We start from the raw sequence: 123,354 nt of genomic DNA on the forward strand, positions 1-123,354 counted from the left end.
CCAACAAATAGAGAGAGAGGCCTATACTGAAACAGATAAAAACAATAGACCACAGCTACAGACGAACCACCTCTCATACAAAAAATAAAAATAAACCATATAGTGATGCTAACATACAAGCTAACCAACCACCTTGTTAGTGTGCTGTTCCTCTATACAAAGATATGGTTTAGAGAGAGAAGAAAAGAGATGAAAAGGAAAAGGAAAAAAGATAAAAGGGTCCAATACAGTAGGAATAGAATTAAGTCATTAAACTAATAGAATCAATGAAGCACACTCTGAGACATTTCGTTTAAGTCCAGTGTTCTTTCAGGTCTGATTTCTAGTTTTCTTTTCAAGCAGGTAAATTAGTTTGCAGTTAGGGTCAGTTGCCCCTGGTCTGCTGTGAAGGACAGTTCAGATTACCCTCCGTTCAGCACTCTGGTCTATGTCTTTATCAAGCTTGTTTCTCCCGTTTCAGTGTTGTTACCTTGAATCGCCAGCTGGTGGTGTTATCTCAGCTGCCTGCCCCAGAGGGGGTGGGGCCGGACAGTCACAAGATGGCTGCCTGCCTCAGGGCAGGCAACAGGAGCCTTACGGCGGGCGGGCAGGACAGTCTCTGTTGCAGGAGACTGCGATCCCGGCAGATCTTCCCTGAAGGGGTTTGATGTTTTTATGTGGATCGTCTCAGGCCCCAGTGCTGTGATGTGCTACGGCTGTTACGGAGGCCGCGGCAGCGGCGGCACCGTTTGCGCCGCAATGACTGTCCAGTCCGTTGCAATGTCCCAGCGGTGGCAACGGCCGAGCTCCATATGAAGAGCAGGCTGCGATGTTGGGGTCCACAGCCACCCAGGGCGAGAGTCAGAGACCCACTGCAGATCTCATTTGCAGAGGGCTTCAGAGACCGGGTTGCCCGGTTGCCATCTTGCCGCTTCTCTCCCATCTTGCCGCTTCTCTCAAGACGTTTTTAGAAAATAATTCCTTAACAGATATATAGCTACAGTGATATAAAGTGTGGTTTTATCATAGTAATAGACAAATATACCAATGGAGCAGAATGAAGAAGCCAGATATAGCTCAAAGGATATGTTGGAACTTTGTATATGATAAATGTGGCATCTCATGTTAGCAGAGTAAAGATGAATTAGAGTTGACCCTTGAGAAAAGGGTTTGAGTTGCGTGGGTCCACTTATGGTTTTCAACCAAATGGAAATTGAAAATACAGTATTCTCATGAAGCAAAACCTATGTGTACAAAATGCCAACTTTTTACATAGGTAAGTTCTGTAGGGTTGACTGCGGAACTTGAGTATGCACAAATTTTGGTATATGCACTGGGAGGGGATCCTGAAGTCAAACCCCTGAGTATCCAGGGACAACTACATTTTTTAAAAATTTTCTTTATTTAGCTTAATTTTTTTTTTTTTTGAGTTGGAGTCTCACTCTATCACCCAGATTGGTGTGCAGTGGCCGCTCCTGGCCACCGCAGCCTCTACCTGCTGGGCTTTGGCAATCCTTCCGCCTCACCCTTCCAAGTAGCTGGAACTACAGGCGCACACTACCACTCCCACTAATTTTTTGATTTATTGTAGAGATGAGGTCTCGCCAATTTGCCCAGGCGGGTCTCGAACCCACGGGCTCAGGCAATCCACTCACCTCAGCCTCCCAAAGCACGGGATTACAGGCTGAGCCACCAAGCCCATCTTCTTTATTTTTTAATAAATATTTTAAAGATGTGGGGTACAATTCAGGGTTAGGTATACAAATGTTCATTATGCAGGTACCCTTGTTGATGAGGTCTGCCCCCTTCTCCCAGCAAATTCCCACTACTGTCATTCCCATCCCACCTCCCACCCCACCCCCGTGGCAATTTCCTGTTGTTGCCAATCCTTTTCTTAAAGTATTATGATAATTGTTCAGTGTCCACTTATGAGTGAGAACATATGATCCTCAGTTCTTTGTTTCTGTGATAGATCACTATTATAGCCTCTAAGTTCATCCAAGTTTCTGCAGAGTTCATAATTTTTTCTTGTTCTATGGCTGTGTGACATTTCTTAATGTATATGTGCCACATTTTTTTTTATCTAGTCCTCTTTTGATGGGCAGCATGGTTGGTTCCATGTTTTTGCTGTTGTGAAAAATGCTGCAATAAACGTGCGTGTGCCAATATCTTTTTTCATAAAGCAATTTGAGTTCCTCTGGGTATATTCCCCAGAGAGATTGTGTGGTCATATGGAAGGTTGATTTTTAGATCTTTAAGGAATTCCCAAACTGTTTTCCACAGAGCTTGTACTAGTTTGCACCCCCACCAACAGTGTTGAAGTGTTCCCATTTAGTTACATCCTCTCCAGCATCTGTTGTTTGTTGAGTTATTGATGATGTCCATCCTGACTGGAGTTAGGTGATATCTCAGTGTGGTTTTAATTTGCATTTCTTTGATGACTAGCGAGGCTGAGCATTTTTTTATATATCTGTTGGCTGCTTGTATGTCTTCTTTTGAGAAGTATCTGTTCATATCTTTTGCCCACTTTGTAATGGGGCTGTTTGTTTTTTTCTTTTCGGCACGTTTGAGTTCCTTGTAGATCCGAGAAGTTAGGCCTTTGTCAGATATACATTTGGCAAATATTTTTTCCCAGTTTGTGGACTGTCTGCCTGCTCTCTTGATAGTTTCTTTTTTTTAGTTTTTTTTGGTTTTTTTGAGTTGGAGTCTCACTCTGTCGCCCAGACTGGAGTGCAGCGGCCACTTCCGGCCACCGCAGCCACGACCCACTGGGCTCCGGCAATCCTTCCGCCTCAGCCTTCCAAGTAGCTGGAACTACAGGTGCGTGCTACCACAACCAGCTAATTCTTTGATTTATTGTAGAGATGAGGTCTCGCCAAGTTGCTCAGGCGGGTCTCGAACCCACAGGCTCAGGAAATCCAGTCACCTCAGCCACCCAAAGCGCTGGGATTACAGGCTGAGCCACCAAGCCCAGCTTCTCTTGATGGTTTCTTTGGCTTTGCACAAGCTTGTCAATTTGATGAGGTCCCACTTGTCTATCTTATCTCTTATGACATGGGCACTTGGGGTTTTGATCAGGAATTGGCAACCAATTCCAATTTCTGTAAGGGTATCTTCTGCATTTTCTAAGGTTCATAATATAGTTTGAGGTTTTACGTTTAGGTCTTTGGTCCATTTAGAGTTGATTTTTGTGTATGATGATAGGTAGGGGTCTTGTTTTAATCTTCTGCATGTGGTCAGCCAGTTTTCCCAGCACCGTTTACTGAATAGGTTCCCCTCTCCCCAGTGATTGGTTGTGGAGGCTTTGTCGAAGATGAGTTGGTTGAGAAATTGATGTTTTGCTTCTGGAATTTCTGTCCTATTCTGTTGGTCTGTATGCCTGTTCTTGTACCAAATCCAGGCTGTTTTGATTATTGTCATTTTATAATAACGTTTAATTAAAATCTGGGAGTATGATTCCTCTTGCTTTGTTTTTTGTTTTTGTTTGTTTGTTTGTTTGTTGCTGAGGATTGTTTTGGCTATTCGTGGTCATTTATGTTTCCATATGAATTCTGTATTGCTTCCAGGTCTGAGAAGAATGCTGCTGGTAATTTAATGGGTATTGCTTTAAATCTGTAGATTGCCTTGGGTAGAATGAACATCTTAATGTTGATTCTTCCAATCCATGAGTATGGAATATTTTCCCATTTGTTTGTGTCATCTTTGATTTCTTTGAGGAGTGTTTTGTAGTTTTCATGGTAAAGGTCTTTCACATCCCTAGTTAGGAAAATGCCAAGGTATTTCATTTTTTTTGTGACTATTGTGAATGGGATTGTGCTTTTTATTTGGATTTCTGTTTTTTTATTGTTGATGTATAAAAATGTGACTGTCTTTTGCACATTTATCTTATACCTTGATCTTTGCTAAAGTCCTTTATCAGTGCAAGTAGGTTTTTGACTGATTCTCCTGGGTTTTAGAGGTATAGAATCATGTCATCTGCAAAGTGGGATAACTTTTGACGTCCTCTTTTCCTGTTAGGATACCCCTGATCTCCTTCTCTTGTTGGATTGCTCTAGGTAGTACTTCCAAAAGTATGTTAAACAGGAGGGGTGAGAGTGGGCATCCTTTTCTTGTTCTGGTTTTCAGGAGAAATGGTCCCAGTTTCTGTGTGTCTAGCAGTATGCTGGCTGTGGGTTTCTCATAGATGGCTCTTACTGTTTTGAGATACGTTCTATCTATGCCTAGATGTTCAAGGGTTTTTATCAAGAAAGGGATGCTGGATTTTATCAAAAACTTTTTCTGCATCTAATGATATAATCATGTGGTTTTTGTCTTTACATCTATTGATGTATTTAATTACGTCTATGGTCTTGTGGATGTTGAACTAGCACTGCATCGCAGGGATGAAGCGTACTTGGTCTGGTGGATGATTTTTGAGATGTGTTGTGGGATCCAGTTTTCTAGAATCTTGTTGAGAATTTTAACATATATGTTCATCAAGAATATTGGCCTGTAGTTCTCTTTCTTTGTTGTATCTTTATCTGGCTTGGGTATCAATGTGATGTTAGCTTCATAAAATGATTTGGGGAGAGTTCTATCTTTCTCAGTTGCCTGGAATACTTTCAGTAGTATTGGTATCGGTTCCTCCTTGTATGTTTTATAGAATTCTGCTGGAAAACCATTTGGTCCAGGACTTTTTTTGTAGGTAGTCTTCTTATTACATAGTCAATTTCCTTGATTGTTATTGGTCTATTTAGGGTCTCAATTTCTTCTTATTTCAACCTGGGAAGGTTATGTGATATCAGAAAGTCCTCCATTTCCTTTAGGTTTTCAAGTTTGTTTCCATACAAGTGTATATAATAGTCTCTGATAATCTTTTGTATGTATTCTCTGATTATCTTTTATATTTCTGATAATCTTTTGTATAGTAGTCTCTGATAATCTTTTGTATTTCTTGTATTACTTGATCTTTTGCATTTCTGATTGTGTGTTTATTTGGGATTTTTCTCTGTTTTTCTTGGACAGTCTGGCTAGGGGTCTATCAGTCTTGTTTATCCTTTCAAAGAACCAGCTTTTTGTTTCATTGATTTTTTTTTTTTTTTAATATTTTTGTCTTCTATGTTTGGGCTTTTATTTTGGTGAACTGGAGTCTTCTGCTGAAGTTAGGGTTTTTGTGGTCTTGCTTTTCCAGCTTCCTTAGATGATTTGTTAGGCTGTTAACTTGTGATCTTTCCATTTTCTTCATGTGTATTCATAGAGATATGAGTTCCCCTCTTAGTACTGTTTTCATAACATCCCAGAGGATTTGGTAAGATGTTTCTTCGTTTTCATTTGTTTCCGGGTATCTTTTAATGACAACTATATTTTTAGAATCTGGTGTTTTATGTGAGAAAATAAGTTTATAAGGCTGCCTCTATTTTGTTTAATAGGAATTTACAGTTTTTATTATATACATTTTTTACCTTACATGCTGACTTTAAAGACTAACCAAAAAAATTTTGACCCACTGTATTTTCCTTAGCTGATACCCTAGACACAAGTAAATAACAAAAAGGAAATCTGTTTGTAAAAACCAAAAACCTGTCTAACGTTAGCCCGTGGGGGAAATAGAGTAAATGGGAGTAATGATTAAGAGTCTATGTTAAGTAGTATAGCACTTATCAAGATAGGTCCTTTTCTCTTCTTAATTACTTGTAAATTTTATAGAGGTGTTCTTAATCTGGTGAATTCAGAAAATACAGAGCCTGCACTTTATTCAGAAAATAATAACTACATTTTGAACCTAGTCTTAGAACAGTGTTTGAGATTTTCCACCTTCCTCATTAGTAGCTGTGTTATGCACCTGAAATATCATTCTCTATGTATTGTGCTCTCTGCTTTCCTCCCCAGGAGCGGCCTGCTTCAGACTCCTGGCAGAAACTTGAAAAGTCTCGTGAATATAAGAACAGTAACCAGCTTCGGGAATACCAACTTGAAGGGATGAACTGGCTTCTTTTTAACTGGTATAACAGGTGAGGAACCAGAACTAGTCTAAGTGTTTGAACCTGGAGGTGTATTGTTGCCTTAGCCTAGAAAACTTAGAGTAGGAGAAGCAGAGGGGTGAGAGGGAGCAGTGTAACCATTGATTTAGGGTGGTAATTGTTGAATATTAGTCATTCAATCCTTACTTTATATTTATGTCAAGTATCTCTTTAACCAAAAGGAATGATCTAGAGATGATCTTAACATCATTTACTTTGTGCTACTGCCACTGTTCCCTTTGTTTTTCTTTTTGCTAGTCTACCCAAAAGGTTAGCCTTAACCTAAATGGAAAAAAGAAAAATTTTTTTTTACTTTAAAACTTTTTTCTAACTCTTTAACCAAAAAAGGGAGGAGGGAGGAGGGAACTCTAAAGGGAATAGGTCTAGATTCTAGCCCTCATTCTCTACTTGCTTGTAAACCATGGGTGTACTGGATTTACATTCTAACACTAAGTTTGAACTCTCTGTGATCTGATTCCTCTCAAAGTCTAATTGTAACTGGTGAAATTTGTGAAACATAGTTTAAGATTTTCTGGAATCACCAAATAGTGATTTTTAAGACAGTATATTGTAACACAAAACACACCAAGATGGGACCTTCGAGAACTGTGTTCTAGTGTAATTTCTGCCACTTATTCACTGTGTGACCCAAAGCACAGCTCACCAACATGTCCAGGTCTTGGATTACCCTATCAGGACAGTGATAGGAATAAAACCAGATGGTGGCCACACCTCTTTCAGAGCCACAGCTCTGGTGTGCAGTCTGTGATTCAGGATCGACAGAAGAGATCATTCTTTTTACTCTTAGGAAGAATTTATCATATGAGTTAAAAGTTTGTCCTTTGATAATAAACAAATTACAGACAATGAGAATCACATAGCTTGCTATATTTTTATTTTTACCCTGACTTCCAGAAAGGTTGTCATTTGCAGAAACTGGCATAGGTTTGGGGCATAGTTTTTCTTCTTGTCTTAATATTATTTTAATTTTTATTTATTATACTTTGTATTTCAATAGACTTACTTCATACATAGTCATGCACTACATAATGATGTTTAAGCATAGCCCGCATATGCAATGGTGTTCCCATAAGGTTATAATGAAACTAAAAAAAACTCTTGTCTTTTAGTGATGTTGGAGCTGTTAAGTTTTATGTAACACATTACTCATGTATTTTTAGTGGTGTTGATGTAAACAAACCTACTGGCCCACCAATCATATAAAAAGTCTAACACATACAATTATATATAGTACATAATACTTGCTAATGATGATGAGTTTTTTACTAGTTTATGCACTTACTCTACTTTTTAATCATTATTTTAGTGTATTTCTTCTACTTATTAATAAAAAGTTAACTGTAAAATAGTCTCAGGCAGGTCCTTCGGGAATTACTCCAGTACTTATAATCATAGGAGATGATGGCTTCATGCATATTGTTACCCCTGAAGACATTCCAGTGGGACAAGATGTAGAGGTGGAAGACAGTAATATTGATGATCCTGACCCTGCATAGGGTCACAAGCCTAGGCTAATGTGTATGTTTGTGTGTTAGCTTTTATCAAAAAAAAGTCTAGAAAATAGAAAATAAAAAATTTGAAAATAGAAAAAAACGTATAGAACAAGGATACAAAGAAAAACATGGAGCCAACTGTGCTGCCCATCAAAACTGGACTTTATAAAAAATATGGTACGTATATACAATGGAATATTATACAGCCATAAAAAAGGACAAACATATGGACTTTACGGCCATTTAAATAGATTTAGTGTCTATAATACTCAGTGATTTATCACAGAAACAAAGAACAGAGTACCACATGTTCTCACTCATAAGCTGTCCCTGATCATTTACCATAATCATATAACCATATAAGAAAGGGATTGGCAGTAGTGGGACACTGCCAGGGTGGGGGAGGGGGTAGACACAACATCAGTAAGGATACCTGGTCTCAAACCAGGCAAAGTAGGGACCAAAGAGAGGCCTAAACTTTACCTGTACAATGTCCTCTTGTATACCTAATTCTGAATTGTACCACACATCTTCAAAATAAAATATTTTTTATAAAAACCTTTGGTACAGCTGTACAGTGTGTTTTAAACTGTATCATTACAAAGAATCAGAAGTTTTTAAAAATTTTAAATTTATGAAGTAGAAAAGTTACAGTAAGCTAAGATTAATTTATTATTGAAAAAAGAAAAATATTTTAATTTGTATAGCTTTAGAGGGTACAGATAGTTTTTGCTTACATAGATGCGTTGTATAGTGGCGACAAAGTCTAGGCTTTAAGGGTACCTGATAGGTAATTTTTCATCCCTTCACACCTTCCTATTCTCCCTCTTCTGAGTCTCCAATGCCCATTATACCATTCTATATGCTTTTGCAGATCCTTAGTTTAGCTCCCACTTACAAGTGAGAACAGTGTTTGGTTTTCTGTTCTTGTGTTAGTTGACCTAGAATGATGTTCTCCAGTTCATCCAAGTTTCTGCATTCTTTAAGAAAAATATTTTTTGCCAGGCTCAGTGGCTTAGCCTGTAATCCCACGCTTTAGGTGGCTGAGGTGAGTGGATTGCCTGAGCCCGCGGGTTCGAGACCCGCCTGGGCAACTTGGCGAGACCTCATCTCTACAATAAATCAAAAAATCAGCTGGGCATGGTAGCGATGCCTATAATTCCGGCTACTCGGAAGACTGAGGCGGATGGATCTCCAGAGCCCAGTGGGTCAAGGCTGCAGTTACCAGGAGCGGCCACTGCACTCCAGTCTGGGCAACAGAGTGAGACTCCAACTCAAAAAATATATATATATATTTTTTTTTTTTTTTTTTAATAAATTTAGTGTAGTCTAAGTGTACAGTGTATGTAAGATCTACAGTGGTATACAGTAATGGCATAGACTTTTGCATTCACTCACCACTCACCCATTGCCTCATCCCAAACAACTTTCAGTCATGGAAGCTCCATTCATGGTAAGTGTCGTATACAGATGTACTTTAAAAAAATCTTTTATATCCAATTACTGTGCCTTTTCTATGCTTAGACACAAATTCTTGCCATTGTGTTATAGTTACCAGCAGTATTTCAGTTTAGAAACATGCTGTACAGGTTTGTAGTCTAGAAGCAATAGGCTATAACATATGGCCTAGGTGTGTCGTAGATTATACCATCTAAGTTTGGGTAAGTACACTCTAGAATGTTCACACAACAGCAAAATTGCCTAATGACACAATTCTCAGAATATGTCCCCATCCTTAAAACCATGCTTGACTAAATTTTCTCCCAAGTTAGCATAGTTCCATTTTGGAAGTAGAGAGGGTTTGAATAATAATAATAATGATAACTAGCATCAGTTTAATCTGTAAAATGATGAAAAAACCTTCACTGATGATCTACAGGTTAATGTGTATGTTTGAATCTTTTTAAGTTATAACCAACCTCTACAACTTTCCTGTATTGTTAATGAGTTACCTGTTTCTCACTCTCTACAGAAAAAACTGTATTTTGGCTGATGAGATGGGCCTAGGGAAAACCATCCAGTCCATCACATTTCTTTCGGAAATATTCCTCAGGGGAATCCACGGCCCTTTTCTTATTATCGCCCCTCTCTCCACCATCACTAACTGGGAGCGGGAGTTCCGAACATGGACGGAGATGAATGCCATTGTGTACCACGGCAGCCAGATCAGCAGGCAGATGATCCAGCAGTATGAAATGGTATACAGAGATGCACAGGTGAGCCTCACATGAATCACAAAGACCCAGAGATCGCTTGAGCTCAGAACCACCTTTCTGTCACTTATCTTCAGGAGTTTCAGTGCCCTGCATCTTAGGTTACTGTTGACTGACTTTGTAGTATCATGTTTTTGTTATGGCTGACTTCTTGATCCTCCCTGGTAGTTTTAATTTATGATACAATTCAGGATTGTAGGGCATACTTTCCAAACCCTGAGACCTTTCTTTTTAGGACACTGAAAACTTGGCTGGTTGGTTGACTTCTGAAGTTACTTTTATATGTAGAAGATTTTATCCAAATTGTTTTGTGCTTAGTGAAGAAAGTGAGCAGAGTAACTAGTGTACAACGAATGAATTCCCAGCCAGGAAGTTTGGAGAGAAGGTTAACAGATTTGACAGGGAAAGATAAAGAGAAGATAGGTTTCAAATAGTTAAAAACACAACAGAACTTTTTCTAAAAGTTTTTTTTAAGTGTAATCACTTTCCTGAATATGGTTGTGCTTGCCCTGGGCATTGGTTTTTTTATAATTAAGCAAGTGCACTACTGTCCAGGGGTTTCATAGACAGCAGAGACACTTGGAAGAAATTTAAGATGTGCTCTAACAAAATGCAACTCTGCTTTTAGAAGATGGTAACACCAAGACAAACTAAAAAACAAAGCTATATCCTGCCTGGTAGCACTTGTCCCAGGTCAATCAGGGTCATTATGTTGCATCTCTACTAGAACCCAAGTTACAAGGTGAAATTAATTAAATCTGAAAAGTAGCAGAGGATTTCTTTGGACATTCAAGCTATGCATGGTTTAGACTGACTCCTGGCTGAGACTGCCTGGCTGCCTTCCTTATCGTGGTAGTTAGTAAATAAAATAAAAAACTCACTTGATGTGCTTTCCGTATTGCTCATCCTTCTCATCTTTGTGAGAGCAAATGCTGTCTTGCCTCTGTTTCATTAATTCATTGATATTGTAACGTCTTTGTCTTGTCTAAATAGCTGGTTCATTCTTATATTCTCTCTTTTCTCACATGAGGAAAAGCAGTGTTGTCTTCTCATCTAGGCCCTAACATTTGTAGCGCTGCCTCTTCTAATCCAGCAGATAACCCCTTAGAAGAATTATCTATAACAATGGCATAAAGCTTTGCATTTGGTTGTATCATCCTCAGGGAAACCCCCTTTCAGGAGTTTTCAAGTTCCATGTTGTCATCACAACATTTGAGATGATCCTGGCAGACTGCCCAGAGCTTAAGAAGATTCACTGGAGCTGTGTGATAATTGATGAAGCCCACAGATTGAAGAATAGGAACTGCAAACTTCTGGAGGGGCTAAAGCTCATGGCCCTGGTGAGAGTTAGCAGCTCTTTACATAACCATAGATTCCTTCTCTTTAGCTTGAGGGAAGCATTCTTTAGCCATTTGGCATGTAGCTTGTGTTTAGTCCTTTTACTTTAGATTTTCTTTTTGCCCTCTACAGCTATGATAGTATAGAAATCACATTTTTGTTTTGTTTTGTTTTGTTACATACTGGGTCAACAATTTGGCCTTTGCCACAGATTGATTTCCAGAGGGACTTAGAGGATTCTTAAATACATGAAATATGTGACTTGGAAACGTAGGATGCTTTGGCTTATTTCTGAGTCCTTGAATGAACTGGTACCAAAGATGATAGCCTTTTAACATTACTGCCATGGCACAGTGCCCAGTATGTAGTAGGTAGGCACTCAATAATATTTAGTGAATGAATGGTTACTTTAATTAGCATGAAATTGCTGCTAGACTCAATGATGTGAAAGGAAAGTTGATCCATTTATTGACTGTACCCCTATGAAATGTTGGCTTACCGTCTTTTCATTAAAGCAGAACAGAATTGCCCCAAATTGAGCACAAAATGCCCTGGCTTAATTTTCCCCATTAAAATATACTGCTTTGGTGGCTCAAACACTGCTCATCATGTGCTTTTAATTTGTGCAGGAACATAAAGTACTTCTCACTGGAACACCCTTACAGAACTCTGTGGAGGAGCTCTTCAGTTTGCTAAATTTTTTGGAGCCGTCACAGTTTCCTTCAGAGACTGCTTTCTTGGAGGAGTTTGGAGATCTGAAAACAGAGGAACAGGTAATTAGGGACCTGAAGGACTGAGGGAAACAATGTGATGGTTTCCTTCATCATGGAAAGAGCAGGTCACTATGGGGACAGGATTTAGCAAGTCGTCATATCCCTGGTAAAAGGAGCATTGCATCCTTTATCTTACATATTTGTTTATATTGGAGAGAGCTGATTATTAGCAGTTCTTATTGCTGCAAAGGATAGATGAGTCAATACCCAAAGCATCTTATACTGGTGTTTCATACCTCTTGCTTCACTGATTACTGGTATGTTTAGTGATTTGGCTCATAGCTCCTGGCCTCAGGAGCATGGTGCTTTCTTCTGCCTCCTTCATTCTTCATCCCTTCTCCTACATAATCTGCAGCTTGTTCCCAGGCCCATCTTCTTGAGTACAACACAATCCACAGGTAGTGAGGAAAAGAAGACAGTCACATATTTAGAGTAGTTGACAAGTCCATTTTTTCCACATCAACTGAATTTCCTTTTTTGAAGGTCCAGTCGCGAGTTTATCTTGCTAGACTCAGCTAATTCTAAACAGCTGATATTAAGAAATATCTATCAACTACTAGTAGAAATCTCTACAAAGGATTATAGAAATAAGTAAGATAAGTTTAAATGCCCTAAGAGAAACAAATAATAGAGTTAGGGACTTTAAAAGGACAGGTCACATCTGTTTGAGAATCAGGGAAAGACTTAGGGAGAGAGTACAATTTGAAAATGCATTTTGAGGAATGGGCATGTTTTCACAGGTATAGAGAGAAGAGGTGGTAACCACTTTGCATGGGGGGTGTGGAATAGCATAGTCAGAGCCATGGAATTTATTTAGCAGTGGAGAATCACCTGGTTGACGTGAAAACAGAGCAAATGAATTGAGAAGTAAGAGGCCAGAAGGGCTTGTGGTTGTATTGCGGGAAGATCTTGGAAAGTAGGTTGTAGAATTCAGTGGGTAATAGAGAAGCCATGCAAGGCTTTACTGCAAGAATGACATAATTAGTTCTGCTGAATTAATCTAGCAGTGGTGTGGAAGTAGGTTAGGGCAGAGAAGAAGGGGACTTAAAAGGTTGGAAATTTCACTAACAGATGTCAGGAGTACAGTCTGTGGTTCCAAACTCTTTCTTTTCACTTTTGATGCAAGTCAGACCTTGAGAGCAGTAAATAATCAAACTTAATTCCCCTTCTTTACATTTCCAATATCTATTGATCTTTTAAAAGCCAGCTGCAACCTTCTCTCCATTTTTGGACCATTAGAAATGCATCCTCTTCTCCCATTGCACTTAATTTGTGGTATGCATTTTTTCTTCTTCCTAGACAATGATCTCCTTGAGGACAAGGCCCACATCTTCTCCAAAGTTGTTTGTTGTATTGACCAGCACAGTGTCTGGCATATAGTATACTCTAAATGATTCAAGGTATGAACCAAGTGAAGGGCAAACGCTGAACCCAGCATGTGACAAATTGACATTTGTCCCTATTTTTAACAATTAGCTAGCTATGTCTTTTCTCTTTGGGTTCTTATATAATAATTCCTTAGCCATTTGTGGGATTAGATTCCTAATTACCCTTGGTTGGTTAAATGAAGGTCACTTAAAAGGGTTAGGTTAAAGATTGGGGCCAGGTAGAGAAAACAGTAAAAATGACATCAAATGTCTGTTTTTTATTTTAAAATTTTAAAAAATTTATTTGACAAAGATTATATGTATTTATTATGTACAACATGATATTTTGACATATGTGTATATTGTGAAATGGCTAAATTCAGCTAATTAGTATATGCATTACCTCACATACTTTTTGTGGTGGGGACACTCAAAATCCACTCTCTTCGAGATCTTCAGTACAATACATTGTTACTAACTAGTAATCATGATGTGTTGTAGATCTCTTGAATTTATTCCTCCTATCTAACTAAAATTTTGCATCTTTTGGCCATTATCTTCCAAATTCTCACTTCACCCCAACCCCCAATCTCTGGTAACTGCCATTCTAATCTCTGCTTCTATGAAATATCTATATTTTAAAACACAGACTATAAAAGTTCTTGAAAGCATCTGTTTCCAAAATAAAGCATGTTTAATTTATCATTGTCTAAAATCTGCTTTTGTAAGTAACTCTTCTCAATCACTCTGTGTAAAGCACTTTATAGTTCTTCAGGAAGCATAGCTGCAGCACACAACTTGTTTTTGCAGACTCTGACCCTTTTAAAATTTTTGAACAACCCTCTCTGAATTGAAACTTGATTTATTTTACGCTTTTATTTTACCTTATTTTACTTTTCCATCAGAGTTAATCTTACTAGTATCATATTTTAGCTCCATGTTAACTCAGGTGCTTACTTTGAATCCCTTACTCTGTCATTGTCTTACCGGAAGAGGGAACAGGTCACCTTTTGGTCCAGTCAAGAATGTAGAGATCTGCTATCTAGGCCTGGACTGTTAGAGGAAAAATAGACAAATCGTAGCAAAGAACACCACAAGGCTTAAAGTACCCCTGATGTGACAGATTCCATGATGGAATAGGAAATGTCACCTTTACCATTTATTATTCGCATACTGCTACCCTCAAACATCTGTGCTACTGTTGTTATTTCAAAGATACAGGATTTTGTTTCCAGATTGTCTCTACTTGTTACTCTATTCTCTCAGCATCCAAGTCTTCCCTTTGTAGTATATCACTTTACCTCCTAACATGACTTAAAATATTCTTCACATAATTACTGTACGTGTGTGTGTGTGTGTGTGTGTGTGTGTGTGTGTGTGTGTTAGAGCAAGAGAGAGGTTTATTTTCTCCATCCTAAGAATAGGTACTGTCTTTTATATCTTTCTCCCTTTTTATCTTGTGAGATTGTCACATAGATTCTCGGTAATTGCTTGCAAATTAAAACCAAATCCCTTTGTTCCTTTCAGTACTATTGTAAACTCCCCATTTTCAGGGACTAATTGTGATATTTCTTTTAGTCCACTACCACAGTACTATGCTTAGATGTTCAAGAGCTTATAGTGAAGATTGGAATACCCCAATAATGATTAAATTAAGATTAGAGCAGGTAAATGGGTTTCATTTCTCTGGACAGGTAAAGAAACTGCAATCTATTCTAAAACCAATGATGCTGAGGCGGCTGAAAGATGACGTGGAAAAGAACCTTGCTCCCAAACAAGAAACAATCATTGAGGTAGAACTGACCAATATCCAGAAAAAGTACTATCGTGCCATCCTAGAGAAGAACTTTTCTTTTCTGACCAAGGGGGCAAATCAGCACAACATGCCGAATCTCATCAATACCATGATGGAACTGAGAAAGTGCTGCAACCATCCCTATCTGATCAATGGTGAGTCAGGGCATTGAGGAGTCACTCAGGAGTGGTATGGGTTTCTGGCAGGAGGAAGCAATAACAAATTCATGTACTGAATTCCCTTTATATGCCAGAATGTGTATTCTCACCTTTTTATGGAGGTAAAACTGAAGTTCAGAGAGAGTGATGGATTTGCATAAGCATTATAGTTATAAGTGCCCAGAGCCAAGTTTTGAACTTATTTCTATTGACACACTGCCTCACAGTACATAGTCTGCCTAGCAGAAGATAGATATCACTCATCAGTTTGCTCCCCTTTATTTGCTCGAAATCTACCCATACTTTCCATTTGGGGACAGGGAAATGTGTTACTTAGTAGTTGAATAAATGAAACTGCTGCAATGAGATTAAGACTCTGCCAACAAATTAGCAGTAAACCAACTAGTTAAAGAAGATGTCAGGAGGTGTTTTTTCTTTTACAGTAACACTTTCTGAGAAATTTTAAAAATGGAAATGTGATTTGGATTCTCTTACAGCTGTGTCAAGAGATACGAAGGTCCTTTTTTCTCAACGTTCTGGCAAGGTTTATTTACTTGGGTGAGTCAGCTTAGGACTTGATATCTCAGATCCTCTCTACTTGTTGAGACTTCGCAGGAAAGTGGAGTACCCCCTTTCTATACAAGATGGCCCTGCTGCCACTGCAGAACCCTCTGCTGAGGGCACAGACCAGGATATATATCTAACTTCTCCTCACTGGACTGCTGGTCTATACCTAATACCAAAGAATTCACTTCATTTTCCCCAGGATCTATAAAACTGAACAGCTTTTATCCTTATATTTTGTTCAAGGAATAGTTTTGTTCCTTTTTTTTCAGGGGCGGAAGAGAAAATTCTGGAAGATTTCCGAAAAACTCACAGCCCTGATGCCCCTGACTTTCAGCTTCAGGCCATGATTCAGGCAGCAGGGAAGTTGGTTCTGATTGATAAACTACTCCCAAAGCTGATTGCAGGTGGCCATAAGGTACTCATCTTCTCCCAGATGGTGCGCTGCCTTGATATTCTGGAAGATTATCTCATCCAGAGAAGGTGAGACTTGTGTCAGAGCTCTGCATCCAACACTGGGGCAATTCCTTTTCGTTGTTATCTTTTTGATCCATTCAAAATTTATGTGTTAATAACAACAGTACATTCACAATGGTAGATTAGCTAAAACTCAAGAGTTAAATTTTATGACCAAATATACCTAAATTTAACTGTCTAGAGTGAATTTCATAGCCTACAATATGGAGTCCTTCTTTGCTTAAAGAAAATCTTACCTTTTTTTAAATATTCACTTTAGTTGGAAGAAGCAGAATTCAAATAACATTAGAAAGGGTTAAGAAAATATATTTACATTTTTGTTGCTTAATGATGAGAGAGTAGTGTATCCTGGAAATCAACACTATATCAAGTTTCTAAAAAAGCATAACTTGGAAACTCACAGAGAAAGAATTTGGGGCTATTTTATACCTTAGCAGCCTTCTACGGTTTTATTACATACTAGCTGTGGTATCCTAATTTATTTTCTTGTTCATACTCTTACAATTCTTTGAACATAAACTCCATTTCTCATGCAGGTGAAACGTCAGCAGTGTTATATGTGTTATTTGTATTCCGTGTGGGAACTACATTTGTTATATCATACACTGTACCTTAGATTTTTGGTCATTCTTATACACCAATGTTCTGAAGATGACAAATGAGTTTTTAAAAAATTACTCTTAATGTTAAAAGGCTGTTCAAAACCATGGAAAACTAGTAGCCCAATCATGGCTAAATTTAAAGGAAATCTTTGTTTTCATAATAAATCTCAGGTTTCTTAACAGACTCTTATTCTTTGAAATTCCGTTTGCCCTTATAAATTATTTGTACTTTATAGAAAGAGTATTAAAGGGAATGACTAATTTAACTATGGGTATGCTGACATTTAATGTTATATAAATCTTTGAAGTCTAATTAAGCAAAGAATTTCTCAGAGCTCTGTATTATAGAATTTATATGTAAAGAATTCTTGAGACTTGTATTATATAAATAAATCAAAGCTGGTAAAACAATTTTATAGTTTATAAATTAACTATACATTAGGAACCCATTGCCAGAGCACTAGCTTCTTATCTTATTCTTCAAAATATGTTGTACAACTATTAGTTTTCAGATTTTTTTAAAGAACCCCCCAAAATGAGTTACAGTATATTTAAACAAATTTCCAGTAAATACAGAAGTCTTTATGTAGCTCCCTTTCCTGCTATTTTTTTTAACTCATTGCTCATTTTGTGTTTAAATTACTTAAGTATTCTAGTTTCTCTTGAAAATATGGAAACTTACAACACCAGCATCTGCACAACTTGCCATTTATGATTGTGGGTTTACCTTTTCAGTCTGTTTTCTTTCTACATACTTAATGTTTAGTTTTATTGTTTATTTGTTTGAATTGTGATGATCTACTTTTTAACTTCCATTTTAAATTTAATATGTTATGAAATTTTTTTCTTATTTTTATAACAATTTTGATGGTCTGCATGATATTTTGTCTTAAAAGTTTCCGGTTTTTCAGCATTTTAAGGGACTCTGAATGAATATCCCTTTAAAGTCATTATTTTTAGAATGTTTTTAGTTATTTCCTTAGGATAAATGTTTTTTGAAAACATTTGATACATATAGTATTTCCAAAACACCCTCTCTAGTTGAGTTTTTTATTTATATGCTTTTCAATATTATATAAGTATGTCTTTCCCCATATTCTAATCAATATTGTTTTTACCTCTTAATATTTACTAATTCAGTAAGCCAGAATTATGGTCTCTTATCTTTATTTGTATTTACTAATGAGGATGATTTTTTTTTCATATTTATTAGCTATTTATATTTATTTCGTGGATTGGTTATTTATACTCTTCCTCCATTTTCTGTTGCTTTTTAACTTCTTATTAATTTATAAGAATTATTGTTTACATGAGAGTATTTTGCAAATATTTTTCCTAATGTTGTTTTTGCCTTTTATTTTTGTTTATGGGTGTCAGTTTTCATTTATTTTTAAATGTTCTAAATTTTGTAACAGTCAAATCTTTATCTTCAGCCAACTTTAAACTTGAATACTTATGCTTATACTTAAGCTTCGGTTAATATGCTTTAAAAAGCTTCTCCCACATCTCAACCATGAGATCACATAAATATTCTGAAGAATTTTTTTTCATTCTTTTTTTTTTTTTTTTTTTTAAGAGACAAAGTCTCACTCTGTCGCCCATTCTGGAATTGCAATGGTATGATCAGCTCACCACAACCTTGAATTCCTGGGCTCAAAGAATCCTCTCACCTTAGCCTCCTTAGTAGGTAGGATTACATGTGGACACCCCTATGCCTGGCTAATTTTTTTAAGTTTGTTTAGAGACAGGGTCTTGCTATATTGCTCAGGTTGATCTCAGACTCCTGGCCTCAAGGAATCCTTCCACCTCAGCTTCCTGAGTAGCTGGGATTATAGGCTCAAGTTGCCATGTCTAGCTCTTCTTGTCATTCTTTTATAGTTTCTTTACCCCAGCCGTATCCAACAGGTTTCCTCTGTCATTAATATTATCATTACTGTCATTATTACCATTATCGCTATTTTTCTCTTTTTAGTTTAACTTTTATTTTCATCAAAGTTATACATGCATATAATTTTTTATTTATTTATTTTCTTAAAATTTCAGTAGCTTTGAAGGATATAAATAGTTTTTGGTTTGTCACGTGCCCCTCATCTTCCCTCTTGCCTTCCTTCCCCTAGCAGTGCCCAGCAAATGCTTGTTGATCCCTCCCTTGTGCTAATGTTACTATTGTACAGGCCCTACTTATGAGCAAGAACAAGCAGTATTAAGTTCTTTGTTTCTGTGATAGATCACTTAATATGATGGTCTCTAGCTTCATTCAATCTGCTGTGAAGTCCATGATTTTGTTCTTCTTTATGGAGTATACCTAATACTCCATCATGTATATATACCATGTTTTCTTTATCCTGTCTACTTTTGATGGGCAGTAGGGTTGGTTCCATGTTTTTGCTATTGAGAGTAGTGTGACAATAAACATGCATATGCTTGTGTCTTTTTTGTAGAACAAATTAAGTTATTTCAGGTATATTCCCAGGAGAGAGATTGCTGGATCATATGAAAGGTCAATTTTTAGTTCTTTTAGGAATCATCACATTGCTTTTCATAGAGATTGAAGTAGCTTGCACTCCCACCAACTATGTAGAAGGGTTCCTTTTCTCTGCACTCACACCAGCATCTGTTGTTTTTTGACTTATTAATGATATCCATCCTTACTGGAGTTAGATGGTATCTCATTGTAGTTTTGATTTGCATTTCTCTGATGATTAGTAAGGCTGACCATTGTTTTCATTTGTCTGTAGGCTGCGTGTATGTCTTCTTTTGAGAAATGTGTGTTCATGCCCTTTTTGATGGGGTAGTTTGTTTTTTTCCTTTCACTTCTTTTGAGTTCCTTGTAGATCCTGGATGTTAGACCTTTGTCAGATGCAGATAATTCACAATTTTTTTTTCCCATTTGGTGGGTTGTGTTTTTACTCTCTTGGTGGTTTCTTTCACTGTGCAAAGCTTTTCAGTTTGATGAGGTCCCGCTTGTCTATCTTAGTTCTTATGGCATTTAGTTTTGGGGACTTGGTCATGAATGTGTTGCCTATTCCCATGTGTTTCCTATGTTTTCTTCTAGAGTTCTTATAGTTTGAGGTTTTATGTTTAGGCCTTTGATCCATTTTATGATATATGATTTTTGTATGTGGTGATAGGTGAGGAGTCCAGTTTCTTTCTCTCTCTCTCTCTTTTTTTTTTTTTTTTTTTTTTTGGTCTAGTTTCATTCTTTGTGTATGGTCAGCCAGTTTTCTCAGCATTATTTGCTAAATATGGTCTCCTTTCGCCACTGATTGTTATTGCTAGTATTGTTGAAGATGAGTAGGTTGAGAGACTGTGTTTTTGCTTCCAGAATCTCGATCCTGTTCCATTAGTCTGTGTACCTATTCTACCAATACCAGGCTGGTTTGGTTACCGTAGCCTTGCAAAAAAGTTTGTCTGAAAGTGTGATACCTCTCACTTTGTTCCTTTTGCTGAGGATTGTTTTGGCTATTTGTGCTCTTTTTTTGTTTCCATATGAATTTCTGTATTGCCATTTCAAGGTCTGAGTAGAATGATGTTGGTAATTTAATGGGTTTTGCATTGAATCTGTAGATTGCCTTGGGTAGGATGGACATCTTGACAGTATTGATTCTTCTAATCAAGAGTATGGAATGTTTTTCCATTTATTTGTGTGACCCTTGACTTCTCTGAGCAGTGTTTTGTAGTTCTCATTGTAAAGGTCTTTCACTTCTTTTGTCAGGTGATTGCCAAGATATTTCTTTTTCTTTCTTTCTTTTTTTATTTTGTGTGTGTGTGTGTGTGTGTGTGGAGAGAGAGATTTTTATTTGGTTCTCTGCCTGTTTATTACTGGTGTATAGAAATATAACTGTCTTTTGATGTTGATTTTATACCCCAAAACTTTACCAAAGTCATTTATCAGATCAAGGAGGTTTTTGACAGACTCCCTTGGGTTTTTAAAGTATAAGATCACATTGTCCACAAAGAGGGATAACTTAACTTCCTTTTTTCCTATTTGGGTACCCCTGATTTCCTTCTCTTGTCTGATTGTTCTAACAAGGATTTCCAATACTGTGTTGATCAGGAGGGGTGAGAGTAGGCAGCCTTGTCTTGTTCCCATTTTCATGGAGAATGCTTCCAACTTCTGTCCATTGAGTAAAATATTGGCTGTGGGTTCATCATAGATGGCTCTTACTCTTTTGAGGAATGTTCCTTCTATGCCTAAGGTGTTCAGGGGTTTTTATCAAGAAGGGATGCTGGGATTTTGTTGAAAGCTTTTTGTGCATCTAATGATATTATCATGTGGTCCTTGTTTTTGTATCTATCAATGTATTAAATTACGCTTATAGTCTTGCCAGTGTTAAACCAATCTGCATCCTGGAAATGAAACCTACTTGGTCATGGTTGATGATTCTTGAGGTGGGTTGTTGGGTCTGATTTGCTAGAATCTTATTGAGAATTTTTGCATCTATGTTCATCAAGGAGATTGGCCTGTAATTCTCTTTTCCTTGTTGGGTCTTTGCAAGGTTTGGATATTAGTGTGATGTTAGCTTCATAAAATGATTTGGGGTAAGTTCCCTTTTTCTCGATTGCCTGGAATACTTTTGATAAGATTGGTATCAGCTCCTCATGTTTTGTAGAAACGTATAAACATATAAAGCCATCTGACCCACGACTTCTTTTTGTACGTAGATTTCTTTAATGGAGTCGATTTCCTGGATTGTTACTGGTCTGTTTAGGGTTTCAATTTCTTCTTGTTTCAACTTTTTGGGATGCCAGGTGGTCCTCCATTTTCTTTATTTCCATGCAAATGTGTGTATTAATCTCTCATAACCTGTTCATTTTTTTCAAGATCAGTTGTGACTTCATCTTTTGTGTTTCTACTTGTGTTTATTTGGTCTTTCTCTCTCTTTTTGTTAGTCAGTCTGGCTAGGAGTCTGTCGATATTATTTATTCTTTCAAGGAGCCAACTTTTGTCTTGTTGATTTATTTCTATATTTTTGTCTTCTATATCCTGAAGTTGCAACTTTATTTTGGTGGTCTGGATTCTTCTGCTAAAGTTGGGATTTTGGTGGTCTTGCCTTTGTAGCTCCCTTGGGTGTGATGTTAGGCTGGTTTTAACTTTTGATGATTTGAAGACTGCTTTGTCTGATATCAGAATAGCTACATATGCCCTCTTGTGTTTTCTGTTCACTTGAAAGACAGTTTTTCAGCCTCCAACTTTGAGCCTGTGGATGTCCTTTGCAGTGAGATGAGTTTCCTGGAGGCAGCAGATTGTTGGATCATGCTTCTTCATCTAGTCAAAAATAGCAGCTTTTTATCAGAGTTGTAGCTGACCTACACCTCTGCCACTGTAACTGTGGCCCCATCTGGCCAAAACCACAAGTTTCTATTCCTCTCCACGTTGTACCTGATTTTGTTAAATTTCCAGTACCCTTACATAGGTTTTTCTGTTAATTTGTTTTGTTTTTTATAGTTTATCCAGACTTCATGGCTATTATTTGCTGAGGGCTGGTGTGTTAGCACCTTGCCCTTCCATAACAGAAGCAGATATCCTGTGTTTCAAATCAAAGACTTTCCTTGTTGTCTGATGTCTTAGGCCATCAGATGAGCTAGCACTATGCAGACAATTACAAGTTCTGAGTATATAAGTGAGGCTTGTTGACTGTGAGTTTCACTTTCCATGTCCAGCACTGTGCTTCTGGCTGCACCCTTTCATTGGGGACCCTCCAGTGCAGTCAGAATTTGGGGGACTTTTTTCTCTTCCTGTCTTCTGCCTGGAGAGTGAAAACTTGATTTTACTCAGAACTGATTGTTGGGGAGGGGTGAGAAAGAGTAGGGGTCTCAAAAAGAGTGCGGGGGATGGGATGTCTCAATATCTCTTTCTTCCCTTTTCAGAATGGTCACTGTGGGTGGGTATCTCCCAGAGAGGATCATGATCCTTTATTTTATGAACCTCTCCAAGTCTGGGGTGGGTAATCTAGAGGCTAACTGATACTTCAAAAGTACCACTACTTCCTCTGTTTTTAAACTCTTTGCATCCCTGCTTTCAGTAATACCTAGTGCCACCAGTGTCTTATCCAGATCTTCAGGTGTTCTGAAGTATTAAATAATGTTGTATCTTATTTGAGATTCTACTTTCTTCAAATCACATATCACTTTCCCTTGCAAAATTTTGTCCTTTCTGTCCTGTTTGTGAATTTGTTTGGGAGAGAGGATTATGTGTTTAAATTTTTTTTTTTAATTATTTTACTATGAATTTATTGGAGGTTTGGGGATAACAAAGAATTAAATTTGCATGTTAATTTATAATCTTTAACTGATTTCTTTGATTTTTTTTTTCTGTTTTAGTCTTCAATTCTGTAATTTTGATAAATGGCATATAATAGAAGTTTTGATTTTCTTTTCTTTCCAAATATCTACATTTCCTATACTAAAATATTTCATCTTTTCTACCATTTGCGTAAAATACTATTCATGAAATATACTGAGATATATATGCTGGGTGTATGTCTAGTCTTTCTTTTCTATTCTTTTGATCAGTACTATTATTCCTTTGCTCATGTATTATTCCAGATGAACTTCAGAATTATTCTTTTACCCTATCTCTGACTGCTTCAGGCCCCCCTGACTTCAGAAAAATGTATGTGTATGTATTTATATGTATACATATAAAAACATTTGCATATCTATATATACATATGTTGGGATTTTTATTGGCTTTTGTATCTTAAGTGGAATAGGAATGACATCTTTGAAAAAATAAGGAACATGGTATTCACTGCACTTCTCAGGTCTTCTATATATACCTTGTCTCAGTAAATATTTATGCAGTGTCTGCCTTATGTTAGAACCTCTGTAGGTGTTACAGACCTACAGAGCAAAGCATAGCCCCTTACTGTTATGTTAACAGTCTTTCATATTTGTTTTTGATTTTTTCTTTACTTTTTTTTTTTTTTTTTTTCGAGTTGAAGTCTCACTCCATTGCCCCGGCTGGAGTGCAGTGGTACGCTCACGGCCACCCCAGCATTAACCTACTGGACTCAGGCAATCTATCCATCTCAGTCTTCCAAATAGCCGGAGCTACAGGCATGTGCTACCACACCCAGCTAATTTTTTCATTTATTGTAGAGATGAGCTCTTGCCAAGTTGCCCAGGCTGTTCTTGAACCTGTGGGCTCAGGCAGTCCCCTCACCTTGGCTTCCCAAAGTGCTGGGTTTACAGGCTTCAGCCACCGCGCCTGGCTGGGATTTTTTTTTTTTTGACTCTTCACCTTCAGTCCTTTTAAGGTTAGCATTTCTTGTGTCAAAAACATGTCACTTCTCCCCCTTCCCTTGGCCAGTTACAAAGAAGATTTTCCAGAGTGCCACTTGCTTCTCACTGATATTTGACAGTGACTCAATTATAGTTTGATGAACCATATCAACTCCTAGGGATTTTGTTCAAAATACAGTTGTTGCAGAGAGTTCATTGCTCTGCTGATGTTTCGTTTGGAAAATTTTATGATGTCTGATTTCTTCATTCAGACTTACTAGCCTTCAAGGTTTTCTTTGTTCTTGAACCTCTTTGCCTCTCCAACTGTCAGTTTGGTTTTGCCCCTGTTTAATTTCATGCCAGAATCACATACAGGAATGAAGGCATAGCCAGAGGATCTGACGGGGTCAGGGAGTAGGGAATGATTTAAAGGAGCTCAAATTATTGATTTCTGTGTGTGTGTATGTGTGTTCTTTGAGAGCACCCTCTCAAAACTAAACAGGTGATAGAAATGAGAATTATTGTCCCTACCATCCTGCACAAATTCTAAGAGTATTGTTAAATCCTAATGGGCAAAACGCTGATTAATTTTATGGGAATTTTTTTTTCCCTAGGTGATGGCTAAGCTATATCATTACTATTTATTGATTTCTCCTCCCCCTTAAGGGTTATACTAGTTCCCAGCATCACTCTGATTCATGGTTATCTAGCCCCTCACTTGTCAAAGAGCATAGAATTCTCTGTCCTGCAGCATTAGTCATTCATATGTGTGATAGTGGGCATGGAGGTAGCAGGAGCTGTTGTTTAATTAAATCTCAACCCTGTTTTGTGATTCCAAATCCTGTGCTTCTTCTGTTGCATCGCCTGCATAGCTAAACTTCTGTGAATAACCTGTTATAGATCCTCAGAGAATTGATTTATCAAAATCATTTTGATACCTAGGTATAGTTCCTGCTTCCACTTTCTGTTAGAATTACAAGTTTCCAGAGTTTACTAGTGTCTCTTATGTTTCTTTAATTTCTTTTGAGTGTTTCGTAAAACCTTTCTGTCCTGCTGCATTGAAATGTAGGGCATGGTGATTTTGAAAGCCATAAGTCAGATGGATTTGGGGTCAACTCGCTGAGGTGACTGAGCAAGATATTTTGCTTGTATAGTTTTTTGTTTTGTTTTTAGGTTTCCTCAAGTGTACAATAAGGATGATAATAGAAACTACCTCATAGGATTATTGTGAGAATTAAATACAGTGATGCATATGAAGCATATACCACAATGTCTGGCACAGAACTGACACTTAAGAACTTGCTGCTGGCCGGGCACGGTGGTTCAAGCCTGTAATCCCAGCACTTCGGGAGGCCGAGGCGAGAGGATTGAGAGCCCAGGGGTTTGAGACCAGCCTGGGCAACTTGGCAAGACCTCATCTCTACAATAAATCAGAAAATTAGCTTGACATGGTAGCAACTGCTTATAGTTCCAGCTACTTAGAAGGCTGAGGTGGAAGGATCATCTGAGCTCAGCAGGTCGAGGCTGCAGTGACTGTGAGCGTGCCACTGCACTTCAGCCTGGAAGACAGAATGAGACTCCAACTCAAAAATAAAAAAACAAACTTACTGCTAATGTTATTATTGTGATTGTTATGAATATGATAATTATATTTATAGAATTCTGACCCTTAACCTTTATCTTAGGATACAAAATCTTTTTGCTTTGCCTTAATGACAATTCTATCACCACCACCCATTTCATTTGCTACTGTATTATACAATAAATTAGAAGAAACAAATGAGATCTATACTTTTAATTCCAGGTGTGGTTGCATTGTAGTTTTATAAAAGGAAGATAGTATTTTCAAGCATATTTTCCTGTACATATTCCTCATAAGTGTGAGTTGGTCAGATTTCTTCATGTGTATTTCTTGGGATGCTTTCTTTACGTAGCTTTTCCTTTTCTTCAAGGAAGTCAGGATCATATCATGAAATTTAATTTTCTAAAGCCACCTCCACACAGGGTTATTTACTCCTAGAACATCTGTCCTTTTTCACCTGCCAGTTAGTCATCTAAGTTTAGAGATCTGATTTTTTAAATTCTGGGCTACTGACAAGATTTTTTCCAGGATTCGTGGTCTTGGCCATATTTTTACAATTAGGATGATTTAATCCTTTTCTTACAAGGTTCCTATTACTTCTACTTTACCCAACATGAAGTACTCTCTCTCTTGTTAATTCATTTGTTGTTGAGTAAATAAGAAAAGATTATGGCTCCTAGCAGTTGTGCAGACTACTGTTGTATCTTACTTCTGTGTTAATTACATGACTTCTGTCATAAAGGCCCCCTCCTGTGTGTTTTCTCTCTGGATAGACAGTATCAACATGTGCACATAACAGTTGCATTTCTTACTCTATTTCCTTTTACTCTTACCTCTACTGTGCATCCCACCCTGTTTCTTAACTTTCCACACAGTATATGCCTTCTTACTGCTGTTCATCTTTAGTTTCTTACTTTGTTTTTCTCTAAATATTCTTCAGTTCTCCTCTACCCCCCATATACAACACCCAAAAACCTTCCCTCTGATGTATCTCTACTTGCTTGACTATACACTGCCCAGAAGTTCTCGGTTTCAGCTGTAAACTTGGCGGCTTTGCTCTGAACCTCTAAAACTTTGAGGAACTTGTTAGGCTAGAAATGACTAGCTTAGGCATAAAAGGACTGCCTGGCAGTGTAGTCAGTCTTCTTGCCATTTCCAGTTTAACCTAAACCAGCTGGAAACTGATGTGAACTCTGAGTCCTTGTTATGAACACTACTCAAAGTAGATGGTTGAGGCTTTTATTTGTTTTTCCTGGTCTTATGATTAGTGCAAGTATAAAGTGGAAAATACTTGAATAAGTTACTTGGGGGAGTGGGGATCAGTATTTTATGTTTTATTTGCTCTAGTCCTTAGTTTGCAACTGGTTTATTTATTTGTATATTTATTTATTTATTTATTGTTTTGTTTTGAGAGAGGGGACATTTTGCAATGCAGTTTTAAGTGTCTGCCCTGCTGTATATGTAGGAGGTGGGATTCCTTCTAGACTGCAGTCATTTGGTCCAAATTGAGAAGTGAGAGATTTAAGGCCATCAGTCAACAGCTTCCTGCATTGTGTGCTGTTCTCCTGAAGTCATGATTAACACCTGGGCTTTCGTTCATTTGGGTCCCCTCAGATACACCTATGAGCGAATTGATGGGCGAGTACGGGGAAACCTGCGCCAGGCAGCCATCGACCGATTCTGTAAGCCAGACTCAGACCGCTTTGTCTTTCTTCTGTGCACCAGAGCAGGAGGCCTGGGGATCAATCTCACAGCTGCTGATACCTGCATCATATTTGATTCTGACTGGAACCCACAAAATGACCTGCAGGTAACCATTAGGATGATTGCTCTTTACCTTAGCTGCCCTTGAATCCCAGAATATCATGACAGGGCCTGGCTTGGCTATAGAGCATCTGCTCTGCTTCATGCTATGGTGTCAGTTGGATGAAAGACTTAGGGCCTTGGTCAGGGCGTGAGAGCAAATGAAAAGTCAATGTTGACCCTTCCTACTAATCAGAGAGTGATTCTTTTCTTTAAATCAGATGATGTTTCACAGTAGTGCCTGTAAATATAGAACTACTACTACTTACTGTTATCAGACATAAAGATATGAATCTTGATTAATTCTTTAATTCTTGATGTATAAATTGAGCATTTTCACTCTGTCAGATATGCATACATAATGTACAGTAAATGAGTTAACCCAAAGTCACTGGAAAGTTTCATGGTATGGCAGGGGCAGCGGGACACCCTCACTAGTCCTTTGCTCTTCATGTAATGCAGTACATTCAAGTTTAATATGTCCACTTAAATGGCTTTGTGGATTCTGTTTTTCAGTTTTAACCAAACTGAATAACAGGTGACTTTAAAAGATTACTGCATAGTGGGAAACTGCCAGGAGAAGGGGGGTGGGATTGACAGTTGAGGGAAATGACTGGGGGCGGGGGACACACCTCATCAACAAGGGTACCTGCATAATGAACATTTGTATGCCTAACAATGAATTGTACCCCACATCTTTAAAATAAAAAAGAAAATAAGTAAATAAAAATAAAAGATTGCTGCAAAGATTAGAGTTAACACAAGGGTATCCAAAAAAATGCGGAATTTATTTATTAAAAATTGTGTGTTTTTTCTTACGTATTTAAACTTGTCACCTGCAAAGTACTCTTCATTTTTTTGTAATACTCCTATCAAGACTCCTTTTCCACTGCTCAAAACTGTTTTTGAACTTGTCAATTTTGATGCCTTTTAGTGCTTTTGCCATTTGCTTGTTTTACCTCTTCCACATCGGCAAAACATTTCCTTTTGAGGACTTTTTTCATCCTGGAAAGCAAACAAAAGTCACTCAGGGAGATCGGGTGAACAGGAAGGGTGGGACATAGGGATCATGCCATTTTTGGTCAAAAACTACTGAACACCTAGCACGGTGTTGGCAGGTGCACTCCTATATCACCCATCGTGAAATGGGCAAATGTGTTGGGAAAAAAATCTCCAAAAAAAATTCACTGAAGCTAAACACAGTCTCCCAAAACAATGCTAGCTGGTACACTGATGCCAGTGGATTCCTAGAACACTTACCCAGCAGGGGGAATCTGTACTACAAGGGTACCACCCTCTAAAAAATAAATTTTTTTTTTTTAAGAGGGGGGTTGTACATTTCAAAAAGCAAGTATAAATGAACAAAAAATGGTAGTGCCTGGTTTGGAGTTCTTCATCAACTCTGTTTCAAAGTAAAAACAACAGCATTCTAAGCAGAGTTTCTAAGTAAACTTTTGTTTAAAGAGAGCAGTATACTAGTTGAAACTAAGTACATTAATTTATTAAATTAGTGACAGCTAAAATCAAGGAAAATATCATGCTAAATCATCATAAAGCAAACTTTGTTCAACATACAACTTCAGAGGAAACCATTGCTATAAATAGCTCACCATCAATTCTTTCTACTGGTGGAGGGGCATTTGGATCAAAGACAAATTGCTAGATACAATGAATAACTGCTTTTTAAAGGAGTAGCATGTACTCAACACTGAAGTAATAGTAAGCAAAATCTAATATTTGATCAGCTCACTATCGGGAACCTAATTAGGATGATATTGGGTAAAAAACTACTGCCTTTTGGCCCACTTTGTTTTTTAAAATAGTATTATTGGAATACAGCCGCTCTATTTGTATATGTATTATCTATTGCTGCTTTCATGTTACAGTGACAGAGTTGAGTGGTTGCAGCAGAGACCTCATAGTCAACAAAACCTAAAATATATACTATCAAGCCCTTTATAGATGTTTTGCAGCCCCCATACAGATGATTTCTTAAAGTCCTTGACAGCTATAAAGTTATCTGCTCCTTTGTGGTGCTCACTTGACTGTGAGACATGGTACCTGGGAGAATTATAGTACAGGAAACCAAAGTTGAGTGGCCAATTTGCAGCCATGTTAGCTGAGCATGCCTGAAGGGATATTTAGGAGAGAAAATGGAAGTATGGGGGTAACATTTGGAAACAGGTCATGGCCAGAGGCACAGATTTTGGAATCACCATGCTTCACCTATCTGAAGTCTGAACATTGCCAGTTGAATAGGTGCAACGCCAGAATTTGGAAAAAGCAGGAATGAAAATATGCAAACCTAATGGAGAATGTAAAGTCATTTGAGGTGGACTGATTTGTGTGTGTAGGGTAGGGCTGGCTGTCCAGAGTGAGGACGTGGGGAGAATGGAGAAAGCTTTGGAGTATCTATTTCTAATGTCCACTGTTGAGGAGCTGGCAAGAGATGAATTAAGGAATAGCAGTGATATCCAAACTGAAGTTGGATAGTGTGAATCTTTTAGTCTGCTGAGTCAGATTCTGAACTTCCTCTAATGTTCAACCTGAATGAAGAAATAAAGACAGGCCCTATGGATGATCCAGGGTGGGAGCTCATGCAGAGCATGTAGCAAAATGTTACTGAGTGAAGGAATTAAAGTTTTATAACACAGCAGGAGTCATCCTTTATTTTTTAAAATATCTGACCAGACTGGGTATAAATGAAAGAACCAGGAAATGTAGAGTAATTTTTAGTCAAGGAACCAGATAAATGTTTATTGGAGAGTGTATTGGTGGACTGTAAAGAAGATACAATACAAAGAGGAAGGTCCAAGTTCTGTGTCTTCCTCAGAGACGAAGTGAGGTGCTTGCTTGCTTTCTGTGATGGGGAAGAGAGAAAGATGGCTTCTTGAAAGGCCAGAGAGCTGAGATTGCTCACAGAATGATGCATACTCACATCCAGCCACACACACACACACACACACACACACATTTCCATTCCCTGTGGAATCTGCCTTTGTACCCAAGTGCTAAATATAAAATATTTACTCCAGAGAGAGTCAGGAGACAAAGGCTCTGAGATCATCACTTCCTTCCCAAATTCTACTTCTACCCCTTTCCAGAAAAGTGAATGCACAAATTCATTAGGATCCAGGATAGGAATTGGCTACTACTTAGGAGTTTAAAAAGAGATGTAATTAATACTGAATAATCTTAACAATATTATTGTTTTATCTGGATTAACAAAGGGAAATAAAGTTTTAGATCCCTTAATGGGGAGATCATACCTAGAGATATCAGGTAAATGCCACATCCTCTCTCAAACCTTGAATATGTCTTTGTTAGCACCAATGTGTAAAAAATTTAAGGCGATCAATTCACCTTTTCTCACCTTCAGTAGCAACAAGTGTTGTCTAGGTTTCCTGTTAACACCTGAGTTTAAGAAATGGCAAAGGATAATGACAGTAGCCTGAGAAAGGAAAAAGAGTAATGAAAAACTGTTTTATTTTCTTCTTTCTAATTAGGAGGAGGACAGTATTGCTGCTAGCCCTGAGGGCAGAGGCAGGCCTCTAGGGTACAGCATGGTATAATGCCCCTCTTAGAGACTACAAGTATCCTCCTCTTCCATTGCTCCATGATACCTCTGCTTCTTATTCTCTGGAAGGCTTTTTGCACCTGCAGGCAAGAGTTCCTTAGGACTGAACAGGGTTTGTAACAGTGGTAGGGCTATACATTGCTACCTGTTGCTGGAGTCCCTAAAGGCAGAATTCAGAAAACATGGGAGCACATGTTCTGACCGAGAGCATAACCACAGGATAATGAAGCTTCTGCATGCCTGCGGGATTTTGGAAGGGGGGAGGGAATCCAGCCTGAGGAGCCAGGACCCTTTCCACAATCATGGATGGAAACAGGGCTGTAGGAGCCTGCCACTGCTCTGGGTAGGAGAGTTGCTGGGCCTCTATGCCACTTCTCTGCTGCTTGCATCCCCTGTTTATTGACAATATGCATGCCTGGAGTTTGGAGAACTGACTTGTTGAGCTTACTTTTCTTGGCTATAAGAAAGTAAGACTTTTTAAATGCATGTGTAAATGCTGCATTGTGTAATCCATTTATTCAGTGAATATTTATTGAACACCAGAACATTTATCAGCTATTATTTAAAGTACTGGAGACACACCAGTGAGCCTGAAAAACCATTTCATTTTAGTGAGTTAGGCAGACAATAAATGAGGAAAAATAAACAAGATAATTACAGATAGTAATTCTTATCACAAAGAAAATAAAATGATGGGAGTTGAGCGCCCTGATTTAGATAGAGTCGTCTAGGAAGTCTTAAGATGACATCTGAGCCCAAATTAAGAAAAGGGTCTTAAATTGTGAGACAAGGAAGAATGTGCGAGACAGAGAGGAGAAAGTGCATGACCATGTAGAGTAAAAATGAGCATAGGTGGAACACTTGAATATAGGATGAGACAGGCACTTACTTTTTACACAGCACCAGTCACAAATAGAATAAGTCAAATTTCTTTTGAGTACTCCCCTGCCTCTCTTTCAGCATCTTCTCTTTTTAGCTCTCTTTCTGTTGTCCAGAATCACCCCTTTCCCATGCTGTGAATTCATATCTCCATCCTGTTCTCAACCAGCTCTTGACTGACTTATTTAATAAATATTATTGAGCTCTAGACACCATGCAGGCCCTGGGGAAACAAAGTTACTCAAGACTTGGTTGGTCTGATGAACTGAATCACAAAATAGAAATCGAGTGCAGTGGGAAGATGCGTGGGCTATTTCCCAAAGACATTTTCATTTTAACAGGAGATGATACCATTCCCATAAAATAAATCTGGAGCTGAAAATTGCAGTTTCAGCCATAGGCCTTCAAAGAAGATTGATGAAGGAGGGCAACTTCTAGTGCTCCGCAATTCATACTGCATAGATAGCCCTTGGTTCCTCTTCTTCATGAGGAGGCAACCTATAGATGCAGACTTTTAGAGTGTTAGGAGGAAGGTAAAATCCGTGGACTTGAAATAAAGTACTTGTGTATAGAGCATGGACTGGGAAACTCTAGCAGCATGCCAAAAGTGGTTGAGTTTCAGTGTGAGTATAGATTTTTTAAAACTTCTCTGATTATGCACATTTTCATTAAGGAGCAAGCACTTAAAAGTACTAAAGAAAATACACTTTAAAATTGTAGTAGTGGAAAAGTAGTGTGAGGTCAAAAGAGGAAGCAACATTGTGGGGTTTTCTTTTTGGTAACACCCATTTAATTTTCGCACGATTATAAAGATGTGGTATAAAGTTTTGCCAAGTTCTGGACTTGGTACTGGCAATAGTAAATTCAAGACCAGAATTATTTTGAAATCCACACTATTTGGACAACTAAGCAATGCTCCCTTTCTTCCCATTGCAGATACACTAGGGTCATAGGATCTGTTGGTGAGGTGATTTTTTTTTTTTTTTTTTTTGGAGTTGGAGTCTCACTCTGTCGCCCAGGCTGGAGTGCAGTGGCACACTCGCAACCACCACAGCCTCAACCTGCTGGGTTCAGGCGATCCTTCTGCCTCAGCCTTCAAAGTAGCTGGAACTGCAGGCATGTGCCACCACGCCCAGCTTATTTTTTTATTTATTGTAGAGTTGAGGTCTCACCAAATTGCCTCAGCTGGTCTTGAACCCCTGGGCTCAGGCAGTCCTCTCGCCTCTGCCTCCCAAAGTCCTGGAATTACAGGCTTTAGCCACTGCGTCCAGCCTGTACCTGTTATTGTTGTTGTTTTAATTGGCTGAATATCATTACTTGTGTCTCTTTGGTCTCTATACACCTCAAATGTATTAAAAAGTAAAGAACAAACTATGAGCCTACAAATCACGCAGGGGAGCATTAGATCTCTATAATATTCTCAGGAGGCTGAGGGATATTATAGCACCACTGCCCCCTAATTGAGTTTTACTCCAAACGTGTCCATGTTTATACCTCTTCTGATATATCTCCTATGGACTTCATCTCAGTTGCTGCCCTAGTTCTGAATGTTTCTTTCTTTACCTCATTTGTGTGTATGTGTGTGTGCGCGTGTGTGCGGGTGCGCTATTAGGAAAATAAGTCATAATTTGAGATTTGACTATAAAATGGTGAGTCTCTTAAATGTGGCAAGATTCTTCCTGTTGTCCTTCAGGTAAGTCATCTTAGGAGAGTGCATATTTACTTCCTGGTGTAGTTAAGCTGCTTGCAGCCCCAGCTCTCTCAAGCAGGGGTTTGTTTTTCTCAGTTAACAAGAAGTCTGGAGGCGGGCAGTTCAAGACTAGTGAGGTGGCTTCAGAGTTTCATCAGAGGCTCAGGTTCCTTTTGTATTTCTACTCCACCATCCTCAGTGTGTGTGATTTACATCTTCTTGGTTCCACCCCCTATAGGGAAAATAAGGAAAGCATACATTTGGCACATATCACCAGTGCCAAATGTTTTTACAGGAAAGCATATAGTTGGCACATATTACCAGTAAACTCTGCTGCACTTCATTGTCCAGGACAGTGTTACCTCACCAACCCTCAGGGGCTGGAAGTGGTTTCAGTTGAGTATGTTGCTGCCCCATACACGGCAATGAACAGGAGACAGAGGTAGATGCCATATAGGCAGCTAGCAGTGTCTGCAGTGTTCCCCCTTCAGACCTTTGCTCAGAAGTTTTCAACTCCCCCTTCTAATGTGCATGTAACACCACATGAGCCAGGAAAATAAATCAATGCCCGTGCTTAATGGCCACATATTGTTACTGCCTCAGATGTCCCATAAACCATATGATCACTTCCTTTATTTGCCAGAATTATCCATCAAATCTTTTCCCAGAAATAGAGATTTGCTATTATTAATGATACTGAAAGGAGGTCCAGAAACTAATTGTAATAGTCAAAGACTGCACAACTCAATTGTCCAGCAATAGAAGACTGAATAAACTTTAGTATGTTCAGTGTTGAAAAAAGAATGAGGAATAACTCTATATCCTGCTATAGTATCATCCCTTGGATATATTGTGAGTAGGGGAAAAAATAAGGTGGAAAAAGAATGTACAGTATGCTAGCATTTATCTAAAAAGGTGTGTGTCTTTGTATCTGTCTGTCTGTCTCTTCCCCTTCCCCACCAAGGGTAAAACAAAAAAAACTTGGTTTCCAAATGATTCCCTTTAGAGGGAGCTAGGGAACAGGTTAGAAGTAACAGGAATCAAAGCTAGTTTTTCCAAATATGCCATTCTGTGATTTTGACTTTGGAACCATTTAAAGTAGTTTACATCATTATAAAACAAAATTAATTTTTTTAACTTTTGAAAATGTTGTAAAAATAGTAGAGTGTTCCAATATAGCCTTCGTCCAACTTCCCTTAGTGTTAACATCTTATTTAACCATAGCATAATTATTGAAACCAGGAAATTAACATTGTACCAATACTCTTAACTAATCTGTAGACCTTATTGCCAATACTCTTAACTAATCTGTAGACCTTATTGGTACTCCTTCAGTTTCCTACAAATACTTTTTCTAGTCCAGGATCCCTCCAGGATCTCTCTTTCTATTTAGAGGTCAGGGACTCCCAAGCCCCCTGCACTCTGTAACAGCTCCTTTGTTCTGCTTTATCTCTCATGACCTTGACACTTTTGAAGGATACTGACCAACTGTTTTGTAGTCTTAATTTGTGTTTTCCTGATGTTTTCTTATTATTAAATTTGAGATTCTGCATTTGGGGCAGTGGTATCATAAAAGTAATGTTATGTCTTACTGCATTATCTGGGTTATATGATGTCTATATGTCTTATTACTTGTGATGTAACCTAGACACTTGGTTAATGCGCTGTCTGCCAGGTTCTCCACTGTAAAATATTTTTACTCCTAAAAATTATTATCTGTGAGTAGATATTTGAGACTCTATAAATACCCTGTCTCTCATACTTTTATCCATTAATTGTAGCATCCATCAGTGGTTCTTGACTTCAGTAATTATTACCATGGTGTTTGGCGAGTAGTAATCTTCTATTTTTGTCATTCCTTCTACATTTAATAGGAATTCTACTGTAAATAACAGTTGGCCTTTATCTCCCATTTCTATCAGTATAAATGGATATTTATTTCATTTTAAAATTCATTGTTCGCATTATTTTGTTTTCAAGTTGTACATATTTGACCATTGGTAGTTCCTTCAAGTTGGCTTCTGTATCCTTTTGACATGCTCTCCTCATTTTTTGAGCACTTGCTTACATTTTGGCACCACAAGATGTTCCAAGTCTATGCTGCATTTATCCTGCCACAGTCTTGGAATTGACCATATCTCCAAGGACCCCTGGTTCCTTTTATTTGAGAATGGCATTTAGAAACCAAGGTCTGGCTACTAGATATGCCCACTGCTACTGGAGTGTTATTGCTTTTAGACCTTCTGTGTACATGGAATTAAGAAATAGATGTATGTATACTAACACAAGCACTCACACCACACATCTGGATTTATTCTGTGTATTTTCATCCATAGTAAGATTTCTGATTACAGTGCAGCACCAACGTCTTCTCTTTCTTATTCATAACTTCTTTCTCTGGCATAATGAAACCTGGATCTCATCATCATATTACAGTATATTTGTTTATTTATTCAGTCCTAGTATTTACATCAAATAGTTTTAGAATTGCTAAACCCAATAAATTTACCAGAATATAACATTGGTGTAAGTTGCTTATTTTCTTCTTCACTCCCTTCAGTGTGGTTAAGTTAATGGGGGGGGTAAAGTCAATACCTAAAATCAAAAAGTGAAATGAAAAATTAAATCTAGCTGTATATCAAGGAAACAGCATAACTCCCAGAAAGGGATTATTTCAAGAGTCTGTAGTTAATATTTTTGTACCTTTTTTTTTGATGTGATTAAATTTTGCAACTCTACTATACCCTTTTTCCAAACTGTGTTTACATTTTGCCTTATTTCACTTTATCATTTGTACCCTTTTTTACCCTCTTTTTTGTTCTCTCTTTCTTCTCAGTACATACATAGACACACACACACATACCATTTTTTATCTGAACCATTTGAGAGTAAGTTGCATTTGTCTCCTATATACTTTAGTGTGTGTTTCCCGAGTGCAAGCAAGGACTTTCTCTTGTATAACCACAGTTCATTTCCCAGAATCAGGAAATAAAAATATTGTTCTCCAATCCACAGTCCATATTCAAGTTTAATCATTTCTTTCAACACCTTTCATAGGTACCATTTCCCCCGTTCAGGATCCAGTCCAGAATCACCCATTACATTTGTCATGTCTCTTAGTCTCCTTTAATCTGGATCAGTTCCCTGATATTTCTTTTTCTTTCATGACCTTAAGTCATTGAAAAGTGCCGTCCAGTTGTTTTGTAGATTATCCCACAATTTGGATTTGTCTGTATTTCCTCAGGATTGGATTTAGGTTTCATAAGTACTACTAGAGAATTGATTCATCCTTCTCAGTATAGCACATTAGAGTAATATGATGCCCATATGTCTGATGATGGCAACTTTGATCACTTAGTTAAGTGCTTTCTGTCAGATTTCCATACTAAAAGTTTCACTTAAATGAAGTATTTGTCGGATTTCTCCACGGCAAGTTTTATTTTTCGCTTCTAAACTAATAAGTGATTTTGGAGAAATACATTGAGACTGTACTTTTTCCGTATCAAAGTTTTGCCACTGGTTTTAGCTTTCATGGATTATTTATGCCTGAATCAGGTATCAGAATGATGGTTACAAAGTGGTGATTTTCTGTGTCTACTGTCTATTCTTTTCTAACTCTGTCTACTGTCTACTCTTTTCTAACTCTGTCTACTCTTTCTAACTGTCAACTCTGCATTTGTTAGTTAGCATTCTACTATAAAGAAGGGTTTTCCCTTTTTCTCCCATTTATTTATGTCATGGACTCATGGGTTCTTTTTTATTCAGTGGGTTATAATCTTTCTTTTTATGTTCATATAGTCCTAAATAGAGCTATAAGCAGTATTCTGATATTTCTCTATCATTCTTTGAATACTTCCTTATATCTGTGCAAAAATATTTTTCAGGCTCATTCTGTACTTTCTCCATCCCAGCCCTACCTACAGTTAGCCATTTCTCTAACACACATCCTTGGTTCTGTCTTAGAGAGAATGGTATTCAGAAGTCAAGATCCAGGAGACAGGTATGTTTATTGCTACTGGGATGAAATTGCTTCTAGGCCTTCTCATTGGGCACCATTAGAATACACACACACGCACACACACACACACACACACAGACTATAAATATGAATATATCTATAAATATATACATTCATATGTATATACATAAACATATAAGCATGTATACCCATATCTATTTCTATGTATGTATACTAGAAAGTTTATTCTAGCTTCCCCCTCTTCCATAATTATAACTTCCTTCTCCAACAGTGGAAACTCTTACTCCTGCTACCTCAGTATACTTACACATTCGCTCAATTCTAGATTAAACAGAAAGTAATTTTAGAATAGTTAGCCCTGCAACTGCAGGAAAAAAAATCTATTTTCAAGTGTATATTTAAAACACTGTAATACAAATGTACATAGTGGGATATAACTCTTAAATAGTAGGAGAAAACAAAAATCTTACATTGTTTTTTGTAATTATGTTATAAGTGAATTGTAATGGTATTGTTTTTCTGAGAATACTATATTATGGCACAAATCAAATGAGTAAAGATATTGGTGTGGTTAAGAATTAAGTTTTTCAACATGGTTAAAGAAATAGAGGTTTGAGTTTGATGAAGTTAAAATCCCACAGTCATAATTTGAATTAGAAATATTAGTATGACCTCATGATGTATTTTATCTTCTATATGTACATGACTTTATACACTATACACACACGGGCATTTCCTATACTTGCCCACTGAAAAGGCCTGGAAACCATGACCAACCTAGTAGCAGTGAACACACCTAGAGCATCCAGATTGTTGCTCCTAAATATAATTTTCCTACTCCTGCCTGTGGCTGGGTTATTTCTTAGCCACTTGCCCTGCAGCCTCGTCAGAGAGGAAAAATGAGCTTTTCCCATGCCATGAAGACCTCTGCTCTGGTCCTGCTGATGGCCCTTCTGTACACAGAGAGCTTAGGGTTTGTGCTGCTGCCAGTGCTTGGTGACCCACACATAAGCTCCTGCCAGCCAGCCCACGTGATATTCCTCAACAGGGTCTCTGTCTTCTAGGAAGTGACCACCATTGTTGAGTATGAGAAAAAGCAGAGAACAAGTTCTCCTTCCCTCCCACCCCATGAGCAACTTAGTAAATTAGGATATGCAAATTTGGGGCACCAAAATGAACTCCAGGCTTTTTTTGTTTGTTTGTTTTTTTGAGTAATACTTATTGCGTTGCCTAATCTGGAGTGCAGTGGCATACAACCGCAGCCTCAACCTGCTAGCCTTCCACCTCAGCCTTCCAAGTGTCTAGTACCACAGGTGTGTTCTACCATGCCCAGCTAATTTTTTGATTTATTGTAGAGACGAAGTCTCGCCAAGTTGACCAGACTGGTCTCAAACTTCTGGACTCAGGTAATCCTCTCGCCTCTGCCTCCCAAAGTGCTGGGATTACAGGGGTGAGCCACCACGCCTGGCTCCAAGCTTTCTTAGTGGGCCAAGTGGCAGGCAGTATCTGGGCCCAGGCCAGAGAACTCCTGCTCAACCTGGGGTTTGTCTTCCTCTGTGCCCTGCTGTGATGGCCATTTCCTATATCCCCTTCTCAGGTGGTCTTTCCTCTGCCCCAGTACTTAGTGGACTTCTTAGTCTTTGGACCACTTTAGTTATCACTGAATTATAGAAATTCTAGTGTGGTTTTCAGCCGTGTAGTTCGGTAAAGGATATGGGAAGGGTAAGGATGGGGGCTTTTATGTCTGGGAACTCCAGATGAGTTCCTAGTGGGCAAACTTAGAATCCCTAGCTTGGACTCACCCCCTACCTTGCACTGGGCCCAGTGCCTTCAGACCCACACTCACACAGCCTAGCCTTAGAACCAGGAGTCCTAATGCTTGCTATTCTGGACTTCAGAATCAAGACTATGGGGCAGGCACAGGAGTTTGAGGCTCCAGTCCTATTCTACTACTAACTCACCAAGGAGCCAAATCCCTCACCTCTCTGGGTCACCTATGTCCAACACAAGGAAGGACCACAGGTGTCAGTGGTACCTACAGGTCTTTCACACGTGGCATGGCCATCCTTCCCTCTCTGTGTCAATAATTACCCCTCTGCTTATTTACTCAGGGGATGGGTGGGGGGAATGATGTCTCACTAAAACAAAGGAGGACTCCTTGAAAAAAATACCTGAATCCAGGTCTGGACAGGAAATATGCAAGAGGAGTGTAGCTCATGTTGAAGACAAAGGAGCTATCAAAAGAATGCTGATGTTTGATACAACAGACAAACATAAGTGCACATATATTCTTATCTAATTCTGTATCCATCTATACATGTATGTGTGTATACACACATGCACACCTAAATGTGAGTTCATACCAATACCTTGAAGTCCGTTCTAACACCACAGAGTTTACTCTATGCTTCCTTTCCATGTTTGACTGCATCATGTTGAAAGAACTCGAGAGCCAACATGAAGAGGCTCCCATGAGCCAAATGTGAACAGCAATGAGAATAATAACTGCAGTGCAGTGAAACGTGGCACATCTATTTAAATGCATGTTTCCATTGTGTTCCTTAAACTAATAATAAAAGTCTTCATTTGGAAACTGATTAAATAAAGAGAAAGAATCAAACATTTAGCTTGCCTTTTCTGTATGAACTGTATACCAGAGTAACCAAAAAATTGATGAGAGAAACTGTAATTCCTAATGAAGTAATGGAATAGACAATGATCATCAATTCAGAAGAAAGACAACCAGATACTGTATTGCCTCTTGAAGTACACTCAAATACTAATTTTTGAAATATTCTTTCCAAAAATTAAATCTTAACATGATTGAGTCTCGATATATAACTTCCCATTTAGGGAAGATAACAGGGAATAGACATACCTGTTCAATGACACAGCAGGAATATAGTTGGCAAAATGTAGACTCGGAAACTATAGGACAGATACCTGGTCTCTAACAAATAAATTGCATTTGAAAAAAGATTGAAGGCAGGGAGTATTTATAGAGTAAAAGAGGCTTGAAACATCAACTGATTGCAATGCATGGGCCTTATTTGGCTCTTCATCCAAACAAGCATACTTAATTCTGAGATAAGCAGGGAAATTGGAACATTGACTCGATAGTTGGAACTAATAATTAATTTTTTAAAGTGTTGCAATGGTAATGATATGATTGTCTTACAGGGTGAAACAGTATGATGCCTAAGATTTATTTCTTAAGTCTTGTAGGATAGGGGTGTGATAGAAATAAACAAGATTGTCCATAAGAGGCCATTATGCTTTTCTCTATTTTTGTCTATGATTGAAAGTTTGTGTGGTAAAATTTTTAAAAAATGGTCTTACCAGCTCTGAGATATTTTCCAAGAGAGCAGGACAGTGTCTTGAGAATTAGTGCCACTTTACAGGTTGCCTGTGCACGGACCACAGCTGTGGAGGGTGGGACACCACGTCCTTCTCTCTGCTTTTACCCTGGTACACGGTAGTCAGTAAACAGGGGAAGAAATGAATGATCCCAAAGATGTCAGCTAATATTTCGGTGAGTTCTCTTCTGAAATCAGTCCCATGACTAATAGCTGAAAACTGGCCATTCACAGCACATGATATTTAAACACTTCCCTATTCCCAGGGCTGCTGCCATTATATATAGTGACATGATGTGTGTGATCTTCCGTCTTTCCAGGCTCAGGCCCGATGTCACCGCATAGGCCAGAGCAAAGCTGTGAAAGTGTATCGCCTCATCACTCGAAACTCCTACGAGCGAGAGATGTTTGACAAAGCCAGCTTAAAGCTGGGGCTGGACAAGGCTGTTCTTCAGGACATCAACCGAAAGGGCGGCACCAATGGGGTGAGTTTTTTGGGACTGTTCTGGAGCCTTATACAGCATTTGTCAAACAGCCTGGGCCTCTCATAGCTGTTTCACTATATTGAGTCAGCCCACACATCTTTGTTGGATAATTTCCTGCGGTCAAGGATGATTAAGGGTCAGGTCTCTGCATCTTCTAGATGGATAAAGAAAATCCATAGGAGCAGTTATTTGGTAGGATTGCCCAGCGTGGTATAACATTTCAGTAAACAGAATTTTTAATCTTGCCCATGAAAAGCTAGTAGATCCTAAGCTGCATGTGTTACCAAGCCTCTCATACTCCAGACTTTGAGCCTGAAGAATATAACCGGACCAATTGTATCTGTGTCCCCAAGGCTCCTAACAGCGCTCAGCTTATTAAAGACATTCAGTGCTTGACGGTCAGTGAATAAGTGAATGAATAAATTAGTAGATTGAAATGTGGCAGTTAAAATATTTCTCCCTCTGGGGGCATGAAAACTGCAGCTAAGATTCTTAACTTATAGGCAAACAAAACAGAATATCTCCTTAATCTCTGGGTCCAGGGCATCAAAGATTGGGAATTAAAACCTTCTAAATGAGTTAGTTGTCTTTAGTCCAGATGTTCTGTGTCCTCTTAACTATGCATATGTTGCTAAGTATAATACTTCAAGTTACTTGTGCTGGGAGTCATGGGATTCCCTCTTGCAGTTGATATAAAGAGAACCAGATTCTTAATTAGAACCAGGAAAGGGTGTTTTGAACCCCATTTCCTGTTTTCATCAAGAGTTGAAAAGATCACATTTAGCATGGGATCTTTTTTTTTAGTGAAAAAATGACATCATTTCTAATACTAATGTATGCATTTATTTAATAATGAATAAATCATTATTCTTCAACTCATTTGGTGTAACTGGAAGTTTTTAAGCTACAAGCTCAAACTAAAATATTAAAATGTCAAAAATATCCTCTTCATTGGTACATAATTTTAATAGCTTGTGACATTTGATAATAACCAATGTCCTGAAGAATGTTAGGGCCATTAGATCATGTGCTGGGCTTTATTCCAAAGCTCACTATAGAGGATTGCTGTCTGCCTCCCCAGAGTACATTATCCGGGTTTTCATTTTCTGAAGTTTTTTGCCCGTGTCCTTTGTTCTTATAACATGTGTAGTTAGTGGAGGAACGGTGTGCTGAATCACAAAGGCCAGATTTGAGGCTGTTTTTCTCCTGTACATTTTCCACTTTGTGAGTAGCCTTTGGTGACCTGTCCAGGTACAGCAGCTCTCAAAAATGGAGGTGGAGGATTTGCTTCGGAAAGGTGCTTATGGAGCCTTAATGGACGAAGAAGATGAAGGCTCCAAGTTCTGTGAAGAAGACATAGACCAGATTCTGCAGAGGAGAACCCATACCATCACCATCCAGACTGAGGGGAAAGGGTCCACTTTTGCCAAGGTATAGGACCTTCTCTCCACAATTATTGGGAATGGGAAGGAAAAGAAAATTGTTTATTCTCTGAAACCCACTAGCAAAGCTTCTGTTTCTCTGTATGTAGATCCTTGAAATAGTCTGGCTACACATTTAGTCTGTGTGACTTTCTGGAGATGTAGGTCCTTATCTTCAGATAAGAGAGTCTGAATTAGGGAGTCAGGGGCTATAGAAAGAAAAGACCATTCATAACCTTTGGTAGCTGATCTTTAGCAGGCAGGATAGATAGTTGAGTTTTCAATTTACTCTTTTGCGAGACCTGCTCTAAAACCTTCGACTGAGTGTCTTGACTCCCTTGTAGATTACTCCTTGATCCCTGTCAGAGAGGGGAATCTCCAGTTCCCAAACTCAAGCAAGTGTTTTGTTGATTTCATGGGAAAGAGATTTTTACCTAAGATTCCCAGCTTTTAGTGGCCTTTTTCCTCTGCTCTTCAGGTCACTGGATTTAGAACTTAGCAGATCATTCTCAAGTTTTCCTAGCCATTGCTAACTTCTGTATGAGCTTTGTAACCTATTTGATTAAATCTGGTGACTCATGGAACTTTTTCAGTAAGATGTTCTGTGTTTTTTAGAAAGTATATGGGTGGTCCATCACTTGTCTGTACGCCTCATACTGCCCAGCCCAGTGCCTTTTCTGTAACAGATACTTGGTAACTCTTGAACTGAAAGAAAAGTTAGATCTAGAAAAGTTTAAAAATTAACCCTTACATAGGAACACCAAGTAGCACATTGCCATTGTCTTCCACAGTTTGCTACCTGTTTCCAAGTTTAAGCTCCAAAAACTGATCCATTAGGTAGCAATTATAATTACCTCACCCAATCCTTATTTGTTTGTTTGTTTGTCTGTCTATTTGGAGTCAGGATCTCACTCTGTCGCCCAAGCACGATCATGACTCACTGCAGCCTCAGCTTCCTGGGCTCAAGCTATCCTATCACCTCATCCTCCTGAGTAGCTGAGACTACAGGCATGTGGCATCATGCCAGGCTAAGTTTTTCATTTTTTTGTAGCAACAAGTTCTCACTATGTTGTCTAGGCTGGTCTCGAACTTCTAGGCTTTATCAGTTCCCCCACCATAGCCTCATGAAGTGATGGTATTACAAGCGTGAACCACCCATTTTTAAAATAAAAGAAAAAAAGAATAACTTTTACATTTTTACACTCATTTTGGAATGTTAAGGTTTTGGTTTTGAACACGGATAGGTAGTATACTTAAGTTTCTGTCATATTTGAAATTACACCGGTATTTTTTAATTTGTGCTTTGAGTTTGTTGACCCTTTTCTTCACAGGCTAGCTTTGTGGCATCAGGAAACAGGACAGATATTTCCTTAGATGATCCTAACTTTTGGCAGAAATGGGCTAAAATAGCTGAATTAGACACCGAAGCAAAGAATGAAAAGGTACAGTGTAACAATATTTTATTCCATTGAATATTTTACCAGTGTCTTACATGTCAATAAATGACAGTTCAAGTCATTATTTTCTCCCGAGGCTTGGTTCTTAAGTGAGATAATATTTGTTATGCACTTAAAACATGTCTGCACATAGACAACACTTGGTAAATGTTAACTGTTACAATTTTAAAGTGATCTAATGGAATATTCAGTCTCCTGGGCACCAAGGAAATTAGACTAAGGCAATTAGAACTGGAATTGGCCAAACAGGTCAAGTTTAGCCCTCTGTCTCCAGCCAGCATTCCATTTCTGGCATGTGACTCTTTTACTTCTCTTTTAACACTTTCTTTGGAAAAAACTTCACCTCTGATAAATAATAGGAAGAGGGAAAAAGCATGACAAAGAAAGGTTTTTCTTTACCTGTGTTCTTTAAGTTTCTCAAGTTTTTCTATTCCTGAACATGGCAAAGAAAATGGGCTTTGGAATGAAACCAGAGTACACTTTTAGGTGAGGTGCTTGACCTTACTGAGAACAGCGAGAAAAGGAGGTGGTGAAGCCCACACTGCAGAGTTGTGGGGTAACACTTGTGAATATAACTGGCACTGGTGCCCAACCCACTGTGAAGCACCCCTTAAATGTTAGTTTTCTTTCCTCCGTCTCTGGCCCCATCACCTCACCTCAGGATGAGTGTCTTCTCAGGTGAATGTTGAACTTTCATGGACCTACAAACCCAGGAGATAACCCCTGCTTGTAGCCAGCTAATTCAGTAACCAGTACCCAGCCAGAACTATTCCTCTGTAAGACCGCCAGAGGTTGCTTAATCCAGCCTTTTTTCTCCTATAAATAGAAATGTTGATTTTTCTCTTTTAAGAAAAAGATTCTGCTGTCCCTTTAGTAACCTGTTTTAAGTGTTTTACAGTGTCACAATTAAGAAGTTACTGTGTGTGCAGGACAGTAGGTACAAGAGGGGGAAGAAAGTGCTCTTGCAGTCAGAAGCAGTTGGAGCCTTCCAAGATGGGAATCATGGTGATCAAAGCAGGGATGACACTGGAAGTTTGTGATTTGGGCTATGTAGAGGAGTGTTCAGGATTTTAGCCTAGCTTTGGGAAAAGGTATGGGGGAAGGAGTGAGAAGCAGAAAGCCGTGGAAACCAGAGAAGATGCAGTGTGGCCAGGTGAGCCATCAGAATGAGAAGGTTACTGAACTGGGGATTGTATTTTTGTCAAAAGACAAAAGGTTAGTAGATAGAACCAGTAGAAAGCAGATAATGAAGCAGCAGGAATACGTGTTTGTCTTCAGAAAGTTGCTGAGCAGATGGAATTCTCTGGCTTGTCCTGTCTCCAGAGTGTAGACTGCTCACTGCATACTGAACAGAACACCTGGGGCTCACCACTCCAGTCTTTCTTGGCAAGAACAGACTGCCACTCTGGGCACTAGGGGGGCCATGCCTTCCTGTACCCCTGGTAGAATGACTGCAGACACAGCAGTTGGTGGCCGACAGCACTAGGAGTCAGGGAACACGCCAACTTGAGCAAGTTCCAGAGAATCCCCTCTGCTTGTTTGATCATTATGGGGACAGCAGGTGTGCAGGGAAGAGCCTTTCCTACTGGAGGATGAGACAGGGGCGTGTTCTCTCCCAAATGTGTCCTGGAGAACTACATCTGGATATGTTTGTGTATTGTGATGGGAGTAGAGAGAAGAGGGCTTTCTCCCCAGCAGTTCTCTCCATTTCTAGGAAAGCTTAGTGATCGACCGACCTCGCGTGAGAAAGCAGACCAAACACTACAACTCATTTGAGGAGGACGAACTCATGGAGTTTTCAGAGTTAGACAGTGACTCAGATGAAAGGCCCACACGATCCAGGCGCCTCAGTGACAAAGCCAGGCGCTACCTCCGCGCCGAGTGCTTCCGGGTAGAGAAGAATCTGCTCATCTTTGGGTGTGTATTGGCTCTGCTTGGCTTTGCTGTTGTTGTTTTCCCTGTTTATCAGTCCCTGAGATTTGTCCAGGACGTCTCTCCAATTACCTCTGGAATTATGGGGCTGATAAGTATCTGTTAGAGCAAGAAAGAACTATGCTTCTACCCTGAATCCCCCTCAGTCATTGTATGCTCTGTAGCCATAGTGTAGACGTGCCATGATTTTCTCATATACTTGTTACAGCAAATCTCTGTTATTAATTTGCTGCCTGGTACTGATTTCCTGCTTCCCTTCACCCCCCAAGGACATACAAGGAGTCAGTGCAACAGATGTTATAGTCAAGGCATGATTCATGCAGGACTCCAGCTCTGGTAGAAATAGAAGGTTCAGCTTCTGTGAACTCGCCATTGCTTTTGAATACTGCATCTGGACTCTGTTTTGAAATTTAAATTTACTTCCTTCTCTGAGTATTTGGTCCCTCCCTTCTTAATATTCTAGCAGCCATATGAAGCTCTCAGTGTCCCATGTCCAGGTCACCTTAGTGGCATTTGGTGTTTGAAGGTCAAGCAGTCCTCAAAGACCTTTCTGGATAAAGTCCTCAGGGTGATTACTAGACCTTACAGATAACAAGAAGCATGCTTGACTCTTGTTTGTCCTGTTGTGGGGAGGGTGTGTGCATGGCCCTTCCTCCCACCAATGCCCTTCTGTATTTCCACATCAGCTGGGGCCGGTGGAAGGACATCCTGACTCATGGGCGATTCAAGTGGCATCTGAACGAGAAGGACATGGAGATGATTTGCCGTGCCCTGCTGGTGTACTGTGTCAAGCATTATAAGGGGGATGAGAAGATCAAGAGTTTCATTTGGGAATTGATTACACCTACCAAAGATGGGCAGGCCCAAACCCTCCAGAACCACTCAGGTGAGAAGTGGCAAGGCCATGCTTCAGAAGCACAGACTCCCACTCACTTTCATTCACTCTTCCTGTGTGGGGCTATGTTGCTGTGCTCTAGGGGTTCTTCTCTTTATTAGACGTATTTCAGAATGTTACTTGTGGGAATGAATGCTGATACTTTCAGTTCTATCTCAGAATCCTCCAGTATTAACCTTTGATGTTTTGTTTAAGTACAATTGGGCCCTTTTGAAGCTTCCCACATGCTAGTCCTGCACACTAACCTGAGTCTCAGTGGGTTCCTCTCCTGAATTGTAGACTCAGACCTTGTGCTCTGTGACTTACCTTTTGTTTTTCACTATTCTGTCCATACCTTTTCTTGTGCTGTCCTTCTCCTTTCCTGTGCCTTAGTCAAAGCTACCCTTCCGGTTCCAGGTCAAGGGTTCCTTTTATCTCAGCTAGGTTATAAGTTCCCAAAGGGCACAGTTTATGTTACACCTTTCTTAATCCTAACAGGATACCTGGTAACAGGATACTTACTGAATGACTAAATGGTCCTGGAGTTTACTAAGTAGGGGTCCAGGCACATTGCTTCACTCATCACTACCTGTGGGCTGAGCCATGGGGTCTGTTATCCGGGACTCAGCATGCATGGCCTGGCTGCCTCTTTACAACCCCAGCCCAGCTCTGTTCTAAAACCCATGCTAAGTCCCATTGACTCATCCTCTTGCTCAACACTGTCTTCTGTTTCAGGCTTGTCTGCCCCGGTCCCCAGAGGGAGAAAAGGGAAGAAGACAAAGAACCAGCTATTACTCCCAGAGCTAAAGAATGCAGACTGGCTGGCTACCTGCAACCCTGAGGTGGTCTTGCATGATGATGGCTACAAGAAACACCTCAAACAGCACTGCAACAAGTGAGTGTGCCCCCTCCCATCCCCTGGTAGCAGCTCTTCCCAGACTTCTGGACTCCTAGGATCCCTACAGGGAGATCTTTTCATGCTTCTGTACTACCTACCATGCAAGGTCTAGAAAGACAGGATATATGATTTATGGTCTAAACACGGTCAGAAATCATTCACATTAAAGCTCCTCTAACTCCTTTAGCAATATCCCTTCTCTCCTATAGAACCTGGCATCTCTGCCAATGCATTGTATACCCCTGAGGATTTTTCTAATCTGATTCTCAAAAGCCAGTCAGGACACCCTCCACCCCTGAAGTCGGAACAGTAGCCACTAGTGTCAGACCGCCTATGCCAAGTTGCTTTCCTCTCCAATATGCTGTTGCTATTAATAGCTTTAGTTATTTGATAGGCATGCATTTGAGATAGTATTTTTATAACTGTAGGCTAACAACTAGGGTAGGGGTGGGAAGGCACCAGAAAACAGTGATTGAAGATGAAATTCTGGGCCAGATGCAGTGGTGCACACCTGTAATCCCAGCACTTTAGGAGGCTGAGGTGGGAAGATTGCTTGAGTACAGGAGTTTGAGACCAGCCTGACAGCATAGTGAGACCTCATCTCTATAAATAAATAAAAAATTAGCTAGGTGTGGCATATACCTGTAATCTCAGCTACTCAGGAGGCTAGAGCAGAAGGATCACCTGAGCCCAGGAGGCCAAGGTTGCAGTGAGCTGTGATCCTGCCACTGCCTTCCAGCTTGGGCAACAGAGTGAGACCCTGACTCAAAAAAAGAAAGAAAGAAAGAAAATGAAACTCTGTTCTTGTGTAGTTTAGTCTTGATGAGTAAGCAGGCACACAGCCACAAAACAATGCCAAGTTTGCACATGGATATTTGCATTTCTGTGTAGTGTATCTCACCTTTGGAAGCCATCTGATCCAGCTTAAGGTCTACAAGAGTTATTTCCCCAAGATTCTAGGTATATGATGAGAGGGCCTCTGTTTGTACACCTTTGGTTATCAAGAGATTAAGATTTACCTTATAGATTAAGAGTTTGGGCTTGTTTTTTTCTGCCTCCCTGTAACATCAGCCTAATGATTCTGTAGTTGTTGGATTGTGGGGTTTTTCTTTTATAGATAAAGTATAATCCCTTCTCCTGATCCCTCCAAATATTTGAAGATAGATCTCACTTCCAATATAGTAATAAAAACTACTGTACACCAAAGTACAATCTCTTTGGAGACTGTAGTAAGCACTCAAAGTGTCATTAATAGTGTATTATTTAGAGTCATGGTATTGTCTTAAAAAGTTTAAAAGCACAGCTTCAAATCCAAGCTAAAAAAAAGTCAGGATAGTGGTTACCCTTTGGGGTGGGGTCGTAACTGGAAGAGAATACCAGGGACACTTAGGGAGAAACGTTCTTCTTTCTGATCTGGTGCTGGGTACACATGTGTGTTCAATTTGTGGGAATTCATCACGCTGTATATTTATGCAGCATGTACTTTCTGGAAGTATATTTCACTTCAATAAAATGTCTTGAAAAAGAAAAAAGAGATGTCGCCACCCAAAATATTAATAAGTTGTTTTGTTTGGCTAAACCTAGGGTGTACAAACCTACTCCAGCTGTGCTTCCCTTTCAGTTCAGCTGCCAACTGGGAGAAGGCGGCTGTCTGTGAGGATTGTCCATGTGTCCTCTGAATTGATTTGTTTCCCATTTGGAGGATAAGTGAATACTATTGACTTTAAGTTCTCTTTACTCATTCCATAGATTGCCAAATATCATCACATTTGCCTCTCTTCAGAGAAATGGGAATAATTCTCCCTGTCTTGCATTTTCAGAAAAGCCCTACTCTGATTGATCCAAATCTCAGCAGTCCTCTGACATTCTGTTTTAGCTAAGGAGGCTGTCAACAACTGCCAACTTGCTTCAAGGGGGGACCAAGAAAAAAAAACCAGAATTATCTTTAGAAGGCAGACACCTTGTAGAACACTCAGAATTTCTTCCAAGTTTTTAACCTAGAAGTTTTGAGAAGGTTGCGTCACAGTTTGTGGAAGAAACGTCCCAAGTTGTGGCAAGCAGGTGACTGGTTCTTCCACCATGACCTGTACCTGCCCACACTGTGCTGAGTATTTAGCAGTTTTAGACCAAAAACACTATAATCCCTGTGCTCTATCCTCCCTATTCTCCTTATCTCACCCCAAGTGACATTTTTTTGTTACTCTCAATGAAACTGTCCTCAAAGGGAAACATTTTGCCAGTGTGGAAGAAGTGAAACAAAAAAATGGTAGAAACACTAAAAGACATCACAAATGACGGGTTCAAAAACTTTTGAGCAGTGGAAAAAGCATCTCAATAGGTATTGCATCAAATGGAGAACTTTGAAGGTGAATGAAGTTTAAACATGTAAAAATAGATGTGCGTGCAATTTTTTATAAATAAAATTTCCAGGTTTGTTAAAATCCCCCTTGTGTAAGGAAAAGCAATGGTTGTAAATTCTTAAAGAGTTCTTATTCTCTGGGCTAAAAGAAAAAAAATCTCAATTATTTGAGTTGAATGACAACTGAGGTAAGAAATGGTGTGCCAGAGACATGAGGGTTCTTTCCAATCTGTAAGTTCTAACTTTGTGTGTTTCCACCTATAACTTGAGCCCACAGTAGTACTTTCTACTTGCATCTAATAGATAGAAATTGTGCTTTTTAAAAGGCCTTAATGCTTTAACAGAATATTACAGACTGGGCAATTGTAAAGAATATAAGTCTATTTGGCTGACAGTTCTGGAGACTGCAACATCTAAGAGCAGGCACCAACCTGTCATCTCATGGCAGAAGACATTACATGGCGAGCAAGTATGTGACAGAGAAAAAATGGGGGCCAAGCTTATTCCTTATCAGAAGCTCTCTCCTGTGATAATATCATTAATCCATTCATGAGAGAAGAGCCCTCTTGACCTAATCACCTCTTAATACTGTTACAGTGGCAATCACATTTCCAACACATGAGCTTTTGGGGATATATTCAAACCTTAACATTTTTCAGTAGTAACTTTTTTTGAATATATAGTACATATGTGTTTTAAAAATTCTGTCAAAAGTTTTCCTACCACTTCCAGTTCCCTATTGCCCTCTCCAGAGGCAACTACGGTTTGTTTGTGTTTTTTTAATTTTAAAGATGTGGGGTACAATTCAGGGTTAGGTATACAAATGTTCATTGTGCAGTTACCCTTGTTGATGAGGTATGCCCTCCCCACTCTGGCAGTTTCCCTCAACTGCTAATCCCACCCTCTCCCCTGGCAGTTTAACCACTGTTAATCTGTTTCTTTCAGAGATGCTCTGTGCATGTACCCACATATGTGAATGTACAGCCTCTTTCTGTCTTCCTTAAAATGACAAATATTGTACATACTGTTTGTAATCCCTTTTTTAGCAATTTATGTGGAGATAGGTTTCTATGTAAGTTTATATGAATGAACCTTTATTTGTAGTATAGTGAGCACATTTTAAGTCTTTGTTGAAACCTCTTTGCAGCTTAGCTTTGAATACAGAGCATCTCCTCTACAGTGGTCTGCTCTGTGTGCCTACCCTCCCTTTCATCCTGTTTTTGCACACATTGAGTCTGGGTCCCCACTGTTACCTTCTGTGCTCTCTTTTCTTGCTTGGTCTCATTTCACAACCAGACTGCTGTAGGCTCCTCAAGAACAGGGTTGAATTGTTTACTTTTGTTATATACCTACAGCACCCAGCATGATGCAGCGCACATAGTAATTGCCTAACAAGTATTTGCTTAGTTGCTTTGTCTCAAACACATTTGCTGCATTCCCGTGGAGCCTGAGTGTGTTCCATACAGAATCAAAATGAATTGAGCACCTCAAGAGAAAAGACATATTTCCATGAAAAGTAGACACACCTGCATTTTACTATGTATGAGTGAAACTGAAAATACCACTTTTAACATACTTACTAGTAAACTGGCCTCTTGGATGCCAGCTCTGCCTTAGAGGTCATTGTGGCTATATGGTAGGGGTGAGTGCTCTTAAATCAGGAAGAATGCTGTCTGTTTCTGATGCCCCCTATGGCTCATGGGATTTTGTAAAGTGGGAACAGTCATAATAATGTTTGTCATTGGTACGTAATGTTTGGTTTTTCTGATGTCTTCTCATATATTACTGCATAACACTACATGGGAATCCCCAGGATTTTCCTATGTTAACTCTGGGGTGCAGTTCACATGCAGTTGTGGTTTCTAATTTGTTTGCATTGATGTGTTCACTTGTCATAGGGTACTTTTGAGAGTCCGAATGCTGTACTACCTAAAAGCTGAAATACTGGGAGAAGCAGCTGATAAAGCATTTGAAGGAACTCCTGCCAGGTAAAACAAATCAACCTTAACATGTCAATGCTAAAGATTCAACAAAAAGTGCCTGATCACAGAGCTGGCCATACTTGGCTGTGCTCCAAGAGGCCCAAGCCCCTGCTTCCTCACCCCAAGATCCAGTTGGTAGAGCAGGCAAGTAAGTATGTTCAGGTCCTCTACAAGTAAAATAAAGGGGAAAATAGTTTCTAAGGAACACAACTTTTTTTTTTATTTTTTGAGTTGGAGTCTCACTCTGTCGCCCAGACTGGAGTGCAGTGGCCACTCCCAGCCACTGCAGCCTCGACCTACTGGGCTCCAGCGATCCTTCCGCCTCAGCCTTCCAAGTAGCCAGAATTACAGGCACGTGCTACCACACCCAGCTGGTTTTTTGATTTATTATAGAGATGAAGTCTCGCTGCCCAGGTGGGTCTTGAACCTGCAGGCTCAGGCAATCCACTCACCTCAGCCTCCCAAAGGCGCGGGATTACAGGCTAAGCCACCAAGCCCGGCTAGGAACATAACTTTTGATGAGTCTTTAGTTCATCTTTCCCTCAAAAGTATTTTAAATTTTCTTTTAAAACAGTAATTTAGCTACCTTAAGTAATCATTGAAAGAGGGTCAGTTACTTTGATAGACTTGATCTGACAGTTATAGACTGTAAGTTTTACCCAGAATCCCATTCTTAGCCTTAGTACTCTTAATACATTTCTCCTTCATTTGCCAATCATAATACCTTGTGGCCTATTTGATTTGTTGTGTCTTAGTTTTATAAATTAGTGTTTCCAAAGCTGTAGGAGACTCCCAAGATTTCAGGGAATGAGACTTACCAAGCTCTCAGTTGCCATTGATAAAACTGTCAGAAAGTCACAGTTTGTAGCTGGAATCATCCAACATCCTCCTTACCTACCACAGATCAGCAGTTGACTAGCCCTATACGCCTTTGTCATTCCTCAAAAACACAAAAATGTTACTATTTGGACTCTGTGTTGAGATTACCTGGGGCCATGGTTTCTTCTTTTTCTTTCTTTGCACTGGGCAATGCTAGTGACTTTAGCAGTCATAGGAGCACAAAAGGAGAATGGGAGATAGACAGCCCTACCCATGGGGCAACTTGTAATCAGGGCCAGTTCTCTCAGTGACTATTTTTATTTGATATGTCTTCCAGTGTCACTGTTGTAGTTTCCAGCAGGGATAGGGAGGTTGTGTGTTTTGGTAGAAAGGTTCAATTAGAGTTGTTTAAATGCAGCCAAGTTCAAGTTGATACTTTATATCAGGTATTACTTGGCAGAAGTACCTGAACTTACTCCCATCACATACTTTCTTAGACATGTAGGAGGTAGTGAGTGGCACTAGATAGATCGTGGCAAGAGTAAATCTGTTGTCCACCCCCCTCCTTCCTTTCCTCTGCTTTCCTCCATCTTGCTGGTCCTATTCAGGTTGAATGCCTTCTTGTGGAGAAGTTGCCATGAAGCATGAAAAACAGTTTATCCCAGAAAAGTTGTTCAACCATGGCACCATGCAGTCAGAGCACTAGGTTCCTGGAAAGGTGGGGGCCAGGGAACACTATTCCTACAGGAATTGGACCTGGCAATGGGCAGTCAGTCCTGTGTCACAGTAGGAGTCTGATGGGGCCAGGCTCGGTGGCTCAGCCTGTAATCCCAGCATTTTGGGAGGCTGAGACAAGTGGATTGCCTGAGCCCGCGGGTTTGAGACCAGCCTGGGCAACTTGGTGAGAACTTGTCTCTACAATAAATAAAAAATTAGTGGGGCATGGTAGCATGTGCCTGTAGCTCCGGCTACTTGGAAGGCTGAGGCGGAAGGATCACTGGAGCCCAGCAGGACAATGCTGGGGTGGCCATGAGCGTGCCACTGCACTCCAGCCTGGGCAACAGAGTGAGACTCCACATTTTTTTTTAAAAAGAGTCTGATGGAAGAAGAAACTTGAAATGCTGCAGAGAAACCATCCCAGGCAGCTGGAGGAGGAGGGAGGAGACATCCAAATACATGTTATTCCCCAAATTCCAAAGCTTTCAAAGAGCAAGGATGTGTTCAGATGAATGAACACAGTGAGCTAGGGGTCCCCATGAGCTCTCAGAACATGGACAGAAACTCAGAGAGGAACTGATAGAATAGGCCTGCTAATCCCCGCATGTCTGTGCTCTAGGGTGAGTTATGTTCATCGCTTTGGCCTGGAATAATGCAATTTGTGATAAGTTTTTACTCAACAGACTGTTAACAGACCACTGCCAGGAGGTGTCACCTATTGTGGCACTTTACCCTCTGAAAGACTTTCTTTATATCCCTAATTGTACCAGTGTAGACTATCTTGTTATCAAATAGTACTGGAGAACTCTACATGTTGAGGCAGCATATTGAGCCAAGATGATATTAGGCACTATTTTACACATTCAGTCATTTAGGGATTCAACCATCTGGGGAAGTTCTACCTTCAAATAACCAGTGTATCAATGGCTTTTGCTGTGGTTCTCAAATGAAGATGAATATCAGAACTACCTTATTCATAGAGGTCCCCAGGCCCCACCCTAGACCAACTGACCAAGCAGTGCTCCAAGACTCTGTGTCAGTCTAAGGTGGAGCCTGGAAATCAAGTACATATACTTAACATCACTCCATAAGTGATTTTGATGCAAAGCCCTGGTTAAGAAACTTTGACTCATAGCCATCTGAATCCTTTTGCCTATTGTTACTTAAGCATCTTAGCATGCAACTAGGAATGTAGCCAGGGTTGGGCCAGTAACTTTTGGTTGTTTTGCATCTATGTTAAAGGAATTCTGAGCCTATGCTTTTTCTTTCCACAGGGAGCTGGATGTGCCTCTACCTGACATCGACTACATGGAGATCCCAGTGGATTGGTGGGATGCTGAGGCCGATAAGTCCCTTCTCATTGGCGTGTTCAAGCATGGTGTGTATTTTACTAAATGCTTTCCCTTCTGTATCCATTCCCCTTGGGAAAGATGAGTTTAGGCACTCTGACTAAGCTCAGCATATTCCTGCAAAGCTCTATAGTTCTTGTGTATAGTCTTCTGAGAAAGTAGAACCTCACCTTTGTCTGTCTTCTTGGAATTTTGACCAGATAAATGTATGACTCTTGACAATACTATGAATGTTATATTATTCAGGAACTTCAAAAGGGTGACTATGGCCACAAAGAACTTGTTCAGTGTGTATCTTCCTCACTTGCATATCTACAGTCAGATCGGGGATGGCTTCTCTCTCATTAACTGTTATTGTCCCAGTGTCTGGCCTAGTTTCTGGTACACAGTAGGCATCCGGTGTTTCTTGCATAAAAGAAATAAATAAATGATGGGAAATGTGAGGTTTTAGCATTTCACGTGTGTGCAGAATCCTAAGATCATTCTAGATCATCTACATATTTCTAGTGTCTATCTTTTGTCCCATTAGTATAAGAAACTGAGCATAGAAGATAGCATGAACAGTCTTTTTTTGTTTTAGTGTAGTAGCAAAGAGACTAAAGGGGACTGGAAGAGGTTTTTAATGACTTGGAAAAACTGAAGTAAGTGCCCCCTTTCTTTGTTTCTGACACTGTTTAAAGCACCTGCCCTTGCTTTCAGCCAGCTGTTAAAATGAGTTATGATAAGTGTCAAGTGACCGCCACCCATAATATGCCTAATACACACCTTCCTTGCCAGGTGAGTCAACAGAAATTTTAAACAGGGGAGCAGGGCTTAAAGTAGAAAGAGCTAGGTATATCTGGCTTTAGCTGTTAACTCTGCCACTTAATGTGTGACATTGGGCAAATCCTAAACTTCTCTGACCTACTTTCTCACTGTACAATGTGGCGGAGTAGTTAGTGTTAAAACAGTCTACCTGGACTTGTTTGAAGATTAAATAAGACCACCTAGACTTAGAACAGTGCTTGGTATGTAAAAGGTGCTCAGTGCTGTTCCACTGTCCCATATTACTCTGCCTTTAGAAGGCTGTTAATTTTCTTACGCAAACTCTGTAAAGAGAATTCTTCAAATTGTACAGGCTAACTAGCTACATTTAAGTAACAACCATGCCCATACATATTTTAATTTGGAATCCCCTCAAAACTTAGATTTTGGTGTTAAGGATGCCGGCTTTGGGTGGTGCAGTGCTGCTGAGAACCCTTTATCAACCTACTGGGATTAGGCTAAAGTACAGTTGCCCAGTCTAACTGTAGTTTATGTATGCAATGGGAGAAATGCCCTCATATTGCACTGTTCAATATGGAAGATACTAGCTACATGTGACTGTTGAGCACTGGAAGTGTGACTGGTGTAATTGAGAAACTGTATTTCAGATTATATGTGATTTTAATTAATTTAAACATAAATAACCATGTGTGGCTAGTGGCTCCTCTGTTGTACAGTGCAAGGCCAGAACTTAACTCTGAAGTGGGAAGAAGCATGTGATCGCCCTGTTAATCACAGAGTACTACAGTACAACCCAGAGTTGGTCTAGCCTAATTTTGGAAAGAACCCAGAAGAAGGCAGCCTGCTGGAGGCGGCCAGATTCCAGAGCATCTGAACTTGGTTTGTAGGAGAAAGTCTAAGTGACCCTGAGTCTCGTTTCAGTGGTAGTTTTAGGGCACATTGCCAAATCTCTTCTTGGGGACAATGTGAAGTAAAAAGAGGACACACCTGAAGTCCTAGCAGTATTGCAGACAGAGTTTATGTGCTTTCTTTCCTTCCTCCTCCACCCTAACACACATGCCACAGGCATACAGAAAGCCAAGGTGAATTAAGACTTGGAAGAAATACGGGAAAATCCCCAAATGCGAAGGTAACTTAAAGCCAGAGCTAAGCCAGCCACGATGGCTTGTGCCTGTAATCCCAGCTACTCAAATAGCTGAAGTAGGAGGATCGCTTGAGGCCAGGAGCTTGAGGTTGCAGTGAGCTATGATCACGCCACTGCATACTGCACTCCAGCTTGGGTGACAGAGTGACATCTCATCTCTAAAAAAAGTAACAACAATAAAAAACCAGAGCTGAAGGCTGTGGACTAATATGACAATAGAACTGAGGGACTGGGTTTCTAATAACCATACAGCAGTGGGAAGCATGGCCTTGGAAGGGTTACCCCTCTAGGGCTGAGGAGCAACATAAAGCTCACTGGAAAGCTCTCTCCAGGGAAGCATAGCTGAAGACATGAAAGAGAAGATGAGGCATGGAAGAGAAAATGAGTAGACATCCAAGAGGTTGAATAGGATATATCCAACAAATACTAACAGCAGCAACACAAAAAATCTGTAAGGCAAAAAGGACAATTTGGGAGTGAGAGACTCATTACACAATGATGATAGGTGCAACTCATCAAGAAGATACAACTAACAGTCCTCAGGCAAACGATGTAGCCTCAGAATATGTGAAAGAGGACAGGAACCTAAGGAGGCCCAAACCCTTTTTCTCTTAGAAAAGGCACACTAACATTGGTACTTTACCTACTAGTTTAATAAAATAGTAGAAGTTCAACCTTGACACTGTCAAATCTAAAACTCTTCTGCTTTTTAAGGAGCTTTTGAGGTTATAAGTTACTTTATATTTCCTGAACATACCTGTGAGAACTTAAAATGATGCATCCCTCATTCCATTCAGAGTCTCACAGAGTGCCATTTGAGGTGAACTTGGAATTTATAGTTAGGGCTGAGGGGCAGATGCCAGGAAGGTGATTTGTACAATGCCCAAAGCACCTTATTGTGATATAGGATGAGTTTAGTAGACATGCTGTAAAGATAGGAAAAAATCAGGCTCTGTGCTCAGTGCTGGGGAACTGATCCTAGGCTATACATGCAGACTCTGAACAGAGCCAGATCAGTTCAGTTGGATGGTTACATTGGAGTCAACTTTGACTAAGTTGAACAGATGCATCACGGGTCCCTCCTCCTTGGCATTCCAGAGTCCAGATCCAGATCACGTCCTGCCCCTGGCGGAGTGCTGCCCATTAGACATTCCTTGAGCACAAGCCTAGACCTGTTCTCATCTGGGTAGCAACATCTGACTACCCCCGTATAACCTTGCCCCACACCACAATATAGCCAAGCCCATGCAGCATGTGTTACCAGATGACAGTCAATTTCCCAGATACTCAGCAGCTGGTAGAGAAGTGGTATTCACCATTTTCTGAAAGCCTGTCTATCTGATGTTCACTCATCAGAGATCTTGTATCAGGAAGCCCTCTCTGTCTTACCTCCACCTTGGTTAAGCATGAGCTACGGTGTTGCAACCATTATCTTTGCTAAGAAACCATTCTTTGTTGAGAAGCACACAGCTATACACTGAGTTTTCATGGCTCTTTTAGTCCACCCTAGACACAACCTGCTGGAGCCCTGTTAAGTGTGAAGAATATAGCCATGGTTTCATCTTCAAGCTGACCCCATTAGCATTGGCTGAGTCTTTGGTTGTAGCTTTAGCCTGCAGCAAGAAGGGCCCTGTGGCAAACCTATTCCACAAGACACTCTTGACAGCTCTCAACTGCATTGAGTGACTGCTGCTCCTCCCAGGCTGCCTGTGTTTACAGAATTTTCCTTGTGATATGGTTTCTGGTGTTTCTGTTCACATTCTTAGAGAAGAGCTTATAGGCTAAGTGTAAAATGGCAGGCAGCTGACACCCCTTCAAAGGTCTCTTGTGTTGCTGTCTATATCTTTGTGTGGCTATTACAGTTTCTGGTGGTCTCTTTGCAGGACAGTTAGGTTTTCCTAGGGCAAGTGAATCCGTCACTCTTCCTCACTTCTAGCTTCGTGGCTAATTGAGAAAGAGAAATGCAAAAGCTATCCCTCGGCATCAGATCCACACATGACAAAAAGTCTCCAGAGTAGAAACTTGCCCTGGCATGCAGGCACCCTGCTTCTTATCTGTCAGGCACAGAGTGTAAAGACAGGACACTCCTGGACAGTTAGCCTCCTTTGATAGTAAAGGGAGACTGTCTCATCTGTCAGATAAATTACCTTGCTTTTCACAAGGAAGAACAGGTGGAGACAATGGCAGGATTCTCCTTAAGACAATAGTATTGAGGAAATTTGTTTTGATGTAAACTAAAGCAAGAACATGGGGGGGGTGAGAATGGGTCTTCCTACAGTGATGATTGGAAGAGAAAGAATCTGAGCAAAACACACTCATCCAGCCAACTGTTTGCTGAGTATGTACAGTGTCAGGCCCTTTGCTAGATGCTGAATGTATAACAGTGAGCAAAACCAGGCAGGTTTTGTTCCTAGGAAGTCCACAGTCTCATGAGGGAGACCTACAGTAATCAAATAATTGCCTCAATGAGTCAGTGAATAAAGGAGAATATAAGATGCTGTAGTTTCCCCTGCCATGTGGCTCACGTGGACAGCACCTGTCAGGGAGATGGCAGGAGAAAGTCACTGTGGATTAAAAATAATCAAGTCCCAGCAGCTCCTCAGAGAAAAAGTACCAGGCACTGCCTACAGTGTGAAGAATACAACTGTATCACCAATGACAGGAGAACAAAACCGAGATAGAAATGAAATATCCAACAACATAAAGTCAAGTTTGTTCTTTACAGCCTGGCAGGTTCTGGTTTACATTCAGCCCTTTCATACCTGCATGAGGGTCTCTCTCTGTCATTTACATGGCTAAGTCCTGTCTCCTTATAAGAGTACCTTAGGTTTAATAAAATAACAAATTCTCACACATGGACTTTATCAAACTACAAGTGGTTTCGTTGTTGTTTTGCCACCCTTTTGAGACGCCTTCTGTGTCAAAGTGCTCCATCTGTTACTGCCTTTGGTGTGTAGCAAGGAACAGTTCCAAAGTCCTGGCCAGGGTAGGTTATTTTATTTATTTGTTTGTTTGTTTATTTGAGGCAGGGTCTTGTTGCCAGGGTGGGTTATTTTATTTATTTGTTTGTTTGAGACAAGGTCTTGTTCTGTCACCCAAGCTGGAGTATAGTGGTGCAATTATAGTTCATTGCAGCCTCGAACTCCTGGTCAAGCAGTCCTCTTGCATTGACCTTCTAAGTAGCTGGGATTACAGGCACACACCACCACACCCAGCTAATTTTTAAATTTTTTGTACAAATGGGATCTCACTTTGTTGCCCAGGCTGGTCTCAAAACTCCTGGCCTCAAGTTATCCTCCTGCCTCAGCCTCCCAGTGTTGCCCAGGCTGGACTCAAACTCCTGACCTCAGTTATCCTCCTGTCTTAGCCACCCAAAGTGCTAAGATTATAGGTGTAAGCCAATGCACCTGGCCTGGATTAGGATTTATACTTAGTTTGTAGGTACAGAGGCAATAGATCCCTTTTAATTAAATACGCAATCATAGTAGTCCTCTTTATATTCCAGAACCGGCATCTGTCATTTTATTCAGCTTCTTTTTCTAACACATGGGATAAGATTGGACTATAAGAAACAAAGTCCATTCGGGTGTCCAGAGTTGGTAGTAGGGGGAAGAAGTTGAAAAATCAACTTGTCTGATTCCATGTGCTGTCAGAAAGTGGCAAACAGGTGAGAAATATATCTATACCCTGTGTCTTTTCATGGACCCAGAATTTATATAAGCTTTCACTTTTTGGTCGAACAATACTCAAAGGGGTCTGTTTTAGCTCCAGGATTTTTCCTTGATAGGAAATCTTATAGGGTCTGATTAATCTTAAGTAAGTATTTTTTTGTTTGTGTTTGTTTTATTTTTTTACTTAGTGAGGGAAACAAAATGACTCTCTAGAGCCCAAGGCAGATGTCGTGACTTCTGACATTTCTCATTACTCTTGATCAGGTTATGAGAGGTACAATGCTATGCGAGCAGACCCAGCACTTTGCTTTCTGGAGAAAGTTGGGATGCCAGATGAGAAGTCACTTTCTGCAGAACAGGGTGTTACAGATGGGACCTCAGACATTCCCGAAAGGTGAGAAGTCATGTAGGCCGACCCTGATGTGACATGTTATGACCCTGATCTGTGACTCCTTCCACATACATCCAACATTCTTCCTGTCTTTTCTTCAGTGTCTGACTTCTCCCTTAAACCTTGCAATACTACTGCTGCCTTCCATAACTGCTACTTTGGTTATACCCTACTATGTTTCAGACCTGTTCTTTAACTTCCACGTACTGTGATCCAAATACCAGCTCCTGTCCTTCATGAGTTCCCCAGACTGCTCACTATCCTGCCCATCTTCTTAACCAGGCTTGTTCTATGGTCAGAGTATTCTTTAAGAAGAATTCAGACTCCTTATATCTGGCAGAAAGCTAAAAAGAAAAGTACAGGCTTCCTGATCTTGAAGTTCCTCAAATGAAATTCTAGTAGTCACTGCTTGACAGCCATGGCATTTCAGCCTGTCCATGGTTGTGTGCAAAAAAGTATGGAAGGATCCCCTTTGGCTGAGTTTAATATACTGTTGGCATAACCCCAAAATGTGTAAATTCATGGGTAAGCCAAATTAACAGCTGAGAAGTATAGTTCCATATATATATATAAATATATAAAACACATGGCATTTATTTTTTAGCTTATGTTTGGTAAGCTTTTGGTTTGCCCTTCCCCCCAAAGTAGCAGATACTTTCTCTGTATTGCCCCAGGCTGTGGTCAGGCCTGAGGGCATGGTACTGCCAGGAACCCCTAGCCATCTGCTCAAGCCAAGAAAAGTATGAAGTGCATCTTCCCTTTGCCTTTAATCCCTGATATAATACTTTAGCTGCCCCAAATGTGTTTCCTGTGGATAGATATTAAAGATGCATTCTGGGAGGTATTTACAGCAGCCCAAATGACTGGTAATCCTAACATTAGATTCATTGGTTCAAAGAAAACACTCCCTGGTGAGGTACCCGAATGTGGCATAAAGCTTATAATTTGAGGGGTGGCTGGTCTTTCTGTGGTTAAGCAATAAATGTAGGAGGTTCTTCTGCCTTCAGCACATAGGAAGCAAAGACAAGAGTATTTGGGACAGGAATATTTCAAAGTCAATTTTAAAAGGAAACATGAAAAACAGATAAGCATCAGCAATAGTTAAGCTCACTAGAGAGAAGACTTCAGGCAGCTGACCTAGCTGCAAGAGTCTGGTGGTAACAAGGCAAATGCCCTTCTCAGCAGTTAGCAACAGAGCTCCCTTCCAAGGAAATGACTTTTACCACATGTAGGTGAATCTGTGGGAAGAGTCATCCTACTGGGATCTAAGGGTCGCAGCATCTGGCCTCAAGGGGCTTGCGGGGCCTTCTGTCTCTTGAATCTGTTCTCTTGTCAGAGCCACATGATCATATGACTCTTGATAGGCAGGAATTACCTTTTTTCTGCCAGTAGCATTGTTCAATAGCTGTCCTCTGAACTTGCCTGAGTAGACATGGAGCTGGAGCCTTCAGGCTCAGTTGAGTAGAGGTCCTTGCCAGAGAAGTGATGGCACTGTTTGGTGCTAGTTTCTGTCATTATCAATATCTCTTGAGTTATCCCGAAAGAAAGGGAAAAACTAAGACTTGGAGTGCCTGTGGAGGAAGGGATCTACCGTGGGCTCTCCATATCCATGGATGCAGAACCCTCAGATAGAGAGGCCCAACTGAAGGACTTGAGACCAATCTTGATATCCCCACATGGATACAGAGGGTCGATTTGGTAGTTCCCCTTTATCTACCGGGGATACGCTCCAGGACCTTCAGTGGATACCTGAAACCTCAGATAGTACCAAACCCTCTATAGACTATTTCTTCCTAAACATGCATACCTATGGTAAAGATAATTTATAAATAAGACACACTAAGAGATTAACAACAATAACAGTAAGATAGAACACTATACCTATGGTAAAGTTTAATTTATAAATAAGACACACTAAGAGATTAACAACAATAACAGTAAAATATAACACTATACTATAATAAAAGTTATGTGACTGTGGTATCTGTCTGTCTATCTCTCTCTCTCTCATTTGGGCCATGCTAAGGGGAATCTACTAGGGAGAAACTCCTGGGTAGTATGTGATGCCTTTTTTTTCCTTTTATTTAGAGGCAACACAGATAAAGAAGACAATGCTGAGGACAAATTAGATGGCCCCCAGAAACAAACGGTGAGTCAAATGTGCAGTATTAGTAATCTACACTGTCTTTCAAATCAAAAGAGAAATCCCATCCTAATAGTGGTCATGGGAAACTTGATTGCATTACTGCAGGTGCATTGCATTTTCCTCAGTATTTGTTTTTGGGAAATTTTTAAACATATAGACTATAGTGCATTCTTACCTTAATTAAACTTTTTATTTTGAGATAACTATAGATTTCAGATGCAGTTTTAAAATACAATACAGAGAGATGACATGCACCCTTTATCCAGTTTCTCCCATATGTCATGTTAAAATTATAATACAATATCACAACCAGGATAATGACTTTGATAGAGTCAAGATACAGGACATTTCCATGACCACAAAGATTCATCATGATGCTGTCTTATAGCCACATCCATTCCTTCTGTCTTACCTGCTATTTAGTTTCTGGCAACTACCAATCTGTTCTTCATTTTAATAATGGAACCATACAGTATGTAACCTTTAGGGATAGACCTTTTTTTCACTCAGCATACTTTCCTGGGGATTCATGCAGGTTGTTGTCTGTATTAGTTCATGCCTTTTTATTGCTAAGTAGTGTTCTGTGGTATGGGTGAACCACAGCTTATTTAATCTTTCATCCCTTGAAGAACATCTAGGTTGTTTCCAGTGTTTGACTATTAAGAATAAGGCTTCTATAATCATTTGCATATATGTTTTTGTGTGAATAAACATTTTCATTTGTCTGGGATACTCAGGAGCGTTATTGTTGGGTCATATGGTAGTTTCGTTTTTTAAGAAACTACAAACTGTTTTCTAGAATGACTGTACCATTTTACATTCCTACTAGTAATGTGTGAGTTATCTACTTTTCTCTGAATTCCAAACCTCACCAGCATTTGGTGTTACTGGTTTTTTACTTGAGCCATTCAAGTGGGTGGGTAGTAATACCTCATGGCAGTTTTAATTTGCACTTCCCTAATACATAATGATGTTTGACATATTATGTGCTTAATTGCCATCTGTATATCTTCTTCAGTGAAATGTTTATGTCCCTTACCCCTATTCTAATTTCATTGTTTGTTTTACTGTTGCTCTTTTAGAATTATTTATTATTCCAGATACAGTCTTTTGGAGATATGTTTGCAAATGTTTTCTTTCACACTGTAGTTTGTCTTTTTATCTTGGGCATGTTGACTGTCACAGAGCAACAGTTTTTAATTTTGTGAAGTCCAGTTTATCAACTTTTGCTTTTATAGATTATGCTTGTGGTGTCAAATCTAAGAGCTTTGCCTCACTTAAGATCCTGAAGATTTTCTCCTGGAATTTTCCTAAATATTTTATGGTTTTACATTTACATCTCTGATCCATTTTAACTTAATTTTCATGTAAGTAGAGAGATTCAAATCAATGTTCATTTTTTTTTTTTAAGCCTATTGATGTCCAGTTGTTCTAGATCCATTTGTTTAAAAAGGCTTTCTTGGCTGGGCACAGTGGCTCAAGGCTATAATCCCAGCCCTTTGGAAGATCGAGGCAAGAGGATAGCCGGAGCCTGCGGTTTCGAGACCAGCCTGGGCAACTTGGCAAGACCTCATCTCTACAATACATCAAAAAAATTAGCCAGGTGTGGTAGCACACACCTGTACTTCATTTTCCTTGGAAGGATTGGAAGGCTGAGGCAGAAGGGATCGCCTGAGCCTAGTAGGTCAACGCTGGGGTGGCCATGAGCATGCCACTACACTCCAGCCTGGGCAACAGAGTGAAAAACACACACACACACAAAAAGATTTTCTTTACTCTGTGTAATTGCTTTTGCACCTTTATCAAAAAATTAATTCAGCATATCTGTGTGCCTCTGTTTCTGGGTTCTCGATTTGTGTGCCTCTCTTTTGTTCCACTGATCTATTTGTCTGTTCCTCTGCCAAGAGAACACAGTCTTGTAGCGATACCATAAGTCTTAAAATTGGTAAACTGATTCCTCCCACCTTATTCTTCTTTTTCAAAATTATTTTCACTTTTCTTATTCCTTTGCCTTTCCAAATAAATTTGAGAATAATCTTATCTATAAAAACTCTTGCTGGGATTTTGATAGGAAATGCATTAGACCTTTATACCACTTTGAAGAAACTTGACATCTTAATTATATTGAGTTTTTACTATACTGAATCTTACTGTGTATCTCTCTTTATCTTTGATTTCTTTCATCAGCATTTTGCAGTTTTCAGCATACAAGTCTTGTACACGTTTATTAGCTTTACCTCAGTGTTTCATTTTCCTTGGAAGGATTGTAAATGATGTTGTATTTTTAACTTCACTGTCTACATGTTCATTGCTAATATACAGAAATACAATTGATTTTTTATGCTTGTCTTGTATCCTACAACCTTGCTGGACTCACTTATTTTTTTTTTTTTTTTTTGAGTTGGAGTCTCACTCTGTCACCCAGACTAGAGTGCAGTGGCCGCTCCCGGCCACCGCAGCCTCGACCTGCTGGGCTCCAGCGATCCTTCTGCCTCAGCCTTCCGAATAGCCGGAATTGCAGGCGTGCGCTACCATGCCCAGCTGATTTTTTTATTTATTGTAGAGATGAGGTCTTGCCAAGTTGCCCAGGTGGGTCTCGAACCTGCGGGCTCAGGCAGTCCACTCACTTCAGCCTCCCAAAGTGCTGGGATTACAGGCTGAGCCACCGAGCCTGGCTGGACTCACTTATTTTCGTTTTTTTTAGTTTTTTATTTTTTTGGTTTCCTTAGGATTTTCTGTGTCAATAATTATGTCATCTGCAAATAGGGATATTTTTATTTCTTCCTTTCTAATCTGTATACCTTTTTTCCCCTTTTCTTCCCTTTATTATACTGACTAAAACTTCTGTGTTGAATGAGAGTGGTGGGAGCAGATATCTTTGCCTTGTTCCTGATGTTAGAAGGAAGATATTCAGTCTTTTACTATTAAGCATAATGTTACCTGTAAGTTCTTTTGTCGATGTTTTTTAATCAAAAATTAGGGTGTTTTCCTATGCTTCTAGTTTTCTAGGAGTTTTTATTATAAATGAGTGTTGAATTTTGTCGTAAGCATGTTTTGTACCAATGGATATGATCATCTGATTTTTCTTAAGCTTATTAATATGGTAGTTTACAGTGATCAATTTTCAAATATTGAACCAGCCTTGCATTGCTAGCCTAAACCATACTTGGTCATGGTGTATAATTTTTTTAATATATTGTTGAATTCTATTTGCTATTTTTTTTTAAAGAATTTTTGCATCTCTATTCCTGAAGGATATTGGTCTGTGTTAATCTTTTATGGTACTGTTTTTGGTTTTTGTTTCAGAATAATGTAAGCTTTATAAAATGAATGAGTTTTCCTTCTTCTATTTTCTGATACAGAGTGTCTAGAATTGTTATTAATTCTTTAATGATTGATAAGATTTTCCAGTAAAATCATCTGAGGCCTGGAGATTTCTTTTTGAAGGAGTTTTTAAATTATAAATTCAGTTGTCTTATTTTATATTGGGTAAATTGTAGTAGCTTATGTTTTTCAAGGAATTGGTCTATTTTATCCATATTGTCAGATTTATGTGTCTTGAGTTGTTCGTAGTATTCCCTTATTATCCTTTAGATAATAGAATTTGTAGTGCTATCCCATTTGATTCTTGATTTTGGTAATTTGTGTCCTTTCTCTTTTTTCTTTTTCAGTCTTGCTGGAGATTTGTCTATTTATCTTTTAAAAGAATGAGCTTTGTTTCAGTTATTTTTCTCCTTCTGTTTTCCTGACTTAAATTTCATTGATTTATATACTTTATTACTTTATTTTTTTCTACTTGCTTTGGTTTTATTTCTTTTGCTAGATATTTGGGGTGGGAGCTCTTCTATATTATTGATTTGAAACTTCCACTTGTCTGATGTATGCATTTAGTGCTATAAGTGTCCTTCAGTATTGCTTTAGCTGTGCCCTACAAATTTTGCTGTTGCATTTTTACTTTCATTTAGTTTAATGTATTTTTTTAAATTTTCCTTGAGACTTCAGAGGTTTATTACTTATTGTTTAATTTTTTGGAGATTTTCCTATTATTGTTCTGCTGCTGATCTCTAGTTTGATTACACTGTGATGAGAACACATTCTGTATGATTTCAGTTGTTTTAAATTTGTTAAGGTTCGTTTTATGGCCCAGAATATGGTCTGTCTTGATGTATGTTTCATGAGCACTTGACAAGAATGTGTGATGGTTTTGTTAAGTGGAGTTTCATAAATGGTGATTTAATCCTGTTGGTTGATAGTGTTGTGGAGTTCTTGCTGATTTTCTGTCTAGTTTTTTCATCAATTTTTGAGAGAAGGGCACTGAAGTCTCCAACTATAATTGTGGATTTATTTATTTATCTTTTCAGTTCTATCAGTTTTGCTGCATATATTTTGTAATTTTGTTGTTTGGTGCATAAACATTTAAGAATATATGTTGTTGGCCAGGCATGGTAGCTCATGCCTGTAATCTCAGCAGTATATGAGGCTAAAGCAGAAGGATTGCTTGAAGCCAGAAGCTCAAGACCAACCTGGGCAACATAGCAAAACCTCCATCTCTGCAAAAATAATTTATTTAATTAGCGAGATGTGGTGGTGCATACCTATAGTCCTAGCTACCTGGGAGACTAAGGTGGGAGGATCACTTGAGCCCAGGAGTTCGAGGTTGCAGTGAGCTATCATCCTGCCGTTGCACTCCAGCCTGGGCAACAGAGTAAGACCCTGTCTCAAAAAAAAAAAAATACAAGATTATAGGTTCTTGGTGAATTGATGCTGTTATTATATAATGGCCCTCTCTATCTCTGGTACTTTTCTTTGCTCTGAAGTGTGCTTTATCTGATATTACTATAGCTACTCCTGGTTTCCTTTAATTAATGTTTTCATAAATATAACTCTTTTATTCTTTGTCTTTCAATCTGCCTTTATTGTTTGAAGTGAGTTTTCTATAGTTAGCATATAGTTGGGACATCATTTTTAATGCATTCTGCCAATCTCTGTCTTCTAGTTGTTATGTTCAGACCATTTACATTTAATGTAAGTATTGATACATTAAAACTTAAGTCTGTCATTTTATTGTTTTATCTGGTATTTTATTATCTATTTTTTTTTACCTCCATTCCTCTCAGTTACATGAACATTTTTTATGGTTTCATTTTTTATTTATTGATTTTGTTTATAGCTTTTTAGCGATTTTAGGTATTTCATTATACACACAGGGGATGCCCAAAAAATGTATACACATTTTAAGTATGATGTTCGCTCAAAAGGTGGCGCTAATCAAATGAATGCTAGAGTCACCATGGGACAGGCAGGACAGTCAAAGAAAATGGCAGAAGCACAGTTGAGCGAATATCATAGTACACATTGCTACCATAATTTTGTTCATCTTTGAAAAGTAATACATAGATAGCATCTCTTAAAATATGTATACATTTTTTGGTACCCCTGTATATGTAATATTTCACAGTCCACTAGTACCATCATTTTATTAGCTTAGGTAAAGTGTAGATATCTTACTTCCATTTTTGTTTCTTTATCTTCCCTCATTTATAATGTAATTATCTTAAATATTCTTCCCTATACATTAAGAACTATATAAAATGATGTTAAAATTTTTGTTTCAACTATCAGATAAAATTTTTAGAACTCAAGAGGGGAAGAAAAGTGTGCTGTATTTACCCATATCTTGTTTTCCGTATTCTTTCTTCTTCCTGGTGTTTTAGAGGTTTTTTTTTACTGTTTTCTATTTAGAGAAATTTCTCTAACCATTCTTTCAGAATAGACCTGATGATGACACTTCTCTTAATTTTTAGTCATCTGAAAATTTCTTAATATCACCTTCATTCCTGAAGCATACTTTCACCAGAAGCAGGATTTTGGGGTTGATAGTTCTTTTGAAAAATGTTCTGTCTTCTGTGGTTCCTGATGAGAAATTTGCTGTCACTCAGATTGTTTTTTTACCTTATAAGTAAGATGTCTTCTCTCGATGCTGTCAAGACTTTTTTTCTTTGTCTTTAGTTTTCATCTTAACTATGATTTTTGTGTATGTGGATTTGTTTGAGTTTATCCTGTTCGGAGTTCATTCACCTTCTTGAATCTGTAGGTTTTTGTCTTTTGCTAAATGTGAGGCATTTTCAGCCATGTTTTCTTTGAGTACTCTTGTCTTTCCCTTCCAGAACACCAATGAAATGAGTGGTAGGTCTTTTGTTGTAGTCACACGGGTCTGTGAGGCTCTGTTTAATTTTTTCCCCCAACCTATTTACTCTATTATTCACACTGTGTACGTTCTATTATTCTGTCTTTGACTTCACTAGCTATTTTCCTTCTCCATTCTGATGTCAGGTCTGTCTATTGAGGGTTTCTGTTTTGGGATTTGTGTTTGTTTTTCCAATTTATTGTACTTTACAAATCTAAAATTTCCTTTCAGTTCTTCTTTGGATCTTTTTTTGCTGTGACTTTCCATTTTTTAGTTTGTAGTAAGGATATTCACAATGGCTCATTGATGACTATTTTAAATTATTATGTTGGCCGGGTTCGGTGGCTCAGCCTGTAATCCCAGCACTTTGGGAGGCCAAGGCGAGTGGATTGCCTAGGCCCGTGCGTTCAAGACCAGCCCAAACATCTTGGTGAGACCTCATCTCTACAATAAAATAAAAACTTAGTCAGGCATGGTAGCGCACACCTGTAGTTTCGGCTACTTGGAAGACTGAGGCAGAAGGATCGCCAGAGCCCAGCAGGTTGATGCTGGGGTGGCCGTGAGTGTTCTACTGCACTCCAGCCTGGGCAACAGAGTGAGACTCCGACTCAAAAAAAAAAAAAAATATATATATATATATATATATATTCACAGACATATATATATATACATAATGACACATAATTTTAAGATCTATCATCTAAGCATGGGTCTCTTTAGTGTATTTTTCCTTCAATTTGAGATCCTCTGGTTCTTGATATAGGTGATTTTTTTTTAATTGAAACCTGGACATTTTGGATATTACAGTGTGAGACTTTGGATCTTATTTAAACCTTCTGTTTTAGCTGACTTTTTCTGCCACCTCTCTTGGCAGAGGAATGGGGCAGGGAGGGAGGATACCTTGTTTCTGTGATATGGGAAGAGAAGTTCGTGTTTCCAGTCTATTCCCATTAACACCTGAAAGGCGATTGTTTCTCTTTATTGTTGGGCAGGGATAGAAGTTCAGCTTCCCACGTGCTCTTTACTGACACCTATGAGTTGAGGCAAGAGATCTCATTACTACCTTTCAGGGATGAAAATCCTGACTTATTACTTAGCTTTTCCTGATACTGCTCCAGCAGGGGAATGGGATACCCTGTCACCACCTGGAGAAGGTGCAAGTCTAGGCTCCCAGTAGGCTGGGATGGATGGAGTGAGCCACAGTTTTTTCTGTGTTATTGGGCTGGGTATAGCAGTTATTGTCTTAATATTTTCTGTGTTCCTAACCTGCACCTTTCCTAGTCCTTTGCTAGAAACAACTGGCTTTTCTTGGGACTTTTTTGGTCTGTGCCCTTTGGCATATCCAGGTAACTGGCTTCTTTAACTCTAAATCTAGGATATATGTGGGGGGAAGGCCCTATGTAACTCATCAGCATGCTGTTCCTTCGGTCCTAAGGTCTCTAATTTGTCCTGCCTTCTCTTTTAATTTTTTTACATTTGTTTTATATTTAATATGTAGGTGTTTTAGTGAAGAATAGGGAAAATTGCACATCCCCAAAGCAGAAGTTTATATTGCTTTTTATTTATTTATTTTGAGGTGGAAGGATCACTGGAGCCCAGCAGGTCAAGATTAGGGTGGCCATGAGCATGCCACTGCACTTCAGCCTGGGCAGGAGAATGAGACTCTGACTCAAAAAAAAAAAAAGAAACAAAGAAAAGGTAGCCACCAGACTAATTATTGACCAGGCCAGTCTCTGAAAGTTGTTCATATTAAACTTCATGTGCTTAACTGATCAGTCAGAGTGACACTAAAAGGAGTTGTGACACTAAAAGGAGTTGTGATAGAATCGGTATAAATAAGTAGGGTTAAACTCTGGAACTACTTTTGATTCATGTATAAAATGAATTCCTGAATGATTTCTTTTGCTCTTCAAATCCTTAAAACCTGACACATTAGACTATCATCAAAAGCAGAGAGAATGGAAAGTGGATTCTCCCAGACTTTGAGATGGACAGACTATAAACAGATTCAGCTTAACTTCTAGCCCAAGTGTTAAAACAACACTTGTAGAGGACTGGCTAACACCTGAGCTAGGCCTGCTACCCATCCTACGTCCCTCTCACCTGTACCTCCTGCATTGAAGACACTCAAGTGTTTCTCCCAACTCTATCCTTAGGCAGATCAGCAGCAGGCAGAGTTAAAGAAGCCCGAAGCCTTGTGTAAGGGGCCTGTTCACTAAGGCAGATTGGCAGAATCTTAGCATTGTAGAAGCCTTAGCGCACATCTGAGTGGTCCCTCAGTGTGCCATTCCCACTATAACATAGCTATTGGATCATTCCAGCTAGGTTAGGGGCTCCTGGGAGTTCATGGGAAAACAAAAGGAACAAAACCTTCCAAGGAAGTTCGTTTCATTTTTGGACGATAATTCCTTATTCTGAACCAAAAATCTGCCTCCCAGTTGGTTCCATAGACCCCACCTAATTTCCTTTCTGGTACCACAAAGAACAGAACAGTTTTATCTTGCCTCTCTGATAGAATTTTGAATTATCGAGGTCAGCTAACCACTTTAATCTCTTTAAATCTCTTTTCAGGTGAAATAGTCCTAGTTCCTCAATCTTTCTTCATATCATATCATCTCAAGACCCCTTGCTACTCCAATCCCTTTCATAGCACACTCCTTTTTTCTGGAGTAGTCATTATCCTCTTAAAGTGTGGCATTTAAAGAAGCATAAAATGTTAAAGTTGGAAGGGACATTTGAGGTGATCTAATCTACTCCTTCCCCCACCCTCTCTCTGTTTTAATACCAATAGCACTTTTTTTTGTTTTCAGTGAGAGTCTCACTCTACCTTCCAGGTTGGTGTGCAATGGCATGATCATGGCTTATCATAGCTGCAACCTCCTGTGCTCAGGCTAAGGAGCCTCCCAGGTAGCTGGGACTACAGACACATGCCAGCCAGCTTGTCCGGCTAATTTTTTATAGAGACAAGGTCTTGCTGCATTGCCCAGGCTGGTCTCGAACTCTCCTGGACTCAAGCCTTCCTCCCACCTTGGCCTCCAAAAATACTAGGACTATTTGTGTGAGCCACTGCACCCAACCCTAATACCAGTGGCGCTTTTGATTGGGAAACGATTACTAATTTAGATGCAGCTGGATTCAGTGAACCTATGGAGACCTAAAGCAGTTATCTGAAAGTTTGTTGGTTTGAAATGACCTGGAGCCTAGAGTTATAAACAAAATCTCTATCAAACTCATTATGTATAGAAAATAACACCTCTTTTAACAGAAACAGCAGCAAGCAATGGCACAACTTTCATTGTTGTAGTTATGGTGTAATAAGCATGACTTCTTGCTGGTGCCACCGTTCCAACCACAGGTGGCTGTGCTGTGTCTCAGGTGCTCTCTATAACAGGAGGTCTGTGGATAGATTCTCACTTCTGAGGTTAGAAAGAACTTTCAGGGAAATGTCTAAAATGGCCAAATTCCATTGTAAGAAAACTTTATTAGGAACTGAACAAGCACATTTGTCTTGTAAGTTAAGAGTCTGAAGGTTCTCTGAACACGGGTGGGTATAGAACACGGGTATGCTTACAATGCACATTTCCCCTTCAATTAGGCATTATGCCCATTGTAGAGAGGAGTAAGCTCAAATAATTTTAATCAACTGCACAAAAAAAGTCATGTAGCCAGAGATGCTCACATCTTTTTCTAAATCCTGTGATCTTTCCATAATAAAATCCTGAGTGTTATTGCTGATGGTATTTGGTACATATTTATTTTCTACATGAAGTTGATTTTCCTACAAAATGGAAAACACAGTGAGATCTGAGGTCTTTTGTGCCATGCCTTTGTACATCCTGTCATCTTGCACAGAGAGTCTTTGTGTTCTCCTGGCAAACCCCTTTGCATTTTTCAGTATCTTGCTCAAAAGTCACTTCTCAGATGAGTTTACCCCAACCCAATTTGGATCTAGCGCAATTGGAGAACTTGCTTGTTTTCCCACTATTGAAGAACACTTATCATACTGCATGGCCACAATTTATTAATGTGTCTCTCATAATCTCCCTGACTGGGATCCAGAAGAATTAAAATCCTATCTTTTTCACTCTTGCAACTCTGGAACCTAGTACCGTTCCTGACACTTTAGAGACACTCATCATTTGGCTAAATGTGAGAAGACAGCTTGTCACTTGTTCTGTTGGCTCTGGCATTTTTAAAAGCATGGAGGAAATTCTGTGTCTGCAGGTCCCACCCGTTCTGCACTGCTGTTGCCACAACCTCCCCCACGCCAAGACCAAATAGAGGAAGCAAAAAGGCCTGGAGGGGCAGCCATCAAGAGAGACTGGACCCTCTACTTTCAGTTAGGGAAAAAGAGCCCCATGTCCCAATAGAGAAGTAGCATGCATGGAGTTAAGTTAACTTTTGGTTACTGGCAGTGCTTTTCAGGTGGCCCAGTGTTTCTTCCATCCACCAGAGGCAATACCACACAGTGGTTAAGGGTTCGTCCTCTGGAGTCAGACCTTATTAACCTCTCCCCATTCTGCAGTTCCTTCCTGTTTAAGATGAATTGTTATGATGAATAAATGAAAAAATACAGTACAGAATCTGGCAGCTTATGTGGGGGCTCAATAAACCTTTGTTGTTATTGCTACTAGTTTATTACATTATGAAACCTTCCTTTAAATGCACACCTTAGTGGAATGATAGAAATTTTAAGTGATATCTAGTAAGTGGGAATATTTGTATTTTCTCATTCCCAGCTACCATTTGATGAACATATGTATTTTGGCAGATTCCTGCTCCGTTGCCCAGGCTGGAGTACAGTGGTGCAGTCATAGCTCACTGCAGCCTCAAACTTACAGGCTCCAGAAATCCTCCTGCCTCAGCCTCCCTAGTAGCTGGGACTACAGCATGTGCCACCATGCGCAACTAATTCTTTTTTAATAGAGATGGGGGTCTCGCTGTATTTATTGCCCAGGCTGGTCTTAAATTCCTGGGCTCAAACAAACCTCCTGCCTTAGCCTCCCAAAGTGCTAGGATTCCAGGTGTGAGCCACCTCACCCAGCCTGTGCCAGCTTTTGATGAATCACTTTATATATATCTACTCATTTGTACCCCTCAGTCACCCTATCAAGTAGGTATTCTCTACATTTTGCAAAAGAAGAAATGAACTTAGAGAGAGATGAAAACAGATTGCCCACAGCCAGATAGCAGTAGATTGTCAGACTGCAAACCACATGGCCTCAAGATGGAGAAATTGTGTATTATGACCAATCGGTGTCCTTTGTTGTTAACGTTCTAGTTAGCACTCTGGGGCCCTTCGCTTTGAGATGATTGATTCATACCTCTTCTAAGATGAACATCTCTTTCAAATTGATTCATGTAAGCAGAAATTGAGATCGTAAATGGTAGACTGCATTGTCTAGATGCGTGACCTTCTGTGTGCCCAGGACTATTTCTGCTACGGCACATCACACACTCACATCAAACTGGTTACTAAGTAAAAATTTGGGGGGGGGGGTTGGAGTTGGAGTCTCACTTCGTCACCCAGGCTGGAGTGTGATGGCACGCTCACGGCCACCCCAGCGTCGACCTGCTGGGCTCAGGCTATCCTTCTACCTCAGCCTTCCGAGTAGCCAGAACTACAGGCACTTGCTATCATGCCCGGCTAATTTTTGATTTATTATAGAGACAAGGTCTTGCCAAGTTGCCCAGGCTGGTCTTGAACCCACAGACTCAGGCAATCCTCTCACCTCAGCCTCCCAAAGTGCTGGGATTACAGGCTGAGCCACCAAGCCCGGTCTGTTAACTAAAATTCTGACCCCTTTCTCACTTGAGCTACTGACATACTAGGTCTTCTTAATTCTGTCATTTATAGAGAGAGGATGTACCTCTAAGAGAGGACAGGATACAGAAAAACATACTTCTAATACCAAAAGTTTTCTTTACTTGAGAGGTTTTGCCTAAAGCTATTCGTGTTTTCTAATTGCACCAACAGAAGCTTTTAGATGGACTGAAAGGGTAGCCTGCTGTGTACCTACCTCACACCAAGCTGGGAGCATGCCCCCATGGATTTAGGATATGATTGTGCCCACATCAGTCTCCAGTATGTTAGTATGTTATAATAAGGAGCATGGTAGCTCTGGGACCTGCTGTCCATGATTTTTTTGGGGGGGGGTTATCTTATTTATTTTTTTATTTTTTATTTGGAGTCTCTCTCCGTCACCCAGGCTGGAGTGCAGTGGCGTGCTTACAGCCACCCCAGCATTGACCTGCTGGGCTCAGGCGAACCTTCTGCCTCAGCCTTCCAAGTAGCTGGAACTACAGGCAAGTGCCACCACCCAGCTTATTGGTTGGTTGATTGATTGATTGATTGATTGATTGATTGTAGAGGTGAGGTCTTGCCAAGTTGCCCAGGCTATTCTCGAACCGTGGACTCAGGTAATCCTCTCACCTCGGCCTTCCAAAGTGCTGGGATTACAGGCTTGAGCCATCACATCTGGCCTGCTGTCCACATTTTATAGACTGTAGAACATTTCTCAGCTATAAGTGTCTGTGCTTGTAAATTTTAGCATTCAGAGGATCTTCTCAGATACTGCAAGGATATTCCAAAAAGTTTTCTCTGGCAGAAAAGTGCATAAAGTATAGTAGGTTGGTTTTGTTTGTTTTTTAACTATCTAAGTAGGACAAGATGAGATCTCATGTTTACGTGCCACTTCAAAATCGATCACAGTAGATCCGCCTGAGGTTTCCACCCTTCACAGACATTAACTGGCAGAGATAGTTCTGACCCAGGAACGTGAAATTAACTAGTGTTCCCCACATAACTAAATAAGTTTTCACCCTCCAAAATCAATTTTCATCTAAGATTCTGATGTTGCCCTTTTTTAGATAGCTTGACAGATGAAAATATTGGTTCTCAAATCAGACAGCCTGTATTTGAATCCTAGGCTCTGCCACTGACCAACTTTGTGATCTTGGGCAAGTTACTGAGTTTTTCAGGCCTTGTTTTCTGCATCTGTAAAATGAAGATAGTAATAGTTTCTACTTCATGAGACAGTTCTAAATGAGATAAGCCACAATGCTGAACTCACAGTTCTTAGTAATATCAGCTATTGTCACTATTCCGCATTAGAGAGAAATACACTCAGAAAATGGGCTCCTGTTCTTCTTTACTATCTCAGAGTTTCTCTTTTAGATTCATCCATGTTATTAGGGGCCCAAGAAAGTGTTTTGAATTTAACTATTGGCAGTTGAAGGTGTCTGTCCATGCCTGCTGTATTAGGTTACTGGTCACCTGTGCTGTGCGTTCCAGTCCAGTGGGCAGCAAACATTTTTTATTAAGGACCAGATAGTAAATATCCTGGGTTTGGGGGCCATATATGATCGTTGTCACATATTCTTCTTCCCTTTTTTTCATCCTTTAAAAATGTAAGAACCATTCTTAGCTTGAGGGTCACACAAAAACAGTCTGCAGGTCACAGTTTGCTCACCCTGTCCTCTGTAACCCTGCCCTCTGATATGGCAAAGTCTTAAAGATTCTGTGCTATTTCATTCAAGTCAAAAGATGCTAGTCAAAAAAGAGCACATCCTAGTGTTGAAAATGTGGTATTTTTTAACTGGACTCCAATCTCTTCTACCCCCAAGCCCTTATATGTATTATATATAAGGAGTTTTACGGTTCTGTTTCTAAGACCAAGCAGGATTTGTGGAAGGACCCATTAGAGTCAATTTGACAATTACACCAATGTAGATAAGTTCTCTGTCTGTGATATTACTCCAGATTCACTTGGAGCTCAAGTCATGATTTTAATTTTAAATTTCTGGGGTTTTGCACCATCAGGTCTCATGTCTGGAGCAGTCGTGTTTAATGAAAATATTGTCTGTTGCTGTGAAGTAAGCAAACCATAATGAATATGAGTGTGACACTTTTTCACAGAAAAAAAACAGGCACAACCTTTGTGAAATGGCAGTATTAAATTGCAAGTGATGATAGTAAAGCAAATATTTAAATTCACAACTAAAATGGTATTTGTAAAATGTGGTTGCTAGGGAGAGCATGCCAGTTCATCATTCCTCAATCTGATTCTCTATAGGCAGAAGCATTACACATGTTTCCAGGGGAGAGAGTACTTATTTTAAATAAATTGCTTTGTGGCTCTTTAAGACTATGCAGAAGAAAGCTTTACTTATCAGGTCCTGACTTGGTCTTTGAAATGTTCACAGGCAGGGGATGTCTCTTGTACATGCTTGCTCCTTCTGTACTGGTGCTTTCTGAGCTGCAGTGTATTGATGGATGGCTTCATTTATCCCTAGGAGAGTTCCAGTGAAGGAGGTGATGGCATTTTCGGTGAAAAGAAGGATGACAGCCGGGCAGGTGAGACTGTATACTTCTGAAGGCAAAGAAAAGTAAGGTCCCAGTTTATAGTTATCCTGGAGTTTATATGTAATCAAAATGCTGCTTTTTAAGGAGGCATTGTTTAAAAGCCAAGTAAGTTGACCTTCATCAAACTCTTCTGGAATCATACATGGAGCTTTAACCTGGCTCTGGTTTCCTCAGCTGGCACTGAAATTCAAAAGTGAAATAAATGTTAATATCTTAAATTAGGATGGAGTCTGAGAGATAAAAAAGAGTTGGTTTTTGTTTTGCAAAGTTTGGGATGTTTGGTTTGGGTTTTTTTGTTTCTGAATTTTCTGAATTCAGATTTAACAAAGACTTTGGCAATTGGAAGTACCAGCTACACAAAAGCCTATATAAAGAAGGCAACAAAGGGTCTGTGCTTCAGAGCAAGGTCCTCAAATCAGTTCTGCCCTCACAGAAAGATACATCTGTGTTTGTGAGATAACAGAACCGACCACAGCATAAGCTGTTCCTGATGCAAAATTGTACCTCCTCCAGCTAGATACCTAGCTCCCGGGCCAGTCATTAAAATGGTGACTACTTTGATTAAATTAGCTTTGTTAGAGTCAACTTTGTTTTTATTTAAACAAAACCAAAAAAGTCACTCCTGTTTTAGTTCTGTTTGTAAATACTAATATCCTTACTGATGTTTGAAGCCCAGGATGGCTCCGACCCAGACAGATCACCCTGGCCAGTTTCATCTGCTCTCACGGCTCGTCTCAGACGTCTGGTCACTGTTTACCAGCGTTGTAACCGCAAAGAGCTATGCCGACCTGAAATTCTGGGACCAGGTAACCAAGGATACTGGATTCAGGAAGAGATGTTCAGGAGAACCACAGAAATGGACCTCATCAACAAGGAAGTCCAAAAAAGGTAAAAGCCAGTGGCCACAGGGGCACAGTGAGCTGCCCACTGGGTAAAGGTGAACAAAAGGTAAAGCCCATAGCTGCAGGCCAAGTGTATTTCTGTTCTCATGTGAAGGTAGGTCATCTCCAGAATTCATTAAATCCAGCCTTCAACTGTAATAGTGTTGTCATGGTGACAGGAGTCTGATGAAGTCTAGGATACCCTCTGTTCAAAACTCCCAGACTAGTCGGGCTCGGTGGCTCAGCCTGTAATCCCGCGCTTTGGGAGGCTGAGGTGAGTGGGTTGCCTGAGCCCACGGGTTCAAGAACAGCCTGGGCAAGTTGGTGAGACCTCATCTCTACAATAAATCAAAAACCAGCTGGGCGTGGTAGCGCGTGCCTGTAGTTCCAGCTACTTAGAAGGCTGAGGCGGAAGGATCGCTGGAACCCAGCAGGTCGAGGCTGCGGTGGCTGGGAGTGGCCACTTCGCTCCAGTCTGGGTGACAGAGTGAGACTCCAACTCAAAAAAAAAAAAAAGTTCCCAGACTTTTATGATTTTCCAACCTGACACTCTCCCTAAGTCAAGCTCCAATCTCTGGGGATGTGGTTTAGAAATACCACACACACTCAAATATATCAGACCATTTCACATTCCCTAGTTCTTTTAGCAACAAAGGGAATAGTGTGCAGTGAAGCTGTCTTATTATAACTGCAAGTCCCTATCAAGCCTTAAGAGCAATAAATACCATGCAAAATGCAAGCCCAGAAGGAAGGTATAAATTACCAGAAGTTACTTGCCCATCTGAGGATTAAACTTCAAAAGGCAATACAGACTGCTAGCACAGGCTAGGAATGATGCCATTAGAAAATATCATCGAAGCTTCATTTCTTTTTGGAGAAACATACAGTGAAGTAAAAGAAGACTATAGAGCAAATTCAGTTACTTCTCTGTACCCCTCTCACTATATTAAATGTGGTAGTTCAGGGAAAATATTTCTCCCATCCTGCATAGCTCCAAAGCAAAGAGCCAGGGCCCTTTCTTCCCTCCTTCTCACTCTTCAGTGACCCCTCACCCCACCTCCCATTCCTAGCCAGATTCCCTCTGGGGTAGAAAGCACCATTCCCAAGGACTCCTATGATGGCATATAATTATCCAGCTCCCTCAAGTCATTAACTTACTCCTATAAGATGCAAAGACTAGAAGATCTTTGTGTTCCAGAGAAAATCATTGATATGAGTAACCTGCATATATAAAACCAAGACGAAAGCTGGTGGGAGTCAGGGGATCTGTATATTGAAGCAGACACTTCCCTTCTCAGCACCAGGTTCTTGTTCTATAAGATGAAGAGGTTGAATTTAATAGTCTGGAAAGTCCCTCCAAGATATCTGATTCTAGGTTATCATATGGGGAAAAAATAAGGCAAGATATTTAAGCATATGTAGTATTTTTTACATCTTTATCTCCTACAAGCAGAAGTTAACTATAGGTAATTCCTAAAATGTATTAATCAAGAGAAAGCAGGTATACACACATGATTTAGCCTTGGGAGATAAATACCAGAAGAAAGAGCTGAAAGATTTGAAAGTAGGGTGATAGGCTTTTACTACTTTTGCTACTCTTTGGGAGCAGGATGATAGCTTTTCATTATGAGCCTCTCAGCCCAATTTAACTTACATAAAAATAAACAATAAAATACGCAAACCAGCTCTACCTACTTTCTTGATGTCATGGACTCCCATAGCAGGCACTCTGTAAGTTGTCGGCTTTTGGGGGGAAAAAGCCACTCACTCTCCCTTTTTCATTAAATCTCAAGGTGGACTAGGAGAGAACAAGCAGACTTCTATAGAACAGTGTCATCCTTTGGTGTTGTTTATGATCAAGAAAAGAAAACCTTTGACTGGACACAGTTCCGCATCATTTCCCGTTTGGACAAGAAGTCAGATGAGAGCCTGGAACACTATTTTTATAGTTTTGTAGCCATGTGCCGGAATGTCTGTCGTCTACCTGCATGGAAAGATGGTGGTGAGAAAATTCTTTGTCATATTGTCAGATAAGACAAGAAAAGGACATGCTGATTTTTCAAATTGCAGAATTACTTTGGGTATACCTATGAAAGTAGAGTCTACCTGAAGAAATCAGGTAGAGACAAGTGGGCTTTTAGAAATCATGAACTTCTAATTGGGTTCACTCATAAAATAAACTCTCTCTCCCAAAATGGTATAACTTGGCCAGGCACAGTGGCTCATGCCTGTAATTCCAGCATTTTGGGAGGCCGAGGGAGGAGGATTGCTTAAGTTCAGGAGTTCAGAACACCAGCCTGGTGAGACCTCATCTCTACAAAAAAAAAAGGAAAAAATGACGAAACTCCAGTGGAGGTTAAAATTCAGATTAAAATTTCCTAGAAACACTGAGAGACTACCATTTACTTTTTCCAAAGTGTAGTTCCTTGGGTTTTTTTGGTCATACCGAGATTTATCCTACTCTGAACTTTGCACCTTCCTTAGATTAAATCTTAATAGCTTTAAATGTTTCCTCATATGTTGACTGATAACTATAGAAAGTGGCTGTCATTTAAACATCCCTGATCCAATAGACAGCCCTTTTGAGAAATTTCTTCCTGGTTGGCATTTGCAATAGCTTCCTTCAGGTCTCCCTGCAGCCTCATATTTGTAGATAAACGATCTGAGACCATGTGAGCATATTTTAGGAAATCTAAAACAAACATTGAGCCCACCCAGCATGTATTTAGAGCTGATGGCAGCATGCACAGAAACCCCAACCTTTGCCCTCCCGTGTGGCATGGCTAACGTGTTTCCATTCAGACCAGGGAGCTGGGTATATTGGAAAGATCTGAACTTTGGAGTCACACTGAAAAACCCTGGATTTAAATCTTGGTTCTGCCACCTTGAGCAAGGTAGCTTATCTGCTTATCTGAGCTTGTTTCCTCATCCTTGAAATAGGACATGCATGATGAAGAAATATTGAACTAGGTAACATATATAAAGTACCAGCCGGGCTCGGTGGCTCAGCCTGTAATCCCGCTCTTTGGGAGGCTGAGGTGAGTGGATTGTCTGAGCCCGCGGGTTCGAGACCCACCTGGGCAACTTGGCGAGACCTCATCTCTACAATAAAATCAAAAAATTAGCCGGTTGTGGTAGTGCGCGCCTATAGTTCCAGCTACTTGGAAGGCTGAGGTGGAAGGATCGCCGGAGCCCAGCAGGTCGAGGCTGCGGTGGCCGGGAGCATGCCACTGTACTCCAGTCTGGGCAGAGTGAGACTCCAACTCAAAAAATAAAAAAAATAAAGTACCTAGTGTAGAGGGCACATAATACATGCTTTTTTTCCTCTCAAAGAGACAGAATCTCACTCTGTCACCCAAGATGGGGTGCAATGGCATGATCATAGCTCACTGTAACCTCAGACTCTTGGGTTCAAGCCATCTTCCTGCCTTAACCACCTGAATAGCTAGGACTATAGGTTCAAGCCACCACACCCAGCCTTCTATCTATCTATCTATCTATCTATCTATCTATCTATCTATCTATTTATCTATTTATCTATTTATTTAGTAGAGACAAGATCTCACTATGTTGCCCAGGCTGATCTTGAATTCCTGACCTCAGACGATCCTCCCCACTTGGTTTCCCAAAGTACTGAGATTATAGTATGAGCCACTGCACCTGTTCAGTACATGCTTATTTACAGGAAACTAGTACTATTTCCAGAACTAGAGTTTTCATGCCCTCTTTTACCCTCCCTGAGTCTGTCCTTGTTTTATAAAAACATTCCATATCCAAGCCTGGCACAGTGGCTCAAACCTGTAATCCCAGCACTTTGGGAGGCCAAAGTGAGAGGATTATTTGAGCCCATGGGTTCAAGAACAGCCCAGGCAACTCGGCGAGACCTCATCTCTACAATAAATAAAATTTTAAAAATTAGCCGAGTGTGGTAGTACACGCCTGTAGTTCTGGCTACTTGGAAGGCTGAGTCAGGAGGATCGCCTGAGCCCAGCAGGTTGACACTGGGGTGGTCATGAGCATGCCATTGCACTCTAGCCTGGGCAACAGAGTAAGATTCCAACTCAAAAAAAATTTCATTTTCTTTTAGTGTCCCACTTTAGCAAGGGCCCACACACCTAAAACTGCCCTGCTGAGGAACTAGGGAGTTAAACTATAAGACTAAAGATGCAAAGGCTCAGGTGGGCAGGGAGTGTCCAGGGACTACCTTAAGCGACAGTGTCTGTGTTTCCCTGTCTCTCCAGGTACCCCAGATGCCACCATCTACGTTGAACCCATTACTGAGGAACGGGCCGCAAGAACTCTGTACCGCATTGAGCTGTTACGGAAGGTCCGAGAACACGTGCTCAAGTGTCCTCAGTTGCATGAACGCCTCCAGCTTTGCAGACCCAGCCTCTACCTCCCAGTCTGGTGGGAGTGTGGGAAGCATGATCGAGACCTGCTCATCGGCACTGCCAAACATGGGCTGAATCGCACGGACTGTTACATCATGAACGACCCCCAGCTGTCCTTCCTGGATGCCTATAGAAACTACGCCCAGCATAAAAGATCTGATGTTCAGGCACCAGGAAGTCTCTGTTGCCTTTACCAGACCAACTCCAAATTATATGACTCTCTTACATATACTCAAATGCGTAGGACTTCAGAGTCCCTTGAAAATGAACCTGAGAATCTAGTGAAAGAAGAAGGCAGAGATGATCATCTCAGTCTGCCTGATATGACTTGTGAAAACTTTATTTCTAAAGTTCAGGATGTCATTTCCATTAACCATGATGAAAGTCTGCTGCCTGAGTCCTTGGAGAGTGTGATATATGGTAAGAAGGTGCTTAGCCGAGAATCAGGCTCTTTTCAGGACATCCCAAATACCAGTGCAGAATCCAGAAAAGATACTATTGCCATCTCAGCCAGCAAAGATAGGAGCTGCCGGTCTGGTGACCATGAGGCAGAAATAGCTTCAGGCTCCTCTTTTATGAGTAGCTTAGAAGCAGGAGTAGCTCAAATGAGCATTCAAAATGGAAAACATCTGTTGATGTCTTTTTCAAAGGAAGGGGAGCTCTGCTGCAGTGAAGCAGGGCAGAGGCCTGAAAGCATCGAGCAGCTAGAAGCCAAATGCTTACCCTCCCCTTCCTTGGATCCAGGAAATGAAAGTGGGTTTGTAGATATGTGCAATCTTAGTATCTGTGATTCCAAAAGAAATCTGTCATCAGATCAGCAATTAATTGATTTACTAGAGAACAAAAGCTTAGAAAGTAAATTGATTTTGAGTCAGAACCACAGTGATGAGGAGGAGGAAGAGGAGGAAAATGAGGAAGAAAACTTAGCTGTGGCAACAGGCATGAGGGAAAAGACAGGGGTATTGCATCTCACAGAGCCCACTACTAACATCCTAAGGGAAAAGAGCCGGGTCTTTCATGTAGATGAAACCAAGAAAGGAAGCCTGGAGGCAGCAAGCCAGACTGCTGGACCACAGAAGACTTTCCCTCCAGCAACCTGTCAGTGTCACTGCAAACACATGGAAAGGTGGACTCATGGCCTCGAGAATGATGAATTTGAAGTGGCGAAGTCCAAGGCTTATAACCCAGACCTGTACAAAAGCAAAACCAATAATATTACTACCATGGAGGATGAGCCCACTGCTATTCCATCAGAGCCATTTAAAGTAAAGCATGAGCTTTTAAAAGAACCTTGGAAAGAAAGTATAGATGGGAAAAAAGGTTTCCCCATGTATCCTCTTGAAGGAAGTGAGCTCAAGTCAGAAGACATGGACTTTGAAAATAAAGATGATTATGATAGAGATGGAAACTGCCATAGTCAAGGTACAGTCTGTATGATTCAGTTCTCACTTGACAGGGAGATTAGGGGGTTGGGGGTGTGTTTAGTAGTTGTATGGCTTCTGAAACAGAAGCCACCTGCCCTCACTTTGATGTGTTTAACATCAAAGGTCATAGACCTTGGACTAAAAATTAGATTATCTGTGGTCATTCCAGAAAATTGAGGGAGACGAAAGACAATCATAGCATCTTTGCTGCATCAACTGTGTGATTTGGCAGGATCCTGTGTGCTTTTATATAATACATGTCAAGGGGAAGTAGTTTGTTCTTCCACTAGTTAGGGTGCTTCAAACTGGTTAAAGTAAAACAGGCTTGGGATATCAGGAACTCACAAAAACACAAATAAATTTGGTCTTTGTTAAGGTAAGCAAAGAAAGTTCCATTTATTCATATCATCATCAAAACCCTGTGGTTTAGGCCAGGCATGGTGGTTCACACCTGTAATCTCAACACTTTGGGAGGATGACTTGAGGCTAGGAGTTCGAGACCAGCCTTGGCAACATAGCAAGACCCTGTCTCTACAAAAAAATTAAAAATTAGCCAGGCATGGTGGTACATGCCTATAGTCCCAGCTATCTGGGATGCTGAGGTGGGAGGGTCGCTTGAGCCCAGGAATTTGTGACTGTAGTGAGCTGTGATTGTGCCACTGTACTCCAGCCTAGGAGACAGAGCAAGACCACGTCTCAACAACAAAAAACAGTCTGGGCAACAGTGAGACCCTGTTTCTAAAAATAAATAAAATCCCCCATCTTGGTTTTAGTCATTGTGATTAGTGGCTTATCTTGGGAAGGGTTCTGAACCCAAGTTAAAATTTACACACTAGCTAATATAAGGACTGAGAAACTGAATTGATACTAGCTTAATATATTTGTAGCCCCAGCCGACCCAGAAGGAGCCAGTCTACAACCATGCCTGATCCTCCTCACCCCAGCCCATGAAGGATCACTGCCACGTATTGAATTATAAAACCCACATTGCTTTTTGAACCCTATTGCAGGGTAAATCACCAAATAATCGGTCCTTGGAAACCCAGACACCTAAATGAGCACGGGGTAAAGATAAGTATCATTACAGGGAGAAGAAATGTTCCTGAGCTGATGTCCTTTGGTGCCAGCATCAGCCTTGCTAAGTCAGGGTGAGGACAGCAGTGACCTTGATAAGCTTTGGTGAACATCGTGCATACACATGAGCGGGAGTCCCTTGCACAGATGCTTTTAAAAGTGCTTTTGCAGATCTTGGGTGGGCTCCTCCACACATTGGAAGTGTGAGACAGTGGGGCAGGATAGGTCAAACCTGCTTTTAAAACTACACATCTACAGTCCTGAAGGAGTAGTCATTAATTGTTACACCTCTCAGAGCCAGCCCTAGATCACTCTTTTTCTGGGGTTTTCTCTCACACATCATTTTGCTTTTTCTTAAATACAGTTCCTCTGCTTAAAACCTCTCAAGGGTGCTCCCTACTGAATCTAGAAAAAAATCCAAATTTTCTGTCATGACTGACAGGATTCAGCATATTCTGAATGATTTCTACCTCCCCCCCCATAATCATCTCTGTGCTTTTCTCTTAGCCTCCCTTTAGTTCCTCAGCATGTCCAGAACGCCCTTCCCCATTGCCGCCTCATCTTAGCGGTGTACCTTCCTCCAGGAACCTCTACCAGCCTGCTTAGTAGGTCCTTCTCTCATATTCCCTATCATGGCACCTTGTTTTTTTCCCTTGATAGCACTTCCCATGGCTTAATTTTAGTTACTCCTTAATTTTCTGGCTGTCATGAGACTGTAAGAACCTTGAGATCCAGGCCACATCTACTTTGTTTATCCTGAGTCCACTGGGCCTACCAAGTCCCTGTGAATGGTAAAGGGTCTCAGCAGCTCACTAAGGAGACTTGCTGCACTTCAAAAGTGAGATGTCCTCATTTCAGAGAATAGACATTTCTTGTCATTTCACCCAGAAAGAGGTCCACAGTGTTTCCTGCCTTGGGCATTTCACTACCATATGTTCATTCCCTGTCATTACTAGTAAGTGGATCTTTGAAGATTCATTTCACATTGATAATAAACTTTTGCCATAACTGATGCTTGAAAGAATGAGTTGCATTTCCATTTCTTTCCACCAGTGAAGTAATTGAAATGTCTAAGTTTCTTTGCACTGTTTTTTACATGAATCAAGTCCATCTTACCTTTGTTGTAAGTTTCATGACTTTTTATCTTTCATTATTAATATCACAATGTTTCTGTATTATGTTTCATATTTCATAGACTGTCCCTTCAAATGTATCAAAGTATTATAATGTTCAACTTTCTTTTGTCCGCTACACTAAATGAGAAGCCCTTTCATGGTTTATTCCTCTCCTCTCACTCACTCTTGGATACACAAGAAAAATTTCCTTTCTGTTTTATTTTTTCGTTGGGGGGGTATGGATGAAAACTCTTACTAGATGATGTGCCTTGGTAGCCCCAAAGCAAGACTTGCCTTTACGGCTTAACTGATATGGTACTCCTGGAAATTGAAGGTATGGAATTAATACTCTATTTAAAATAAATTTGCACAGAATGGGCTAATTTAAAAAGCAAAAAGAAAAGACAGATCGGGATGTCCTGATCTCTCAGATCACTACTGTCGCCCAAGTGCCTGATTAATTTTTTTAACCTCTCTTTCTAGAGTATCAAGGGAAATACTCTGAAGAGGAGAGCAAGAGCTCAACCTCAGGCATTGTGGGAGACATTGGGGATGACCTGCAGGAGGTGCGGGCACCTACCATTGCTCAACTGCTACAGGAGAAAACCCTCTATTCCTTCTCTGAGTGGCCAAAGGTACCCCCAAAGCTTGCTTTTTCCCCCCACAGCATTCTTATCTTAGAATCTTTTATCTTAAACCCTTTAGAATAATTCTGAGAGATGTTTAATATCTTTAACTGGTATTAGGTATGTAACATTTGAACTTTAAAGATGTATGCACTTGACTAATCAGACTGTAAGACGAAGTGTCCAATTGTTCACGTATTTATAGTACAAAGGCTTTAAATGTCATTGTCCAGACTATGATTTTTATTTTAAGACTTATAAAGTGAGTATGTTTGAGTGTGTTCTTTTCTAATCAGCTCCTTCTGGTGAGAAAACTTGAGCCTTGAGCTCAAAGGGCTCTGTGAATTTAGGTAACTTTGTACTTTTTCTTCAGAACTGTTATCCTTTTTTCTAGGATCGTGTGATAATTAACCGCCTAGATAATATCTGCCATGTAGTGTTAAAGGGGAAGTGGCCCTCCAGCCAGCAGTATGAGCCTTCGGACACACTGCCCACCCCAGCATTAACCAGCAGTACTGGTTCTCGAAACAGCCTCTCAGAGCCAGAAGCAGCAGAGCACAGCTTCAGCAATGGTGCAGCATTAGCGGCCCAGATCCAGAAGGTGAGGCTGTAGGAATGGTGTTGACCACAAAGCACAGAGGAGTGGGTGTGTTCCACTTCAACTGAGTCCATTTATACAACATATATATGCTGAATGGTAGTGGGGGAGTTGTCAAGCCATTACTGTTAATTGAAGAATTTAGACTTTAATCACATAGCCAGTGGAGAGCTAGTAAAAGTTTTGGAACAGGAGAATGCATAATAAATGCAAGGTTTTACATCTCACTTGGGATGATATGTAGTTTGGCTGGGGAGACAGGCAGAAATCTGATGTAAAGAGAAGGTTCTAGACTCTAGATTAGTGGCAGAGTGGGTACAAAGAACAGGGTAATTGGCAAAGATTACTCTGTGACTAACAAATAAAAGGAAAGGGAGTCATGAATCGACTAGTGTGTTCACCTTGGTAGGAGTGAACAATGGCAGCTGATAGAAATTAAGGAAGTCAAGGCAGAAGTGAGCATTTTGGTGGCAGGTACATCGTAGCACACTGGTTCTCACTCTGAACTGCTCATTGGAATCAGCTGGGTACCTGATTTAACTGTCCTGGGGTATGGTCTGGGTATTAGGGTTTTTTTTTTAACTTCCCAGGTGATGGTGATACACAGCTGTAGCCAAGCACCCCTGAGATCTAGTCTTGCAACTCCAAGTATAGTTCATGGACTAGCAGCTTTAGCAGCACCTGGAAACTTTTTTAAAATGGAGACTCTCAGGCCCACTGAAGTATAATCTGCATTTTAACAAGCTGTCCAGGTGATGTGGAACTAAGGTTTGAGGAGGCTTGACTTAGAAGAACTTCTAAGAAGTTGATTGGAAATAATATAAGACCTGGAGGAAATCAGGCCTGGAGCAAGAGCTGGCATTCAGCCACAGAAGTGGCATTCAAAGCTCTTTTATTGTTTGTTCACAGGAGAGCTTCTTGGCTCCAGTATTCGCAAAGGATGAACAAAAGCACAGGCGTCCCTACGAGTTTGAGGTGGAGAGGGATGCAAAGGGTCGGAGCCTGGAGCAATTCTCCGCCTCCCATGGGCATCCCCCTATCGTCCTTAATGGCTGGCATGGGGAATCAGCAATAGACCTCTCCTGCTCATCAGAGGGGTCCCCAGGAGCTACATCCCCTTTCCCAGTGAGCACTAGCACCCCTAAGATTGGGGCTATTGGTTCACTTCAAGGAGCTCTTGGCATGGACTTGTCTGGGATTCTGCAAGCTGGCCTGATCCATCCAGTGACTGGACAGATTGTCAATGGAAACCTCAGAAGAGATGATGCAGCCACAAGGAGGCGGAGAGGGAGACGGAAACATGTTGAAGGAGGGATGGACCTCATCTTCCTGAAGGAGCAAACGCTTCAGGCAGGAATCTTGGTGAGCATAAAGGCTGTTGAGTGAAAACATTGACAAATCCTTCTTTTCTCAGACACAAAATATTTTGTTTTATGGATCCTTTATTCCTATTTTGGTTGTCCTGCTTTGTTTTCTCTCATTATAAACTGCCCCCAACTCTTCTAGAAATAAGTAGTTACTAACCCATTAATGGTCCTTAATCTGCTTACATCTGAGAGAAACAAGTCAGGAGATCTTGCCACTTCAGATAGAAACAGCTCAGATCCTCCCCAGTGATGGAACAGCAGAGCAAGTGGCAGGGCTGAGCTTGTCGCAGCACTTCTTCAGGGCACTGAGGCTCTCCAGGGTATGAGAGAAAGAACAGAGTTGATCCTGGCTCTACTTCTTAACTCACTGGACACTGGGCTTACCACTGAGCTTCATTCTGCTTCTCTGTAAAGTGCAGCAAGAGCATGTACTACAGAGGATTGCCATGAGGTTTCATAGAGATCGTATGAGACCACAAGATAGTATATTGTATACTCCCAGGAGATCATTGTCAGCATCAGAAAGGATCAGAATCTATACCTGGTCAAGAGAGATCCCCTTTAAATTTTGTTTAATGCTTTATGTTGTATTTTGGCTTTTCCCATTTATTGGATTTTGAGTTCCAAAACAATCACATTTTATGTCTTAATATTTTAAAAGGAATAATAATAGCTAGTATTGAGTGCCTACTGTGTGCCAAGTGCACTGTGTTCGAGGCTTTACATCATTATCCTGTTTGATCCTCACAACAACCCTGGAAAGGTAGGTTTTATTGTTATTCCCATTTTATAGATTAGGAAACTGAGACTTTAAAACATTCAGTGATTTGTCCAAGATTGTCCAGCTAGTAAGTGGTAGAGCAGGAAACCAAGGATCTTGTTCTCTCGATGCTGAGATCTTTACTACTAAGTCATATTGTTTGGGATATCTTCCTCTTAGACTTTCTGTATAATTTAGGAAGCTGAGGTGACAGGTTCTTTCCCTGCCCAATTCTGCAAGCTTTTAAGAAGTTTGTCAGCTGGGCGCAGTGGCTCAAGCCTATAATCCCAGCACTTTGGGAGGCCAAGGCAAGAGGATTACTTGAGTCCACAGGTTCGAGACCAGCCTGGGCAACATGGTGAGACCTCATCTCTACAATAAATCAGAAATTAGCTGGGCATGGTAGCGTGTGCCTGTAGTTCCGGCTACTTGAAAGGCTAAGGCAAGGGATCGCCTGAGTCCAGCAGGTAGAGGCTGTGGTGGCTGAAAGCATTCCACTGCACTCTAGCCTGGGCAACAAAGTGAGACTCCAACTCAAAAAAAAAAAAGTTTGTCACGTGCAGAGCCATGGTTTCTCTGTAATGATCATAGAATTCCAATGGATGACTGATAAAATGTTTCCCCTTGTTCTCAGAGTATTTTTAAAATGTATTAATACAGATACTTACTTAGCACTGACATGTGTCTTAGCAGTAGACACATTCTAAACATTGATAATACAGAGGTAAGACAGGCTTTCAAACTTTAGAGGGTAAATAGGTGACTAATTTGCAGTGTGACATTTTTGTTATATGAGGGAGCTGGGAACAGAGTACTGTGGACACAGGAGCTGGAGCCACTGGTGTTGCTCGGAGCAGTGGGTAGTGGAACACTGAATCCGGACAGTCAGGCTGGAGTCATAGCTTACCAAGGAGACAGGAGAGGGAGAAGAGCATTCAGGTATAGGGACCACTCAGCATGCACAAGAGCTATGGTGGGGCAGCAGTGTGGGGGGCTGTCATTCAGGTACCCCAGCTGAGTACTGTCAGGTGAAAATAGATGGAACGATTTGAAGAACCCTTTGTATGTTTTCTTTTTAGAAACTGGTTTTCATTCTGTCATGATTAACCGCACATACTCATTTTTCCTTTATCCAGGAAGTCCATGAAGACCCAGGGCAGGCCACCCTGAGCACTGCACACCCTGAGGGGCCAGGGTCTGCTCCCTCAGTCCCCGAACCAGCAGCAGCAGCTGGCAGCCCAGCTGAGAAAGCCGTTCCCAGCAAGAGTCTGCTTGATTGGCTGAGACAGCAGGCTGACTATTCCTTAGAAGTTCCCAGCTTCGGGGCAGTAAGTATTTGTTAATGCTGCCCGAGATCACTGTTTACTTCCTGCTGACTTGTTGCTGCTCTTAATAAAAGCATGCTGAGGGAAACCAAGAAGCTGAGAAGCTATTTGGGAGAAATCTGTGTCAACTGAGAGCATCATTTTAAAGTTTTTTTTGTCTTTAAGTTTTAATTTTGGTAAAATTCTCCATAATAGAAATGACAGCCCACATCAAAACACTATGACAAAATGTAGATATGCAAAATCTTAAGAGAACAGAGCTTGCCTAGGTCCAAGCTCCTTGTTCCCACAAAGAAATTGCCCCACAATATCATAAGTTCATAAAGAAATCATGTTGCATAAACTCTGCCACTTGCTGACAGTTTTCTATGTATTATTTTCAAGTTAATACATACTACTTTTGGTGGTTGGAGGGCAGTCTGTTCTTTTATAGTTATTGCTTCTGGACATTCCCTTCAAGTCATCTTACTACCTTTGCCCTAAGTCCTTCAGATTAGAGCTTTTACTGCCATTGCCCTAAGCCCTTCAGTTAGAGGGCTCCTGAGCACTAATGTCTTTTCTTGGTTTTTCTTTTCTCACTTGCTCACCTACCCCACCACCATCTTTGTCCTGGGTACACTTAAACTAAGATTCATAGATAGCACACAGAACAAGGAGAATGCACTTGCAGATGCGCACTCTCCAGGGACAGGCAAAACCAAACCAGGTATATAGCAGTGGAGACAGAATCCCAAAAGTGATAGATCAGGTATATAGCAGTGGAGACAGAATCCCAAAAGTGATAGAGAAGATGGCCGGGCATAAGCAGTGCCCTGAAACCAGGTGAGTCAGCTCAGGTGTTCTAGTCTGGAGGGCCAGATGGTCCACACAGCCTGTTTTCCAGTTTACCGCAGGCACACTGGTACTTCAAGGAAAGAAAATCTAGCTGGCTCTTTCCTTCAGCCCAACCTGCCCAGGTCCTGTGCAGAGGGTCATTGATGAGAAAAATAACAAAACGAGCTGAGAAGCACCATCCTCATCAGCGGAATCTATGACAGAATGTCTCATAATGTTGGTCTCCATTTGCCTCCTAGAATTTTTCAGACAAACCAAAGCAGAGGAGGCCACGCTGTAAAGAACCTGGAAAATTAGACATCAGCTCTCTGAGTGGGGAAGAGAGGGTCCCTGCCGTCTCCAAGGAGCCAGGACTGAGGGTAAGAAAGAGGAAGCATGGGGCCGTGGGAAACATCCCAACTGGCATTTTTGAGACAACTCCCCAGCTGGAAAGTGGGTAGCTGGGTGACATCTTTCAAGAGGGCAGGAAGCTAAAAGCACTGAGAATTGTCAGTGTGGCATTTTGAGCACTGTGTGACTCCTGGCAGTCATTTACTTTCAGCCCTTACCTCCAAAACTGGCTGTGAAACCACTCCCAAAGCTTGATTTTGTTGTTGTTGTTCTTGTTCCTGTTTGTAGAGTTACAAGAGAAAAGAACCCTTAGACTTCATCAGCAGTCTTTCCAGTGTTTAACAAACTTCACTATTGGAAGTTTTCATTTTCTAATCTACCTTTTTCTGGCATTTAAGACATTTCTTCCCAGACCAGCCTCTGTGGCAATGAAAAACAGCAGCTGACTCTAAGCACTACCCTTTTCCTATTATAGAATCATGACACTGAAATGGACTTCAAAGACTTCTGTAGAAAACTTCTGGCATAACGAGTTCGAGTTAATTATAGTTTACAGATGAGTGCAAATTTGGAATAGAAATAGTCATAACCTCTAGGGGGCAGTAATAACATTTCAACTTGAAAATGTGTTTGAATTTGGGCAGATTACACATAAATGTGCTTTCAACTTCCTCAAAAAGCATTCTGCCCAAAAAGGGAGCCTCTGAAGATGCCTGTGAGGACGTCTGCTCTTCCAGGCTATTCCATAAACTCAAGCTTTTCTAAATACCCTCTCTTAAGTCCTCTGCCAGCTGTACTTTCCTTGAATAGGAATTCCTTTCTTGGTGAGATTGCCTCAATATGATTTATTTTTTAGCTCCAGAAGAATATCCACCTTAGCCATTTCTTCCTTGTGTAGAAATCAGTTGTCATTTAATGTTCTGGAGGAACCTGTCACTGAGTTTGTCACCTGGATTATCACTTATCTAACAGCTCCACAAACGATGTCCCAGTGCTTCTCCTCTTCTGCTAGACAGGCCCTTGGAGGAATACCCGGGCCCTGGGTAGTCTCTCACATTGGAATAGCTACCCTCTTTTCCCCTCTCTTGCTTTAGTCTCAGAAAATGATGCTTCCATCTTTTTCTTAGATCTGCTTGTACAATCTTTACCGGCTCAGCTTCCATCTATCCCGCCTGTCTCTGCTCGGCCCTGCATGCTCCTCCCACCTTCTCCTTTTGTCTTGGCACATGGTGTCTTGCTGTCAAGAGAAGGCCTCCGATTCTTGCTTTGTCTCAGAGTTCTTGCTTTAGAGATATGTCAGGAAAAAAAAACCCCATGTGGTTTTTCCCCTTGGCATTCTTCTTTCTTTCTCCATGTCTAACAGTTTCCTTCATGTTCCTTGGAAATTAATATTCATCCCTCGCTACAGACACTGATCCTTTGCCAGAAAACCCATTTCTAAGCTATTCTTGCAGCCAGCCTCTTCCCAGAGACGCATTTCCCTCCTTTGTTAAATAAACACACTCCCTGCCTCAGAGGCCCTTTTCTTGCAGTAAGGCAAGAACAGGAAGCACTTGTCCACTTGGTCCTCAGGACTGCTCAGTCTTCCCAACAGGGCTAACCTGTTTCCTGCAGCTTCTCTGGGGATGCAAGCCTTCTAGAGTACATTGCACTCTTTTTCTTTGCCATAGAAACTCTTAGTTCATTCAGGCTCCCATGATAGGATACCACAGACTAGGGACGAGGGAGCTTATAAAGAACAGAAACATATTTTCCACAGTTCTGGTGGCTGGAGAATCCAACATCAAGTCGCTGGCAGATTTGGGTGTCTGGTGAGGACCCATTCCACATAGACAGCTGTCTTTTCACTGTGTCTTCACGTGGAGGAAGGAATGAATGAGCTCTCATAAGATCACTAATACCATTCATGAGGGCTCGGTCCCTATGACATCCCAAAGTCCCCATATCAATCACCTTAGGGGTTAGGATTTCAACAATTAATTTGAGGAGACACAAGCATTCGTAGCAAAAACACTACCCCTTCTTTTAGAAGTAGATTAAAATCCCGCAGAGAACTTTCTTTGAACTCAGGACCGTTTGCCATATGTGCTTTGGCTAGTCAAGGTCCACAGAGTCAGCATAACACAGACTGCAGGTAAGGCCTAGGATTGGACTCTGGAATGCCCAGTACATAGTGGTTGCTCATTAAATAAATATATACATGTGCATATACCTAATATAGCTCATATATGTAAGTTATATTTGTTTTGCACATATATGTATAGCTTTTGTTTTTTTTGGTGAGCCATTTGACAGTGAATTGCTGGCATGACATATTATCCTTAAATGTTTCAGCATGCATCGTTTAAGAACATTTTCCTACATAATTATTGCCATTATTATATGTGCATATTAATAATATCTAATATCTTGTCCATATTTAGATTCCACCAGTTGTCCCAAGAATGGCATTTAGAGCTGGAAAGTTCTTTTGTTTTGTTTTGGTTTTAGGATTTTTAAATGAGAAGCCGCACATTGCCTTTGGTTGTTAGGTCTCTTTTCACCCCGTGAATATTTGTTGAATGAGCTTACTCCTTCCTGGGAGGAGAAAGGAAGCTCTGGTCATCACCTTCTCTTAAGTCTGCCCAAGAGTTAATTTTTAGAGTTGGAATAAATGCTACCATGTATTGATGAGGATGTTCTTCTTGGATTGGAATACCAATGTAATCATCTAAAAAGCAGATTGCCTCCAGTGTTGCTTGAACACAAGGAATCGCCTTTTCCTTGCTTTCTTTGCCCTCTCCCCAGGCCTCCCCTGGAAGAGGAAGCAGTTTTGCTCCCAGGGTATAATTACCAAGAGGGAGAACTGCCAAAGCCCGCCGTGGTCGCTGTGTGTGGTCGCCGAGCTGCTGGGAGGGGCACCTGACTGGGGTGGGCAGCAGCTGGTGACTGGAGTGGCTCTCCTCCACAGGAAGTGGTTAAAGCTGCTTCCTTTGCCAGCACGCCTCTTGCTCTGCTGTAGATGAAGAACTGTTTTCTTCATCCCTGGGGCCTTTCTGCTGCTGCTCTCTAGATCTGAAGGGGAAAGATAACAGCAGGCTCTCATTTCTGAATGGGCCCAGCATTCTCCCTACATCCGTGGTTCTCAGCAAGAGTAAAGGCCAGGAAAGGATGTTTGGGGACATCCTGATGCTTAAATAGTGCAACTTTCACAAAGTGGGCCAGGACCAAGGAGGCCAAAGGTCCTGTGGGGTGTAGGCTGGTCCTAGACGCCCTGACAAGGGACTCAAAGCATGTTAAAGAAGATCTGACTTATAGCAGATTGCTTGAAAATAAGGAGGTGTTATTCATCAAGCCTTGGCTTGTTTTCTTCGCAACAGAAAGACTTCTGAGATAGAACATGGCCCTCTCACTGGAGAATTATCAGGGAAAGTTATGAGGAAACATTTGTGGGTGTAAAGGAAAAAGACATACCCCAGCACCTTTCCCTGGCTCTTAATTGTGGGTGGGCTGCAAGAAGAGGGCTCAGGAAGGCCTTGTGGTTGAGTTGTGGTTACCCTGACCAAGGTCCTGGGCAGAGGGGACATGCCAGCAAGGGCCTGCAACTGCACACGGAATAGACAAAGTGGCTGGCCCAGAATGAGGTGATTTGCATTGTTGAGCTCAAGACAAGACTGATAAGAAATTATTCTCTTAGCCTGAGGCCATCCATCAGATCCTACTGTCTCTCTTTAGAAATAGGAACCAGCCAGGAATTGCTTCCCTAGTAATTGTCTCCAGAGCCCGAACAGGCAGTTACCCAGCCCACTCCAGGAGAAATCAGCCTGGCAAGCTGCAGGTGGCTGATCCTGTTGGGAATAAGAAGGGTGTGGTGTGGTGGGGTGGGGTGGGGTGGGGTGGGTTGTGGTGTGGTGTGGTGTGGTGATTGGAAAGAACCCTGGACTTAAAGGGGTTCTCACCTGCTCTGTCCCTGACCAGCCGCCCCAGAGCAAGTCCTGTGCCTTTCTGTGTGTAAAAAGGAAGAAGGCTAAACATGACAGTTCAGGGGTTTCTTCCAGCCCTGTGATATTGAACCAAGGCTTTTTTAGAAGAATTTTCTCCTCAAAGTTGCCATCATAAAGCTTTTTGTACAGGAAAAACTGGTTTTTCTTGGACATTCTTGAGAAACTGAAGGACTGGTGTAGGACTTCAAAAAAATAACTCTTTCTGGGGCTTGAAAGCATTCAGGTACACATGTTTTCACCCATCTCTGAATCTTAAATTCCCTAAAGCAGTCATGATAGACTCTATAGGGTCATCGTACGGACTTACTGAGGTAATGCTGATGGAGCCCTTAGCATAGTGCCTCATATGTGGTCAGTTCTGCTTTCATGGTGTCTGGCATTCCTGCTGCTCATCCTGTTGCTGCCACCACCTTCACTGCCACCACCTTCACTGCCTCCTGATAGCTGTCTCCTCACTGTTGAGCACTCACTACTGTGGGAACCAACGCAGGCCAGCTGCTGCCCATTTGGGGCCCACCACACACATGTCTTCACAGTTCGTGGGAGCCTGAAGCCAGTGCCACCAACTAGTCATACAACTGCCCCCTTAAAAACTCTGGATTTTCTAGGAATTTTGCTTTCTAATAATTTGGGGAGAAGAGAGGCAGTGAAACAAATGGGAAATCCCAGAGCCACTGAATTAAAATTCAGGTCATAGTCCTTGGGAAAATCATAAACAGATTCCTTATGTGCTCTCAGGCCTGGTCACCAGTCTCAGCCCTTAGGTATCCTTAGCTTCCCTGAGTTATTTCTCCACCTTCTGTAGGGCCCCAGGTCCTCGTAATAGAATTTTTCTGACCCTTCTGGTGTCTTTTGGTGAGACCAGCACCTCTTTTTTGTCCCAGGAATGTGCTCCATGAAGGAGTGCAGCCGGGTCCCTGCCTCTTATTCCCAAAGATAGAGGCTGAGGCTGCAGCAGCTTCAGCTGCTTCTCATCAGACCCCACGCTCTACTCACTGCAGACTCCAGCGGGAAGGGAAGGAATCTGCACGAAGGACAGTCCTGAAAAGACAACAGATGCAGCATGTGGAGATGTGTTGGCCACCCAGTTACGCACTGTTGCACTCTCCCACTTCATGCTGCTCTGTAGGCACCATGTTCCAGCCACAGTGGTAAACTGTCCCCTCAGTGGGATCTAGTGTGGCAAGATCTATCAAGGCCATTCTGAATATCTTAGCTTCACCAGTGCCATAGCCAAAGGAAAGAGGCTGAAATAACACCGATTTCATAACAGGTACCATAAGAAGGAGATGCCTGTGCTGTTGGAGCCTCTTCAGCATAGCTCGGAAAGGGCAACTCCTTCAGGCACCAGCAGAGGAGGGCTTTTGCTCCATGCAGTCCTTCTCCATATGAGAAAACTTGGGGACCACTGGGCTGCACAAGAGAAATGTGCTTGTTTTTAATTCTATAGGCACGTCTTGCTTGATAAGCTGCTAGCATCGAGGAGTGGGGAGGGCAGTCGTCCAGGGGCTCAGGAACCACAGGCACTGAGTACCGAAAGAAACTGCTCCATTTCTGGGGGAAGACATTGCTCTCTTTGTAAGGAGATTTTTTACATCTTTGAAATAAAGTCAGAGACAGATCACTGGAATTGCAGTGGTTTGCTTATGCTCTGGGAATCAGGTTCCCAGCCATGTCCTCACTGCCCTGCAGGGCTCCTGGCCCCATGTGCAGCCTGCACATTCCTCTCCACATGCTGCCTCCTACCTGCTGATACTGTTGGAACACTCTGCTCTCCTCTGCAATTCTGTGTAGCTTAGCCATCCTGATGGGTGATGGACGTATCCAGGTGCACATGTCTGACAGCCCGGGTGCAGTTAGAAGGCCCGGGCCCCATCACAGTGTGGTCCACGTGGAGCAGAGTGCTTTACTGAGGAGCTCTTTGCTAAGTAAGAAAACTGGAGAGTAAACTTCCAAATAGAGGAAAAACAGATAATCTCCCTTAAGGGAAACCAGAGCATCACTTATTTTGGTGGCAGTTCCCCGGCAATGTTCAAGAAATCCTTCACTTCAACAAACATGTACTGTTCCCTGGAAATGTTCAAGAAATCCTTCACTTCAACAAACATGTCCTCACCCCATTACATTTACCCTCCAGGAGCGTGGGATCCAGAGGGGCATGGGGCACTCACAGTTAATAAGCAGTGCCCCCTTGAGCAAGCACTGCTTCCTGTGGGTCAGGTCATGTAGCAGATATTTCACTTTCAGTGACCCCGAGAGAGGTGCTATTGTCCTTTTCACCAAAACTCTGAGAAGTTAACTGACTTGTCCTAAGTCTCACAGCTAGGGGGTTGCGGAGTCAGATTTTAAACTCAGGTCTTACTGACTCCAAATCTCTGCCTTAGGTTCTCTGCTTTGTTGCTTTAATAAAAACCTTCCTGTGTCATGAGAAAGTGAACGTTGGGATTTGGTGAAGGGGTGGCAGCCATAAGAGTCTCAGCTGGCCAGGACATCATTCATACTAGTCCCCAGCTCTTTGCCAGCTTCTCACAGGCTGGATGCCACCTTTACTGATGAGTGTGTTAGAAGCACCACCGGGTGGTGACAGGCACCCTTGTTGTGCTTGTGCCACCAATTGCTCTTGACTGCTGAGGGAGGAGCCCTTCAGGTACAGTCAAACCAGAGAGCTGCTCCCACTGGGACCCTTCGTGGAGCTCGGGGACAGGCTAGGCCAGTGTAGAGCCCCCAGCTGACCACCTGCCATTCAGTAACCTTCAGCATCTTGTGTTTGTTCTTTTTCAGGGGTTTCTCCCAGAAAACAAGTTCAATCACACCCTTCCCGAGCCTGTTCTTCGAGATTCAGGCCCCCGCAGGAGGGGAAGGCGGCCTCGGAGTGAACTCCTGAAAGCTCCCACCATTGTGGCAGACTCTCCCTCGGGAATGGGGCCACTGTTCATGAATGGACTAATTGCTGGGATGGACCTGGTAGGACTACAGAACATGAGAAATATGCCAGGCATACCCCTCACTGGGCTAGTGGGGTTTCCGGCTGGCTTTGCCACGATGCCGACAGGCGAAGAGGTCAAAAGCACCCTGAGCATGCTGCCCATGATGCTGCCAGGCATGGCTGCAGTGCCCCAAATGTTCGGTGTTGGGGGACTCCTCAACACACCCATGGCCACCACCTGCACTTCCACTGCTCCAGCGTCTCTATCAAGCACAACAAAAAGTGGTTCAGCCCCCACTGAAAAGAATGCAGAAGACAAGCTGAGTAGTCATGATGTAAAAACAGACACTTTAACTGAAGACAAGCCTGGTCCAGGTCCATTTTCTGATCAGTCTGAACCTGCAATAACTACTAGTAGTCCTGTGGCTTTTAACCCATTTCTCATCCCGGGAGTATCTCCCGGACTCATTTACCCATCTATGTTTCTCTCCCCTGGCATGGGCATGGCTCTGCCAGCCATGCAGCAGACCAGGCACTCAGAAATAGTAGGTCTGGAGAGCCAGAAGAGGAAGAAGAAGAAAACAAAAGGGGACAGCCCAAACCCCAATCCAGAGCCTGCTCCTGGCTGTGAAAGGGAGCCAGGTGGTGATCAGAACTGCGCCGAATCTAGTACCCTTTTGCCCCCAGAGAGAGAACATGTGACACAGCCTGGGGAAGGGGCACTCAAAGACTCCAACAGTGACATCAATTAGAACTTTTTTCATTTAAGAAATTATTGTGACTTGTAAGTTTCTTATCCCATAAAGGTTTGTTATTCCCTCACTTCACCTTCATAAGAACCTGTGTTTCCATAAGTAGGATTGCCTACCTAATTTCCTGTCTGAGAACTATGGTAACAGATGTTAATAGTTGCAGGGTCTTACCACTTCCTTAGGTAAGTGTTGTCTACCTAGCCTAGGAGGCACAGAATTCTCATTCTGTTATCCAGTTGTTCGTTCCAGCAATTGTAGTTAATACAGTACTTGGTGACACGCCCTACCCCCTTCTCTTCCAATTTTCCCACTTATTTGAGGAGGAAAAAGGCAAAAGAATGCTGTCTAGGGATTTACCATTGAAGGGCCAAGGAACAGAAACAAAGAGAAGCTCTTTTTTTTCCATGAGCTAGGTTGACTAGGAAGAATGTCATGGGGAACCAAAAAGCACAGAAAAAGGAAGTGCTAGAGCATATTTTGAGTTAAAAATCTTTCCCTATTTTATCATGATTACTAAGTGAGTAGTATAGACAAGTATATAACTAATGGTTGAAAATACATATATTCATTTCTTTATTTAAGGAAAAAAACCAAACCTTACTAGTAGTAATAAATATCCCCTTTTCATGGTTTTTCAGACACCTGCAGCGAGAAGAAATACTGACTGACTAGGCATTATTTTATATATATGTATTATTCCTCTCCCCAGTTAAAGACAACTCGCTGTGAGAAAGCTTTACCCACCTTGAGTTGCTGCTGGTGACAGGGGTGGGGCAGGGGCTGCGCTCTGTAGAGCTGCACGCTGCTTCACAAGCACACGGCCAGCACTCTGCGCTCACCCGTTCGCTTACACATTTCTCTAGCCACTAATTTGCCTCTTTGCATTTAAAAAACACCAGGACTTAATAGTTTTTGTTTTGTGCTTTCTTTCACCAAGAATAAGGCTCCTTCTGGAGCTACGAGAAGATAGTCACTCAACACTTTGACACTTGCCTAGGTTCTTTCGTTGAGGGTATCTGAGGATGTCAAAACAAGTGTGCCACCCTTTATAATGCAACTGTGAAAAGCTATTTTCTTCTTGCCATTATTCTCTAGTCTGTTTATATCTTACAGTTGGACCCAAATTCCAAATTAGCAGTTAGTTGACACTGTGTTGCAAGTCAACATTGTTTTCTCTTCTTCCTCAGCTTCTCTGAGTTTAGGAACAGAGGTGGGAGGAACCCACCTGGGCAGCACTTCCCCACTTTCTTTCGCCTTCCGCTCGTGTGACGTCCCTTCTGATGGTCATACTCTTCACAGATAGCTCACAGCTGAGACTTGAATAAGCTCATGGGTCAGTACTTGGGGCACAGGGCTGCACAGGACCATTGGAACTGTTGCAAGTGTCACTAGTGCCAGTCTCACTTTTTGTTGTCACAACTTACTGTATTTTTTACTTTTTCTGTTACAGTTTTGATAATTTATCAGAAGGTCCAAAAGTTTGACATAACTATTTCATTTTGCATTATTTATTTATGATGCTTTGTCATTGTCTTTTATACATTTGGGATTATAAATTATGTAAATGTTAAAATGAGCATCTCAAAGAAGTCTGTTAAATCATTACTGAAAAGAATCAATCAGATGTATTTTCAAAAAGTGGAGTGCTGTTTTATGAATCAGAGATATAAACCAGAAATCTTGTAACTGATTATAGAAGAAGAATACAATAATTGAACAAATTCTATTTAATGGCATCCTGGTAGCATAGGCGGTCTATGATGCTGACAACAGATTTCTTAGAAATGCTGCTCTCTCTATTTAACTAACATTTTGTTCAGTTTTGCCTCCAGTGGAAGCAGAAAGGGTTTTTCAGCTGTTAAAACCTAAAAAAATCAATATAATTTATTTATGTAAAAAAAAATCACTCAATCAATATATTTTTGAACCTTTTAAGTACTAATTTTCTTTCTATCAAGTAGAAAAAAAATGTATTTGCCCTAAATCCTTAAAATACAAATACTATAAAAATTCCTGTATCTTGAAAGCCTTACTGCAAATGAGTATTACAGACATCCAGCAGAGTCTGGTTTTCTTTGTTGTCGTTGTGTTGTTTTGTATGGAAAAGCTGCTTCCCCGGGTTCCACTTATAACCTCCAGTAGGTCACAGGGTTCAATGTGGATCTAACTTTAAAACCCACCAGCATGCTCAATTCCTTGTTATATCTTATCAAGTCTGTATGTTAACTCTCTGGGTGTTTAGGCTTCTATTTGACTGCTGTTGTGACCCTGTTTGCAAAATGAAAATGACATTCTGTGGATTATTTGCTCTGTAAGGCACAAGTGCTTCTTATGATTATTTTGACGTTTCCAAGAGCAAAAGCCAAACTTAAACTCTCTTCAGCAAACTTGAGCCTTCTCATCTAATTCCATGTCACTCACAGCCATTACTTTCCTTGATCATTTTTCACCCCATGTCTTACATAATAAATTGTCTGTGGTCTTGATCCTGGATTTTAAAAAAAAAAAAGTTGAAAAGTCACATTTGTATCTAAGGAATTCAGTGGCACTTGGATGTCTCTTGCTGTCTAGGCATTTGCTAAGTACATCACATGCACACGAGGAATCCACTGTCTTTCCTGGGTGCCTGATCTGGACTGGGCGCTACTGAGAGCTCATTGAATGTTCATTTATGTTCAACCACCAGAACACCTGGTTCAAACATGCCTTAGGCCAACACAGTGGTTCATGCCTGTAATCCCAGAGACGCCAAGCCGGGAAGATCACTTCAGGCCAGGAGTTCAAGGTCAGACTGAGCAACATAGTAAGGCCCTGTCTCTACAGAAAAATGTAAAGATTAGCCAGGCTGGTGATGTGTGCCTGTAGTCACTTGAGCCCAGGAGTTCAGAGTGGAGCTATGATCGCACCACTGCTCTCCAGCCTGGGAGACAAAGCAAGACCCCATCTCTTTTTTAAAAATGCCATAGAAGGGGATTGGCAGCACAGCATTTTGCTTCTCAGATTCAGTGTCTAAATACCCTCAGCTGATGCCTCACCATTACCGCTTAAGCCCATACCAGAAGTCCTACTTCAAGTCACACACCTGGGACTTACGGGAAACTAGACTTGTATGGATTGGAGCAGGTCTGTAAAACGAACACTGGTGGTAGAGTCCAGTTGGTCCAGTCCAGTGTTCTATGTGTGTTTACCAGTAATGACCTCATTTGTCCTTACAGCATCTTGGGCACTAGGTAGAAGGAGGCTGGCGTCTAATCTGCCTAATAAAAGCCAACAGAGGCTGCCAAGGCTTTCATCAGTCACGAACAGCAGAGCTGGGGGTCTCTACCAGTGGTCCCACCAGCCAGAGGAGACAGCACTCCAGTTCTGACTTTGACGATAACCAGTCTGGAGCCTTTCTACCTCAGAGACTGAAATTGAGCTAAGAAATTATACTCAGAAAAATTGGCACTGGGAAAAACGGAACACTCAAATAAGCGTCACACACTCTGGAAAACTTAATGCTTGATTTATTTACACTGAGTTTCTTAAAATGGTTTCTTGCAAGAAGTACTGTTAATTTGCCTGGTCTGGAAATCACCAAAAGAATTTCTTTCCTAGGTCAGCAATAGGGTTCACCCAGCCCAGTGATTAGGATCTTGGCTGTCTTGTGGCCAGCATTGTGGCCACTCTCATCAACAAACTAGGGAAAGGGGTGAATAAGTACTCTCTCCTGCCAGGAAGGTATTCTTTTAGGGCAGTTTGGACATGGAGACAGCATGGCTGTGACGTGTTGGTGCTGCCTAGATAAACCTGATGAGTTCTGGCTCAGCCCAAGTCCTGGAGGGCAACGAGAGGAACTAAAAGGAGGAGGAGGAGGGAGTGGAGGCCCAAGGGGAGCAACACCCACATGGAACACTTCTCCAAGTCTGTTTCCTCATCTGTAAAATGGGAATAACTAAACTTTGTACATTTATCCGTTAAGGGAACCAAGATGGGCATCTTTAGTCAGAGGCTTGAAGCTGGCCGGCCCTCTACAGTACAGCTGCATGAAATAGATTAAGCACAAATGGGGAGAGGGGCTGTTCAGGCTCTGAGGCCAGTGGGAAGGTGGTTAACCCAGGGAAAAAGGTTTCCATCCTTTCCATCCCTGTGGTGCTGGTGTTGTGAGGCCTCAGATGGGGCTTAGCCTGGGGACATCCTTGGTGTCTGGGTGCTTGAACTCACCAGCCTAGGGCCAAGGGCCTATGTGAGTGCCAGCTTCAGTCTTGGAAGGTAGAGACAGAAGTGATAGAGGAACTGCTCAGCTAGAAGGGCATGGAGGAAAGGAGGAGGAGCTGACCTGGAAGGGGAGGCAGCACAGCTCATCCACCCATACCCTGGCCCACAGCAGCCAGCCATGTTCCATGCACCACAGCACTGCCTCGTTGACACCTACCCTGCAGGCTGCTGTGCCAGGCCTTGACATGCATGATGAGCTCACCTCAAAGCATGCTCTCCAGATGAGGATCAGGCTTCGGTAGGTTGTCCCTGCCTTCAGTGGCACAGATAAGGAGTGGAAGAACAAGATTTAGACGTGGGTCTGATTCCAAAATCTGGCATTCTACTCTGGCTTTGGCTTTGCACATGGAGCCACAGGCTACCGAAAGTGGAGACAGAACTACCTTCCACAAGTTAAGAACAGACCTTACATTTATAAATAGTGGGGGAAAAGAATATTTTACGAACATGAAAATTGTATCAAATTCAAATTCCAAAGTGACCGTAAATAAAACTTTATTGGAACACAGCTATACTCATGCTTTTGTGTGTTGCATAGGACTGGTTTTGTACTATGACAGCAGTGGTCACAGAGATCAGAGGTCCTGCAAGGCCTAAAATACTATCTGACCCTTTGCAGACAAAGTTTGTCAACTTCTGTCATCAATTGTATCATAGATTCAGTGCAAAAACAGCACTTTAAAAATTTTATAGGTCACGCACAGTGGTTCACACCTCTAATCCCAGTACTTGGGAGGCCAAGGTGAGAGGATTGCTTGAGGTCAGGAGCTCGAGACCAGCCTAGGCAACATAGCAAGACTCCGTCTCTACAAACAAAAAACTAACTGGGCATGGCAGTGAAAGCCTGTAGTCTCAAAGGCTGAGGCAGGAGGATCACTACTTGAGCCTAGGAGATTGAGGCTGCCATGAGCTCTAGTGATGGTGCCACTGCACTCCAGCCTGGGCGACAGAGTGAGACCCTGACTCAAAAAAAGTAAAATAAATATGTTTATATTAAACATGGTTTTGTATAAATATGGATCATACAGTGGAATGTAAGATTCACTTCTACTTTTAAGATGACACAGATTTCAAAGAGGCACTAGGCTTTGGGCATACCTCTTGAAGTTCTGCTCCAAGCCCCAGGCATGCTTTCACTTTGGAGGAAAAATTGGCGCTGCCCTGTCCTGCCCTGCCCTGTTCACATGGAGTCTTGCTTGTGAACCAAGAGGAGAGCCAGAGCAGTTGAGTTGGGCGTGGTGGCTCACGCCTCTAATCTCAGCACTTTGGGAGGCGGAGACAAGAGGATTGCCTGAGCCCAGGGATTCGAGAACAGCCTGGGCAACTTGGCAAGACCTCTTCTCTACAATAAATCAAAAAATTAGCTGGGCATAGTGGCATGCCTCTATTTACAGCTATTTGGAAGGCTGAGACGGAAGAATCGTATGAACCCAGCAGGTCGAGGCTGTGGTGGCCACTGTACTCCAACCTGGGTGACAGAGTAAGAGTTCAACTCGTAAATAAATAAATAAATGCAAAGAAATAAATAAAACATCTCTTTCTACCCCTTCTACCATCATTCTCCCCGAGAAGAATACAGATACACACACACACACACACACACACACACACACACACAGGCATTTTTTTTTTAAAGCCCAGACTCAGCCAAGGCCAAGGAAGCAGTGGGTCCACATGGTCCTCATACAGCCTTGCCTCAGTGCATGAGTGTGGAGGGAGAGTGATCTCCTTGTTATTTCTTCTAAGGCAACTTTTCTTAGATCAGGGCCCCACCCGTATGACCTCACCTAACCTTAATTGCTTCCGCCTGATCTCCAAATACAGCCACACTGGGGCTTAGGGCTTTAATATATGGATTTGGGGGGAAACATGGACAAACATTCAGTCTAGAACAATGTGCCCAGCTTACCAAAGAGCTGTGAAGGGAGCGGTTCCTCTTACTCTCCATAGTGATGGACAAGATGGAGAGCTATGGGTATGTGTCCCTGCATGAATGGCTATGCCCATAGGGAAATAAGAGGTAGGTTTGTGCCCCTCTGGGGAGACCCCAGTGGCTCATGGTCGCTTTTCTCAATCTATAGCAGAGTTTGTAAACTTACATGCCTATCAGGCAAGGCAGATGACATGAATGAGTGACATTCTCCAGGTTTAAGGCAATAGGAAATAGGAGTGTGAAAAGTAGATGTGCCTTGCCCTGAGAGGGACACCACCAGCTGTCGAAAGCAGATGCCATGCAGAAATGTAGTATCTGTGTTGCCTTATTTTTTTCCAACAGAGGATGGAAGTTCAGATATTTAAGTAAAATCCCTTGGGTTTTTTTGTTTGTTTGTTTGTTTTTGTTTTTAAGAATAAGTCCTCCTCTGTCACCCAGGTAGCGGCATGATTATGACTCACTGCAGTGTTGAACTCCTGGGCTCAAAAAATCCTCCCACCTCAGCCTCCTAGTTAGCTGGATTACAGACACATGCCATCATGCCCAGTTAATTAAAAAAAATTTTTTTTTTTTTTTGAGACAGCATCTCACTATGTTGCCCAGGCTGGTGTCAAACTCCTGGCCTCAAGCAATCCTGCCTCAGCCTCCCAGTTACCATTGCAGGTGTGAGCCACCACACCAGACCTGATTTTGAAATGTGTACAATGAATTCAATGTTTTTTTTAAACCCACTGGGCAAATATCTGTCTGTGTGTTGGCGCTAGTGGACAGAACATAAGTTTGCTACTTGAGCAATTGCAGAGCCAGGGGCATTGACAGGCCCCTGATACCACCAGCAGGTGACATGGGAATGCTGATTCAGGGTGTATTTTAAGGGAGTGACTGTCCTATCCCCCACTGGAATGCCTAGCTGACTCTCAAAAGCAGGATGCTAGGACAAGGTCAGAAGCAGCTTTGCAAATTCCCCTAAATCTCACCCATCTTGAGCCTATTTTCTTTCCTCTGCTGGGCGTGTATGCCTGCTGTACCACCCTCAGGGTGACAACTGGGACTCACCCTTCCCTGTCCTTAGCACCTCAGGGCTCCCTGAGAGTCCTCAGGAACTTCTCAAGAGTGAGCGATCTCACTACAGCCTGCTGCAGGTATGAGTGGAGTGGGAGAGCAGGGCGGATGGTGACTCAGCACTGCTGGGGTGTTGAGCCTCTTTCCTGGCTCTGACCCAGAGGAGGCCAGACCAAGAAAACTCTAACCACCACAGACATGGCTCCCACCGCCCCTCTCCCTGCTTCAAGCTCTGACCTAGGCTTTTCCATCCACAGATCCCAAACATTCCAGGGCCCGAAAAGGGACAGAGGGCCAAGGCCTGGTGTGCACCTTTGGGGAAAGGGGTGCAGTCCTCTTGGGTAGACCGTAGGGCCTGAGGAGAGCGCCCAGCAAGGTAGAGGACCCTCCTACCGTCACACCAGTCGCTTGTCAACTTTCCCCAGCAAGAAGCGGGAGATGCGTATATAAGGAACAGACCTTCAACTCAATACTCCTAGGGCCAGTGTGAGAGAGGAGAGAAAGCGAGTGGGGAGGGGTGACGAGAGGATAGTGGGGCACAGTGAGCAGGTGCTCTTGCTGGCTAAGTCCCTGCAGTTACTTCCTTTCTTCCCCCAGGCAAGTAGGGCATAATTCGCATTCCATGAGGGGCACAGAGAGGCAGCCCCTGCCCCTAGACTGAGAGTGTGGAAGGATTTGGAGCCCCTGCCGACCCCACTTTTAATGTACAACACAGCACCCCCAAAACAGCCTGAGGAGAAGGGTTGCACCGCTCCATCCCCATAGGTCCAACCGTCCCAGCCTCTAAAAGGAGGAGTTCAAAGAAATAAAAACAGCCATCCAAAGTAGTACTTGCTCTGCCCAGTCAACTGGGTGGCACCATATCCTTGAAATCCTGGCCTTTTTTTGAAAGTTACTAGCTGTTTTTGTACCCTTTCTCTCCCGTTCAAGCTGACCAGTCTATGCTGATTTCTAAGGGAGATGATATAACAACAGGAAGCAGAAAGAAAAGATTCTCTGCCTGGATTTTGACTTTCAAAAGCAGCCCCTGGCCTGAACACGTGATAGGTAGGAGTGAAGCTTCCCAGTTACCGTCCCTCCAGGTCTAGAAAAAAGATTCTGAAGGGAAGAGGAGAGAGGCGGTTGGTGGGGGTGGGTGGAGACTGGACTGAAGGAACCAGCCTCCCTGAGGGTGTCCCATCTGTCTCCAGCACCCAGGAGCCTCCTGAGTCCAGGCCCAGTCTTCCGGACTCCTCTTCATGGGTGTCCGATGAGCCTGCCCCTCCTGTGTGGCTGTGGTGCCTCCTTCAGCAGGACCCCTGTTTCTCCCATGACAGACCAGTGAGGGGGCTGCCACCTGTGCTCTGAGCGTCCACTAGGGATCAGTTCTTCTTAGGCCACCAGACAGCCTTCTTTTCAATGCCGGTAAGACCCAGTAGAGCCCTGATATCAGTAGGAGGAAAGCAGCACAGAAATCCCCTCGCCCGTACCTCAATGGAGCTGGAAGAAACAGCCTGAGACCCCCGGCAATCAAGTGCTAAGACAAGTCAGTCAAGTGCTAAGTAAACCCACAGTATGCTCAAACACAGACTTTGTGATTTGGACTCAGGAGGCCTTGGGATCCCTGCTGGCCAAGAGCAAGGTGCAACCAGGCCCCGAGCCTGCTCCTGTGACTGGCAGCTCCTTGCTGCAGCGGGGCAGACCCAGGGTTATCCATGGAAGGTCACCCAGGCCAGGGGCTTCAGGAAGTCAGAAAGGGGCTCAGCTCTCTGCATGGCCTAGGCCATCACTCTGGGTCTCTCCTTGCTGTCTGCTCAGTGGAGGGTGAGCTGCCTGAGCCCTGGGGCCCCTCCCAGCTCTGCCACCATGGGCGTGAGACCTTGTGATGCTGTGTCTCCCTCTTGGGGGGTGGAGGTTCCTCACACTGAGCTCAGCCTCAGGCTGCGGGGCACCCCTCTCTGGCTGAAGCTCAGCGAACTGATGTTCCCATTTAAGCTTGGGGTATGGAGCGGGGGTCCTGAACCCCCCAGGCCTGGTCCCCACCTTCTGCTAGGCTACCCCTCACAAACCTTTTTATAAAGAATTCGGCTGGAAGCCAGGGAACTTTTGGAAAATGATGGACCAAGCCAAGCTGTACAAACCTGTCTTCCTCCCAGAGCTAAAAGAGGCCAGGTTGTTCCCAGACAAATGCAGAGGCGGGGGCGAGGTTGGGATGAAGAAAGGGGGCTATTTTAGGAGGGCATGTACACTGCAGAGCCTCCCGCCTAAAGCAGCCAGGGATGGGGCAGATTGGGAGGCACAGCCAGAGGCAGGATGGGGTGGAGGGATGCCTGGCACCAGATGTCTCATGTAGATACACACATGAAACATATGCGCACACACCCCCAAAGGCATGTGCACACAGACACAGATACATGGGCATGTAGCTGTGTATAAACATGTGCTGATGGGTACAGAAATAAGCACGGATACATACGCCCAGGTCATCACACACACAGCAGCAGGGATGTGTGCAAAAACGCTCGCACATACAGACACACACAGACATGTATGCACATGCACAGACAGCTGAAATGTACATCAAGGCTGCAGACTGAGCAATGCCAGGCCAAGCCCAGAAGGCTGGGAGGAGGCTTGAACTCCAACGTCCCAGCTCCCAGGACCCAGCACATACATGCGCGTGCACACACACCCTGGGAGGGAACTACACACTGAGGGAGCTTTTGGATCCAGAGCAACATGCAGTTGAGACCTTGTGCTGGGAAAGAAAGCTCCTTTGTCTGGTGGGACCAGGGCAGCAAGGAGCAGCTGCAACTTCCTCCAGGATAAGGGCCAGGCCATTCCTCGCCCTGGGGAGGAAGATCAGACCAGGCCCTGAATGGGGGTGGAATGGGGGGGATAAGGGAGCTGGGAGCCACTGGGTCCTGCCACCAATCCCAGACACTGTGTCTGGCTGGTGGCACAAAGCCCAGAAAGCCTGTTGTTCTCAGCCCTGGCTACTCTGGCCCCTGACCCTAGTCTGGGCCTGTCCCCAGAACGACGTGGTGCTGCACTGACCCAGACTGAGACCTGGCTCTGGCCCTGGGCTACACGCCTGCCATGTGCTTGTGACCTCACTTTTTTTTTTTTAAGCAGAGTGATAAAAATGTCAGGCTCTGGAACTAGAAAGATGTGAAATGAAATCTCGGTTTTGTTCTTTTTGAGCCCTAAATTCGAGCTCCTGTTGCCTTGCCAGATGCATAGTCAGTGCTCAAGACACAGAGGCAAATCCTCTTTCTGAGCCCACTGCACCAGCAGCCTTCTTCCTGTGTGCGGTTACCTTTTGGGCTGGTGACCTGGGCGGGCCCTCTCAACCCCAGCACTCCTGCCCAGTGCCCTCTCCTGCTGCTCTGGCCCCAGGGAGGAGAGCAGGACCCAAGCCCAGTCTCCAGGGGCTGCCATCAGGGGAGCTCCCCTCTTCCCCTTGCCCTTTTCCCACCCCCTGGGGTCCCTGCTGTGGCTCTGAAGCTGTCTGGTGCCCTTCTGCACCCCATCACACTCCAAAGTCGCTTTTCTCCCGGTCCCTGTGTCCCTGCCCCAAGCCCAGCCTTACGTCTGCTCCCCAGGGACCCTGAAAGCCAAAACTTCAGAGAGAACAGTCCCATTTTTCTAACTCAAGAAAAGGATTTAGCCTCGGGAGACCCTCTAGCGGTAACTTAGCCACCATCTCCAGACACTATTTTCAGTCCTTTCATTCAACAAATATTTACCAAAGGCCTCCCATGCTATTCTAGATGCTGGAGATTTCATGGTGAACAAACAGACAAAACTTCCTGCCCTCGGGGCCTACATTCCTCCCCCCCCCACATGCTGTGTGGTTGGGCATCACACGGTCCCCACTTCTGCCTGTGTGCAGCAGACATGCTTCCTTCTTTGTGTCACCACAAAACTTTGGAATGCCACTATTGTAGCTCTTTTTCCCACTCAGCGGTTCCTAGCACACTGTGGGAATCACAAGGGCAGGGACGCCTGGTCTGGAGCCTGCTATGAGGCCATTATCAGACTCCAAATGGCTTTCAACAGTCCCAGGGCCTTCAGGTCTCACTGCCCCTTGATGTATGTCTTTCTTTCGATCTTACTGAAATTTGACACCTCTTCTAACTAAGAAGCAATTTGGTAAGTTATTACATCATCATTGATTGATACATCATCAGAATTATTTCTCATAGTTTATCATAGATAAATAACTGATGTCCCTATTTTTAATAAAATCGTGCTGTTTTGAAAAAGGAATGTAGCTGGGTGTGGTAGCACACGCCTGTAGTTCCAGCTACTTGGAAGGCTGAGGGGAAAGGATCGCCTGAGCCCAGCAGGTTGTGGCTGTGGTGGCCATGAGTGTGTCACTGCACTCCAGCCTGGGTGACAGGGTGAGACTCCAACTCAAAAAAAAAAAAAAAAGAAAGAAAGAAAAAGGAATGGACTGAACCTGAAACTCAGTTAGCTCTGTTCTGCATGGTACGATTCACTTGGGTTTTTATTTGTTTTTGTTTTGTTTTTTTAAGTCTGCATCTCACTCTGCTGCCACAGCCTCGACCTGCTGGGCTCAAGCTATCCTTCCTCCTCAACCTTCCAACTAGCTGGAACCACAGATGCACACCACTATGCCTGGCTATTTTTTTTTTTTATTTATTGGAGAAACTAGGTCTCACCAAGTTGCCCAGGCTAACCTCAAACCCCTGGGCTCAGGCAATCCTTTCGCCTCTACCTCCCACAGTGCTGGGATTACAGGCATGAGCCACTGCGCCCAGCCTGATTCACTTATTGATAAGATATTTGTTGAACACTTGTCCCCACCAGATCTGGAAAGGGGGAAAGGGATTCACAGAACGGCCTGCCTAGAGGGACCTATAGTCTAGCAGGGAATCCAGATAAGATAGCAGCAAATGCCAATGTGCAGTGTGGAGAGAATGACAGGAAGGTGTCGTAAGTGTCCAAGTGGGGGGGTTAGGTGGGTAGGCAGATCACAGATGGTCTTGCAGAACAGGGGACATTTGAGTTGAGCCTCCAAGGAGCAGTTGGATTTTTTTCAGGTAGAGATGAGAGAGTGAGCCAAGCAGCGGAACCAGCATTTGCAAAAGTCAAGGAAACAGAGAAATGCCTGGGGTGTGAGAAAGATGGCAAAATGTTCAATGTCCCAGGCGGGAAGGCCAGGCTGGGCAGGGGAAGTGACTGGTGCCAGACAGGGTTGTGAATGCCAGGAAAAGCAGGGAACCCCTGTCACATGGAGGGTACCCAAGCCTGGCCTGGAGCCACTCAACCCCGCCTCCTGCACCTTCCTCCTGCCCTAGGAAACCCTGCTTGCACTGTAGTCAAATTTCCCTCTCTTCCTGGCTTGAAAAGAAAAATTGTAAGGCAGGAATTCTTGTAAGAGCTCTTAATATATTAAAATTCTTGGTCCTCAGATAAATCTTGCCTGTCATTTTTTTTTTCACAGTTTGACCTTTATTTTATTTTGTTTTGATGGAAAGAAGCCGTCCATTGTGTTAGGTCATGAAATCCATCACTTATCCAATATCTTCTTAGGAAGTTGTTCCCTATCCTAAAATGGTATCTGTATTCGGGTTCTTTCATGGTTTAACCACTAACATTTAAATCTTTAAGCCATCTGTGGTTTATTTTGTTGTAAGGTAGAAATCTAATTTTAGATCGGGTGCAGTGGCTCCAGTCTGTAATCCCAGCACTTTGGGAGGCCGAGGTGGGGGATTGCCTGAGCCCACAGGTTCGAGAACAGCCTGGGCAACTTGGCAAGACTGAGCCCAGTCGGTCGACGCTGGGGTGGCTATGAGCATGCCACTGCACTCCAGTCTGAGACACAGAGTGAGGCTCCGAATCAAAAAAAAAAAAAGAAATCTGTTTTTATTTTTTCCGAGTTGTTAGTCAGTCACCCAGTTCCATTTCCTGAGTAATTCATCATTTCTACTCCGTTTTTCATTCCCCCGCCTCAGTTTTGTTTTTGTTTTTTTTTTTTTCTGAGTGATCCTTCCGCCTCAGCCTTCCAAGTAACTGGAACTACAGGCATGCACCACCATGCCTGGCTACTTTTTTGATTTATTGCAGAGATAAATAAATAGATAAACTTGCCAAGTTGCCCAGGCTGGTCTCAAACCTGTGAGCTCAGACAATCTTCTTACTTCAGCCTCCCAAAGTGCTGGGATTATAAGTGTGAACCACCGCACCCGGCCCCACCTCGATTTTTAAGTTTATACTAGCTATCTAGAAAAAAGAAGAGGGATGAGGAGGAGAAGTGTGGAGATGCATGACGAAGCATGAAAGCCTCCCCTCTCACCTCCCTGAGGTAATAACCATCAACAGTTTGCTACAGACCCCCACGATGAGTGCTGTAACACTTATTAGGTTTCTCTTAAATACAGAGATGTACGAAGGAGAAAACCCAAAAGAGATCAAAATCTCTAGGTATTGACATAAAACAATGTCACTTAAAAAAAAAAAGTAATACATATAGAAGGTTGGAAAAGTCACATAACTCTAAAAGATACAAAATGAAAAATAAACATTTTTCTCTCACTCGGTACTGTCCCATGCCAAGTCCCTCTCACCACAGGTAATGACTGTTAAAATTTCCTATTTGCCACATTCCACGTTCTTATCTGTAGGCAGAGATATTTCTGGACTTTCCATTTTCTGTGTCATTTCCCCCTCTGCTATTTGGTGCTAGCTCCATACTGTTTAGAGTATCCTAGTTTTACCATATGTTTTAATTGCTGGGAGGGAAAGTCTTGCTTTATTGTTTTTCATCTGCAGAGGTACGATGACTATTCTACACTTACTTTCCACATCAACTTTATATTGCACACTCCCCTGTCTCCACCAATTTGACTGGAAATTCATTGGAATTGCATTGTGTTTGTGGACTAGTTTAGAGATGATGAGTTTTCCTTTGTGGCTATCTCTCTCTTATGACTGCATTCAGATGTTGTGACCTTTTTCTTTTCTTTTCTTTTCTTTTTTGGCGAGAAGGCATACACATTTTATTATTGTACATGGGGAGAATGCAGAGTGATTGCCCCAGATTTTGTGACTTTTCTTCTTTGGGATCTTGAACACCTCTCCTGAGGTCATCTTAATCTTCATCCATCTGATGTTATAGCTGCAGCTGCCTACAAGGAAAGGGGCTGGGAGACTTTGTCTCTGTCTTCCCACACCCGAGGACCATCAGGTAGAAGAGGGGGTGGACTGCTTGGCAGAGCTCCAGAGAGCAGAGCTCAGACTGGTTGGGGGTCGCCCAGTGTCCGCCTTTGGCTCAGCAAATGAAGAATGTTCTGTCTGTTGGGGCTGCAGAGTCATGGAACAAACCGCTGGGGAAGGTGGTGAGCTCGCCAACCATTCACAATGACCTCTGTAGGTATTTTCTCTTCAAAAGAGGGAGTCTCAGCAGAGCCGAGCAACTGCCCCAGGTTCACCCAGCTAGGACTGCTTCTACAAGCTGGATTTCAAAGTAGGCTCTGCCTTTCTATGATTGTTTCCTGGGAGCCCCTGTTCAGAGTTAGGACTCAAATAAAGGAGGCTGGAACACTCCCCCACCTTTCAGTCTGGGGCAGCTGCCGGGCAGGTGAACGGCCCAGTGTGGGGCAAGAAGGCATCCCTGGCTCCTCTCCCACCCCTGGTTCTGCACATACGTCTGTCTCTGTCCCCTGGGCAACTCTCAGCTTGGCACACAGTGTCCTCAGGGGGCCAATGGGCTTCTTGATTCCAGGCTGCACATCTGGAAGTTGACGCTATTAAAACAAACCCCATTATATAACAAATGGACATCTGGAACCCGTTAGCGTTGAGTTTTTAGAAAAAGAAATTGTTTTGGATGTGCTCTCTCCTAAGAATGTGGCAAAGCGCCCTCACCCTGGCTGTCCAGGAACCCAGGCACCGAGCGGCCTCCCTGGGCCCATTTCTCAAGGTATTTCAGGCTAGGCCAGAGGTGGGTTGGGGCAGAGAAAGAAAAACAGAACACCTCCTCCCACCCCCTGACACCCACTGACTACAGCTTTGGAAGGCCCCTTTCCAATTTCATTAAAATATTTATTCAGCAAACACTTGTATGCCTACTATGTGCTGCCAAATGCATATAATTTATATGCCCAGACCCAGCTCCCCCCTGAACCCAAGTACTCCCTCATAGCTTAAGAAAAAAAAAAAATCATGGTCAGCTATGAATTCTAAACAGCAATGCTTAAACAACTCTGAACCTCAGTTTCCTCGAACACCAAGCCTGAACACACTAGCTAGCCTCTAGAACTCCCTAGCCTTCTCAGGTCTCTCCCTGAATTGTCTTCCTCCACTTCCTCCCTGGTCACAGGTGCACTGGGGCTAAAACAGGGGTGGAGGACACTGAAACACAAATGACTTGGGCATGAGGTCATGGTGACCTGGCGCTAGCAATGAAGACGCTTTTTGAGAAAGCGTCTGGCTAATGTTTGCAGACGGAAATTTTATTTTTTATTCCCTCCTCCCAACATTACATGATGGAAATCTTCAAACATATAGAAAAATTGAAATAATTGTACAGTGAACATATACACTCACCACCTCCCTTCTGCCATTGCTGACTTGTTGCTATATTTGCATTTTTGCATATCTATCTATCTATTCACCTGTTCATCAATTCAAAAGTGATTTACACACATCGGGACACTTTATCCCTGAACATTATGCATGCATATCCTTAACTAGAGTTCAATGTTTGTTCCTGATTATCTTTGAGGCAAAACTACAGACAATAATGCACAAGTTTTAATATTAATAATAATTCTTAGTATTCCGGTGGGCTTGACCAGTATAGACACCTGCATAACTCAAACCCAAACCCCTATCACCATTTACACTTTTCCATCAACCCCAGAAGCTTCCCTATGCCCTTCCCCAGTATAACACCAATCCACACTCCTTCCAGAGGCAACTACTATGCTGGCTGTTTTCACCATCGTCTAGGTATTACGGACGGAACTGAGTTTCCCCAAAATTCAGTTTGGAAGTTCTAACCTCCAGTACTCCAAAATGTGACTGTATTTGGAGGTTGGGTTTTTACAGAGCTGGTTGAGTTAGAATGAGGTCATTAGAGTGGGACCTAATCCAATACGACTTGTGTCATTATAAGAAGAGGAGATTAGGACACTGACACAGACAGAGGGATGACCATGTGAAGATAACAGAAGACAGCCATTTACAAGCCAATGAGAGAGGTCTCTGGAGAAGCCAACACCTTGCTACAGGCTCTTGTCTCCAGAATTTTAAGAAAAGTAATGTCTGTTGTTTTAGCTGCCTAGTCATTGGTACGTTGTTATGGCAGCCCTACCAAACTAATACACTGGGTTTGCCTTTTCTAGGATGTCATATAGATAAAATCATACACTGTGTGCTTTTTGTGTCTGCCTTACTTTGCCCAGCATAAGGCTGTTGGGACCTGTGTGCAGTGCTGCAGGAACCAGTCAGTACTTTGTGCCTTAGGGCCCCTCCTGCTCTGGGAGCTTTTCTATCCTCTCAATAAATCCTGCTGAAAGAAAGAAAGAAAGAAAGAAAGAAAGAAAGAAAGAAAGAAAGAAAGAAAGAAAGAAAGAAAGAAAGAAAGAAAGAAAGAAAGGAAGGAAGGAAGGAAGGAAGGAAGGAAGGAAGGAAGGAAGGAAGGAAGGAAGGAAGGAAGGAAGAAAGAAAGAAAGAAAGAAAGAAAGAAAGAAAAAACTATCATCTTTTTTATTTTTATTTTTTGAGTTGGGGGTCTCACTCTGTTACCCAGGCTAGAGTGCAGCCTCGACCTCCTGGGCTCAGGTGATCCTTCTGTCTCAGCCTTCTAAGTATGTGGGACTACAGGCCTGTGCTACCACACCCAGCTAATTAAAAAAATTTTTTTTGTAGAGACATGGTCTGGCTATGTTTCCCAGGCTGGTCTCAAACTCCTAGGCTCAAGTTCCTCCCATCTCAGCCTCCCAAAGTGCTGGGATTATAGGCATGAGCCACTGTGCCTGGCCTTTTCAATGCTGAGTAGTATTCCATTTCATTATATGAATATGCCACAGTTTGTTTAGCCAGGGCAATTTATTTTTAAAAACAGAGGAATCGTTTGGTAAAATTTCACTTTAATGTATGTCCTTTATGTCATCCCAGCAACAGAGCAGACATTCCACAGTCAGCCCTACTCCCAGGGAGCTTCAGAACCATGCAGAAGTATATCTCCTGGAATGAAAAGTTCTTAGAGATCAATGACATTAGTAACACATTGTTTTTATCTCAGCAAAGGGAAATGGATCCCTGATGTCGCAGGGACCTCAGAACTCCATCCGGTTGGTTACAAACAACACTATGATTATACTGGCTTGGAAATCAGGCAGTTCTGGGTTTGACTCTTAACTGTGAGACTTTGGGAAAATCACTTAACCTCTCTGGTTATGAGGCTAATGATCCTTTCCCTTGGGGTTGCTCCAAGACTGAATGAACGAACGAGTTCAGAGTGAAAAAAGTCAAGGCTCAGGAAGCATTCAATGTTGTGGTATATCCCACTTAGCAGCTGTCAGGGCCAGAACCTCTCACTGGATGGGCCACTGAAGGTAGAAAATGAGCTTTCTGCACTGCTGTGTGTCCTAGCTGAGACTACGGAGCAGGGTGGTAAAGACTATCAAATCACCAAGCTGCCAAGATCAATTAAGTGGATGCGACTGTGACAGAAATAGTCATTTCAGCATTTCATAAAACACTGAATTGTGGAATCAAAACATGTTCCCGGTCTGTGCAAGTTTTGCACATTTGACCATTTCTGCATATTGTTTTGTTCTGTCTGAATGGGACAGTTCAGAAATTTGTTTTGTTTCAACATGATCATTTCTAGGAAAGTGTAAATTTAAATTTGATAATCTAGGAACTCATTCTTTACAATGGATATTAATTTAATACTGTTCTTCCAACAAGGTAGGAGAAATGCATAATCTGAATTACCATCATTTGTTTTATCTCAGACGTTATTTTCTTCTGAAAAGAATATTTTTCAACTTTGAAGTCCTTAGGAATGGTTTTTTGGCATAATTCATCCACTCTGTCCCAAGTGGCCTTGGAACGTTCCTAATTTCTCTCAGATGATGATATTTTTTGGCTTTTAAAAGCAAAGAAAATGTCTATAGTTTCACTTTGAAGCTGGTTAGAAAAAATTCCCGTGACATTTACCATGCGGTGAAAAACTTTAAAACAAAAGATAAAATCAAATTTGAAAACAGTGATAGCAATTGGATACTCCGATCACCTGCAGGATGTGAAGATGCCTTCGCTGCAACTTCCTGTGGTCTGATGGTGTCTGAAAACCATCCAGACGCAGCTGAAGTTGCAGTGTGAGGCCCAGTCCAATGCGTTTTAAAGAAACAGCCCTACCTGCCTCCTGCACACTGGTTTGGGAGACTCTTTGGGTAGGCACTTTGTGTCGTACCAAGAATAGAACTGACAGCATTTAAGGTTCGTTCCTTTCCTCACAAAACATCATTGTTACCAGAACCAAAAGATGGGCAGAACTCCTCAGATCTCCCTCAATACCACTCGCTTTTCTATGCATGCCACATAGTCATAGACCTTGTCGTGGGTTTTATCATTCAAATCAACTCCACTTGGCTTCGTTTTTTTGCTGGTATATTTTTATAGCCCTGCACAAGGTGATTAATCCCAGTCATATCTTCAACATCCATGAAACTCAAGCACTTGCCTTTAATTAGATCTCTGGGAATGATGGCAGCCTGTTCTACCCCCTGCTCTCCCTTTCCCTCTCCAATGGCCACTCCAGCACAGCTCCAGGGTCAGCTAGCAGTCAGGCCCCGCGGGTGGGCAGGGCCTTCATACTGAGAGGACCAGTTTAGGACTTAGTGTGCCTCTGAGCCAGACAGTAGGGACCGGCAGCAGAGAAAACCTTGGGTGAGAATCAGCTCTCCACGGTTCCAGAAGAGGGCTTGGCACAGGGATCCACCATAGGAGAGACAGAGCCAGCAGCCCTGGGAGGACCTGAATCCCTCCCTGCCCCAGGGCTGGGAGATGGAGATGCAGAGCGAGCAGAGCGCTCCCTCCTGGGGACAGCGAGGCACCGCTGACTTGTTAGCTGGATCTGAGCCTTGGGGACCATTAGGGCTGCAGGAAGGCAAAAGGAAGACAGCCTGCCCCTGGGGGAACCCAGCAGCAGGAAGGAAGAGGCTGCAATTCACTTAGAACTGCAAGAGGAGAACAACCACAACCTGCACAACAACAGGAAAAGAAAATAAAACTAAAAAAAAGTTAAATGCAAAATGAAATACTTTCCTGAACCAGGAAACATGGTTTTAAATTTAAAACAAACTGGAGAAGAAGATGGAGAACCAGAAAACCAAGCAAAACCGATAAAGCAAAACCCAAGGAAAAACATAAAAATTCCCAGGAGGAGGCAGATCCAGGAGCCATCATAGGCAAATAATGAAAATAAGAATTAAAAACTCAGAAAGAAAAAGAAGAAATAGAGAAGCAATCATTTTAAAATGAGAACAAAAATTTTCCATGGTTTGAAGAATGCCTTGGGTTTGCAGATTGAGAGGCTTGTTGAGTTCCAGGCAACAGTGATGGAAAAAGACACACATCTAGGCATAGCCTGGGAGGGTTCCCGAATTCCATGGTTAAAAGGAAAAAATCAGACAGGCTTTCCTAATGAGAAAATAAGTTGCATGGAAAGAAGAGAATCCAACTGGAATCATACATCTCATTTGCAGTACTAGCAACCAGTGTGAATCACCACCACATCTACTGAGAAAAGCGTCCTCAGCTAGCCAGGGTGCCATTCACCCACTCAGGATGGAGAAGATGCAAAAGTGCAGAGAATGTTCCCACATGGAGAAATTACGAGATAAAAGAATCTAATCAGGCAATAACTGATCAGATTGGAGACCAGGGAAATGAAGAAAAGAGGAGGCCATGGTAGGCCTTGTACCTATCAAACCACGTATAGTTAGCTCCAAATGGGTAATGATAGATAGAATTTGTAATATAAACACTAAACAAGTAGATTCTTTTAAACAGAAGAGAAATGTGGTGAGAGGTATTACCAGACTGCAAGGAAAAGTGCTGAATGATCGTGGCAAAATGTAGGCGCTGAGGAGGGGACAGGAGGCCCACAAAGTCATTTTAAATATATCTTATTGGCTGGGGGAGGAGAAACAGGGAAGAGAGTCCTTTGGTGGAGGGAACTAATTGGTACCTAATTGCCATAAAGGTTTTGTTTGTTTTAATGAAACCAGAAAAGACAAGGTAAGCGGTAGCACAAGACAGCATATAACAGAGCTTCCAAATAAGGAGGGACAAAGAGGAATGACAAGTGCCTATTGTCAGTTGTTCCATCTTTAAAAAAAATTTTTTTTTAAATTTTTTAAATCAATATTTTTTATTATGGTTTTGTGGGGTACAGTTAAGGGTTAGGTGTACAATTACGTTTCATTCAGGCACCCTGTTGATAAGAGGTGTTTCCCCTTCCTTGGACAGATATTTACTACTGTTAATCCCATCCCCCTCCCCACCCCATAGTTTCCCAGTACCATCAGTCATTTTCTTATAGTATTACATTAGATGTTCAAGGTCCATTATATGAGTGAGAACATGTGAAACTTGGATCTTTGTTTCTGTGAGGTCACTCAGTATTATAGACTCCAGTTCCATCCAGGTTGCTGCGAAATTCATGATTTTGTTCTTTTTTATGGCTGCATAGTATTCCATCATTTATATGTACCACATGTTTTAAATCCAGTTCTCTTTTGATGGACAGCATGGTTGCTTCCAGGTTCTTGCTATTGTGAACAATGCTGCGATAAACATACATGTGCAGGTATCTTTTTGATAGAGTGATTTGAGTTCTTCAGGGTATATTCCCAGTAGGGGGAATGTGGGGTCATATGGGAGGTCAATACTTAGAGCTTTTAGGAATCGCCACACTGCTTTCCACAGAGGTTGCACTAGTTTACACTCCCACCAACAGTGTAGAAGTGTTCCCTTTGCGCCACACCCTCTCCAGCAGCTGTTATTTTTTGAGTTGTTGATAATTGCCATTCTGACTGGAGTTAGGTGGTATCTCAGTGTGGTTTTGATTTGCATCTCCCTGATGATTAGTGAGGTTGAGCATTTCTTCATGTGTTTGCTGGCTGCTCGAATGTCCTCTTTTGTGAAGTGTCTGTTCGTATCTTTTGCCCATTTTATAATGGGGTTGTTTGTTTTCTTCTTTTCAGTACATTTCAGTTCCTTGTAGATCCAGGATGTTAAGCCTTTGTCAGACCTAGAGTTGGCAAATACTTTTTCCCAGTCTGTAGGCTGTCTCCTTGCTCTCTTGATGGCCTTGCAGAAGCTTGTCAGTTTAATAAGGTCCCGTTTGTCTATCTTCTCTCTTAAGTCCTGTGGGTTTTGGGTTTTGTACAGGAATTGGATGCCAGTTCCAATTTCCATGAGAGTATTTCCTTCCTTTTCTAAGGTTCTTATGGTTTTAGGTTTTACATTTAGGTCTCTGATCCATTTGGAGTTAACCTTTGTGCATGGGGATAGATAGGGGTCCTGTTTCAATCTTCTGCATGTGGTCAGCCAGTTTTCCAGCACCATTTACTGAATAGGTTCTCCTCTCCCCATTGGTAGGTGGTGGGGACTTTGTCGAAGATGAGTTGGTTTAGGAATTGAGGTTTTGCTTCTGGAATCTCAATTCTGTTCCATTGATCTATAAGCCTGTTCCTGTACCAATACCAAGCTGTTTTGATGATTGTAGCTTTATAGTAAAGTTTGAAGTCTGGTATTGTGATACCACCTGCTTTGTTTTTCTTTTGCTGAGGATTGTTCTGGCTATTCTTGGACGTTCGTGTTTCCATATGAATTCCTGTGTTGTTTTTTCTAGGTCTGAGAAGAATGTTGTTGGTAATTTAATGGGTATTGCATTGAATTTATAGATTGCCTTAGGTAAGATGGACATCTTTACAATGTTGATTCTTCCGATGCATGAGCATGGGATATTTTTCCACTTGTTCGTGTCAGCTTTGATTTCTTTGAGTAGTGTTTTGTAATTTTCATTGTAAAGGTCTTTCACATCTCTGGTTAGGAAGATGCCAAGGTATTTCATTTTTTGTGGCTATTGTGAATGGAACTGTGTTTTTTATTTGGGTTACTGTTTGTTTATTGTTGGTGTAGAGAAATGTGATTGTCTTTTGTACATTTATTTTGTATCCTGAGACTTTGCCAAAGGCTTTTATCAATGTAAGGAGGCATTTGACAGATTCTCTTGGGTTTTCAAGGTACAGCATCATATCATCTGCATAGAGAGATAACTTGACTTCCTCTTTTCCTATGTGAATACCTCTGATTGCCTCCTCTTCACTGATTGCTTTAGCTGGACTTCCAATACTATGTTGAACAGGAGGGGAGAGAGTGGGCATCCTTGTCTAGTTCCTATTTTCAGGGGAATTGGTTCCAATTTTTGTCCATTTAGGAGTATGCTGGCTGTGGGTTTTTCGTAGATGGCTTTTACTATTTTGAGGTACGTTCCCCGTATGCCTAGATGTTCAAGGGTTTTTATCAAGAAGGGGTGCTGGATTTTATCAAAAGCTTTTTCTGCATCTAATGATATAATCATGTGGTTTTTGTTTTGACATCTGTTGATGTATTTAATTACATTTATGGTTTTACGAATGTTGAACCAGCCTTGCATGCCAGGAATGAAGCCTACTTGGTCATGGTGGATGATTTTTGAGATGTATTGCTGAATCCGGTTTGCTAGGATGTTGTTGAGAATTTTAGCATCTATGTTCATCAAAGATATTGGCCTGTAGTTCTCTTTCTTTGTTGGATCTTTACCTGGCTTGGGTATCAATGTGATGTTGGCTTCATAAAATGATTTGG

General features: G+C 41.5%; 1 protein-coding gene across 1 annotated transcript; it reads left to right on the forward strand.

The window, feature by feature from the left end:
• Positions 1-5,853: 5,853 nt before the first annotated feature.
• CHD6 (chromodomain helicase DNA binding protein 6) lies at positions 5,854-102,720 on the forward strand. Its single transcript, XM_008054734.1, has 27 exons — positions 5,854-5,969; positions 9,465-9,708; positions 10,869-11,045; positions 11,673-11,816; positions 14,878-15,133; positions 15,973-16,183; positions 27,203-27,398; positions 41,193-41,357; positions 42,609-42,788; positions 44,110-44,220; positions 45,950-46,152; positions 46,854-47,053; positions 47,777-47,936; positions 52,197-52,286; positions 55,091-55,194; positions 61,010-61,139; positions 63,225-63,285; positions 77,765-77,825; positions 78,506-78,722; positions 80,509-80,717; positions 82,957-84,528; positions 87,203-87,354; positions 87,740-87,946; positions 88,853-89,305; positions 91,207-91,398; positions 92,469-92,588; positions 99,324-102,720. The coding sequence occupies exons 1-27, from the start codon at positions 5,938-5,940 to the stop codon at positions 100,218-100,220; spliced, it is 6,744 nt and encodes a 2,247-aa protein (XP_008052925.1). The 5' UTR covers positions 5,854-5,937; the 3' UTR covers positions 100,221-102,720.
• Positions 102,721-123,354: the final 20,634 nt, after the last annotated feature.

Source organism: Carlito syrichta, unplaced genomic scaffold (assembly GCF_000164805.1).
Source record: "Carlito syrichta isolate Samal-C Ts95f unplaced genomic scaffold, Tarsius_syrichta-2.0.1 Scaffold300491, whole genome shotgun sequence".
NCBI classification, from domain to species: Eukaryota; Metazoa; Chordata; class Mammalia; order Primates; family Tarsiidae; genus Carlito; species Carlito syrichta.

Coding starts and splice junctions, on each gene's coding strand:
- CHD6 (XM_008054734.1), top strand. CDS start 5,938: ATGAACTGGCTTCTTTTTAACTGGTATAACAG. Junction 52,287..55,090: donor TTTGAAGGAACTCCTGCCAG/GTAAAACAAATC, acceptor TTCTTTCCACAG/GGAGCTGGATGTGCCTCTAC. Junction 63,286..77,764: donor ATGGCCCCCAGAAACAAACG/GTGAGTCAAATG, acceptor ATTTATCCCTAG/GAGAGTTCCAGTGAAGGAGG.